This window comes from Suillus subalutaceus, assembly GCF_016647625.1.
Source record: "Suillus subalutaceus strain FC151 chromosome Unknown DFJ58scaffold_76, whole genome shotgun sequence".
NCBI classification, from domain to species: domain Eukaryota; kingdom Fungi; phylum Basidiomycota; class Agaricomycetes; order Boletales; family Suillaceae; genus Suillus; species Suillus subalutaceus.
The window spans coordinates 58,099-183,001 of NW_024540325.1; the positions used below are offsets into that span (position 1 = coordinate 58,099).

The 124,903-nt window shown below is 48.7% G+C and overlaps 45 protein-coding genes across 45 annotated transcripts in view; 23 read left to right on the forward strand and 22 right to left on the reverse strand.

Annotated features, from left to right (window-relative positions):
- Positions 1-10,591: 10,591 nt before the first annotated feature.
- Positions 10,592-10,841, reverse strand: DFJ58DRAFT_729624 (uncharacterized protein; the record flags this gene model as incomplete). The annotated part of the gene is made up of 2 exons (XM_041385775.1): positions 10,592-10,636; positions 10,695-10,841. 2 exons carry the CDS (start codon positions 10,839-10,841, stop codon positions 10,592-10,594), a joined length of 192 nt encoding a protein of 63 aa, XP_041242319.1.
- A 2,064-nt stretch (positions 10,842-12,905) lies between these two features.
- DFJ58DRAFT_729625 (uncharacterized protein) lies at positions 12,906-13,595 on the forward strand (the record flags this gene model as incomplete). The annotated part of the gene is made up of 1 exon (XM_041385776.1): positions 12,906-13,595. One exon carries the CDS (start codon positions 12,906-12,908, stop codon positions 13,593-13,595), a length of 690 nt encoding a protein of 229 aa, XP_041242320.1.
- Positions 13,596-14,628: 1,033 nt separating this feature from the next.
- DFJ58DRAFT_889274 (uncharacterized protein) lies at positions 14,629-15,492 on the forward strand (the record flags this gene model as incomplete). Its single annotated transcript, XM_041394711.1, has 3 exons — positions 14,629-14,734; positions 14,793-14,863; positions 14,926-15,492. 3 exons carry the CDS (start codon positions 14,629-14,631, stop codon positions 15,490-15,492), a joined length of 744 nt encoding a protein of 247 aa, XP_041242321.1.
- Positions 15,493-17,285: 1,793 nt separating this feature from the next.
- On the forward strand, positions 17,286-17,887 carry DFJ58DRAFT_716959 (uncharacterized protein; the record flags this gene model as incomplete). The annotated part of the gene is made up of 2 exons (XM_041384287.1): positions 17,286-17,387; positions 17,453-17,887. The coding sequence occupies 2 exons, from the start codon at positions 17,286-17,288 to the stop codon at positions 17,885-17,887; spliced, it is 537 nt and encodes a 178-aa protein (XP_041242322.1).
- Positions 17,888-18,311: 424 nt separating this feature from the next.
- Positions 18,312-20,004, forward strand: DFJ58DRAFT_662610 (uncharacterized protein; the record flags this gene model as incomplete). Its single annotated transcript, XM_041382308.1, has 4 exons — positions 18,312-18,552; positions 18,610-18,750; positions 19,097-19,254; positions 19,312-20,004. 4 exons carry the CDS (start codon positions 18,312-18,314, stop codon positions 20,002-20,004), a joined length of 1,233 nt encoding a protein of 410 aa, XP_041242323.1.
- A 950-nt stretch (positions 20,005-20,954) lies between these two features.
- DFJ58DRAFT_662603 (uncharacterized protein) lies at positions 20,955-21,741 on the forward strand (the record flags this gene model as incomplete). Its single annotated transcript, XM_041382307.1, has 3 exons — positions 20,955-21,099; positions 21,157-21,233; positions 21,361-21,741. 3 exons carry the CDS (start codon positions 20,955-20,957, stop codon positions 21,739-21,741), a joined length of 603 nt encoding a protein of 200 aa, XP_041242324.1.
- A 1,441-nt stretch (positions 21,742-23,182) lies between these two features.
- Positions 23,183-24,078, forward strand: DFJ58DRAFT_795293 (uncharacterized protein). Its single transcript, XM_041390509.1, has 2 exons — positions 23,183-23,457; positions 23,510-24,078. Exons 1-2 carry the CDS (start codon positions 23,371-23,373, stop codon positions 23,810-23,812), a joined length of 390 nt encoding a protein of 129 aa, XP_041242325.1. The 5' UTR covers positions 23,183-23,370; the 3' UTR covers positions 23,813-24,078.
- Positions 24,079-24,264: 186 nt separating this feature from the next.
- On the forward strand, positions 24,265-25,434 carry DFJ58DRAFT_914898 (uncharacterized protein). The gene is made up of 3 exons (XM_041395411.1): positions 24,265-24,744; positions 24,830-24,972; positions 25,004-25,434. Exons 1-3 carry the CDS (start codon positions 24,508-24,510, stop codon positions 25,299-25,301), a joined length of 678 nt encoding a protein of 225 aa, XP_041242326.1. The 5' UTR covers positions 24,265-24,507; the 3' UTR covers positions 25,302-25,434.
- Positions 25,435-26,636: 1,202 nt separating this feature from the next.
- Positions 26,637-27,746, reverse strand: DFJ58DRAFT_795302 (uncharacterized protein). Its single transcript, XM_041390510.1, has 2 exons — positions 27,465-27,746; positions 26,637-27,413 (listed from the first exon to the last, which is right to left on the reverse strand). The coding sequence occupies exons 1-2, from the start codon at positions 27,516-27,518 to the stop codon at positions 27,066-27,068; spliced, it is 402 nt and encodes a 133-aa protein (XP_041242327.1). The 5' UTR covers positions 27,519-27,746; the 3' UTR covers positions 26,637-27,065.
- A 407-nt stretch (positions 27,747-28,153) lies between these two features.
- DFJ58DRAFT_795305 (uncharacterized protein) lies at positions 28,154-29,209 on the reverse strand (the record flags this gene model as incomplete). Its single annotated transcript, XM_041390511.1, has 3 exons — positions 28,154-28,767; positions 28,822-29,024; positions 29,076-29,209. Coding segments are annotated over 3 exons (605 nt in total), but the record flags the coding sequence as incomplete, so codon positions are not given.
- A 1,238-nt stretch (positions 29,210-30,447) lies between these two features.
- On the forward strand, positions 30,448-31,236 carry DFJ58DRAFT_795309 (uncharacterized protein). The gene is made up of 3 exons (XM_041390512.1): positions 30,448-30,518; positions 30,592-31,119; positions 31,183-31,236. Exon 2 carries the CDS (start codon positions 30,785-30,787, stop codon positions 31,040-31,042), a length of 258 nt encoding a protein of 85 aa, XP_041242329.1. The 5' UTR covers positions 30,448-30,518; positions 30,592-30,784; the 3' UTR covers positions 31,043-31,119; positions 31,183-31,236.
- Positions 31,237-31,289: 53 nt separating this feature from the next.
- Positions 31,290-32,877, forward strand: DFJ58DRAFT_704798 (uncharacterized protein). Its single transcript, XM_041383688.1, has 3 exons — positions 31,290-31,539; positions 31,589-31,923; positions 31,976-32,877. Exons 1-3 carry the CDS (start codon positions 31,448-31,450, stop codon positions 32,641-32,643), a joined length of 1,095 nt encoding a protein of 364 aa, XP_041242330.1. The 5' UTR covers positions 31,290-31,447; the 3' UTR covers positions 32,644-32,877.
- A 36-nt stretch (positions 32,878-32,913) lies between these two features.
- On the forward strand, positions 32,914-34,345 carry DFJ58DRAFT_795312 (uracil-DNA glycosylase-like protein). Its single transcript, XM_041390513.1, has 9 exons — positions 32,914-33,045; positions 33,098-33,251; positions 33,320-33,371; positions 33,422-33,489; positions 33,545-33,575; positions 33,623-33,728; positions 33,783-33,999; positions 34,055-34,074; positions 34,123-34,345. The coding sequence occupies exons 1-9, from the start codon at positions 32,963-32,965 to the stop codon at positions 34,256-34,258; spliced, it is 867 nt and encodes a 288-aa protein (XP_041242331.1). The 5' UTR covers positions 32,914-32,962; the 3' UTR covers positions 34,259-34,345.
- On the reverse strand, positions 34,346-38,617 carry DFJ58DRAFT_795315 (PAB-dependent poly-A-specific ribonuclease subunit PAN2). The gene is made up of 17 exons (XM_041390514.1): positions 38,504-38,617; positions 38,293-38,468; positions 37,915-38,241; positions 37,662-37,866; positions 37,414-37,616; positions 37,104-37,362; positions 36,949-37,058; positions 36,345-36,897; positions 35,987-36,292; positions 35,874-35,934; positions 35,707-35,819; positions 35,545-35,657; positions 35,387-35,492; positions 35,151-35,331; positions 34,971-35,105; positions 34,667-34,914; positions 34,346-34,609 (listed from the first exon to the last, which is right to left on the reverse strand). Exons 1-17 carry the CDS (start codon positions 38,585-38,587, stop codon positions 34,373-34,375), a joined length of 3,417 nt encoding a protein of 1,138 aa, XP_041242332.1. The 5' UTR covers positions 38,588-38,617; the 3' UTR covers positions 34,346-34,372.
- Positions 38,618-38,688: 71 nt separating this feature from the next.
- Positions 38,689-39,633, forward strand: DFJ58DRAFT_795316 (PDCD5-related protein). Its single transcript, XM_041390515.1, has 4 exons — positions 38,689-38,901; positions 38,970-39,097; positions 39,154-39,198; positions 39,269-39,633. The coding sequence occupies exons 1-4, from the start codon at positions 38,766-38,768 to the stop codon at positions 39,296-39,298; spliced, it is 339 nt and encodes a 112-aa protein (XP_041242333.1). The 5' UTR covers positions 38,689-38,765; the 3' UTR covers positions 39,299-39,633.
- Positions 39,634-39,657: 24 nt separating this feature from the next.
- Positions 39,658-42,330, reverse strand: DFJ58DRAFT_746686 (P-loop containing nucleoside triphosphate hydrolase protein). The gene is made up of 9 exons (XM_041387481.1): positions 41,924-42,330; positions 41,854-41,873; positions 41,782-41,795; positions 41,683-41,731; positions 41,447-41,633; positions 41,129-41,390; positions 40,997-41,075; positions 40,626-40,935; positions 39,658-40,462 (listed from the first exon to the last, which is right to left on the reverse strand). Exons 1-9 carry the CDS (start codon positions 42,190-42,192, stop codon positions 39,715-39,717), a joined length of 1,938 nt encoding a protein of 645 aa, XP_041242334.1. The 5' UTR covers positions 42,193-42,330; the 3' UTR covers positions 39,658-39,714.
- A 2,260-nt stretch (positions 42,331-44,590) lies between these two features.
- Positions 44,591-49,514, forward strand: DFJ58DRAFT_795331 (uncharacterized protein). Its single transcript, XM_041390516.1, has 11 exons — positions 44,591-44,839; positions 44,898-44,978; positions 45,031-45,143; positions 45,207-45,357; positions 45,418-45,752; positions 45,804-45,853; positions 45,906-46,117; positions 46,149-47,117; positions 47,138-47,276; positions 47,421-47,603; positions 47,868-49,514. The coding sequence occupies exons 1-11, from the start codon at positions 44,708-44,710 to the stop codon at positions 49,442-49,444; spliced, it is 3,942 nt and encodes a 1,313-aa protein (XP_041242335.1). The 5' UTR covers positions 44,591-44,707; the 3' UTR covers positions 49,445-49,514.
- Positions 49,515-49,549: 35 nt separating this feature from the next.
- DFJ58DRAFT_914904 (uncharacterized protein) lies at positions 49,550-50,223 on the forward strand (the record flags this gene model as incomplete). Its single annotated transcript, XM_041395412.1, has 2 exons — positions 49,550-49,626; positions 49,692-50,223. The coding sequence occupies exons 1-2, from the start codon at positions 49,601-49,603 to the stop codon at positions 50,221-50,223; spliced, it is 558 nt and encodes a 185-aa protein (XP_041242336.1). The 5' UTR covers positions 49,550-49,600.
- Positions 50,165-51,267, reverse strand: DFJ58DRAFT_458415 (DUF298-domain-containing protein). Its single transcript, XM_041380491.1, has 7 exons — positions 51,128-51,267; positions 50,848-51,078; positions 50,772-50,796; positions 50,644-50,718; positions 50,550-50,594; positions 50,447-50,503; positions 50,165-50,390 (listed from the first exon to the last, which is right to left on the reverse strand). The coding sequence occupies exons 1-7, from the start codon at positions 51,175-51,177 to the stop codon at positions 50,301-50,303; spliced, it is 573 nt and encodes a 190-aa protein (XP_041242337.1). The 5' UTR covers positions 51,178-51,267; the 3' UTR covers positions 50,165-50,300.
- A 1,209-nt stretch (positions 51,268-52,476) lies between these two features.
- On the forward strand, positions 52,477-53,160 carry DFJ58DRAFT_716966 (FAM96B protein; the record flags this gene model as incomplete). The annotated part of the gene is made up of 4 exons (XM_041384288.1): positions 52,477-52,642; positions 52,700-52,849; positions 52,899-52,994; positions 53,048-53,160. 4 exons carry the CDS (start codon positions 52,477-52,479, stop codon positions 53,158-53,160), a joined length of 525 nt encoding a protein of 174 aa, XP_041242338.1.
- A 670-nt stretch (positions 53,161-53,830) lies between these two features.
- On the reverse strand, positions 53,831-54,306 carry DFJ58DRAFT_889315 (uncharacterized protein; the record flags this gene model as incomplete). The annotated part of the gene is made up of 1 exon (XM_041394712.1): positions 53,831-54,306. The coding sequence occupies one exon, from the start codon at positions 54,304-54,306 to the stop codon at positions 53,947-53,949; it is 360 nt and encodes a 119-aa protein (XP_041242339.1). The 3' UTR covers positions 53,831-53,946.
- A 379-nt stretch (positions 54,307-54,685) lies between these two features.
- On the reverse strand, positions 54,686-55,868 carry DFJ58DRAFT_795358 (uncharacterized protein). The gene is made up of 4 exons (XM_041390517.1): positions 55,733-55,868; positions 55,648-55,680; positions 55,403-55,591; positions 54,686-55,345 (listed from the first exon to the last, which is right to left on the reverse strand). Exons 1-4 carry the CDS (start codon positions 55,772-55,774, stop codon positions 54,980-54,982), a joined length of 630 nt encoding a protein of 209 aa, XP_041242340.1. The 5' UTR covers positions 55,775-55,868; the 3' UTR covers positions 54,686-54,979.
- Positions 55,869-56,319: 451 nt separating this feature from the next.
- On the reverse strand, positions 56,320-57,282 carry DFJ58DRAFT_458564 (uncharacterized protein). Its single transcript, XM_041380492.1, has 4 exons — positions 57,044-57,282; positions 56,945-56,989; positions 56,684-56,893; positions 56,320-56,602 (listed from the first exon to the last, which is right to left on the reverse strand). Exons 1-4 carry the CDS (start codon positions 57,068-57,070, stop codon positions 56,405-56,407), a joined length of 480 nt encoding a protein of 159 aa, XP_041242341.1. The 5' UTR covers positions 57,071-57,282; the 3' UTR covers positions 56,320-56,404.
- An 88-nt stretch (positions 57,283-57,370) lies between these two features.
- DFJ58DRAFT_889325 (uncharacterized protein) lies at positions 57,371-59,057 on the reverse strand (the record flags this gene model as incomplete). Its single annotated transcript, XM_041394713.1, has 7 exons — positions 57,371-57,727; positions 57,778-57,916; positions 57,968-58,121; positions 58,175-58,331; positions 58,383-58,670; positions 58,737-58,835; positions 58,890-59,057. 7 exons carry the CDS (start codon positions 59,055-59,057, stop codon positions 57,581-57,583), a joined length of 1,152 nt encoding a protein of 383 aa, XP_041242342.1. The 3' UTR covers positions 57,371-57,580.
- Positions 59,058-59,269: 212 nt separating this feature from the next.
- Positions 59,270-60,862, reverse strand: DFJ58DRAFT_795364 (uncharacterized protein). The gene is made up of 6 exons (XM_041390518.1): positions 60,454-60,862; positions 60,322-60,402; positions 60,121-60,262; positions 59,958-60,068; positions 59,574-59,906; positions 59,270-59,521 (listed from the first exon to the last, which is right to left on the reverse strand). The coding sequence occupies exons 1-6, from the start codon at positions 60,837-60,839 to the stop codon at positions 59,375-59,377; spliced, it is 1,200 nt and encodes a 399-aa protein (XP_041242343.1). The 5' UTR covers positions 60,840-60,862; the 3' UTR covers positions 59,270-59,374.
- Positions 60,863-61,717, forward strand: DFJ58DRAFT_795365 (uncharacterized protein). Its single transcript, XM_041390519.1, has 5 exons — positions 60,863-61,066; positions 61,128-61,199; positions 61,253-61,357; positions 61,410-61,480; positions 61,530-61,717. Exons 1-5 carry the CDS (start codon positions 60,980-60,982, stop codon positions 61,561-61,563), a joined length of 369 nt encoding a protein of 122 aa, XP_041242344.1. The 5' UTR covers positions 60,863-60,979; the 3' UTR covers positions 61,564-61,717.
- Positions 61,694-64,754, reverse strand: DFJ58DRAFT_795368 (Dynamin central region-domain-containing protein). The gene is made up of 13 exons (XM_041390520.1): positions 64,491-64,754; positions 64,317-64,434; positions 63,836-64,268; positions 63,564-63,783; positions 63,165-63,497; positions 62,965-63,114; positions 62,802-62,911; positions 62,688-62,742; positions 62,426-62,635; positions 62,363-62,371; positions 62,304-62,331; positions 62,015-62,246; positions 61,694-61,770 (listed from the first exon to the last, which is right to left on the reverse strand). Exons 1-13 carry the CDS (start codon positions 64,638-64,640, stop codon positions 61,767-61,769), a joined length of 2,052 nt encoding a protein of 683 aa, XP_041242345.1. The 5' UTR covers positions 64,641-64,754; the 3' UTR covers positions 61,694-61,766.
- Positions 64,755-65,225: 471 nt separating this feature from the next.
- Positions 65,226-66,342, forward strand: DFJ58DRAFT_795369 (uncharacterized protein). Its single transcript, XM_041390521.1, is given in 5 exon segments — positions 65,226-65,394; positions 65,450-65,635; positions 65,690-65,962; positions 66,066-66,116; positions 66,136-66,342. The coding sequence occupies 5 exon segments, from the start codon at positions 65,260-65,262 to the stop codon at positions 66,232-66,234; spliced, it is 744 nt and encodes a 247-aa protein (XP_041242346.1). The 5' UTR covers positions 65,226-65,259; the 3' UTR covers positions 66,235-66,342.
- Positions 66,343-71,630: 5,288 nt separating this feature from the next.
- DFJ58DRAFT_795377 (uncharacterized protein) lies at positions 71,631-72,287 on the forward strand. The gene is made up of 2 exons (XM_041390522.1): positions 71,631-71,743; positions 71,794-72,287. Exons 1-2 carry the CDS (start codon positions 71,690-71,692, stop codon positions 72,160-72,162), a joined length of 423 nt encoding a protein of 140 aa, XP_041242347.1. The 5' UTR covers positions 71,631-71,689; the 3' UTR covers positions 72,163-72,287.
- A 3,962-nt stretch (positions 72,288-76,249) lies between these two features.
- On the reverse strand, positions 76,250-76,920 carry DFJ58DRAFT_746697 (uncharacterized protein; the record flags this gene model as incomplete). Its single annotated transcript, XM_041387482.1, has 4 exons — positions 76,250-76,376; positions 76,431-76,751; positions 76,806-76,851; positions 76,908-76,920. Coding segments are annotated over 4 exons (391 nt in total), but the record flags the coding sequence as incomplete, so codon positions are not given.
- Positions 76,921-81,673: 4,753 nt separating this feature from the next.
- Positions 81,674-83,907, reverse strand: DFJ58DRAFT_906696 (interferon-inducible GTPase-domain-containing protein). Its single transcript, XM_041395024.1, has 4 exons — positions 83,517-83,907; positions 83,111-83,465; positions 82,119-83,047; positions 81,674-82,056 (listed from the first exon to the last, which is right to left on the reverse strand). Exons 1-3 carry the CDS (start codon positions 83,699-83,701, stop codon positions 82,121-82,123), a joined length of 1,467 nt encoding a protein of 488 aa, XP_041242349.1. The 5' UTR covers positions 83,702-83,907; the 3' UTR covers positions 81,674-82,056; positions 82,119-82,120.
- A 3,534-nt stretch (positions 83,908-87,441) lies between these two features.
- Positions 87,442-88,125, reverse strand: DFJ58DRAFT_795406 (uncharacterized protein). Its single transcript, XM_041390523.1, has one exon. It carries the CDS (start codon positions 88,048-88,050, stop codon positions 87,559-87,561), a length of 492 nt encoding a protein of 163 aa, XP_041242350.1. The 5' UTR covers positions 88,051-88,125; the 3' UTR covers positions 87,442-87,558.
- A 507-nt stretch (positions 88,126-88,632) lies between these two features.
- On the forward strand, positions 88,633-90,082 carry DFJ58DRAFT_716973 (WD40 repeat-like protein; the record flags this gene model as incomplete). Its single annotated transcript, XM_041384289.1, has 5 exons — positions 88,633-88,872; positions 88,922-89,028; positions 89,082-89,539; positions 89,581-89,657; positions 89,711-90,082. The coding sequence occupies 5 exons, from the start codon at positions 88,633-88,635 to the stop codon at positions 90,080-90,082; spliced, it is 1,254 nt and encodes a 417-aa protein (XP_041242351.1).
- A 5,263-nt stretch (positions 90,083-95,345) lies between these two features.
- On the reverse strand, positions 95,346-95,784 carry DFJ58DRAFT_459058 (uncharacterized protein). The gene has a single exon (XM_041380493.1). The coding sequence runs from the start codon at positions 95,643-95,645 to the stop codon at positions 95,421-95,423; it is 225 nt and encodes a 74-aa protein (XP_041242352.1). The 5' UTR covers positions 95,646-95,784; the 3' UTR covers positions 95,346-95,420.
- On the reverse strand, positions 95,736-96,409 carry DFJ58DRAFT_889370 (uncharacterized protein; the record flags this gene model as incomplete). Its single annotated transcript, XM_041394714.1, has 1 exon — positions 95,736-96,409. The coding sequence occupies one exon, from the start codon at positions 96,407-96,409 to the stop codon at positions 95,891-95,893; it is 519 nt and encodes a 172-aa protein (XP_041242353.1). The 3' UTR covers positions 95,736-95,890.
- Positions 96,410-96,809: 400 nt separating this feature from the next.
- DFJ58DRAFT_842747 (uncharacterized protein) lies at positions 96,810-98,528 on the reverse strand (the record flags this gene model as incomplete). Its single annotated transcript, XM_041392872.1, has 5 exons — positions 96,810-96,878; positions 96,927-97,052; positions 97,102-98,011; positions 98,076-98,131; positions 98,415-98,528. 5 exons carry the CDS (start codon positions 98,526-98,528, stop codon positions 96,810-96,812), a joined length of 1,275 nt encoding a protein of 424 aa, XP_041242354.1.
- A 10,141-nt stretch (positions 98,529-108,669) lies between these two features.
- On the reverse strand, positions 108,670-108,930 carry DFJ58DRAFT_610184 (uncharacterized protein; the record flags this gene model as incomplete). Its single annotated transcript, XM_041380869.1, has 1 exon — positions 108,670-108,930. A coding segment is annotated over one exon (261 nt), but the record flags the coding sequence as incomplete, so codon positions are not given.
- Positions 108,931-109,092: 162 nt separating this feature from the next.
- Positions 109,093-110,160, reverse strand: DFJ58DRAFT_704834 (Mis12-domain-containing protein). Its single transcript, XM_041383689.1, has 2 exons — positions 109,726-110,160; positions 109,093-109,676 (listed from the first exon to the last, which is right to left on the reverse strand). Exons 1-2 carry the CDS (start codon positions 110,146-110,148, stop codon positions 109,251-109,253), a joined length of 849 nt encoding a protein of 282 aa, XP_041242356.1. The 5' UTR covers positions 110,149-110,160; the 3' UTR covers positions 109,093-109,250.
- Positions 110,161-110,243: 83 nt separating this feature from the next.
- On the forward strand, positions 110,244-112,112 carry DFJ58DRAFT_795448 (uncharacterized protein). The gene is made up of 2 exons (XM_041390524.1): positions 110,244-110,612; positions 110,651-112,112. Exons 1-2 carry the CDS (start codon positions 110,351-110,353, stop codon positions 111,922-111,924), a joined length of 1,536 nt encoding a protein of 511 aa, XP_041242357.1. The 5' UTR covers positions 110,244-110,350; the 3' UTR covers positions 111,925-112,112.
- A 1,770-nt stretch (positions 112,113-113,882) lies between these two features.
- Positions 113,883-115,142, reverse strand: DFJ58DRAFT_459523 (uncharacterized protein). Its single transcript, XM_041380494.1, has 2 exons — positions 114,209-115,142; positions 113,883-114,158 (listed from the first exon to the last, which is right to left on the reverse strand). Exon 1 carries the CDS (start codon positions 114,961-114,963, stop codon positions 114,220-114,222), a length of 744 nt encoding a protein of 247 aa, XP_041242358.1. The 5' UTR covers positions 114,964-115,142; the 3' UTR covers positions 113,883-114,158; positions 114,209-114,219.
- Positions 115,143-115,146: 4 nt separating this feature from the next.
- DFJ58DRAFT_795454 (peptide chain release factor eRF1/aRF1) lies at positions 115,147-117,226 on the forward strand. Its single transcript, XM_041390525.1, has 7 exons — positions 115,147-115,381; positions 115,441-115,480; positions 115,539-115,777; positions 115,825-116,257; positions 116,310-116,526; positions 116,580-117,037; positions 117,088-117,226. Exons 1-6 carry the CDS (start codon positions 115,302-115,304, stop codon positions 116,882-116,884), a joined length of 1,314 nt encoding a protein of 437 aa, XP_041242359.1. The 5' UTR covers positions 115,147-115,301; the 3' UTR covers positions 116,885-117,037; positions 117,088-117,226.
- A 154-nt stretch (positions 117,227-117,380) lies between these two features.
- Positions 117,381-118,302, forward strand: DFJ58DRAFT_795456 (uncharacterized protein). The gene is made up of 4 exons (XM_041390526.1): positions 117,381-117,504; positions 117,560-117,684; positions 117,739-117,977; positions 118,033-118,302. Exons 1-4 carry the CDS (start codon positions 117,498-117,500, stop codon positions 118,235-118,237), a joined length of 576 nt encoding a protein of 191 aa, XP_041242360.1. The 5' UTR covers positions 117,381-117,497; the 3' UTR covers positions 118,238-118,302.
- A 137-nt stretch (positions 118,303-118,439) lies between these two features.
- On the forward strand, positions 118,440-123,364 carry DFJ58DRAFT_459532 (uncharacterized protein). The gene is made up of 12 exons (XM_041380495.1): positions 118,440-119,291; positions 119,348-119,683; positions 119,744-119,912; positions 120,048-121,303; positions 121,371-121,760; positions 121,816-121,936; positions 121,991-122,282; positions 122,335-122,374; positions 122,420-122,588; positions 122,641-122,708; positions 122,765-122,916; positions 122,977-123,364. The coding sequence occupies exons 1-12, from the start codon at positions 118,535-118,537 to the stop codon at positions 123,226-123,228; spliced, it is 4,002 nt and encodes a 1,333-aa protein (XP_041242361.1). The 5' UTR covers positions 118,440-118,534; the 3' UTR covers positions 123,229-123,364.
- A 30-nt stretch (positions 123,365-123,394) lies between these two features.
- Positions 123,395-124,418, forward strand: DFJ58DRAFT_716980 (uncharacterized protein; the record flags this gene model as incomplete). The annotated part of the gene is made up of 5 exons (XM_041384290.1): positions 123,395-123,589; positions 123,693-123,971; positions 124,036-124,070; positions 124,200-124,336; positions 124,390-124,418. The coding sequence occupies 5 exons, from the start codon at positions 123,395-123,397 to the stop codon at positions 124,416-124,418; spliced, it is 675 nt and encodes a 224-aa protein (XP_041242362.1).
- A 325-nt stretch (positions 124,419-124,743) lies between these two features.
- The window catches only part of DFJ58DRAFT_611883 (uncharacterized protein), a gene marked incomplete at both ends in the record, with an annotated part of 1,135 nt that continues 975 nt past the window's right edge, over positions 124,744-124,903 (reverse strand). The window contains one exon of the mRNA XM_041380901.1: positions 124,744-124,903. This exon is cut by the window's right edge and continues 377 nt beyond it. Coding sequence (XP_041242363.1) covers positions 124,744-124,903 — 160 coding nt within the window.

Below are 124,903 nucleotides of genomic sequence, written 5' to 3' on the forward strand. Positions count from 1 at the left end.
TATCTCTTTCGGAGGACGAGCCTCAGGCAGCTGATGATTCAGATGTGGACGCCTCTCCTGTCCGTCCCACTGTCAAGCCTCCCCCCTCCCACGAGTTCATAGTAGTCCAGCGCCCGACGGGCCAGAAGAAGGTGGAGAAGAAGGCTGACAAGAAGGTTGAGAAAAAGGTCGAGAAAAAGGCCGAGAAGAAGGTTGGCAAGGAGGTCATTTCCTTGATGTCTAGTGATGCTCGATCTGGCTCAGAGGACCCGGACGAAGACCTGGATGAAGACCTGGATGACGCACCCAATGACGACTCGGATTACGAAGACAACGAGTCCTCCAAGAAACGGAAGGCGAAATCAGAAGGCCCCTCTCGAGCATCCAAGAAGAGGGTCTCACCAACTGTTGCGCCTGTAGAAAAGGCTGTCCCAGCGAAGAAGACGAAAGGTAAGGCACCTATCCGGCCCAAGGCCAAGGGGCCAGCTGAGAAGAGAGCCCCGCCGGAGGCTGCAGAGTCCTCTGGAGATGAACGGGTTCCGGACATGGCAGGACGAGGTATGATTGTTGTTCTTTTCTCCCGCCAAGTGACTGACATACTCTGCAGTACAACTTGCAAAACGCTTGCGGGATGGTCCTGTCGACTCTCCCAATGACAGTGGCGCCAACAAAGCTGCAGCAGAGACTCACTCGAGTAATGCTGATACCACTAACATCATCGCCACACGCCCCTTGTCGCCCTCTTCACCCTCGCCAACTCGTCGTGGTTCAGCAGACTTGGTCCCGGACAACATCATGCGTGGGGAATCTCTTGCGCCAGTCGCTAAGCCGCTGAAGGATCTTCAACTCAGCTGAGGGTGCAGCTGATATAATTGTTGAAGGGAGGAAAATATGAGTGCGATATGTTCGTCCCTTAGGGGAAGCGGAGAAAGCAAATATCCACTGGTCAACTCTAGGGGGAATGCGCAAAGCGCGTGATAAGGCGAAAGCGCGGGAACAAAGGCGCTATAGGCGCGCGAAGCGCGGGATAGTCACGCGTCGAAAAGCGGAACTGGGTGAAAGCGGTATGCGAGCGATAGTGAGATGTTAAGACGTGTACTGAGACGCTGATAAGACAACTGATGCGGATATGGGAGCCCCTTCAGTGACAAATCCCGTATTATACGGGTCACCCGACCTACATAATATCCCGTGTAATACGGGCCAGCGGATTATGGGCCGATGTTATGTATATTCCCGATGTTGACGGGTGGGCCGGGAGGCATATTATTTCCGATGGAGACGGGTGGGCCCATCTATGCTAATGTTATATATATCATCGATGATAGCGGATGGGCCGGGAGAAATATTATTATGGAGATGGGTGGGCCCATGTGGGTAATATGTAGAGTAGGATTGACATATATTATAGACCTGAGGAGAGATGTATAGCAAATAGTATTATATAGACGTGTGGGCCGACGTATTAGTATTATTTTGTAGACGGATGGGCCGAGGGAGCGGTGAAATATTTATTAGATAGACGGGTGGGCCGACGTGGCGTAATATCAGATAGACGGGTGGGCCGAGGGTGAGGGGAATTATTTATTACATAGACGGGTTGGCTGATGTGGGGTAATATTAGATAGACGGGTGGGCCAACGTGGGGTAATATCAGATAGACGGGTGGGCCGAGGGTGAGCGGAATTATTTATTACATAGACGGGTGGGCCGACGTGGGGTCATATTAGATAGACGGGTGGGCCGACGTGGGGAATTCTACATAGATGGGTGGGCCGACGTTGGGTAATATTAGATAGACGGGTGGGCCGAGGGTGAGCGGAATTATTTATTACATAGACGGGTGGGCCGACGTGGGGTCATATTAGATAGAAGGGTGGGCCGACGTGGGGAATTCTACATAGATGGGTGGGCCGACGTCGGGTAATATTAGATAGACAGGTGGGCCAAGGGTGAGGTGAATTATGTATTAGATAGACGGGTAGGCCCAGATACATATCATATAGACAGATAGGCCTAGGTATTGTACATTTTTACGAGTTTCGAGGCTCGAGTTAAGAAAATTCAAATTTAAGATGATATACATTTTTGTTGTCTTGAAATACCGAGACCCAAGACCCGAGATTCGGCACTCGGTAGTCGGTGATGAAATGAGTACAGAAATACATAAGATAATACACATTGTTCTCAGAAATCACAAGTTTCAAATGTCGATTTGTAAATCACGAGTCACAAGTCTCGAGACTCGAATCACCGAGTACCGAGTACTGAGAACCGAGTATTGACACCCGACACCCGGAATTCGGCACTCGGCATGCGAGACAAAAGATTGGAAACAAAACTCGAAAGTACTGACTACCGAATACCAAGTACCGAGTACTGAATCTCGGGTCTCGGTACTCGGTATTCGGTACTCGACACGATGCTCGAAACTCGTAAAACTGTTTCAAATCACCGAGTACTGACCACCAAGTACCGAGTACCAAATCTCGGGTCTCGGTACTCGACACAATGCTCAAAACTCGTACAACTGTTTCGAATCACCGAGTACTGACTACCGAGTGCCGAGACCCGAGATTCGGTACTCAGTACTCGGTAGTCAGTACTCGGTGATTCGAAACAGTTTTATGAGTTTTGAGCATCGTGTCGAGTACCGAATACCGAGTACCGAGACCCGAGATTTGGTACTCGGTACTCGGTACTCGGTACTCAGTAGTCAGTAGTCAGTACTCGGTGATTCGAAACAGTTTTATGAGTTTCGAGCATCGTGTCGAGTACCGAGTACCGAGTACCGAATCTCGGGTCTCGGCACTCGGTAGTCAGTACTTGGTGATTCGAAACAGTTTTACGAGTTTTGAGCATCGTGTCGAGTACCAAATACCGAGTACCGAGACCCGAGATTCGGTACTCGGTACTCGGTACTCGGTACTCGGTAGTCAGTACTCGGTGATTCGAAACAGTTTTATGAGTTTCGAGCATCGTGTCGAGTACCGAATACCGAGTACCAAGACCCGAGATTCAGTACTCGGTACTTGGTATTCGGTAGTCAGTACTTTCGAGTTTCGAATTTTGAGTTTTGTTTCCAATCTTTTGTCTCGCATTGAGATATGAGCAAAATACTATATACCGGGTGAATTTCAGTATTGGAAGTTTGATGCTTTCGATGTTTTTGATGTCGGGTCTTGATGCTTTCGGGCATTAACATGTAGATAGCCCTCGATCTCAGGGGTGTGGCAAAATTTAGATTGTCTGAAACAGATATAATTTGAGTGAGATATATGCAAAATACCACACACTGACTACCGAGGGCTGAGTACCAAGTGCCGAGTGCTGAGTGCCGAGTTCCGAGTTCCGAGTTCCGAGTTCCGAGTGCCAAGTACCCCGATGCTCTCGGGTATTAACACCCAGATAGCCCACGCTCTCAGGTGCCTGTCAGAATTTAGATCATCTCAAACAGATGTGATTTGAGTGAGATATGAGCAAAATACTATATACCAGTTGAATTTTGGCATCAGAAGTTCGATGCTTTCGATGTTTTTGATGTCGGCTCTCGATGCTTTCAGGCATTGACATGCAGATAGCCCTAGATCTCAGGGATTCATCAGAATTTAGATAGTCTTAAATAGATATGATTTGAGTGAGATATATGCACAATCCAAGATACAGGGTGAATGAGTCCCAAGTGTTGAGCGCCAAGTGCTCAGTTCTGAGTTCCGAGTGCCGAGTGCTGAGTGCCGAGTGCTGAGTGCCCCGATGCGTTCAGGCATTCAATCACTGTCAGGAGGTGTTCCCTCATCCACCTCAGTGCCATCAGTGTTGCAATCAAGCTTTCTGCCGTGTGCTGAGTGCCGAGTTCCGAGTTCCGAGTGCCCCGATGCTTTCGGGTATTGACACCCAGATAGCCGTCACTCTCAAGGGCCCGTCAGAATTTAGATCATCTCAAACGGATGTGATTTGAGTGAGATATGAACAGAATACTATATACCGGGTGAATGTTGGCATCAGAAGTTCAATGCTTTCGATGTTATTGATGTCGGGGTCTCGATGCTTTCAGGCATTGACATGTAGATAGCCCTCGATCTCAGGGGTGTGGCAAAATTTAGATTGTCTGAAACAGATATAATTTGAGTGAGATATATGCAAAATACCACACACTGACTACCGAGTGCTGAGTACCAAGTGCCAAGTGCCGAGTTCCGAGTTCCGAGTGCCCCGATGCTTTCGGGTATTAACCCCAGATAGCCCTCGTCCTCAGGGGCCTGTCAGAATTTAGATCATCTCAAACAGATGTGATTTGAGTGAGATATGAATAAAATACTATATACCAGGTGAATTTCAGCATTGGAAGTTTGATGCTTTCGATGTTTTTGATGTCGGGTCTTGATGCTTTCGGGCATTAACATGTAGATAGCCCTTGATCTCAGGGGTGTGGCAGAATTCACATTGTCTCAAACGGATATAATTTGAGTGAGATATATGCAAAATACCACACACTGACTACCGAGTGCTGAGTGCCAAGTGCCAAGTGCCGAGAACTGAGTTCTGAGTGCCGAGTGCCGAGTGCCGAGGGCCCCGATGCTTTCGGGTATTAACACCCAGATAGCCCTCACACTCAGGGGCCCATCAGAATTTAGATCATCTCAAACAGATGTGATTTGAGTGAGATATGAACAAAATTCTATATACCGGGTGAATTTCAAGTGAGATATATGCAAATACTATATATTGACTACTGAGTGCTGAGTACCAAGTGCTGAGTGCCAAGTGCAGAGTGCCCTGATGCTTTCGGGCATTAACACCCAGATAGCCCATGCTCTCAGGGGCCCATCAGAATTTAGATCATCTCAAACAGATGTGATTTACTGAGTCCCAAGTGCTGAGTGCCAAGTGCAGAGTGCCCTGATGCTTTCGGGCATTAACACCCAGATAGCCCATGCTCTCAGGGGCCCATCAGAATTTAGATCATCTCAAACAGATGTGATTTACTGAGTCCCAAGTGCTGAGTGCCGAGTCCCAAGTGCCGAGTGCCGAGTTCCGAGTTCCGAGTGCCCCGATGCTTTCGGGTATTAACACCCAGATAGCCCTCGTCCTCAGGGGCCTGTCAGAATTTAGATCATCTCAAACAGATGTGATTTGAGTGAGATATGAGCAAAATACTATATACCGGGTGAATTTCAGCATTGGAAGTTTGATGCTTTCGATGTTTTTGATGTCGGGTCTTGATGCTTTCGGGCATTAACATGTAGATAGCCCTCGATCTCAGGGGTGTGGCAAAATTTAGATTGTCTGAAACAGATATAATTTGAGTGAGATATATGCAAAATACCACACACTGACTACCGAGTGCTGAGTACCAAGTGCCAAGTGCGACGAGTTCCGAGTTCCGAGTGCCCCGATGCTTTCGGGTATTAACCCCAGATAGCCCTCGCTCTCAGGGGCCCATCAGAATTTAGATCATCTCAAATGGATGTGATTTGAGTGAGATATGAACAGAATACTATATACCGGGTGAATTTTGGCATCAGAAGTTCAATGCTTTCGATGTTTTTGATGTCTGGTCTTGATGCTTTCGAGCATTAATATGTAGATAGCCCTTGATCTCAGGGGTGTGGCAGAACTCACATTGTCTCAAACAGATATAATTTGAGTGAGATATTTGCAAAATACTATGGATATACTGACTACCGAGTGCTGAGTGCCGAGTTCTGAGTTCTGAGTTCCGTGCTGAGTGCCGAGTCCCAAGTGCCGAGTGCCGAGTTCCGAGTTCCGAGTGCCCCGATGCTTTCGGGTATTAACTCCCGGATCACCCTCACTCTCAAGGGCCTGTCAGAATTTAGATCATCTCAAACGGATGTGATTTGAGCGAGATATGAACAAAATACTATATACCGGGTGAATTTTGGCATCAGAAGTTCAATGCTTTCGATGTTTTTGATGTCGGGTCTCAATGCTTTTGGGTATTGACATGTAGATAGCCCTCGATCTCAGGGGTGTGGTAAAATTCAGATTGTCTGAAACAGATATAATTTGAGTGAGATATATGCAAAATCCCATATACTGACTACCAAGTGCTGAGTACCAAGTGCCAGTGTGCCGAGTGCCAAGTGCTTTCCGAGTGCTGAGTGTCCCGATGCTTTCGGGCATTACCACCCAGATAGCCCTTGCTCTCAGGGGTCCATCAGAATTTTGATTATCTCAAACAGATGTGATTTGAGTGAGATAGGAGCAAAATACTATATATCAGGTGAATTTCAGCATTGGAAGTTCAATGCTTTCAATGATTTTGATGTCGGGCCTCAATGCTTTCAGGCATTGATATGCAGATAGCCTTCACTCTCAGGGGTCCTTCAGAATTTGGATCATATTTTCGCATCAGGAGTTTGATGCTTTCAATGATTTCAATGTGAGGCCTAGATGACTGTGTTCATTGACATGTGGATAGCCCTTAATGTCAGGAGTTCACAGAATTCATATGGCCCCACATGGACATATGAGGTAATGTAGGACATTCTCAACACATCAGGAGACACATAAAAACACATCATAAGGCACTACATCATGTCTTCAATAGTCATACCTATGTGTAGTATGATAGTGTGATCTTTAATATACTGTTCAGGCTGACACTCATCAAGTATCACAGGTCTATTGTACAGACTTAGAATAAAATACAGTAGTCTTAACTTGATAGTCATTACACGATAGTCTTCACTTGATAGTCTAATATGATTGTTGATTACTACATAATACATAAGCTGTGAGGGTTAGGATTATTATGGAAGATATGACAGTCATGGTTATTAAGAAAGCTTATATTATGCCTAGCAAGTTAAGACTATTGAGTTAAGACAATCATATCCTTAGTCTAGTAAGCACTGTCAAAGCTTGTGACCTTCTGGTAACCGTGTGGCAAAATCATATTTTGCTGATGTATATATCTTGTGATTGTAACTTTCTTGCACCAGTGCACAGTGATTGCCTTGAATTTCGAGTTTTTTTGTATTTAGAGATACATACCACTGACAGATACTGTTTCAGGGACTGGAACAGTACACTGGAAGCCAATCTATCATATTATACATAGGTGTGATCATAGCAAACCTGATGCAGTCCCTGATGATGTGTTTTTATGTTTCTCCTGATGTTTTAGAATTTTTCCCACACAAGGCTGACAACAAAAACATTGAACCTGCGAAGCTCAGACACACCCAATAAATTGTATTTTGCTCATATCTCCCTCAAATCATGTCTGTTTGAGGCAAAATATGATCCCCAACATCCCTTCGATAGTATATGCAATATATAAGGATACTAGGACAACAGGATTTATTCCTGTTGTGCTATGTGCTTACCCTTGGTGCAAGGCCTGACATCAAAATCACCTGATATATAATATTTTGCTCATATCTCACTCAAGTCTTATCCGTGTGAGACGATCTGAATTGTGACAGGCCCCTGAGATCAAGTTCTATCTGCTTGTGAATGCCTGAATGCATTGAGGCTAGACATTGCAAACATGGAAAGCATTGACCTTACAATGCTGAAATACACACAGTATATGGGATTTTGCTCATATCTCACTCAACTCTTATCCATTTGGGATGGGCTAAATTCTGCCAGACCCGTGAGATCTAGGGCTATCTGCATGTCAATGCCTGAAGGCATCGAGGCTTGATATCAATAACATCAAAAGCATCAAACTTCTGATGGTGAAATTCACTTGGTATATAGTATTTTGCTCATATCTCACTCAAATCACATCCGTTTAAGATGATCTAAATTCTGATGGGCCCCTGAGAGCGTGGGCTATCTGGATGTTAATACCCGAAGGCCTCGGGGCACTCGGCACTCGGAACTTGGCACTCGGAACTCGGCACTTGGCACTCGGAACTCGGAACTCAAAACTCAGCACTCAGCACTCGGTAGTCAGTATATACATAGTATGGTGCAAATATCTCACTCAAATTATATCTGTTTGAGACAATGTGAATTCTGCCACACCCCTGAGATTGAGGGCTATCTACATGTTCATGCCTGAAAGCATCAAGACCCGACATCAATAACATCGAAAGCATCGAACTTCTGATGCCAACATTCACCCGGCATATAGTATTCTGTTCATATCTCACTCAAATCACATCCGTTTGAGATGATCTCAATTCTGACGGGTCCCTGAGAGCGAGGGCTATCTGGGTGTCAATACCCGAAAGCATCAGGGCACTCAGAACTCGGAACTCGGAACTCGGAACTCGGAACTCGGAACTCGGAACTCGGAACTCGGCACTCGGCACTCAGCACACAGCAGAAAGCTTGATTGCAACACTGAAGGCACTGAGGTGGATGAGGGGAACACCTCCTGACAGTGATCGAATGCCTGAACGCATCAGGGCACTCAGCACTCGGCACTCGGCACTCGGCACTCGGCACTCGGAACTCAGAACTCAGAACTCAGCACTTGGCACTCAACACTCGGGACTCATTCACCCTGTATCTTGGATTGTGCATATATCTCACTCAAATCATATCTATTTCAGACTATCTAAATTCTGATGAATCCCTGAGATCTAGGGCTATCTGCATGTCAATGCCCGAAAGCATCAAGAGCCGACATTAAAAACATCGAAAGCATCGAACTTCTGATGCCAAAATTCACCCGGTATATAGTATTTTATTCATATCTCACTCAAATCACATCCATTTGAGATGATCTAAATTCTGACGGGTCCCTGAGAGCGTGGGCTACCTGGGTGTTAATACCCGAAAGCATCGGGGGTACTTGGCACTCGGAACTCGGAACTCGGAACTCGGAACTCGGCACTCAGCACTCGGCACTTGGTACTCAGCCCTCGGTAGTCAGTGTGTGGTATTCATTTGGCACTCAGAACTCGGCACTCAGCACTCGGTAGTCAGTATATACATAGTATTTTGCAAATATCTCACTCAAATTATATCCATTTGAGACAATGTGACTTCTGCCACACCCCTGAGATCTAGGGCTATCTACATGTTAATGCCCAAAAGCATCAAGACCCGACATCAAAAACATCGAAAGCATCAAACTTCTGATGCTGAAATTCACCCGGTATATAGTATTTTATTCATATCTCACTCAAATCACATCCGTTTGAGATGATCTAAATTCTGACGGGTCCCTGAGAGCGAGGGCTATCTGGGTGTCAATACCCGAAAGCATCGGGTCACTCGGCACTCGGCACTCGGAACTCGGAACTCGGTTCTTGGCACTTGGCACTTGGTACTTAGCACTCGGTAGTCAGTGTGTGGTAGTATTTTATTCATATCTCACTCAAATTACATCCGTTTGAGATGATCTAAATTCTGACGGGTCCCTGAGAGCGAGGGCTATCTGGATGGTAATACCCGAAAGCATCGGGGCACTCGGCACTCGGAACTCGGCACTCGGAACTCGGCACTCAGCACTCGGTAGTCAGTATATACATAGTATTTTGCAAATATCTCACTCAAATTATATCCGTTTGAGATGATCTAAATTCTGACGGGTCCGTGAGAGCGAGGGCTATCTGGGTGTTAATACCCGAAAGCATCGGGGCACTCGGCACTCGGAACTCGGCACTCAGCACTCGGCACTCGGCACTCAGAACTTGGTTTTCGGCACTTGGCACTTGGCACTCAGCACTCGGTAGTCAGTGTGTGGTATTTTGCATATATCTCACTCAAATTATATCTGTTTTAGACAATCTAAATTTTGCCACACCCCTGAGATCGAGGGCTATCTACATGTTAATGCCCGAAAGCATCAAGACCCGACATCAAAAACATCGAAAGCATCAAACTTCCAATGCTGAAATTCACCCGGTATATAGTATTTTGCTCATATCTCACTCAAATCACATCCGTTTGAGATGATCTAAATTCTGACGGGCCCCTGAGAGCGAGGGCTATCTGGGTGTTAATACCCGAAAGCATTGGGGCACTTGGCACTCGGAACTCGGAACTCGGAACTTGGAACTTGGAACTCGGAACTCAGAACTCAGCACTCGGCACTCAGCACTTGGGACTCGGCACTCAGCACTTGGGACACATTAAATCACATCTGTTTGAGATGATCTAAATTCTGATGGGCCCCTGAGAGCATGGGCTATCTGGGTGTTAATGCCTGAAAGCATCGGGGCACTCGGCACTTGGTACTCAGCACTCAGTAGTCAATATATTGTATTTTGCATATATCTCACTCAAATTATATCCATTTCAGACAATCTGAATTCTCCCACACCCCTGAGATTGAGGGCTATCTTCATGTCAATGCCCGAAAGCATCGAACTTCTGATGCCAAAATTCACCCGGTATATAGTATTTTGCTCATATCTCACTCAAATCACATCCGTTTGAGATGATCTAAATTCTGACGGGCCCCTGAGAGCGAGGGCTATCTGGGTGTTAATACCCGAAAGCATCGGGGCACTTGGCACTCGGAACTCGGAACTCGGAACTCGGAACTTGGAACTCGACACTTAGTGCTCAGCACTTGGTAGTCAGTATATTTTATTTTGCACCTTTCCCAAGTACATACCCTTAATTTCAGAATGAAGTCCAGATGAAATCCAATGAAGTCCGAAGGACTTCCGGAGACTGGCTACTCTGATGGAGTGCTGGAGGACTTCTGGATGAGCACAGGAACCTTCCGGAGGAGTATAGAAACTTCTAGAGAAGTACAGGAAACTCTGGAGGAGTTTCACCTGCTGCATAGGGTCCGAAGATAAGACTTCTGAAGGTAAGCTTCCTAGATGGAAGCACATGGAGGAGAGACTGCAAGGGACAGAGTCCAAAGCAGGATCTGATAGGAGGAGTGGTCCAGAGGACAGGATGTCTGAAGGTTGCGCCATCTGAATGTTCAGATGTCCAAAGGTTATGATGTCTGAAGGTCATGATGTCCAAAGGTTACAATGTCCAAAGGTTTTGATATCCGAAGGGTAAGATGTCCGGAGATCCAAAGGTCTGGAGGTCAGCAGGAGTGGACAGGATTATAGGACAGGAGAATAAAGACTACCATGGACAAGGTCTGGAGTAGAAGCAAACAGAGGTAGGCTACACTTAGGTGGAGTCGGAGATAACAGGAAGTAGACATAAGTCTTGGAAAGACAGGAAGTGCCAGAAAGGCAAAGGTCCAGCTTAAGGAATCAATCCTTAAGCTTGGATAGAGATGGAAGGACAAATCCAAAGGTTTGGAAGTCCAGCCTAAGGAATCCTTCAGGTTGGACTCGGATCTCAGTACACTTCACTTGATTTTTGATATCCGGGACTCCATAGTCGGAACTTGAGTCTTGAATCTCGGGTGTCGGGTGTCGGTTGTCGGTTGTCGGGTGTCGGGTGTTGGGTGTTGGGTGTTGGGTGTTGGGTGTTGGGTGTTGGGTGTCGGGTGTCGGGTGTTGGGTCTCGATGGTCAGGACTCAATATTTGGGACTCGTTGGTCGGGACTTGATACTCGATTGTTGGGATTCAATGGTCGGGCATTGGGTTTCAGGACTCAAATCTCGGGCTTTGGGACTCGGGTTTCAAGACTCGGTAGTCGGGACTCAATGGTCGATTGTCGGGATTTGATAGTCAGGGCTCGGATATTGGTACACTTCACTTGATTTTCGGTAGTTGGAACTTGGCATTTGGCATTTGGTAGGCTTGGATGATGTTGGCTTTCAAAGATCTATTATCATATATTGCTCAATGAAATACCAGACGATTGGAAGTGTGCTGGACATCACATATTCATTTGTCGAGACCCGGGTCTCAGGAACTTGGTACACTTCGCTCGAGTTTCCACTTCACCCCTTTGCAAGGCTCCATGCCATACTACATCATTAGATGACTTTGAATTATTACCTCCATGATATACAACTAGCTGAGCTCCATCATGTCTACAATTATCATTCTCCTGGGCCCACCATTTATATTATATACCCCTACGTCGGCCTACCCGTCTATGCAATATATGTCTACCATTGGCCCACCCGTATATAATAAATCTTTCACCGCTCCCTCGGCCCACTCGTCTACAAAATAATACCAATACGTCGGCCCACCCGTCTACAAAATAATATTAATTCGTCGGCCCACCCGTCTAATATGATATATATCTGGGCCCACCTGTCTATGTGATAACAAGCACCCTTGATATACCCGGCTATTTGATACATATCTACCTTGGTACACCCATCTACATAATATCCAACTACCTCAGCCGATCCGTCTATTGAAAATTCATGTCCATCGGCCCACCCATCTACTTTACATATTCCCCACCTGGGCCAACCCGTCTCCATCGGGAATAATAACACTCCCGGCCCATCCGTCACAGTCGAGGATATATCTACCTTCGGCCCATGGTCCGCTGGCCCGTATCATACGGGATATTATGCACATCCGTTCACTCGTATAATACGGAGATATGTTACTGCAATATGTGGATATGGCCACTAGAGCTAACTGCTACTAGGGCTTGCGATGATTTATTCAAAACATAATAAAAACTCGGAGATGGTGACTGTCTATGATGATGGTGGTCCCTGGTAATGTGTGTTGTGTTAAGTAAAAAAATGTGTAATGAAAAATGTGTACCAAGTGAAAATAAACATGGTACGATGTTGAAATAAATGATAAATGGAGAAATGCATACCTGGGAACTTGGTTGGACATGGGAAAACACAGTGGGAAGTCAGGCGCCCTATGGCGCTTAGGCGCGGGAAAATTCGCCTAAAGCGCGCGCAAGTCGCGGAAGTGTTGCCTATGTCGCGGAAGTGTCGCCTATGTCGCGTGTGTCGCGCGAACATCGCGTTTATTGCGCAAGTGTCGCGTTGCATGCATATTACTGTAGACTCGACCTATGTTGCAATATATGCCATTGTGAGGCTACTCAGGATCAAGTCTCTACACCGCCTATCATACAACCCCCATCTATGCAGCGCGGGGAATATCTCATACCAGTCGCAAAGGTGCCTAGCACGCAACCTCCATCCCGTCAGCATGGAGAACCTCTTGCGCCGGCAGCTAAGTCGCCTATCATGCAACCTTCATCCCTGCAGCCTGTGGCGATTCCAGGCCAGCCCGCTCTGGCAGTCCATCAAGAACACCGGGATCCTGATGTGGAACTCCCCCCAACCATAGCAACGCATCATGGGCGCAGTGAACATGCCATGGAAATACCACGATCCCACTATGAGCGGCGTGTGGAACCTGAGGCGTCAGCCATGCCTACTGACAGAGATGTCAATGCTGAGGGTCATTCCATGATGCGGCCGCATGATGGAGACGCGAGACCGGGTATGTATGGCCGCCCAAGAGGTCCAATGATGCCGCGGTTTGCACCAGGCTTCGCCCGCTACCCGCCGTCAGAATATTACCATGATCCTCGCATGCCTCATGCCCCCCAGGCCCCTCATGGTCCTCAGCATCAGTATCGCAGTGGTGGGTACCACGATGCTCCCTACCGCGACAATCAAGATGGATACGAGGGATACGTCGAGAGCTACTGGCACCCTCCCAGCCATGCTTATTTCGGTTCGGGAGGGAGATACGAGCACGGCTATGGGCGGGAGTATCCTAATGAGTATCCCAAGGACCAGGAGGATGGAGGACAGGCTCCTTAGACTCGCACTCACAGTCCTTGTTTGCCCTTGGCCATGCACATATTGAGTCCTGCGTTGTCATGTAACTACATATCGAGTTTGCGCATCTAACGTTTCTTGCCGTTCTTGCCATTGACGTATTCATCGTGTTCTACCGTAGTCAATACATCTTGTTGTGTCTGAATCAGGCCTTGTTTCGTGAGTGAGGAACAACATATATTCAAATTGTGCTATGGTCATATTGAGAGAGAGAAAACATAACCCCAGAGCTTACAAAGATATCCGCCATCAGTCGCCACGTCGCAGGCAACATACGGAGATGGTGACATTGTGGCCCTCGTCACACTTGCAGACGTTGTGGGCAACATACAGAGATGGTGGCATCGTGATCCTCATCAGACAGCAACACCATCTGGAGAGGGTGCTGTGGTGAGGTTCAAGAGAACATCCTGAAGACATTACCTCTGCTACGACGGCATACCTGTATCCTCTCGCAAGAGATCCTCCCAGCCCTGCGAAAGTAGGGGGAGACCTCTGGGAGGAGGGGGTCTCTCAGACCATATATCCCCTACATAAGAATGGGGTCTGACGTACCGTGGGAACATCGCCAAAGTGGTGCCAAGGGTGGGTGCTGCCCTAACCAGGCAGCGTGACTGTTTGTCACATTATACAATCACGTTGCTCTTTGTCCTGCACTATCAGCTGTGTTCAACCCCAACAGCCCTCGACACTACCTGATGAAGAATTTTGGCGGTCTTGTTCATTACTGGCTTAGGTATGAGAGTCTGAATGGTGCTCGCAGCTCTACCCTCCTCACCTAGTAACTGCCTTTCGTGTGCCGGGTGGTGAACTGGTGTAAATAGGTGGAGCTCGCACTGTTAAGATCTCGCTTCGTATTATCTATTGAAGTCTCGACGACGCGACATCTCGCTGATTTTGTCCACTTCGCCGCCGCCGCCAGCTCCAGCATGCTCCCATGATAGATATGATTGATGAAAATGCGACGGCCCGCTGCTTTGACTGGTCCAACAGCGAGTCTGGAGTTCATATTGTCATGCAGGCTCTGATCCTCACCCGTTTCACTCAGCATTTAAGCAGGAATACGGCGCCATATATCTTGCCAACGGAGATGATGCCTTCGCTGCAAGTGACTATGACATGTGAGTCTTTGAAAGTTGTAGTTTTGTTGATACACACTCACCTATCAACTACAGCAAGTTCTGGACATCGTTCCAGCTGATATTCGTGGAATGGAATATGCGACACGGGGGAACCTCTGTGACCATCAGGTTAGTAGTTACTCTCGTTGCCATCACTCAGCCACTATTGATGCACTCGCTTGTTCCCGAAGGTGTCTTTCTCTCTCCATAACTCGAACGATCTCATCATCTGTGCGAAGCATATCAAACACGACTCACCCATCCTCCGGCTCATTCCGAGCCACAAATTCGTGGATGACCTACCGACCACCTTCGTCGTGGGTCATACTCACTGGCTTAACCATACTCACTGGCTTAACCTGCGCATGAGCGAGATTGAGATTCGGGCAGCAGAAAATGTGTGGAAATCTTCGCCTGATAGCTGGGTCTTGCAATTTGCTGTTTCGGGTTCCTTCAAGTTTTTCTGCAAGCATACCCTGAGGCCACCTGCGGTGTCAAGCCACTTTTCGATGCCACCCAGCGCCAGCGTGAGGGACGCGGAGAAATCACCGGTCGAGCAAGCAAGAACGGCCGCCCAGAAGTCCGAGCATCCTCCTCCCGCTGAAGGCTATTACCCCCACATCCACGATTCACGAACCACACACGTTCATACACTCTCATTTTCCCCCCTTGTTTCGATGTTTTTCGCATTGTATTTTCACGCACCGTCACTCCCGCGTGCTCGGTTTGTCCCCGCAACTCAACAATTGTATCCCTAGATCATTTTCGTCACACTGTGGCTGTTGTAGTCTGACTGTCTTTGCCCTTTGTATCCGTCGATTTGCTTTGTTATAACGTTGTGTTAGATAGTCGGATTCATGTATTACCGTTCGAGCCGAGCGCTCTGAGCACTCGGAAAGTCGAGAGCGTCTGAAAACGAGAACAACCACTGGCAACAACGAGAAACGACGTGCGTCGCAATGAAGGAAGTTCAAGGAGGAGAGAATCCAGCGGAAGGTCACGTGACCGTAAAACCGCGTAAAACGCTCGACTTGAAAAATTGGTCATGGCAAGGGGGGGGCTCGCCGCAGGCGAGCCGAGAAGATTCCAAGGGTTCGCAGGGGGTCCGACTTCCGAAGCCGGAAAACGATCCCAGGGAGTCTGGCGTCCTATGGCGCAGGCGCGAACTTGCACCCTGGTCGAGGACGTTCAATCAATGATGCGAGTCCATTGCTGGGATGGACGACCACTGTCTAGGTTGGTGTGATCACTGTCTAGGTTGGTGCCTACCACCCTTTCATTTTCAATCATTGTCTGAACTATCTACAATAGACTTAGTGGTCCTGCGAATATCCTACCTTTGTTCCTTTGAATGGTTCATGCTCTCGAACTGCTACCGGTCGATTAGGCACATACGCGCCCTGGTACGCACCCTCTTACTACTTAGTGCGAACGGGTTTTTAAACTGACCATGGCTGATTAAATTTAGATGCACGGGTGAGAATGATCATCCTCGGTTAACTAAGGGAGTCGGTTTCAATAATTGGGACATTTATGTCCCCACAACGTTTCGACGGAGAGCAGCCATCGGCCCGGTCCTATTCTGAAGGCCATATCTCCAAGGTGAACTGAACTTGGTTATCTTTTGTATTTGCGGTACATACTGACACAATTCTCAACAACAGTGTATTGAATAGTTACCATAGCTTTACAAATGCCGCTTCGAGTAGAAACCAGTATCACACAGTGCATGTTTTACTCGCCAATTCAATCGTTTTCTTCCTCTTTGGGTTCCGTCTCGGCCTTGGCCTTCTCTGGCCTCTCATACAAGTCCTCCAAGTCTGAATCTTCTTCCTCTTTTGGTTCCGTCTTGGCCTTGGCCTTCTCTGGCCTCTCATACAAGTCCTCTGAGTCTGAATCTTCTCGCAGCCTCTGATTCCTCAGTTGTTGGATCTCGACTTTAGCCGACTCCATGGCAGCAATGCGCATGGCCCTCACCACCTTCTGTGTGTCTTTGTAGCTGCTCACATTTTTGTAGATGTCTTGAATAATGGCTGGCTGAAAGCCCGAGCGGGTCGCAAAAGAGTTCATCTGTTCGTCGAATCCGACTTGCACGAAGCGTGCAATGTCTGCGGGATGAATCTGGATGTCTGGCCGAACTCTGACAGTGTCATTGCTGCCGGTGAACACATCAAGCGCTTTCTCTGCATTTGTATGTGTGCTAGTATGTGTGTTAGCTCTCCCTGCAGTAGACTTGCAGGAGGGAATATGGATGTGCGGGGTCATTGAGTGTATTGAACTACTGTGTACTAGTAATTAGTATTTCCCTGAATTTACGCGATCGGTGTGCACTCCAATAACGATGTGGTGAATTCGGAATTTCAACCCACCAATCAGAAGTTCAGACAATATTCTTTCAACGGCAGTAGCTCGCGTGCAGAAAATATATGTATAGCGGGGATCACGTCAAGACGCTATAACGTGGTAGTTGTCAAAGGTTAAAGAGGACTCAGAACCCCCTAAAACACGTCTGTGGCTCCACCTCCACCAGTACTACACCTTCACAGGACATATGTCAGTATTCGAGCCTAAAGTAGTCCTCAACCTCCTCAAAAACTTGGCAGCCATCTCGCCTATTGATAAAAATGCCTTTGAGAAAAGCTGGACTGTAAACGTAAGTTTTTCTTTTGGCCGTCAGAGACGTCGTCATCAACTCGTCGAATGACGGATTAAACACAGGTTGAAAAACGAGTCAGCATATGGAAAGAGTCCCGTAACCATAAGAACCACCCACGTCCAGAGTTTCAGTTGAGGTGGGAGGCCGAGGTCGTCGAATATGTGCAGTGCCTATGGGAGAAGAGTCGACCTCGATCAAAGAAAATCGAGCCTACATATAAGTTAGGCCTCAATATCCCATTGCTCGGGCCTCAATTCGTGCCCCCATCTTACATACATATTCAAAAGCGCTCGGGACTCGGACATCAAGACATTGAGCCAGTAACACAGTACATCAAACCCTTCAATGTCATTCACCCATTTTACTACCCACAGCTTGCCACCTGTCCTCGATGCGGCTCTGACAAGGAGACCACCTGGGAAGGGTGGACAAGCACGGGGCCACGCGAACTCCATGGTCTTATCTGTGAAGAGACAGCACTCGGCGCCCAACTTTGATGCAATACATGCAAGGAATCAACAAAGATGAAGAAGGCAACCGACAAGAACATACCTGGAGGTGTCGAAGATGTCCGAGCGCACACAAATCAACCAGCCAACTTGGAGGGCTACTGTTTTGCAACGACGAGCGCTGCATACTGGAGTTCATGGGAGCACTGGCGGATTCCTCGTGAGTTTCATGCATTAGATGTCTGGAGCATCCACTCACCAAACGAACAGGCAACATCCCAATCTTTTTCTATCGCTGTGCCCTAACGCATGATCTCTTCGACTTGCTGGTGGAGATGCGCCCATCAACAACCTCTGCAGGGCTGGAAGAAAGAGTCAGACGTGAGTGCATGCAGTCTTTCTTTTTAGAAAGACACTCTTACCATATTCGGTGTGCCGCAAAGAGCTCCACCTGTTGGAACACAAGCGGCGAATGCTTGAATACCTCAAAGTGTTTCAGATACAGCCCACCTGCAATGCAAATAGCAGACTTACCAACTATTTCTCTGGTAGTAAGAGCGCTGTGAAGACACTCCAGGCATTCTCGAGCGCCAGCGACCCGCTTACATATGCTGACAAATCGATTTCGGGTGAGATTATCACAGAAGTCTTCCTAGACTTCTGCACACGCACAAGGCAAAAGGAGAGTGGAGGATACCTGAAGACTTTATCAGGTTAGTTTACAGAAAGACTCGTGTGATCAACGCAGCTTTAATTCTCCAACCTGGCAGCCATATGCGGCTCACTCGACAACACGTTCAAAGCAGCAAGTAAGGCCACACTTACCGACAAGGATCGCCAGAAGTCTAGGGAGCTGAAAGGCGGGATATTGAGTGTTTTGAATGAGGACAATCAGATCATTTCATGGGTAAGTTTTGACAATGACTCACCTAAGCTTTTCACTGACATATTTGTTCCATATGTAGCGCTTTTGCCAGACGCGCACAAACGCAGAGATAACTGAACTCCTTCAAGGTCTTAAGCACCGCCACGACATTCTAAATGTCCCCCAGCCAAAGATGATGGTCGCCGATAATTGCTGTCAAGTCCGAAATGCAGTGACCTCTGCAATGCCGGAGACGGACTCAAAACTCGATGTTTGGCACTTTAGTGCGAGGTGAGTGCCATGCATCTACTTCTACTTAGTTTCTACTTACTCAATATGCACTTGAAGATACATCGCTGTCATGCTCCAATCGAGCAAAAGTCCTTATCGAGGCGCTGTCACTGCTGACATCACAGGCGCCATTCTCAAGACGCATGCCGAGAAAGGTCAGCCTGCGCAATACTGGGACCGAGCAGAGCAGGAACGGAGGCTTATGGTGGTGTTCAGCAAATGGGCAGACAAAGGTGTTTGGTCAGCTGCAGCGCAGAAAGTAAGTTTCATTTTTCGCTAAGTACCACTGTAATCGCTACTGACAATAATGACTCAGGTTCACCAAGAACGGTTAAAACATGTCCCCAAAGGGTGCCTTGAGCGCAGCGTCCAAGGCATCAGAACTGATGGGAGTCGCATTGAGGGATCCCGCAAAGGGTGGAATTCCCTTCAGCGAGCACAGCCAAGCGGTGTGACGATGCTCGCTGCCCTCGGCCATGATTTTGTCCTCCGTCGCAATGTGCGAGTGGCTTTCAGCAGGCCCGAACTCATGCCATTCCTCAAGTTCGCCAACGGTTCACATCACCTCCGACTCTGTGACTACATAGCGAGGCTTCACAACACACTCCAGCAGAATACCACCGACTCTCAGCTGCAGCTTCTTCCTGAGCTTGGTGACATCGACTCAGGCGAGACTTTTGGGTTAGTTATGTCAGATCATGTAGCGACATTCGGTGGTCTTTTGATCAAGGAGGAGAACATTGAGAAGGGCCTACTTGACTCCTTTGATTCGTCTGTTGACCCCACCACAGGTGAGGAAGTCGACCTTGCATTTCTTGCCAGTCGAAATGTCATCATCAACGAGTGGCAAATCGACCCCGCCCTTCTTATGCTCCCAGCTGAAACTTCAAGACCAATGGTAAGTAACAACACTTTCATTCCAACCCCCCCCCCCATATCTCAATTTTTTCGCGCAGAAACCTCCAGCGCCAAAGAGAAAGGCTGTCTGCATCTCGTTGGACTCGGATGATGAAGGGGATGCCAGCGGCGGCACCATCAAAAAACTACGAACCTTAGCATTGCCCAGCACAGAAGTTCCTAGCATGGCCCCAGGTACTGGACGACTTGATGCGTACTTTCCTTCTGTGCAAGACAATCAACGGTGCAGCACACGAAAGCTTCCTCCCGAATTCTCACAGGATCGCCCAGTGCTGACCAGCGCTGCTACAGAGGTACGTCGAATCAGCTCCCGATCAACAATACACACGAAAGCTTCCTCCCAAATTCTCGCAGGATTGCCCAGTGGTTGCCAGCACTGCTATCACTCCCGATCAACGTTACACGCGAAAGTTCCCTCCCGAATTCTCGCAGGATCGCTCAGTGCTTGCCAGCACTACCACAGAGGTACGTCGAATCAGCTCCCGATCAATGTTACACCACGAAAGCTTCCTCCCCAAATTCTTGTAGGATTGCCCAGTGGTTTCCAGCGCTGCATACACTCCCGATCAACGATACACTCCCGATCAACGATACACTCCCGATCAACAATACACTGATCGCCCAGTGCTGTCCAGCACTACCACAGAGGTATGTTGAATCACTCCCGAAAGCTTCCTCCCGAATTCTTGCAGGATCGCCCAGTGGTTGCCAGCGCTGCTATCACTCCCGATCAATGATACACTGATCGCCCAGTGCTTGCCAGCGCTGCCACAGAGGTATGTCAAATCACTCCCAATCAACGTTACACGCGGAAGCTTCCTCCCGAATTCTTCACAGGATTGCCCAGTGCTTGGCAGCACTGGCATCAATAACTCGATGGCTATCGCGGCAGGCCAGACCCGGTCTCAGCGCCTGTTCTCCATTTCCACAGGTATTGATCCTCGCTCGCTCACCTTCCAAAATTCAGACGAGTTCTACTTATTTATGGAAATGCGGGCTGAGTTCAAATGGCTGTCATATCAAATGACTTCGAAGCGCTGGATGCTGGCGACAGAAGAGTACAACCGCCGTCTCATCAAGAAAAAGGGCCAGTCAGTCGTCCAGAAGAACCCACAAGCCCTCCTACGTGCGCTGGGTGACATCGAGCCGAAGCTGATGAGCAAAATCACCAAGAATGACTATACCTGTGAGTCCATTTGCAAACACCCATCTCTCAACTGCTTTTCTTACATTGGGCAAACAGCATGCAAAAACAGCGAGTCATTTTGGCGCCATCATTGTTCCGTCGTCCCACTTGTGAAGGAAGAACCAGGCAGAAAGGTCAGTCACTTGTGTCTGGTCATTTGCACATTGTTCGCGCTGACCCATCAACCATTTTTTTATTTCCAAGGCTCGAAAGGCACAGACATGCTCCCACTGTCAAACAATTATGTATCCAGGACCCGAGAACTCGCCCCTCAACCACAAGAAGGGGTATTGCACAGATGGTGTCAAACAGTCCTCCAAGGCTGCCAGCGAGGAACTGCCTCCCTGGCCTCAGCCACGAGGAATCTTCTCTGAGGGTCGAACATTCCACCCTCATGTGTTCCTGTCGACGGTCCAGCGCGTCTACGAGCACGTTTTCATGCAGGGACCAGGAGAGACAGACCTGCTCGAGACTGAAGCATTCTCGAAGCTGCTGATTTCGCGCACCGAGGTTCACGAGTCGGATAACATGGTGCTTTTTCGACTGTTCAAGGGTTTTGTCACTGACCCAACCACTCCCCGCGACCGGATTGTCTCTCGCGATGGTGAGGAGTGGCTGAGGATTAACTACCTGCAGCAGTAATGTTTTTTTTTTGGTGAGTTGTGCACAGATCTCTTGTCTCTCACCGGTTACCTATTTTGACTGGCTCCCCTCCCAGCTCCCCCAATTCTTGCACTAACGAATTCCAAACGATTCCCCCCTCCGTTTAATTACCCGGTTCTTCATTTGTCCCATTCGTTCGATCCGTTCGAATCCCATTCAATTTGTTCTTGATCCGTTTGTTCTGTTTGTCCGTTTGTTCCGTCCATCGTTGCGTTTGTCCAACACACAATGCCATTGTGGTCTTGTTTGTTCGTCGTCTCGTTTGTTTCGTCGACTCACATGTTCCCTATCCGTGCAGCAGGCCCTTCCAAAACTTAAGATATTGGCAAGATAGGTTTAAGGAGAACAAGATCAACGATATATTCCGCCGAAGGACAAGATCGTAGGAGAACAGGATCAATGATATTATTCTGCTGAAGACAAGATCATAGAGAACAAGATCAATGATTCCTGTTCGGAATGGGAACAGACACGGGGGCGACGCACGCTGCTTTGAGCTTTGAGCGCGTCTTACAATGTCGCCCCCCCGCGCCATGTTCTGACTGAGACTGTAAGTGCGGCAAATGCCGGCGTCACGTGACCTTCGACCTCACGTGCATTTCAAACGGTCCAAACGGTCGTTCGGTCTTTGAAAAAACGGTCGACCGTTTGCGTGAGAACCCTTGCCATGTCGAAGCTGCCCTCGACTTAAGTTAGGCCAATCCGTGGGAAGTATTGCATTCATTTCTCGCAGATCGTCTTGTAGATCTGCCTTCGAACTCACGTGCGAGCGCTTAAGGCGCGCAGCGCCAACACTTGGTGTAGCAAGTTATCTACAAGTAGTCTTGCACGTCCCAAACCTCACTGAACCTTGTCAGTCACGTTCATAACCATCAGCAGGCCTAACCCTTAGCATTACTGATTTCCCTGACTTTTTCCATAGAGTATATCATATGTAGTATGTTCGTGAATTATTCCAATCATCGCTTAAACACTTGGTGAAGCAAGTTATCTACAAGCAGTCTTAAAGCACATCCCAAACCTCAGCGAGACTCCTAAACCTTGTCATTTCTAACCCTCAGCAGACCCGGTCCTTATCTCAACCTCGTTAAGTAGAAATGTATAATCGATTGATTCCATTTTTGAGCGAGAGATGATTGGATTAATTCACGAACATAGTACTACATATGATATACTATATCGAAAAAGTCAGGGAAATCAGTCATGCTAAGGGTTAGGCCTGCTGATGGTTAGGAACGTGAATGACAAGGTTTGGTGGGGTTTGGGACGTGCAAGACTAAGTACTTGTAGATAACTTGCTATGGCGCTGCGCGCCGTAAGGGTTAGGTACAAGTCCCATTTAGGACAGGTTTGGCGACGTTTAGTGGTGCTCGGTTTGAACTCGAACTTTTAGAATTGAGCAGCCTTTAGCTAATAGGCCTTATGCCCTAGGTGACCTAAGTTAATTTTACCACTAATATTCTGAACTCTAGCACACATTCCTTCGTCACGGCTTGCATTCCTTCCATTCCGAAGCCCTTGGCCGTCGGTACTTTTCGTCTCGGCGCTATAAAGCAACTAAATTTTGTCGCTGTTTGCCAGGCCGCATTCCTTTTTACATATTCCATTATGCCATTACCATCATGGACTGTGTGCCTTTTATTACCGTTGTGGGGCCGTTTGCCTGTCGTGGGCTGCGTGCCTGTTATCACCATTGTGAGCTGCACGCTCGGCTCCACCGTGTTTAACAGCGTATTCATTTCCCCAGCTATCGCGAGCTGTGCTCCTTTTTGATAGCCATAATCCACAAAGTGCCCTGCCTCACATCTGGAATACTCAACCAGCGCGTTCGTTGTACCGATGGCTATTTTACCTCCTTTGTTCCCCGCCTCCGTCTCCCTTGCTATCCTGCACTACTGCTCACACAGGCAGTCTCACACCCGAATGTCTAGTCAATGATTATGTAGATCACATAGCCTCTTCGGCGCAACATAGTGGCGGGGTTCTTCCCTCTGTACCATGGGTCTTCGGAGACGTAACCCACAAAAGAGAGGAAAGGAAGAGATACTAGTAGACTGCGACCCCCCCACCCAATTTACCATATCCAACGCCTTAGGACGGCACCTTCATCCCCGGACCATTGCATAGCCTTGATGAACAGAGTACATAGCTGATTTCATGACATAAGTAGTATGATACTGCATATGCAAATGTAGTGTCCAACATCATGCATCAAGCATGGCCCCAACGGACAATAAAGAAAGGGAAAAATAGGCAATGTCCCCACAGGCTGCTAATACGGTGATAGAATTAAGATTGTTGTCACGATTGGCGCCGGCGTGGCATGTGCGTGTAGTGGGCTCGCGGGTCATATTTTGGTGGGCAAATAAACCAATCATAATATTCGCACAATCGCCGAATTCGCGGTAAAAGATAACAACTTCATGGGTAATAATACACAAGGCGGCACGCGGCAGAGCCCGCTACGGTCGCTTTTTTCGAGTCGTAACGAGAGTCGATTGCAAGCGTTACTGGTACAGATACAAATATCATACAGGTCAACCCAGACGAGTCGCGAGAATGGTGAAAAGGTACAAGTATCTTACAGATCAACCTAGATGAGACGCGAGATGGAGGTGAGTGCTACAAATACAAGTGAACTTTGTCAGGCGGGTCGCAAAACGGAGGAAGCGGTCAGTCCATCTTTTCCTTTCCCTCCTTTGTGCCTCTGTCCATTCATGTGCTTGTTTTTTTTTGGCGGGGCTGATGGCGACGTCGAATGTAGAGAATCCCGCGATAGCTGAGTCGTCTTTCGACATGTCAACAGAGGTTGTGGAGAGGATGGGGATAAAACATTCTTCCACAGGTTCATCACATGGATGCAAAACCTTTATGGCTTGCACGCCGAGTTGGAAAGTCTGGAAAGGGTCTAAACAGTGTCACATGACCGAACGGGATGAAGATAAACAACCCGCTTGGGTAGCTAAACATGATTCCGTTTGGGTAACAGGCGAAGAAGAGGACAGATTGTCTAGAAAAGATCATTCGACCATATGAAAATGATTCGGATGAACACACTTACCTCCAGGCTGACAATTCCAAGTATGACCAGCAGAAAGCTGCGCCAGAACCATCTCCGAAGGCCGAAGAAATCGAGACCCATCGAATCTCCCATTCACGAACGCGAGCCAATCACGGCCAAGTCCGATGTCGCACCCATTCCAATATAAGGTATGTCAAGAATTACACCAACCGTCGACAGTAGGAACGCGCGCCAGACTAAAAGTCGACTCTACAGCCACCTCATGAGGCACATTGCACTTAAGCAGAAAGGACAACGGCACGGTCGAATCAAGATTCGCATCATCGACACGAATAAAAGTAGGAACATCAGCGAAAGACCCAAGGACTTCGTGACAAATAGAAGACATAGTCGATGGCTACTTAGTACTAAGGAAGATCGATATACGGAGCGAAATGTCTGCCGAGAATTATACCAACCGTCGACAGTAGGAACGCGCACCGGACCAGAACTCAACTCCACAGCCACGCCATTGTAATTGAAAATAGAACGCGGCACATTGCAACTGTGCAGAAAAGACAATGACACAGTGGAGTCAAGACTTGCACCGTTGACACAGATAAGAGCAGGAACATCAGCAAAGGATCCGAGGATTTCGTGACAGATAGAAGACATAGTAGTCGACAACTAAGAAATACCGATATACACAGACTTAGAAATAATGTCACATGACCATGCGAACAAAACACCTTTTAGCACTGGAATGCATTTTTCTGCCAAAAGTTGAACGATGAGGTTTTTTCGAGCATGACACACCAAAACCCACTACTGCTGTAGCGGGAATTATAATCTACTAGTCATGAAGCATCGAGCGGGTAAGCCGGGTAAGCCTAATGAACTTCTTGAGATCGGTCAAGAATTATGATGACTTCGAGAATATTGTAACCTTAGTACGTATACCTGATAGCCAGGGTCCGACTCCGCGATTATGACAATTTCTTCTTTCCATTTTATGCTCCTTCTAGCTTTCCAGGGTACCACATAGCATTCTCCTAGAATCAAACGTTCCCTCCCTCCCTTGAATATTTTCCTGCGAGGAGGTGCTCCTTGTGTCTCATGCTTCGAGCTTCACCTCTGCCAGCCTAGGTTCTAGGTATCCTCATGGGTCCTTCTGTTACTAGCGCTCATTTCCTGTTCATCTCCCTTATCGAACCATGTGGGCTGCTTTAATGGAACTCTTAGACGTCTTTGAGGGCAACACTGCCTACATATTCAGTGAATTACTCGTCCCATCGCCTCGTTATTCCCGTCTCGAACGTTAACTCTCCCAGTCGATCGATCGAGCAGAGGCCCACCTGTGTTTCATATTGTCCCAAGCGGCGACATCACGACATCTCCCTCATGCCCCGCGACTCATCCTGCCAGTGCACTAAACGTGTTATTTATCACCCGCCGCGTGTGCGACCATCCTGGCCTGTTATTCGGCACGTCCACTCTTCTTTTTCTTACATTGTCTGTACTGATGATGTCAGGCACGATTCTGTTCTATTACTCATGACCATAAAGTCCACGTTGTGGTTGTGGGACTTGTGGAGTTGTTGGCACATGACACGAGGCTTTTGTGTTGTTGCCAGTGTGAAGAATTTCTCGTCGTGGGTAGGAGCTGCCTTCTGCGTCATTCACTGTGGCTCACCGTGATTTTGTTGGCTCTCCAAATTAATCTTACATCAGTGGCCTTTGTATCCCAAACTCACGTGTTATCCTCCATCTCTATTGTATTAGCCCATCCCTATATACTTTCTGCTACTCGTTGAAGCTGTGTGTTGCTGTACTCTCCTTCCTGCAATGTTTATTCCCCCCCCCCTCCTTCAGTGTGTTGGTGGTTAGGAGGTCTGAGGACACACAGAGTGGATGCTGGCTCTGTACACGTCCTGTTCTTTATCGCCCTCATGTGCAAGCGTGAAGTCTATCTGTGCCAGCACGTGTTGGAGGTGTTGCTGGTATACGTTCAGTGGAACGGTGTATCTCCCGAAATTATAAGCAACGATGGACACCATGACTGCGTAGCGACGTCGAAGTGCTGCAACGACATCAGCGCCATACAGGTGGACGGACTCCACAGTAAGATACATGGCTCTGAACTTAAGACAATCTAGAGGTAGATGAACACCAAGACATTGTGGAATTACATCGTCGGACAAACGTGAACATTCAAGGTGTGCTGCATCAAAATGACGCAGAATGACATCCATGCTAGGATCCTTCAGGCACGTCTGTGATCGATCACATGCTGTATCACGAGTCAAGCACGAAGAGCAATAGCGGGCAATGCAGACACAGCCTTGTGATAGTCGTCATCGGGGTACAAGAACCAGGGGGGATCATGAGCGAGGGAAGAATGCATGCATGCCTGCATGGAGACGTTACTCTGACATGTCTCATAGTGTTTTAAGATGCTACAATGAAGGTAAGTCGCGGATTCAAAGCGGGCTGGAGCCAAGGGCATAATGGTACCATAATAAAACAATGGATAGGACGATATATCATGAACAAGGTTATGAGGTGGACAATCATTGACATCAAGGACACGAGAATTCGTGGAAGGACGTTTGCACAAAGACACCAGCATACTCGAGAGAATGCACAACACCTGCCAGACACATTCAGCAAGAGACAGAGCGAGTGAAGGAACAAACTCAACACATAGCGAGAACGCGGGTGTAGATAGCGCTTTGGTGGTATTGGCGGTGCGCATGAAGCCATAGTATTACAGGAAGAAGATAAAGGTACAAGGCGCCTGCAGGAGCAAGGCCGTGCACACGAGGAGATCAGGACCTATCAGGACAATAATGGAAGTCAGCTGCGGGTGAGGGCAAAGATTCGCATATGTACTAGTATGATCACGAGAAAGAGGACGGACACGTTGACATTCAATGCATTCGGCCTTGTCCGTTCGTTGATCGCTTCTTCGCGTATAAAAATGTTTTATCCAACCCCACATGACTCAATATTCTAGCACTCAACTAACACCCATATGTATATATGTTACAGTATGTATCACCTTTGTTGTGACGTTTGAGGACACAAGCTCAGGTAAGTCCCACTAGCAATAATTTGTACGGCTTTTACTGTCGGTCTGCTCCACAAAAGATGATACGCACTGAAAAAAAAAAGATGCCATGCACTACGCTCCAAGTTACTATACTAGAGCGGCGGCCTAGAAAACGGTTAACTGAATAAATCAAACAACATGCAATGACGCGGACATGCGGCGCCATGCGCTACCCGTGAGAGAGGCGGGCGCCCCGCGTGTGGGGGCTCTGTTTTATTTAAATTTATGTCTACAATTTAATTTTCAATTACATAAATATCTCGCCTTAGTAGGGTCAACTTGGTTGATTTATTTGGAAATTCATCTGTCCTTCGCAAGGTCGAACGTTTCTAAGTAAACCCCCATCTCTCCATCACATTTATGCTGATTGTTGGCAATATAAAGTTCACCAGTTCACCATGATGCGTAGGCTGTACGGACAGCTTCAAAGCATACGCAGGACCAAAGCAGGACCCAAATAAATTACAACAAGATGCACATACGCAGTATGGATAGAGGGATGGCAAGCAGGATATGTCAGGAGAAGGCACATGAAAACGACAACAGGACGGTGGCTAGCACACGGAAAGTATAGTAGTACATCGTGGTTATGAATGCGTAAGATTATATGGGTTGGAACGCCCTTCAGGAGTGTCTACGGCGACACTTGTATTCGTAATGTATTTCCCCGATGTGTCGGCGGATTGTATCTTTCCTGAAGGTTTTTGCGGGCGAACAAATGTGGCATTGCACCCGACTAGCGGATGGCTGCTTCTTAGGGAGATGTTGTAATGATATATGCGCCAGGATGCTCTTGGTAGTATCTGCCGAAATGCCGCACTGGCCTTGATGGTCAGTCCACAAGCATGGAATCTGTGTGGGAAAACCGTCGTTTGAAGGTTGTCCAGCAGCACTATCAATGAACGAGTTGATGTTCCGAATAATAGGGATCATGAGGGATTCGTACCTATGAATGTTGGGCTGATCAATCTGTTGATCAAGGTGCGGGGACGGTGACGAGACATCATTTGGAAGTGGACCTGAATCATTACTTTGGGGTGGGACCGCGTCATATAGACCAACAGGAGCGAGTACTTGGTCATTGCTCATCGAGTGCATGCCATACACTGGAGCAGAAGGTAGGTAGTAGTTCTGCTGAGTCGACTGATCCTACAGCAAACTGTCAGGGCACTACTATCTACGCACAGAGAGAAAACGTACATCATCGGCGGTCGCTTGTAGCTGCCCTGCCTGGACATGATTGTACAGTTCAAAATTCTGCCTGTATAATGGATCAGCACCAAGAGGAAGCGTAGTATCAGTGCAGACGCACCACCAGTAAGGGTAGGGCATTCTGAAATACACTGTGGATAGAAATGTTCTGGACACCTATATAAGCCGAACGAAAGGTTGCGTAGCACCATGTAGGCCAACAGCCAAAGGGTGTTCGCAGGCCAGGAACCGGTGGCCTATATGGGCCAGCTAGAACAAATCGAGCCATCCACCAGGTATTTGAAAAGATCTGTCGGGATGAACAAAGCGGATTGCAAAAGGCAGAGGCCAAAGGCCAGAGGTTACCAGTCGATGAGGTAGATCAGGCCAACGAGCCTGCCAAGGTCAGATCCATTTCAATGGTGACTTGTTAGACATATCCGAGATTGGGCCACATCTGTGACTCGGAGACTCCTTCCATCCGCAGATGAGGTTTTCGGTGGTGAAACCCATAGACGACCTCATAACGCGGACACAATTATACGAAATTTTGTTGCTGTACGCTGAACCTTCGTGAATAAAGTTGGAGTGAGTTTGGCTTTTCGGGCAATGGAAATGGCCTCGCTATGTCAGCACTTCCACACGGTTGTCAGGCTGGAATACGAAATCCTGGCCTGCTACCAAGAAATATCCAATCCAGCTTGGACGTGGGGTCAGTAGCCGGCGGGATCGGTGGCAGCCAACTTAGACACGTTTGATGGGAATGAAGTGGGAGGATAAGAGGCTATGATATAATAGATGAATAAAGAAACTTTCTCGAAAAGGCGATTTGACATAGTCTGCACCTGCCACCTTCCTAGAACGCAGCGAGATGAACCGTGCCAGGTGACATATCATTTTGCAGGTGGCAACGTCGAAAACCCGAAACGAAGGCCACAAAATCAGGCACCCGGGCCAACTACACCTCAGCAGGAGTCGATAGTCAGGCCTTCACTCCGCCTACGAACAGGTAAGAGGCACCGAAGGCCAATCTGATTGTTGAATCTCCTTGACACCTACATGGGTTGGCCTGAGTTCTCATCCTATCAGTCGCAAGGCCATCGGCACTTGCTATTCAACGATGCTTCGATAGCGGCGTTATCAAAGCGTGATATCCAGGCGGACATATATAACACACCTTTAAGTTTCTACATTTCTTTCCTTCTGGCGTGCAAAGTAAATAGACGACGAGGTGGGGGCTCGGGGAACCGTAGTTTTGACCGAACTTTACTTATATTATTCCCAGCACTGCCCTATCTTGCTGTTTCCCCTAGATGCCCAGTTAATTTGGTAGTCCGTGTCAATAAATATATATATACTATACATAATTACAAGAGCATACCGCCGCTGTCCTAAATCCAACAGCCAAAAAAACAGGCCACTTGGGGGCCGGTGTCAATGGTCACAAGTTTTCTGAAACAGAAGGGGGAATGAAGTTAGGTTCTGTCGCGGCCCTGGGTGATAGGTAAGTACGGTAAGTACTCACACATGGTCATGTTGCCAGTCGCGCTTGATGATCCGGGCCGGCATAGTAAACACACGCGATTATTCTTAGTAGTCGGTTAAGCGCCCGCAGAAAGGGAGAACACATCCAAAACACAGTGGCAAAAGGATGGTAGCCTGCCGGAATAACCTGGCGCTGATACTGAGCATTCTGCACTGGACTCTGAAAAAAATAGATGTCGTGCACTCATGATCATACGCTACATCATCCGGAGTTTGTATTATTATCAGTCTGCCACACTACCGTGGGCGATGAGAGAAGTCCCGGCGAGTTGATTCGTCTTGCTGCAGCTATGCAATTCTTCGGATTTCTTGGTGTCATTGGTTCCATCATGCGGTCTGTTGATGACGGGGTTGCCCAACAGATCGTGTCTGCTTTTTGCGGCAACCTGGTTGATGGTCAGGAAGATTGGACTACACGTATGCTGCGGTAACGTTGCACAAGGCTGTGAAATCGTTGTGCAAGAAGATTCCGTTGGAACAGCAGATTGATTTTTATTACATATGTTCCCTAGGGAGGTTCGGACAACTTGGTCTAAATGCCACAAAAGCATGCCATTTTTTCTGCACGCACCTGTGCTTTGATTACTTGAGCGACTTGTCAGATCTTAGAGCTTATCAACATTTTTGTCGTTGAAATAGATCGCTGAACGTTATGTAACGATGACATATGCGGCTGCATGCACACTTTCTTTTGGAAATGCCGCCGGAACCGGAACCAACATTTTTGCATTTTCGAATTCACTAGTGAGAGTCGCTGTCCGCGTCAGATCTTCAGACTTCTACCTCCTAGTCCAGCGACCACATTGTATGCAGCAAGCTGCACCATCCTGCTCGAAATGGCGGACTCGCAAGTCGTTTGCGGCATACTTGATGAGATGACTAGTAGTATGGCATCAGTGCGAGAGTCGATGCAATCCCTCAAACAAAAGTAAAAGTTTGGGTCCATAACAGTGCAGCTCTTATTGACATTTCTCCAGGTTAAAAACTGCAGATGATATGGATATGAAGGACGGAATCTCTTTGCTTTCACTCAAACACCACCTGCTTCTGTCGTACTTGCAGTCACTTGTCCTGCTCTCTGCACGCCGAGCAACTGGAGACTCGTTAACAGAGAGAACATCAGCCAGTTCCCCTTTCAGTACAGTCGATCGAGAGGCGCGGGGCTCTGGCGCTGGTGATCTGGTTGACTCTATGATAGAGGGTCGCGTTGTACTTGAAAAAATAAAAGTCCTGGAAAGCAGGATGCGATACCAGATCGAGAAGCTGGTCAGAGTTGCTGAAGAAGTACCTTCTGGCAAAGATGTGGTCGAAGGTGTGTTTTTTTTACGCTGTAATAGCAACTCCTTGCCGATATGCCCTCTCAGATCCCCTCGCCTTCCGTCCAAATCCCCAAAATCTTGTCGACAACGAGCAGCACTCCAACGAAGACCAAGACGGCCGTTCAGATGTCGAAGACATATACCGCCCTCCTAAGCTCGCACCCATGCCCTACACGGAAGCCGCAGCCGATAAGCGTTCTAAACGACAGCCCGTTCCCAAGGCACTTTCTACCCTCCTCCACCAAGACCCCTCACGCCCGCACGTCGAGGGTACGTCCGGCCTTGGCTCGATGCCCTCCCTCGCATCCGACCGCGCCCGCGAGATCCAACGTATAAAAGACTTCGAGGAGGAGAACTTCACGCGACTAGTCATGAAGAAGAAAGATGCGCGTAGGCGACGAAAAGATGAAGAGGATTTGGCACTCGGAGGTACGGGCGCTGGAAAGGGTAGGAAGAGAGGCCGGGGCCTGGAGGATGAGTTTGCGGATGTGCTACACTCAGTTGGGCGCACGAAGACGGGGGTGCTCGGCGATGGATATGAAGAGCTGAGGCAAAGAGGTAAGAAAGCTGATGCACTTTCGAGATCGCGAACGACACAGTGGAAGGGGGATCTTGAGGGCGCAGACGATGTCGGGCCGCGACTGCAGAAAAAGACAAGGTTTGAAAAAGCAAAGACGACTCTACACAAGAAAATGAAGGCGAGAAAGAGATAGTTTTGTCCTTTCGAAGTTCCTGTTATGTTTTTCCGTACCAACGCAACGACCTGGTCATTTCGAATCCTCTCAATCGTTCCCCCCACCATCAACAAAGTATGTGTCACTGTGACCCAAGGCATAAATTCCTCGATGGTGGGTCCTAGATAAACTAGTCGACCATAGTCCGGGGGCATATCCAGTTTGTTACATCTCGTCGGCGCAGCGTATAAATTAAAACTATGCGTAGTTGCTAGCTGAGCGTTTCCAGTTTCCACTAGGTCACGTGCCACGTGGTAGGCGCGACCAAGCGCGTCGCGTCTTGCTTTCAATTCGTCCTATGGCTTCAGTGTCACGAAAGCGCGTTGCCGCCAGTTCTGTGGACTCGAGCTCTACCAAAAGACGGAAGATCCAGGCTGAAAGGTACACCATTTTGCAAGTACTTTTCAATAAAGTCTAGTTAACTTGCTTGTAGTTCAACGGTCACTGTCACAACAGGCGTAGAAGAATCATGTCAGGGCAGTGTACTTGACATTAAAGCTGTCATAGAGAACTTAGAGCGTGAGACTATGGGAGGTTCCTGGAGGGCTGCATTAGACAAGGAATTCACGAAGCCGTATTTCCAAAAGGTGTGTCGTGTGTCCTTAGTGCTCACTCCCTCTGGTATTCTCTCCTCTGAGCACTACATTTGCTTCAGCTCAAAGAATTCCTCATTGCGGAGCATCATGCGCATACCGTATACCCAAAGCGTAAGATACTCATGTCGTTTATCGATAAGACGTTACAAAACCCTCTGTAGTGAACGATGTTTACTCTTGGTCACGATTGACACCACTTGGCTCTGTGAAAGCCGTTATACTAGGCCAGGTGCGCGTTGCATAATTCTATACGTGTTCCATCACTTACCATGGTACTCGACAAGGATCCATATCATAATGTAGGACAAGCGCATGGTACGTATGTCCAGTTCACTAAGAATATGTTTAATACAATATCTTAGGACTCTCTTTCTCCGTCCTCCCTCCAACTAAGCTCCCTGGCTCCCTGAGGAATATCTATAAACAACTTTCAAGTGACATCCCCACTTTCAAAGTCCCCACGTCTGGGTTTGTCGCATCTCTAGCTCCTCCAAGCTTGCAATTCGCTTACTCTTTACACAGGGATCTGACGCCCATGGCAAAGGCTGGAGTTCTCTGGTTGAACACCTGCCTGACCGTACGGGCGCATAATGCCAACTCGCATTCAAAAAAAGGTTGGGAGACCTTCACCGACGCTGTTATCCGAGCGGTGCTCGACCGTCCGGACGGAAGAGGGGTTGTCTTCTTTGCCTGGGGTTTGCCTGCCCAAAAACTATACGACAGACTTGGGATTGACGAGGTGTGTGCCAACCATCAGCTGTTTTGTTTTGGGGCAACTGACTCAGGTCGAGAAGGAAAAGCATCTGGTGTTAAGGTACGCTTTGACTCACTTTGTTGATGGACACGCCGATAATTGTGTCAGATCTCCACATCCCTCTCCTCTTTCAGCCCATCGGGGCTTCCTTGGAAACGCTCACTTCAAGAAAGCCAATGAATGGCTGCAGAAGACACGCGGAGAAGAGATTGATTGGACGGCTCTCAGTTCTGTTCCACCTTAGGCGCAGGTCGCCACATCTTAACGACATGAATATCAGTATCTTACCTACAGGAAAGCGAATGCAATTGCTACACAAAATAGAATCATTGTTTAAATTACATGCATGTAACAGATCTTATCGATGCCTCTGATTGTTCCAAATCTGGTTTTGTCCGCCGACTCCGTACTGCCCCATGTCAGGAGGGGCAAAGAATGCTGGATTAGATATGGGGAAGTTCACAGCATTGAACGGCGATTGCGCAAAATTTTGATTTATCATCGGGAACTGTGCAATAGGCGAGGCCTGCACAGCAGGAACGGGCGAGCGGGTCGTATTTGGTTGTGCGCCTGGTTGGGGTGGCGGTTTCCAGTTCTGACATGGCCAATCAGCATTTGTGCGGAAAAGATAAGAATAGCAACAAACACTTACATATTGCTTCCCTTCACGATACAACTCGTCCAGCTTTTCATCAAAGACACCGCGCTCTTCGAAATCATGATACGCCTTATACAACCTGAGCGCGCTTCGAGCGTCCTCGATCGAATCGTGCGTGTCGGTTTGAATATGCTCATGCAGGACGAACCAGGACAGGAAACGGAGTGACAGTCGTCGCTGGCGGGTATGCAGGAAGTACAAGTCAACTGTGTCTATGACTTGCTCTGGGGGTACGAATATATCTGACCATGACGACAGTCAGTGAGTGAGTGGTCCTCGTTTAAATACAGGAACATACTGATTATGCGGAAGTCTTTCGAGAGTCCGTGCCCAATGAATATACATCCCCGGTCAACGAGCACCCTGAGCTTTTTGTACACAAGTTTCAAGGGTGTCAATGTGTACCGCGACAAATGCGGATCAAGGTCACCGACTGTCACACTTTCAGCCAAGAAAAGAAATACTGGACCACACTTACATTTGATACCAGAAAACTCAGTCAGATAATCAACAATGACCTCGCTTGTATGGATATGATCGTCAATGAACGGGACACCTTCTTTCGGACCATCACCCCTAAGAACGGACACGCGAGCAAGACTGAGCCGTGCAGGGCGGATGACACGGTTGGTACCATCCGAACGGTACTCTGTTTCTTCCTGACAAGTGAGGATATATGAAGACAGTCCAACGGAAATTGTACACAAAGTATACCTGCTGCATGGAAACAAACTCAGCATCAATTGCGACAAGTGTTCCAGGTTTAGGGAGTTCTTCGAAGCGGAGGCACTCGTGCTGGACGATATTCTCGTCGCGGTTCCTATGCGCTAAAGATAAAAAGAGTGAAGCGGCTATGGGAAGAATGTACTGACACAGAGATAGAGGTATCTAGGCTCAATATCGCCGGGTCCAATTGGTCTGGAAGTCCGCTGTAGTCGAGCTGTTCTCGGATATCGACGCGCTCAAAATATAAGATAGCTGGGACCTGCTTCATCTTAAGTACATTGGTGCACAGAAGAGACATCACAACTGACCTTCCACGTGCTTGGGAAGCTCAACGCCTCTTCTTCGGATATATTACGCACAACGAAATCGTTGAAAAGAAACCAGGCGCTCTTGAGATTTGGGCGGCCTTCCGCTTCAGGAACTGCGTCATTGTCAGTGGGGATTGCGTTGGTAACAGCTAGAATAAAAAGCTCACCCTTGACAATCGCAACGAGATGCGAGTGTCTTTCTTTCGTCATAATTTGCACTACCATGGCCTATACGAACCTAAAATGAGCGCAACAGCAGCAAGTAAGAAGATGAGCTCACTCTCAGTTCATACACAACCCCCATTGCCTCATCCACGCCATCAACCTCGCCTCTCACCTCCACCGATGGGCTCAAAAATCTCGACTGTCGGTTGTCTAACCATAGCTTCAGATTATCTTCATTGTAGACACTTGCATTGACCGCAAGCACAGGTGGAAGCTCTGAAGAAGGTATTGAGCGTCGGGAGCTGAAGGCGCCAAATTGCTTGCACGTCTGACATGTTGCCTTGTATGTCATCTGACGAATCAGGGAAGCGCGAAGAATACTGGTGAAATCTGTTGCAGGAGGGGGATCTGAAGGTGTGAGCTGACCACCCCCGTCAGTATCATAAGCTAGTATGCGTATGAAGTGTCCTCACTCTGCGTGGGTAAACCATATCAACGACATGTGTCATGTTCTCCTTCTCCCTCACAGCCTTGCAGCTCATACATATGATGACGTTCTTCGCATCTATACCGAGGAGCTGTGTGATAGGCGCAGCCGCAGGTGAATGCGTGTCCTCCTGGAATGACTGGTGTATGAGATATGGATTGTGTGGGAAGGAGTTCCCTTCAAGCGAAAGATGATCGACGAGGAAACGATGGAATGATTGAATCATATGAGCATAGTCGACTTCAGTGGGCTCGCGCCCGTAATCGATCAACTCGATCTGGTTTTGACCTTGAGCTAGCACACCAACGGTCTTGCAGAAGTTCCCTCCTTGGCAGTTTGTGCCGCCCGCATCCTCGAGCATACGTGCCACAAAACCGAGCTCGCACAGTAGACAGTGTTCTCTTGGACAATTGGTCGTGATATGCGACTTGGCGAGGCGCCGTATGGGAAACGTGTAGTGCATGACCTGGAGCATTGAATTCGTGTAGGAGTTGAGGATATGTGTCTCAAGACCGCTGTACGGTGTTTTATTGTAGAAGCTGCAGAAACATCAATGAAAGCCGTCAGAAGTGAAGACAGAGAACGCGCACCCGAAATCGAAATCCTCCACGCCGAACTTCGAGTACTCAATTTCCACCTTTCGATAAATTCGGGGTACCTCCTCGACGCTGTCGTCGATGGTTAGTGCTTCCAGCTCGAGCTATATCCTGTCAGTTAGGCATAATCAAACAATCATCACACTCACATCATCTTTTCTGCCCTTTCCACTCCTGAACCGCCCTTGATCTTTGGTAGCAGTCACAGGCACACGATTCCTCCGCCCACGCAGCTCCTTTGGAAGAGCCGCATATGCAATATTGTCGTTCATCTTCATGGTACTTAAGACTTGCGGCGGAATTTTAGGTGGAGGTGGACTCAAAATCCCAGAGCGCGGAAGAAATTGTGGTGTCCAAGAGGAAAGCAGTAGAGTGTTGTAGTGTGGCATGCCAATTGAGTTAAGGGGTCTTTGGTGTGTTGAAGTCAGCAAGAGGTATAAATGGTGGAAGATAACTCACGTCGAATCTGCCCAGTTAATATCAGGGGGTGCTTCTGGAGCATCAGCCCATTCAATGGGTTGGCCTTCAAAACCATTGAAAAGCGGCTCTGCGTCCTCTGCGATGGCTGTCATGAGGTGGATGGCACCTAGCGCGTCTCCAAAAGCGAGGAACGAGCCGTTGGACGACGCAGCTGTTGAACTGATGTAGGATGTGGTATCGAGCTGCAATACATGAGCGATTGAGTCTGGGGAGTATTACTAACATACCTGATAAAACCCGGAGACATTACTGTAATCAGATACATCGACAACGTTCACCAGACCCTGCGCAGAGGTGACTACGAGGCTAGAAGAATGTTTAGGTAGAATATCGATGAAGGCAGGACCGTCCTGGAAGGGGATTGGAGGGAGAGGACGCATCGTACGCAGGTCATATACTTTCACTAGGGGATCAGGAAAATCATGACCACGTCTGCAACGCATCAGTGGTATTTCCATACACAGATCACACGTTGCTAACCTGATACTCCACCCGATTGTGTAGAAATAGTTTCCACTCGTCTGGAGGTCTTGCACGCCACTACTATGTGCCAGCACCGAGTTCTCTCCGTTCTCGCGCAGAAGCGCAGTGCGGGGGTCATATGCACGCACGTACCCATCCGTGGACGCCGCAAGGATCGTAGAATGTGAAAACTGGAGATGCGTCGCAACGGATGATAAGGGAGCAACACGGACGGAGTTGCCTGTGATTGCATTCAAGAGGACAAGTTCAGGTGCAGTTGTTGAAACTGCAAGGACATTGGAAGTATACGTAGTGCTCGAGAATGCTGTTAGAGTAGAGGCTGATCTACAACTTTCATGAAAGGATACACATGCATAGTACTGGGAAATCACGTACTGAAAGAACCACTTGTTCATTCCACCTTTGGACCACGAGCCGACGCCTTCACCTGCAACACCAAGTGCCCTGACATGGTTGTCTCCTGCCACGATCTGCTTGACTGGAAGAGCACCGCCGACGGGAAAAGACACGCCACGGAGGCCCTGTATTGTGTGCAGCGCGACGACCGTAGCCTACAGCTGGTCCCGGACCAGAGCGTGTCAGAGACAGGGTCGAAGCTAAGGGCAGTGACTGGCTGAGCATAATCATGTAGCGTCGCAATCGGGTCTATTATGTGGTATGATGTCGACATCGTGCTGTAGTCATGGACAAAATCGATACCTGTCGCTGTCTAGAATCTAGATCGACGAGCTCGCGCTCGCGGTAACGGAAGCAATAATGCACCAAATAGTTCCCATATCTAATCTCATCCAAGCTTGACCCCTACTAGAACAACTTTCACGACTTCAAACACTTCTTAAGACCCTTTCATGGAGAATCTACAGGGCTTGACACCACAAAACCAAAATGCATCAGCAGAAGATGAGTCGAAGCGGAAGGCAGCTGAAGATGAGATGCGCAGGGATATGATGGCGACCATCCTTGACATTGCTGCCCGAGAGCGATGTGTACGTCCTTCCTTTTTCTGACTCACTGCCCGTACTCAATATCGTCATTTTGTGTTCACTACCCAGTGTCCCGCATTGCCCTTGTGAGCCCGGAGAGATCGCGACAGGTCGAGACCGTCATTATGCGGATGGCTCAGTCAGGACAGCTGCGCGGACGTGTGAGCGAGCAGCAGTTGATCGACCTTCTTGATCAGGTATGTAATCTTTTTCGTGTGAGCGTGTACAGCAGTGCTGAATCTGATATATTCAGATGGAGGACGCACGGTCCAAGACAACTACGAAGACCACTATAGTGGTGAGTATTCGACCACATCACTGACATAATTTTTGAGACGGAATGATTGCTGATCATGATTACCAACTAGTACCAGCGCAGGCGAGATTTTGATGACTGATGATGATTTTTAGATGCTTCATTGATGTACTCGAAGTCGTTACTTTGATATCGTGATATCATATCATTCATTATCATTCACCATACTCCTCAATTGAATGCTAACATGTACCACCCTACCCCTGTTAGTGCCCTGCCCTCACCACCTCGAATATCGCAATACTCGTCGTTAGTCTCTCCTGTCAAGACTTTGTCTCGGCCGTCCGTCGTGCCCACAGGAACGCAAGCTGGACCTTTCTGTTGTCAATAATTATATGGTGATGGGTAGTGAAACGATGATCGTGACACGAAAGCAGTTGCTCAGGAAGGCCGCCGGTACTATGACATATGTTTGAGTCACGCAGCACCGTAGTTTGAATTAAGACAATCAATTAGCAATGCATTGAGGTATAGGCGTAATGTCGGACTCTAACAGCTCTAAGTTCTAACTACCAACTTCTTCCCAAGGGATATAAGCCACTTCGAAAACTTATTGTCCCGCCTTCGCCTTCGCTTTGCCCCTTCTGACGGCTTGTGTGTGCGCAGTCCTATTATCACTCGCCCCTTCTGTAAGCGGTTTGGCAGTTTTTGGAAGCTGCTGCCCGCGTCCCCGCGTCCCCCTCCACGACCCCCTCCTCCCGCATTCCGAACTGGGCCGTCGCCCGCATCATCCAGGCGATCCACCACATTCAGCCCTGGCGTTCCGCGCAGACCCATCAATCCTACCGTGCGCTTCGGGATAGGTGGCGGGATCCATGTTGGCACCGTAATTCTACCCCTTCCGCCTCTTTGCGCTGGAGCACCACCAGAAGTACTAGGTCCACCGCCAACCTCCGTCACACTCGGCCACCCCAAGCACCGCGCCCATACAGCGCCCTGCTGCACCAACTCCGTGGGTGACCATCGCAGTTGCTTCAGCCAGGACTTGTAGAACCCAAGCCAAGCAGAATATGCTTGGCCGATGGAGCGGTCGTCTAGCTTAAACTTCAAATTACCACTATGTTCAAGCTGTGTGTATGGCGTTAACGGAAGCGAGGCGATCTCTGGCAGCCGCAAGAAGAACCCTTCGTCTGGCATGAGCATCAATATGCCTTCGCCGGCAGCCCCTGCGCGCGCGGTTCGGCCGAGGCGGTGAATGTATTGTGCAGGTGAGCTGGGGAGGGAAAGCTGAATGATATATGTTACGCTGTAAGATGATGTCAGTACACCTTGTGATAAAGAGAAAGTAGACTGCAGGGGCAAGAAACGTAATAAAACAGATCAACACAGAGAAAATTGATTGGACGACAGCATGATTGTTGGCCAACGAATGGACTGAGGATACTTTAAGATACTGATATAAGACCGACCTTGGAAAGTCCATCCCCCTCGCAGTCACATCACTTGTAACCAAAACCGCGCCTTCCGGGGCGTCGCGGAACTCCTGTGCGGCGCGTGTGCGTGCAGCCTGTGACATACGGCTGTGGATCTGGTAGATTGGGGGAAGCATAGATTGTGGGCTCGCGGCAGACACTTGTTGCAAAATACTCGCAACGACAGCCGTACCACGTGCCGTTGTACAAAACAACATCGTCTTTGCCTGCGGACCCGCCTGCTTGAGGAGGGAAACAAGTGTCGGAAGGGTGTCTTCAAGGGGCGTGATGAGGTAACTCTGGGGAACTATGTTACATACATGCCACTCTGTTAGTTCATTGATAGCTTATGGAAAAGATGTACACACCGTGTTCATGCGTGTTGATCTCGTCCGCGTGTAGCGTAGATATGAATTTATAATTTGGATCTAAGTAAATCTTTGCGATCTACTCGCCCAAACGATCAGCGTCCATTGTTTCTACACACAAAATCCACCCACTTGCTGGATCGCCTTATCAAAAGTTGCAGAAAATAGCATACATTGTCGCTTTGTTACCCGCCTATCAGGCAAGAATCCTACGATGCGCTCCAAATCCTTGCGAAATCCTTGATCGAGCAGCCTGTCTGCCTCATCTAGAACGAGCACACTTGGGCGGAGGGTGAGCCCTGAAGTCAGATGATCGAGGAGCCGACCGGGGGTGGCAATTAGGATGTCGGTGCGAGCAGTGGGAGAGTTAAGACGGTTTTTTTCTGTGTTTATGCTGCGAGTGTTAATATATGTCACAATATGCGCCAAAGTATGGGAAAGAGTGCGTACTTTGTACCCCCGATAACAGACTGCACGCCGTACGGGTGGTGCGCAAGAAGGGATACTGCTTCTTCCTCGATCTGAAGTGCCAGCTCCCGTGTAGGTGCTAGAACAAGAATCTTGCCCATGTCAGAGGACGTCGATCGGGAGGAGGCAAGTCGTTCGATGGCGGGGAGAAGAAACGCCATAGTTTTGCCTATGTGTAGAGTCAGCCTATGACGGAATGATTTAATCACACTACACACCAGTTCCTGTTTTGGCCTGCACGAGAAGATCAACGCCCGACAACGCATGCTGCAATGTACGATCATTAGCTTAGTAGACTAATTTTCAACAACACCCACCTCAAGTGTTGCGTCTATGGCAGATGCTACCGCGTCAGCTCAGCCGCATTATACAGTGTGCACGAGACTGACCTTGTACGTCTGTTAGAAACCTACGCGATGGCCCGTCAACATGTGGAGAATTGCAAACTATGGGACGTACTCATGTCTGATTCCAGCCTTGGATGGCTGTGAGATGGGCGCATCTACAAACCGTTTCGACGTGAAGTGCTTTTTTTCTGTAGCCATGACTGTAGATTTTGAACTTGTGCTGTGGCTTGGGGTAAGTACGCTATTGAGAGCAGGTATTGGTGAAGGTTGAAAGTGAGCTTGAGTGGCAGCCATTGACGCGTGTCGTGGCAAGTGTGTCCTTTGTGCTTTCAAGCTATTCATCAATCGAATAAAACTATGAACTTGAAGTCTAGCAGACATATAACACAATTTTCTTGTCCTCGAGTTTGATTTCTCGAGTTTCTATGGATCTGCGCACAGTGAAAGCCCTTGGAGCGAACGTCTCAGTTACTTTTCACCTCGTAAATTTGCTTCCGGAATCCACGTCTAGGTTTGTCGAAAATAACGCGTGTCCAAATTCAAACCGCGCGTGTAACTTACTCTAATGTGGCTTACCATTTTAGGCTACCATATGAACTGACGTGCTAGTACTAGTAAAATCGTTTATTTCGCAGAGGTAGGTTCCTTCCATAGCAAATCCATAGGTTCATATCACTAGGGATCATAGCGCGAATCAGATGCTTCCTCCATTCACCTTCCACAGCGACAGTCTGCAGTATCCTCAATGTGTCATTATCAAAGATGATATGACATCATGACAATTCCTAAAGCTTGAAGCCAAGCACCGGTGGCCTGACTCTCCCTCACACCATGGCGTCCTGCGGATGAGCTCCCGACTGGAGAAGATCGGGAGTTGCCTTGTCCATTTGACTATAATCAGTCAGCTAGCCTACAAACGAAATCTTTCCTACTCGTTGCACCGCATTTTCGAGTCAGCTATTGTACTACCGACTTCCAATCGCGTTGAAAATTGGACTGTTCTGCCCTTAGGATCCTTCATGTGAATCATGCTGTAGCTTTCAACGCCGACAACCAGTGATCGAAGAAAGAATAACCTGACACTTATTGAATACATGACCATCACACTCGCAACCTTTCCAATGTATGAATCGGCAGCTGTGGAGCAAATTGCTCGGGCGTTGAAGGTAGTATCACAACGAATATCTTGCCTCACCCTCGACAACTTGTATTTGCCTAATCATGATATCTCCATGAACGAGCCTGTTTCAAATTTGGGGCAGAGAAAGTGATACAGCGCAAACACCCGCGAAATCGAACAACTTTGCCAGACAATTGTTCTTCACCAATAATCCAATCATCTCTTTCGTCATCTTCCACGCATATCGTTAGCTCCAGCAAATTCACTGGAGTTGGATGCGTGCGACAGCGTAGGTCCGTAGCGGATACCTGTAACCCGCGCCCGCGGCATGCAGTGGGACGGTCGTACAGTGATCATTACGAACGGCCACGATTCCTGCATGATGATTATCGTGTACCTCCTCGACGCACCTTTCGGCAATCTGAGTTGTTCCCTGTAGCCCACACTCAAGCTCGTAGCCAAAGGCGATTTCGTCATGCGGACCCCGCTGACTCTACTAAATGACAAGAAAGGTAAAGCAGTAGTTTGTATGCGTGAAACAATTTTTGGTATGAACCCAACGTTGATATCCCGAGTAGACTTATCCCCAGAGACCTGAATGCACCAGGCAGCCTTTCTATCTGCGATTCAAGCAAGAGAGAACATGTAACATGATAGATAGGTAATCAACATGCAAACCAAGACATGAGTTTCGATATAAAACCCCACGGAATCGCAGACGACCAAAGGCGTGGACGCTCACGATAACTTATGACCGAAGGCTCCTAATTGTAGATATCAAGTTTGAAACGGTTTACGGCCCCCGTGGCGTCTGGGCGTAGATCTACAATGATCCAGAAAATCCAGCAGGAACAATAGGGGCCGGTCTGCCCAAGAACGGTCTTGTCCAATTCAAAGAGTACGAGGAGTTCGGCAATTTGGACCAAATCGAGCTCTTGGAGCTTCTCGGCGTGAGAGGCAATGCGGAGATTAGGTCCTGTTAGATAAGATTAGATATGAGTGGTGAAAACAACTTGACTGCAAACCGTCTTCCCGGGTGTCTAGTTGCGTCACGGTATTCCTCGTATGGAGATAAGATGTGCAAGCCTGATATAATCTTCACTTCTCAAGACAGTCGCAGTCTGTATGGGTGTCAGGATGCGCAAAAGAATGGTGAATCAGCAGGTTCAGTTCTGATAGGCCAAATCAATTTTCCACATGTATGACGACTTCTTGACCGGATGTGGTGAAAGACCTGAGCAACCTGCTTAAGGCTCTGAGAGCAGACGTATTCGCCCTCAACAAGTAAGAAACATAGTCATAGATGGGAGCCTGAATACGACGAAATTAGCACTTCTTAGATCGTTGAGGAAACAAAAGTCAGAGCCGCGATAATACTTATAGCAACCTCTTCAAGAGTCTACGAATCGGAGGGACGCGCTATGCGAGCTACGTATCAATGCCAGTGTGCTCGAGGCTGGATTGTACTTACTTGTAAAATGAGTCAATGGCGCCAGTCTGCATACTCTGCAAGTGCCTGGATGCGGAATTAGTGTCCCCTATCATGATCAATAGTGGTTGAACCCTCCTGAGCGTCGTTGGCGTAGTAGAATCTAGATGGGTGCCACAACGCAAACAATCAACAATAGATGGAGTGTGGGAAAAGTCTGCAGCCTCATTGTAACAGTCGCGTTTGCTCAACGCCTCAAACGCAACTCATTCATCCATTTCAACCCTTTGCCGTCATCTCCATCGTCGTCTAACACAACGAGGCACGTTGATTTACGCATATTAAATATGTCTACCACCAGGTTACACCACCACCCATCTCTTCCCGCCCCCGTCGTTCACGCTGGCTTCTCCGCCCACCAGTCCAAGTCTCATGTGCTCGCCGGGGTGCAGGACGCGTATTGGAGTGACGATGACGCCGTAAGTCTAATTTTTGTTTTGATGATCACATATAACGTCATTTATCTACCGATCCCAGGATGATGCAGATTGTCCGCTTTGTCTCGAAGAAATGGATATTTCAGACCTTAATTTTAAGCCGTGTGTCTGCGGGTACCAGGTATATTGTCTCGTTCATTATGTATTAGGTAGATGCGCTCAGCCCCACTCAGATATGTAGATTCTGTTGGCATCATATTAAGCAGAACCTCAACGGCCGTTGTCCCGCTTGTCGCCGTGAGTACACTGACGAAACTGTTCAGTTCAAACCTATTGCGAAAGAAGAGTGCGTTCCGCCCTCACAATTTACTTCCTAAAATTCAATATAGGCCTTCCTGGCGTGTTATAGCCATAAACGCCTGACCCAGCAGAAGAAGCAACGTGAACGGGAGCGCAAAGAACTTGACGCCCTTGGTAGGCGCCATCTCGCCAATGTCCGCGTCGTCCAGCGCAACGTTGTATATGTCGTTGGTATCGGTCCTCGATTTGCAAAGGAGGAGGTATGTTACACCTTTCATCAAACCACTTCTTACCTCATCCAATAATACTCTTCGACGTAGCTCATCCCCACCCTTCGCTCGAATGACTATTTTGGGCAATATGGCAAAATCTCTAAGATTCTGCTTGTCAAGCGTACATCCTCAGGGGGTGGTGCGCCTATTGTAGGACTCTACATTACGTACCATCGGCGCGAGGATGCTGCACGTTGCATCTCAACCGTTGACGGTGCCCCAAGCCCAGGAGGAGGTCGAGAGGTCATGCGTGCCAGCTATGGGACGACAAAGTATTGCATGGCGTTTCTCCGCGGTGTGTCGTGTACCGATCACACCTGTATGAATCTGCACGAATGGGGAGATGAGAAAGACTGCTTTACAAAGGAAGATCTAACGACGTTGTGCGTGTGGATTTTTGAAACGTTTTTACGGGGTGGCTTACCCATTTCCAGGAAACATACCATCAAGGACACAGAAAGCAGGGGGACCAAGAATGGGGATGGTGCGTCGTGATCATACAATTATTCCTCTCACTCATACATAACCTCTTCCAGGCCTCCCGCGCGCTGCAGCATGGGCCAAACCTGCCACTCCGACGCCCAGCAGTACGATGTCCACTGCTACCATTGCTCAGCGTCCCCGGCGTGGTGGTCAGCGGCAGGCGCGTACACCACGCCCACAGCACGATCGCAAGGCTGGCTCAGGTGGCGGAGGCAGTACGAAAACACCCTCCATCGCGTCTTCGTCTCGGCCCCCGACGCCCGCTGTCTCTCCCGCGTCCCCCGACGCCACCTGAGGTCAAGACTCTCCGGGTCAAGGAACCGGCACCGCTCCCGCTTCCCCCGACGTCGCCCTCACCGTCAATGGCAGTCGACTCAGATGATGTAGGCTCCGGGAGTCAGGATATGCCACCGAGTCCGGCGCGCCCGCGCTCCACGGAGAGTGTGGACAGTACACCGGCTGTACCTACCTCTCTGCCACCAGGTTTGCCAGATGCCCCACCTGGTCTCCCGCCTCCGACTCGTACATCTAAGACGGAGCCTGCTCTTGCGCCAGGTCTCCAAGCACTACAAATGTCTGGGGGAAGCTACCAGATGTCTACCGCTGCGCAAGCGCTACTTGATGACGTTAAAGCGCGTCGCGAGGCGGTGCTTTCGAGCACGCAAGTGAGCGTCTTTCCCGATTTCGATCGCACGCTGCGTATGCTCTCGGGGAGCGAGGGTGGGTTCAGCTTCAATCTGGACCCAAAGCTTGCAGACGTAGATGTGAATGCGGAAGGAGAGGCAGTATTGAACGCGCTTGAAGCGGAAGCTCGCGTGCCTTTCGCCGGTGGCTTTATGGACGCATTCCCTGCGCTCAAGCCACAAGCACACCCTCACACGCATCAAGTGCCAGCCATGTACCCTCATAATCCCGCCCGCTCCATTTATGACCCTCTCGCAATGCGTGAGAGCTATCTTGGGTCGTTCAATCCCTTCGGGGAAACGGAAGGATCCTCAACTGACGGTGGTGCGCGTAGCTCGCCGTCGTACCCTGATGAGGAACGGAAGGTTTCAAGATTTGGATTCGCACGGGGGAGGCAAGGCTCAACAGCTGCGAGCTCCCCCGTTCACGTGTCATCCCCGTTGAGTGCGAGTGATAGCCATCACTCGTTTTTCACGGCTTCGGAGACTCCTGCGATGACGTCGTCCCATTGGAGTCATGGAGGACATGGAGAGTACGCAGGATATTCCACCAATTCTCCGCTTGTGCAGCACGCGCAGGCGGTGCAGTCGCCCCGCAGCAGCACGCGCAGCCACAGACACAGCCGACACGCTTTCAGCAGTTCGACACGAGTATGAGCGTGAGTGAAGCCCAGCTCCGTGAGCTGATTCAGTCGAGCAGGGAGCGTGCCGGCTCGATGCAGATGCATAACGCTACAGCTGGTAGGAGACTTCTGTTTGTGTAAGCCGCTGGACTGCGCATTGACGATTTTGTCTTTCTTCACTTCACTTTGATTCATTGTGGTTCACGTGTATGCTTCTTGTATGATGATGCCGTCTATGTTTTTTTTGCATTTTTGTTTTCAGTTTCAGATCAACCTCAGTACCAGTTTGCACCTTTCAGTGACCCCGCAATCATGTCAGCACGTTTCGCTTCGCCTGTATTATCCTCCGCAAGTCTGTCGTATGCTGGTACACCAGCAATTGCGACTGCGGCACCAGCTGCTACGGCTACCTACGGCCCCCCGCCGGGCCTAGCATACCCAAATAGTGAGTCCCTTTCTTTTGTTCAGGGGAGGGAGTCCCAGGTCAGAGTACCGAGCCCCGTGCTTGCAGTGCGCAAATTCTACCACCGGCCATGAGAGCCTCCGGGACCTTCGCATTCGGCCAACATTATTTCGATTCTCCCCTTTTGTCCCCTCCTTTTCCCCTCCCTCGATGGTTTTAGCCTTGGTTAGATGCATGCTGACTAACGGTTGTTTCCCTCCCTCTTTTTCTTTTAACCATCTGTTCGTTCGCCAACTTCGCTTTTAGTCACTCCTTCGGTTTCGTCCTCGCCTTCGCCAGTCCCGGCACTGTCGTCTGCTGATTTTCCTGCCCTGAACGCCGATGTACTGCCTCCACCTGATGCACGGCCTGCCGAGGCATCATCACCCGCCGAAGGCAGTAAGGAACAGGCCAAAGCAGAGCGCAAGGCTGCAAAAAAGGCGGCGGCGGCGGAGCGTGCGCTCGAGCGCCAGAAGGCAGCCCAAGAGAAATCAGCTGCAAAGGCCACTGAGAAGGCCCGGATTGCGCAGGAGAAGGCTATGGAGAAGGAGAAGCTGGCGAAGGAGAGAGAAGAGCGAGAGAAGTTGGTACGGGATAAGGTGGAAGTGGAGAGGGTGGAAAAGGAGAGGCAGGCGCGAGAGAAGGCGGCTGAGGAAGAGACGGAAAGAGCTGTCATAAAGGAGAAGGAGAGGCAAGCCCTGGCTGAAAAGACTCAAGCCGAAAAGGCAAGGGCAGCCCAGGCCAAGGCTCAAAAAGCCGCCAAGTCTGCATTGGCGGTCAAAGCTACGAAGTCTACGGGCTCCTCTGGTCAGGTGCCCGTTACTCCAACTGCTAAGCAGGCCTCCGCTCCATCTAAGACATCTGAACCCGTGGAACAAGCACCCATACTGTCCAAGATGCCGAAGAAGAATAAACCTGTCACTCGTCCAATCAAGATCCCGAAGGAGGATGAGATTACTCTTGGAGATGCCTCGGCTGCACCATCGATTTCAGTTTCAGAGACTGTGAATTTTCCATCACCTCCCAAGACTACGAATACAATCGTCTCTAGCCCGAACAACTCGAGGGCGCAGTCTGTGGACACATCCTCTCCTGTGGGACCTACCTCACTTGCCAATTTACTCGACGACATTGACGTGAGGAATCCGAGCATGGATCTTCCCAATCATCCGTTCTTTGATTTAGCAAAGATCAATCCCGCTGCCAAGATGCCTCTTGAGTATGGTCCTCTGGTGCATGCGTTGTCTGCCCTTTCTGTGGGTGGCGGGTCATTCGCTACCAACATGCCTTCGGGCTCCATCGACAATGCCGTGTCTTCATTCCAACAGCTGTTGGAGACACTAACACAGACTATCTCCGACCTCCTGCGCCTGCTTCCTCGGACGACGTGGGACGACAGCTCTTCATTTGATGGCGTACTTCGTGACATGCTCAAGGGTGATGATTTCTTAGATGACGGCGGTGATGATACAGCTGGCAAAGAAGATGAAGTCGCCGCGTTGACGCTCGCCCTCGAGCGTCGAGCCCGCTGGATGGAAGTGCAGTTGTCCAAGCTCGAGGAACTTCATCGTGACATCAACACAGCTGCGGTACGCGCCGTCCTTGCATTCAATGACAGTGGCTGGGATCGTCACATTTTTATGCCTAGGGTTGGCAACACCCTCCGCCGCTTCGACAATATTGGCATGGTAGAGCAAAGTGATAAGATGAGGCCGATGACAGTGGACGAGTTGGAGAAGAAGCTGCAGGTGGCCAAGGAAGCTGCCATATTTGCGGAGACTGAGTTCCGGGAGGCGATGGGGAAAATGCAAGCTGTGAAGCCTGCGGAAGTTGACGACTACTGAGTAGGCTAGCAGGAAAGCATACAGTAGTCTGACTGGTCGTACTTAATACACGATGAGCATTTGGCTGGCATGTCAGAGTGATATTCGTCACGTGCATCGAACGCGCCCAGACACGTCTAGAATGTGATATTGGTATTGTACATCGTGCGGCTGACCATGCATCTGGAGGTCATTATGTCCAGGTAATTAATATTTAATCCCCACCTCAGCTTTTTGGCAACCCGTCGACTGACATGGCTGGCCATAGCACACAACGCCAAAAGCAACTCTCTCGGCTCGCTATCATCATCATTGTTATCCTGTTCGCTGCTGTGCTGGCACGCCAACTATTCTCAAAAGCAACCTTTCATGATGAACACCCTCGTGTGCGCAGCCCTCACACCTTCATCGAGGGACGCTGGAAAGACGTGCGGTCGTCACTGGGCTTACCTCCTCTTCCTGACACCATCAACCCATCGGCTGCCATTCTGCCCCCGTCGACACCATCTCGCACAGGAAAGCTCACCTCGCGCTTCGATCTCCGTCGAAAGCGCGCCGAAGCAGAACTTCGGAGTCGGAACAGACTTCACCTCGCTGCCGACGTGAGAGATGCACCCCGCGTCTCAGTGCAAGCACTAGCTGCGTCATTCCGCCGCATTGCGGCAACTGAGAAAGAAATAGCGGAGATGCGAGGCAAACATGAGAAGTCGGGACAAAAGATACGGGTTCAGAGACGCATCGAGGACTGGCAGGACCCAACAAATGCAAAAGATGTATCGACTACTGTCACGAATGACTAAATGATGCTCGCAGTCGACAATCGTACCAATCGAGTAGACATTATACGATCGACAATGTATGACAGCAACGATCACTATCACTCCTCCTTGGCTGGAACAGGCTCCACGCCATCACCTGTCTTACTCTTCATCCATGCAACGAAGTCATCGAGTAATGATGGCCAAGCCTACAGGATTTAGTATGCGCATAGTTACCATGCAATATGAATCTGATGTAACGTACCCCATCAGCTTCATAATTGGACAAGGAAGGGTCCACAGCGTGGCAGAACTCGTGTACCTATCTTGCATCAGTACATCATATGCCTGATGATAGAAGGACTTACCATATTCCAAATATCCTTGTTTGCACCTTTGTATGTACCTTTCTCCTACAGGAAAAGATGAGCGGCATCTAAGGCAGGGGTGACAGCGACGTACAGGTAAGAAGGTGATCAAATCGTTGATGATTGGATATCGTGGAGCAAGGAGCACCGACCACAGCGCCATAGCCGTCTATATTGGGAATAATAAGATACATGGTTCGCCGCGGACACAGGACTCCTTACCTCTAAGTCGATGTTTCGTGCTTGTCTGATATGGATGATCGGAAGGATTGCCTTTCGGAGATAGCTAAGAACTCACGGTGGCTTAGCAAGCGTGAAGCAAAACTGATAGAGATCTGCGAAAGCAGTCTTGCGGTCAGAAGCATACTCCCTGTAACGAGTTCGGTTATAGGGCTCTTTTGTGCTTGCACCGCCACGCTTCTTTGCTTGACTCGAGATGGAAGCCGAGCGAGCGAGCGCCTGCTTATCACGAATAAGAAGATCTTCGAGTTCTCTCAAAGCTTGAGCTAGAACTGGCAACGAGGAGATTCTGATACATTCAATTATGAAATAGAAAAGCATAAATCATAGAGACTCACTCAAGTAAGCCCATTCCATGCAACCATTCTGCCCTCGTAAACTTGCCCATTTCGCTACTCCTTAGCTGCCACGCAAGGATAAGGGGCTGTGCACCATCAAGCGGTATGTCAGCCTCCGTACATAATTTTTCCAGTCCCCCTGGTCCAATCACATCGCGGTCGTCTTCATCGGCAAATGAGTTGAACAGGACTTGCGCCCGCTGAGGGACATACGGTTCGGTGGGGGCTTCTTGGGATTCCTTGGGCTGAGGAAACAGAGGAGCAACGATGGCGTCAGAAGCGTGCAGAGTATAAACGATAGTTACCATTTGCACGTACCGCCACCTTGTTTATCTCATCTACTTCGTCGCTGCGAGCGGGCGTGTTAGAGACACAGCACAACAAAGACGACAGGCGCATGAAGGAATGTCGTGAACGACGTGAAGGTTGAGTCGTGAGATACGATTGATCCGTCGTGGCCGTCAGGATTGAAGTGTACTAAAGGCAGACTTACTCGTTCAATGAAAACCTAGTCGAGGCGAGTTTCTGCAAGTGATGGAATGGTGTTATATAAAGTTAGGAAAAGGATGTCTGCCGCAAGCTTACATCATCATTACTTCTTTCGTGAACGTGGCGAACAATTTGGGCGTAAGGAGGCCTTCCGTGAGTTCACTACTGCATGCAGGGGCCGGAAGACTCACCCAATCGTCGTGTTGGTGCGACCTTTTGTAGTTGTTTTCGCTGCTCTTGATGTTGCTTTCGTTCCGGTGTTTCTTGTTTTCTTTTGAGGTGGAGCCATCTGCGGAACAGTGAGTGGTAAAGGAGATTGCCCAACAGCCCGGGCAAGCTTGCGCACATCTACACCATCCGCAGAACTGTCTTTTGGAACCCTGCTCATAGCCTTTATTACCATCAGGACGGAACACAGTGGGAAGACAAGACGCACGAGGCTCCAACACTGGTGACACTTATGGTGGCGTTTTGACCTCCACCTTGCATTTCAATTCATCGGACTGGAATCACTAGGATTATAGGAGCCTACCGGTCCGCGTTGAACTTCGCGTCGAACGAGTTGCAGGAGCCCCTTGAAGGTCTGCGTCCGTACGCTTTCGCTGAATGGCTGCGTCAGGGACAAATAAGTTTGAGAGTGAACAGGACTTGCTTTAGGTGGCATATCCAAGTAAGAGAGCCAGACTGGAGAAACAACAGAAGAGAGAAGTATAAATGGTCGTTCAAAGGGTAAAGGTAAAGGGAATTATTGGCGCGTTCAGGGCGCGTTGTGACGCATTGTGTCACGACACGTGACAATGTGACTCTCCAGCATGATGCTGGAATCCCGCCGTTCGATCAAGATCTACTCATAACTTGCCATGAACGGAGAAATCTTCAATGCCAACCCAACCGTCTATGCTTCCAAGCGTTCCACCCGTAAATCGAAATTTGAAGCAGGGCAGTCACTATGGATTGACGAACAGTACCAGCCCGAGCTCAGCAGTGAGTCTGAAGTGGAGCCTATCGACGAGGATGAGATATTCGGTGTGTTTCAGGCCTTCTTAACTCCTAAACTCACCTAAATCGCACACACCGCTACAGACTTGATCCGCTCTATCGCAGATCCTGAGCATCCTAATTCTCTTGAAGAACTCAGGGTAGTCTCTGCAGAGCAGATTAAAATGGGTGACAATCACATCATGGTCGAGTTTACTCCCACCGTACCTCACTGTGGGATGTCAACATTGATTGGCGAGTGTTTTTACAACGTTTTGAGAATCTCTCTTGACCAACTGCTCAGGGCTGTCCATTCGCGTGCGACTGATGCGAAGTTTGCCTCAGCGTTTCAAAGTGGATATCCGAGTGAAACCAGGATCACATCAGAGTGAACTTGCAGGTTAGCAACCGAACTTCTGCTCCCTTCTATCCCTTTTTGACCGCGTGTCTTAGTCAATAAACAGTTGAATGATAAGGAGCGTGTTGCTGCTGCTTTGGAAAACCCTGCCTTAGTGGAGACATTAGAAAAGTGTCTAGAGCCTGTTGGAGGACACGACAGCCGGTAGCAAGTATTAATTCCCTTTATATGACAAGTTGTATCTGTAGCTTTATCTTGCAGGATTGTAGCACCTTTGTTCTACTTAAGTGCAGTCACGCTGTTCCAAAAATAGCAACCATCTTCCTCGTAAGTGATTTATGACCGTGTCAGTACATTTTTGTTTCTCTAGGAGACTAATTGCAATTCATCATGGCTCTTCTTGCTATCGGCATAGCCCGCATCGCACTTTCCCCATCAGGTTTCCTGCGTGCGCTCTCATCGCGTCTGGGTCCAATAGGGTCCAATGTCATGAAGCTTTCTGTCAACAGGCGGTCCGATGTAGTCATCATCGCTTGTGTTATTTCGTGGTCCGCTGCAGATTTCTACTGCAACAATACAGACGACGACAACTAGATTGCACACTACGAAAAATACGGAGAGCTTTTGGAGACCGACATCACCAGTTATAGTTGTAACCTGCCCCAGATCTGTACCGATGTCGATAACAGCTGGCATGCTGCGGACTGAACAAGGAGCCCCAAAAATGGTCGCACATGGAACAGTTATGCTATAGTGGTGGGCGTGGATTTTTTCCGCTGTCTTCGCGTGAATCGAACAGGCCAGAAAAAGAGTGATGCAATAAAATCAATGCCAAGACATGGTCAGTTATCACATTCATCTGCCACTGACGATGAGGTGATGCACTGGACCGTCGGCTTGCTCAAGATTCGACTGTACCCGCCTTTATGACGCGGAGAGTTATGTCACGCCGAAGCCGGACTGGATCCGTCTTTGTGGCTACTACTAAGTAGTATCAACCTTCACACGGCGGAAGTGATAACCACGGGTGACTACGCGGCGAGGACATTCGTCCGAAGGTGTAATGTGGATTGCAAAAATATTCATACCCCGGGAAACTCTTTACGAAGCCCGTCAGGGCTAGCCTAGCCGAGTTCACCGCGGCACAGGTTGGGGAGACACCCGCATGTTGGAGCGGGCACTGTCGTAAGACCCTGCTGCCACCAAACATCTTCCCACCAGAATCTCCGTCATTGCACCCAATGACGGTGAACAGAATTAGGTAATGCTTGAGGACTCCTGCCGTTTGAACGTATTGGATCACAAGAATACCGATGCCCGCCAGGGGTTTCCAGCTCGACTTCGACACGGACATGATAGATAGAGATAGCCGAGCACTAACAAGTCACATTGACGCTTCAAGTTTCAGCCGGTGCAGGCTGCCTTCAGGCTGATATGCCTTCGCAAGCGAACACGCGTTGGACTAACCTTTCCCTGAAGGATGACAGGTGAATTGGTGGGCTGGTGGGTAGCCTTCCGACATCAAAAGTAGGGTTGCATTCGACCACATCCAACTGGCTGGCTAGTTTTAATTAAACTGCTACAGGGGTGGTGTGCCGCATCAATATCAATGTTGTGCGTAAGGGAAAGGAGAAGCCATGTGGCTTTCTCAGAGCCGCCAAGGTCGTGTAGTGAGTCTTCCAGTACCGGCGGCAAACCATGAATAGTCAAATCTCCCAAGCTATCTTACTATATGATGGCCGAATACTTTATGCATTAAATTGAATCGATTATTTATAAAGTCATGTCCCTACTATAAGTCTGTCAGTCCGTGGAGGATCATATTGATACAGTGATGTTTGCGGTAGGTATAAAAAGGCTACATTTATGTAGTGTGAATGAAAGCGTGCTACATTGGGGGATATAAAGAAGAGAGAAGAGAGATAACCTAAAGACCAATCCACTGACAGTCAGCATGTAAGAAGTGTACGGTTCGAATAAAGTCAGAAACCGAAAAGAGCGACAGAACAAATAAGAAAACGTTGCTCTCAATCCTCAAGGAGAAAATCCCAATTAATATTCCTCTCCGGTAATTTCTTAGAAGTCGAACTAAAAATGCGTTTCAACGTTTCTTTGGGCTGGCTCTCTGGAGCGTTGGTGTGAAGATCCCACATCCTGAACGTCACCAGACCGCGGGTATCGACCCATACTTCGTCACTGTCCCAATTGTCTTCCATAGACATTGCCTCATTCACGCGGACATTTGCCATCATGCGGTTGACAAAACCAGCTGAGAAAGATGGTGTGCCCGAGCAACGAATGTGACCTCGAAAATCTGAGGGCAACCAAACGGTCACGTTGGAAGTGGTGGTTCGGATGTCAAGGAAAAACTTGCAACGAGGCACAGAGCGGCACTGTTATTACGAAGAGATGTTCAGACATGATGCAGCAACTCAGAAGATGGCACTTACAACTTTGAGCTTAATTGGTGATGTCTCGTTACTAATGAACATGGCCAGACGGTGGTCTATCGGCTGATTGCGTGCACGATAGTGTGGGAGCGCCAGAGATATATCAATGGGCTTCGGTGTCTTGAGCATAAAATCGTAGTCACTCAGAGCGTTGTAGTGAATCTTATGGGTGCCAGTTGGCTGAATCCTCTGTGTAATGAGTCAGCTACTTGCACGCAAATAGAGCAAGGAGGATTGTATTGTACCAATAAACAAGTCTTTTCGAGTGATAATGAGCTCTAAGGCAGACTTTAGCTGGACGTTATACTGTGTTTGAAGGATGAAACTGACCTCGGAGTCTGATGTCATTGAACAGTTCGAATATCTCGACATAACGCGCCAATTAATTCAGTAATGAACGAACAATCGTGATGAACAAAATACGAGCGGGGACAAGAATACGAAGGGCGTCGGTCGGGAAATCTCCCAAGGCTCTGCATATTTAAGGGTTTGGGAAGGCGGTCACTTATACGTCACCGAGACGGAGTCATGATCCCGCAAATCGTTTCCCTTATGCCTTATTTGGGTAGTCTTGTATTCGGAAACAAAAAAGCGCGCTTGTAATCTTGATTCTTAGCTTGGCCACCCGAAGGCGAGAACAATTATGCCTTCTACTTCGGCTCGACGGGTACTCCGCGTGCCTCGCTCGTGGTGCCAGCACGTGGCCATCACTCAGATATTAGATCTACCACAACAACGCCTATTACAAGTTTACATGGCTGTATCCAGACAGCGCCGAACGTACAATACACAGAGAAACCACTTCAAGAATCACCTGTAACGCCCAAAGCTGAGTCCAACAACCTAGATGAGCCTAGACGCCGGTGAAAAATCTTCCGCATGCCACGATCCATGCGAGACCAAACCCTATCGTTGATATCACCCGGTTCCGTTCTCAGCATTAGCTCGATCTTTCCCTCCGCGTGGATGAAAACTTCGTCCTCATTTTCGAGCGCACAGGATTCAAGCCTGATAAAACCCCGGCGCATTCGCTCGTTGAAGGCACGACCACAACGAATCTGCCTCCGACGACGTAGACCCTCGTAGTCGTTGATGGACACGATGCCCCGGAAAGAGGGGGGGTAACGTGATTTTCACACCGGCTGAGCATGCGAAAATATGGAGGCGAAAGAAGTGATTCTCTCCACCAGGTGTACGAAACTAAAGAAGCCAACATTACTAAATGCAGTCGTTTCATCATTGGTCGGTCACCCAAGTGACCACCCGGTGGGATGCACTTACAACTTCGGCCTTGATGGATCCAAAGCGACTAGAAAGATATGCTACCGATTTGGCCAACGGCGCAGTATCAGATGGGAACGGTGAGAGCATGATAAGCCTCGCGCGAATATGTTGATTGGTTGCTGACGTTTGGAACACAAACGGATCGCCAAAGACGGCATCTTGCTTGCGGGGGAGAAACTGCTCGGTGACAAATGCAGTGTTCTCTTCCTGAATGGCAGTCAAGTCACACAACACCTAGCATATTCCATTTATACTTACCTCTGTTGTGGTTGATGCCGACAGAGCGCTTAAATTACTAAGAAGCTGTATTAATGCTGCGTTAGTTTGAGATTTCCTGTGAGACGTGGAATCGCTAACCGACAGTGGTGGGGTGAGCCTGCTCATGTTCAGAATAATGTTCAGTGTATCATGGCACCATACGGATCCATCAAGTTTATATACAGTGCTTTGCCACTCAGATTTGTCTGACTGTCAGAAAAAGCAGTTAAGTTGTGGACTACTGTGGACTGATTGCCACTGGAACAAAGGCTACTGTGGCACTGGCACTTAGCGGGGGCTCTGCAGCGACACAAAGGAGAAGCTTCGGGGTTTCCTGACACGTGTTGGGACACTGCTCCACGACGGTGGTCCACGGAGGTATCTGGTTTTGAACTACATAGACGACCGCCAACGAACCACTTGAACGAGGGCCAATGGAAAAGGGCATTGTGTACCCAAATCTGAGGGTCGAAGGAAATTGAATACACGTTACCCACACAGCTCTGGAGTAGCTGGCGGAAAAGTAAAGGTGTCTTCAAATCATGCGCTCGCTACCTGCCGAAAAGCACGATAAAGCACAACGTACAATACATGTCTGTAGCATCCTAGCCAGATTTTTAGATAGGAATAATCGGCTTACAAAAGCGATTGATCCTCTTCAGAATCTACAACAACGTCATCATCCTGAGGATGTTGCCGCACGATTGTTGGCCCGGAGTCTTTTCTAGCCTTGCTATTCCGCGCTTCGGCAATCAGCCGTGCAAACTCTCCTTGATTATTCGACTACAGCTTGCGATGAGTATTCTCAGCAATAGAAGGAACGGAAGACCTACCATGTGAGTTGCTGTATTATCCACAAGATGTCTTCGCTTTCTATTATCTTCCCAATTCTTCAATTCATTGCGTAATTCTTTCGTAGTCTTCCTGTTAGAACCAGACTTATCCAAATTGGCATTAAAAATCATAACCCAGCTAAAATCCGTTGAGAACTGCGCATTTGATTGGAGCCAACAAGTCACACACCGTTGATGTCGAGCAATCCACGTTTTCCGGTCACCAAGGACGGGTAAATTGTGAGTATGCAACAAGTCTTTGACTTGTTTGTCCTTCAATACATCATATGAGGCCTTGGGTATGCGCTCCGTTGCATCATCCACGTCAATCCTGCCTCCACGTTCTTGTCAGCTCGTTATGGTCAGAATTAAACTAAAGCTTACCCGTTATCCCTACTCTTCCCCTTTTTTAAAAATAACTTTGTCCATTGATCTTTGGCGCCTGATGTCGCAGCACCGGATGCATTAAATAAAATTTTCTGGCATCCCGAGTCTAAATGCGTGTTGATATCTCCCATGACAGTAGGCACATCGCAGATAGGACAGTTTACCATCTGACCCCCTAACTACGAATTGAGCACTACTGTGCCACAATATAAAAGGACGCCCAAACCTTGCACCATTTCTTCCTCTTGTGGATCCGACGAAGGTTCCATATCTTGCCTTCTCGAACGCCTGGACTTGTTTGGTACCGGGGAAGAGGCGAGCTGACTTGAATTAGAAGGACCCGAAACCATAACGACATCCGAATCGGAAGACATTGAGCTAACGCGCCGCTTGCGCTTCTTACCGTTGGTCAATGGGGTTTTGGACCGGCGGGATGTTTGCTCTTCTTGACTCCTTCTGGTGCGGTCTTGTTCCTTACGGGAGAGCCGGAGGATAGTTGAACTGTACTTGTTCAAACTGCATCTACGCAAGGGAGGATGCAGGACTCACCGTGCAGTTTTCCATGCACTCACTGCTTCCTCAAGAACTGGATTTGTCCTAAATTGTCCTTCACTTGTCGACTTCCTGCAGCTTGGGCACTCCGATTCTTTGACAATGTGTTCCCGAATACACTACCAGCAACATTCATATGTCAGGCTGCATGAGAAAGGGGGTAAGGCACTCACAAGTGAGCAGAAGCAGTGTCCACAGGCAAGTGTTATGGGTGCATCGTACAATTCGCCGCAAATTGTGCATCGCAGACTCGCATCCAGTTGTCGCAAGTCTGGCATAGGGAAATCGCTCGGGTCTGGGATATTTGTGGAAAGAAGAGCTTGGACGTTATTCGTGGGCATGAAGCTCGGTCGGACGATAGTTTGAACTTTGTAGTAGATAAAAGATTTCCAAGATAGAAGAATGCTAGAAGAACTCGTCCAAAGGTTCCAAGAAGAAAGAAGCAAAGAGATTCTGGCACTAGCAACGCGTTGTGGTCGCGTAATCGCACGTCCCACATGTGACTTGTGTGACTTTTCGCGTTCTGACGTCACGTATTTGCTGCACGACATAATAAATACGAATATTGTCCATCAAGAGATGAATGATACACTATTCTACATGCAAATGGGGTGGGTATATAAAAGTACAATTTACATCCGCGAATGATTCCAGTGAGTCAGAAAATGCCTTCAAAATCATACATCTCTTTTCCATCGTCGGGTGAAGCAACATTTCGAAGAAGTGGATCAAGAGATGTCAACTCATCCTTGATTCCATTTCGAGCGACCTGGTCTAACTCCTTCAATAAGGCTGAAGTTATTTTCTGCCGTGTTTTGGTCAATATCCATGTTTCCATGTCATCCAGAATTTATTACCTTGAATTTTGTGTCCACTTTTAGGAGCATATCTCCCATCCCGGGCGTCCAGCTAGGTGGCGGGCTTCCGAGGGCACCGCCGTAACCACCGTGTACGTTTGCAATACCCCACAGGCTGGAGTCGCCGTCATCCATTTGCTTCACATTTGAGTCGGCGCCAGAGAATAGATACGAAACACCAGGATGTGGCGCGAGAAGCCCGAGAGGTCCCATCATGTGTTGCCCAGAGTTTGGAAATGGTGAGGGGCCCAGTATTCGCGATATTTTATTATATACTTCCGAGATAACATCCAGGAGGGAGAGAAGGGTCTGATGATAGTCTAGAGGAAATGGCTGCGAACGTTTCAGTTAATTGGAACACTATCAAACCCGCAGGGGACGTACTATATGAGGTGAAACGAGGTATGATGTTTCCGATCCGTCCGTATATGGTACAGTATATTCAGCGAAACCCCCAGCAGCTTGCCGTTTTGCTACTTTGGACCGGAATAACCGCTGGACCTACAGTAAGCCGTGAACGACCCACGGTTGTCGGATAAAAGCTTACGATCTTTGGCTGACGGTCGGGCTCCTCCTTTGCCTGGTCATATTCGTTCATGGTATTCATTAGTCCGCGGAGAAAGTCTTGGACTTGAGGTATATCTAATAGATTTGAGAGCGACATTGCAAGGATAGCAAATCGATATGTCCTGTTTCATAATGCCTCAGCAAAATCGCTATAAGTAATGAATGCCGAGGCTTGCCGCACCGTTTGCGCATAGCTAAGTTATTGAATGCCTTGTCGAGTTCAGTCCTGGACATCATAATTGTATGGAACCAATGACTTCTCCTGCGGGTAATCATGAGCTCTAGGAATCAATTAAGGGCAGACCGAACACACCCTTCATGAACATTTCGCATATAAGTTAACGTGATGATCCGCTTCTGCACCAAATCTCGGAGATATTCGACAGAGGTTCCCTGCGCGATGACCGGTGTGCCATTGCCCACCAACGTGGCATTAGATGAAAGCGTGTCAGAGTGAACAGACTGGCCATCCCATTCCCTGCCGGATGCAGGAATCGTAGTTGGTGTGGAGACTGAGGTATAAGCGACGCTGGTAGCCGATGATATGCTGCCCACCGTTGCTGTATTGCCAGCGCCATTCGCAGGCTTAAATGACGACAGCAAGTTCTGCGCCGAACTCTTCCTGCGCATAGTTGGACGAGACGACTCTGTCATTGGTGGACTGCTTGGCGGAAGAGCAGCCTGGAAAACAGCTGCCATCTTGTGAGTGAGAATCACAGCCGAACCGTTGATAACCCAAATTGGGAAGGTTATCGATTGCAACTTATGCTTGGCAAGTTGCTCACTTTGCCCTACTACCACCATCTCTGCAATCGTTTGTGTCTTAGCTTTTGAACACCATGGATATTACTGCAATAGCAAAGGAATTCACTAAGTTCTACTACGAACAATTCGCAGGAGGCCGGCAGAACCTGGCCCCTTTATATGTGAGTACTTCGTGTATTTGCAACTTTCCGGTATTCTAACTCTTTTTTTGACAACTTCTAGCGGCCGCACTCCATGTTGACATGGGAGGGAAAACCGTTCCAGGGTGGAGCTAACATCGTGCAGCATCTGACCGTAAGTCTGATTGTATTTCAACACATCACTTACCGTTCTTCCGTATGGTTCAGGAACTGCCTTTTGAAAAGGTTGCCCACAAGATCAGCACATTTGACGCGCAGCCGTCCTCCCTTGACATGAGCACTCTCTTGATAAACGTGACAGGGCTGCTAAGGGTTCGTCTTCTTGTTGACCAATCGTGCGATCTAGCTCCTGAAGATGATGTAGGTGGACGGAGACCAAGAGTTGCAGTTCTCCCAGGTGTTTGTGCTGGCAAAGGAGGGCGAATCATTCTATGTGTATGTTCATCAACCTGGTGTTGAGACCTCCCTTAGAAATCGTTTGCAGGCTCAATGATATGTTCCGGCTCAACCTCGGCTGAAGTGCTGTAGCACAGCATATTGTAAATCTGGTAGATGAGACAAAGATCCCCGGAAGTGTAATGGAGGACGGAAGCTTCTGTCGTTTGTACCTCATAGCTTATTCCATCGAAAGTAGATCAGACTGTTAGTTTTAAAGATCGTCGTGTCGAACAACTCCAAGGGGGATCAGCAGAACACGCGCCAAACCGGTCAACTTTAATGTTCAACTAGCGCGCACACCAGCGGATATGAAAAACCGTAACAATAGGAAGTATGGAGACTAACACCAGGTAGAACATATTGTGTAGAGGGTATTAATACTAGTAGTCAGTCCATAAGCACAACAGACGAAGTCATGTAAAGAACCTGCATGAAACTTAATATTTCACGTGTCTAAACCCCAGCAACGATCCTATACGACAATGCATGGTCAGTACAGTATCAAGTCTGATGGGGGAAGATTCAACGTACTCTTCAGCCTTGTTCAGTGCCGTGACCATACTAACAACCTCTTTCCGGCGATTGACGACAAAGTCACTCTCCTTCATCAAGTCATCGAGCACTTCAGGTTTATACAACTCTTGGAGAAGCTCGCGTTGCAAGTTCTCTTTCGAGTGATTGACAAGCGTCAGCACAATAGCCTTTGGAACCATGTCGATCATTTCGCGTTTGACGATGTTGAAATATGAATGGATCAGTAGCTCTGAACGAGTAGGTCAAGTTAATTGTGCGAGTGAAGAAACGCGTAAAGATGACGCACTGATAACATCGGTTTCCATTGTTTCCCTCTCACTGAGAGCGGACAGGGGTCTTAATCACCGCTGGAGGCTAAGAAACGTGAATATAAGTTGCGGTATATTCAAGTATATGAGAAGGACGTACCGCCTCCATGACAGGACCGGCCTTCTTAGGTTGCCCCTTCTTGGCAGACGAGAAGAATGAGCCAAAGAAACTCGGCTCTTCCTTCTTGATATCAACATCCAAGTCACGGTTGTTGTTGATTTGACCCGGGGCAAGCTTCCCTGACTTGGCGTCTGGGACTGGCGTCGGAGGTTTGTTGGCGTTCAGTCTATCTTGAACTATTGACATAGCCTGTGCAGGATGCATGAGCTAATAAAAGATCATCAAAGTCATATATACTTGCCCTGTGTCCGTTAAGAAAGTCGGGATGGGTCGTGTTGACATAACATGCTTGCATCCTAATCATCAAGTGCATAAGGATGTAGAAAAAAGATAACATATGCCGTCATGGACGCACGAAACCATGTCAATTACAAGCTTCGTGGTGGGATTCATCGCTGTCTTGAAGAAATTAATTACAACGGAGTTGAAGCGCTCCCGGAGCGCAGGGAAACGTCTGAAGGCTTGCTGTATGATGCCATTAGCACTTTATTGCATTCGTCAGTCGTGTGAATACGTACAATTTTCTGTAGCAGTTGTCCGAGAATACGGATGAGTTCGTCATATACAAGCTGACAACATTTAACACTCGGCTCCTCCAGTCGCTTGATTTGTTGCTTGACAATGATCTCAAAGGCTTGCGTGCCAACAAAAAGTGATGGTGTTTGGCCCTGCAGAAATTTAATCCAACGGTCTCCAGTTATGCGAGTAACAAACCCACCGAAGAATTGTACAAGATAGTTCGGATATCCCCATCTTTGACCTGATCGAAAGGGTCGATACTCTTCACACCATTGTTGAACAACTCGTGGAAGACGAAGCTGATTCGTGCACCACCGCTCAATTCATTCAGGGAGAGGTCATTGGTGTTACCGTCAATGACTGTTCGGAATTCATTTGTGAACTCCGTGATGACCGAAAGGACTATGTTGCCAGAGGATGCATCACCCAAAGGACCGCCCAAGGTAGCCAGCTCGGCAGTGAATTTTTGAAGCTGCTGGCTTATACGAGCTTTGATATCGGGTAGAGTGGCACGAATGTGTTGCATGAGAATCTAAGACGGGAGGAAGACGTTAGTGACAAATCCACACAGTGCGTGGGGAGCAATCGAGGCACGCACCAAGTTGAGCTTACGGGCAAGGAAAGGAGTCCCGCAATACTGGGCTTTCCCTTTGTATGAAGGGTGCAACTCGAAGAAGCTGCGCTCTGCGTCTAATGCAGCGCTGATTGACTTGGATGTGTCAATGTCGCGTTGCCCTCGGTTTACGACTGGCACATATCCCAAACGTAACGGAATGACGCGCCCTGCAAGGATGTCCACAACGTCCGTTCCTTGGTCCCTTTTGGCGCGTTAGCTTCGAGAACTACACCGCTATTGAAGCATGGACCTACATAAGGTCGACCTTGGTCAAAACACCAATTGTTCTCGTTCCTTCTGGGTCAACCTCCCGAGCTAACTTCAAACCATCGGAGTTCGCCAAATCTGTATTGGCAGCGGTGACAGCCAAGATGATACATGCTGGCCGCGAGATGTACTTGACCAGCATGTCCTTGATTTGCTTTTCGATATCTTTGGGTTGATCTCCGACAGGGACTTTGGTTAGACCGGGCAAATCGACGAGAGTGAGAGTAAGGACATTGGGAGAGAATATACGCAAGTTGATGGGTTGTGGTGAGATGCCTGCATTGCGACCAGTCTTAGCTTCTGTATCTCGAACAATTTCGGCACGGATTTTGTTGAAGTCATAAAACTTTTCGCCAGGAAGGTGCAGGAATTCACCCCACTCCGATTCGTTCGCTTGCTTATCACTGCCGTTTAGTTGTGCTATCACACAAGTCAGCTAGGTAAATAAAGTCAAGGGAAGAGGCATACAATTTGGTGTCCCATTCGCTTGCGGCGCAGTTGCGGGACGATTAATGAGTTGAAGGACTAGTGGTCGCCGTGTCACGATACCAGTGCCACGAGGAAGGAAATCTCTTCCAACAATGTTCTAATGCATTAATGTAAGTAGTGCACTTCATATGCATCGAATGCCGCGGTACGCACCTCGAGCACACTACTCTTACCACTACTTTGACTTCCAAGCACGCAAATCTGTGGTAGGTCTATTTGGGATGCTGAGGAACCAACGGCCGAGAATACATCTTGCAGTTTGTTGATGACAGAGACGATTTCTGAACCGAGACCTGTCGACATGATGGGCAGACTAGATGATGGTGGACAAGGGCAAAGAATTACAGAAATGAACGAAGCTAGACCGTGACTTGAACTGCGAAACACGCAGTAGGCACGCCTTGGTGTGAACACAGCCACAACTCCAAACCAGAACAAATTTCCTTCTTCTCGTCTATATTTTCTCAGGTAAACACTGTTTTTGAAAGAAAGTCATAGCCTCCTGCCCGACTACTCACTTCTCGCACACACTTGCATGTTCTCGTCGTTTCTCTCTGTCTCACGCTTTTTCTTATCACAGTGATACCTGCGACGCAGCGCTCTGTTCCATACGGCTGCAAGCCAGTAGTAGCTGGAGATGGCAGCCAAAATTTGTCTAGCGTATCACAACCTTGTTTGATACGCGTGCCCCTATGTCAGATGTCTCATAATAACAGAATCATCATGGTAACGTAGGGACATACGTATCGCGAGGATTGTCGATGTAGCATCACATGAGTCAGAACATTTGGTAAATATTTGTGCCGGGCCTTTCAAGCTTCTTCGTTACAGCCTCACATGGGCCTCATGGATATCTTACGTTCATGCTTGGAAATTCGGATAAATATACCTTGTGACGACCTTCGTCTTGACTTCCACCATCATGGCGCAGTGTAATCAATGCGACCGTTTATTCCGTTCCACTGAGGCATTGTTTGCCCACTGTCGCGACAAAGATGACCACCCCTTCTGCGAGGATTGCGACAGATTATTCTCGACTTTTACTGGACTGGATCAGGTGCGCGATACGCATGTTGCCATTTTTCTCCCAACTCATGTACCTTTTATATCAGCACATGCAAAACGCTGCGGTACATCGCAGCGACAGTGAATCGGACGAGTATGCGTCCGAGAGCGACGATGACGATGACGATGACGATGACGACGACGACGAACCGTTCTGTGTGGGATGCAATAGGTGGTTTGTTGACCTGGCAAGCCTTTATCAGCACCTTGCTGCCAAGCGCAAAGCACAACTGGTGCTTTGCATGCTCGCGTGATTTCGCCACCCCGACTTCATTGGATCAAGTAAGTCCTGCTCTTGCCTCCACGCTTCATATATTAATAAAGACCCTGCTGCACAGCACTCATCCTCCCCCGTGCACAGGGGGCTGGATTTCGAGTGCCCTCTATGCTCAAAGAGGTTCAAGACCCCTTCCTCGATTGCCCTTCACATCGAGTCGGGGACTTGTCACAATATCTCACGAGCACAAGTAACCGCAGCAGTCCATGCACTCAAGATAGTGCCTACGATTTCGGTCTCTCGCCGCATAGAAGGCGGAACGATCCGCGTTGTATCTTACTATGTGACAGAGCGCGCATTCAACGGCACTGCTTACGAATGTTATCTCTGCCACCGTACTTTCCGTACCTTGGGGGCTCTGAACTCCCACATCAACTCTCCGACAGCATGACGCGGATGAGTTCAAGTGCCCAAAGTGCAAGAGGAAGTACAAGTTGGTTTCAGGCCTGATGCAAGCACATTGAAAGCGAAGCGTGTGGGATCGCGAGGTTCCAAGTGGTGGAGGACTTTACGAAAGACTTGGTTGACCAGTTTTTGAAGCGCTTGAAACTCTAACTTCGATTGGGAAGGATTATGCTCGGATTCCAAGGGGACTATGTACTGTAAGTGTAATATATGTTGTGTATGTGTATGAGAAAGTGAATCCGAATCTGGTTATCTCTTTGTGTCGCCACTGAAGAAGTTCTAGCCCAGAGCTCACCTCGATCGACAACAGTTTCGCGAAAACACGTTGAATTCATTAGACTAACAGGTCAACTCGCTCTTTTGAATGGTGTGCTATTCTTTCCCATTACACCGTGGCGTCTCTTGTATTTGCGAGGGACACACACTTCTTTATGAAATGCTGCAGGCATCGCAGCAATTTCACAAACATGCCTTGACAAGGCAGTGGAAGTCTCCTCAAAATTACTCCCCACAACTTCAGGTGATTTGATAGCCCACTGTGAGCCGCAGTCATTTAGGAGGTGTACCAATTATCCGTGGAGTTCACGATATGATGATGCTGGGGAAGCAAGGTTTCTGCCGATTTGGCATGGCGCTCCTCGGCGCTCGCTGATGCTGTAAATTTAGCTTGGTCAGTGGCAAGTCTGCAGCTATTTTCTTTGACAGCTCTCGGCGGACTGATTGACAGGGGAACTTGAAGGGCCGTACAGGAAGTTGTGGACCCGTACACAACCTGTCCAGCTATATGTGGACACATGATGCATACTTATGAGTGGCGTACATCATGATGTTCATTGATAGTAAAAGTAGTACACGCACAGCCCGGGGCTGGTATATTTAGGTAGGCTGCTTGTGCGGACTGATATAGGTGTGACTGCCTTGCCTCTTCTCTCTCATTTTCATCTCGAGCGCTAGAGTCGGCGCTCCCTCCAAAAACACATCAGGCTGCACAAAACATAACACTACTACTATGTCGATGCAATTTTACAAGTACTCGAGCAATGGGGTATCTGATTCTAGTGCATCAGGACCGGGGCACGTAAGTTCTCAATCTTCTGACCGTACGTCGCTACGTCTAAGAGTCGGCGCTTCAGCATTCGCTTGATGAGATGTTCCAGTGCATGTGGGATTGTGAAAATGGGACTAATTGCGATGCCTTGATTCGTGGCCACAGTCTGTCCGCTCATGTACGCGAGGTTCACGGAATTCATGGCCCAGACAAGACACGCGTCAAGTGCAAATGGAATCATTGTGAGCGCGAACTCCATAAATATTCACTCGCCAGACATGTGTTAGAGCACCATATGGGGGTTGTATATGACTGCGAGTGCGGCAAGGCGTTCTCGCGGCCAGACATTCTTAGTAGACACAAGAGAACCTGTCCAGGTCGGTAGCAGTAGTATGCAGATGGGGATTGGCAGTCTGACGTACGTCTTTAGAGGGGGGGATGTTGACGTAGCTACGCCGCTCGACTTGTCCATGCAATACAAGCCAGGCTGGTCTCGAGCCTAGATGGGAGTCTCTTAACATGGATAGACCCTAGCGTGTGCCTTGGCAGGCGATTCTTCCCTGATTCGTCGCAGTAAGCCTTGTGGTATTCACTACTATGTCATGACTTCAGTTAGTGCTTTTAGCGACTCGTGATCTGGGATGTACATACAACTGCCAATGTCACATAGAAGATACTGGCACCACCAAGATGATTCTAACTTGATTCTAACTTGGCTCGTTGCAGTGGGCATCTACTGAACATAAGTCCCGAGTTCATGGGTCGTGCATACCAGATTTTCGAGAGGAACATACGGACGGCCTGTCTCTGATGATGGGGAGAGTCTCCAATGTGTTTGTTAGTGCCACCCGTAGGTACCGTATCTGCGGTTCACAGACATATTCCACCAAGTAAGTATAGGGACATACACACGATAGGTGACCGAGAGCCGGCTCACAAACACAGAAGAATATGAAACCACAGCCAAAGCTAGATCAGGACATCACCGTCCGTCATCGTCCGACTGGTCCCCACGAATCTACAAAATAGTTACCAGGACGATATGCATTGATGAACGGCCGCTAACTAGGATCATCTGAAACCAGGGTCATGCTGTTAGAGGACGGATGCGAGTAAACGGCGAACTTGATGAACGTACAACAATACGTTCATGTTGGGCATACCGACACCGTGGCAGCCCACGCAAAAGATGCACTGTAGTCAGTTCTGTGGAGTCGATGCCACGGTGAGACATCAATTATCGCAGTCAGATACGACCTAACCCTTGATTGATATTCTTTGATACTCGATGAATATATAGCGCCCATCCATAGATAAGAGGGTAGATGAAACAGCGCCCAGCAGGAGAGATGAAATCCGAACCTGCTACGACCGCAGGAAGCTCAACTTTTGACTCTGAATTGTAAGCGCTCATTTCATATAGCTGCTGGCCACATTGTTCTTAATGAACTCATTAGCATCGTATTGGCCACCTTGACTCGGTCTGGGAACTCCAACGTGGGTGTGTGATAACAGTGATCGATCGATTAGCCGCTCGCTCTCTGCCTCGGCCCCATGCAGCATAACACATAATGTCATAAGGGTGGAAAGATATAACAAGGGCCTACTGATGAATTTGAAACTGATGCAAATCGCGCCACGCTAAATTCATCATGCATCACGTATAAGTGTTTTGGATAAGCACGGTGGCGGGAACTAGTGCGTGCTGCGCGTACTTGCCTTTGTATATCCATAAATTACAATTCGGAATCAATATCTTCATCTATGTCGTTCCTAGCCTTTTGTAGGGTAGGCATCTATATGCGGTGGATGGGTCCAACTACCAGACACGTTGCTGAGAGTTCAACGGAGATGAAGAAACTGTCCATATGGTCAAAAACGGACTTGGGCGCTGCACAGCTAGTCACGTGCTCAAGCTGTGAAGCGAACACGAGGATACAGCATGAATGATGCGGGACTTCCATCCATGACCCTGTGCATTTTACAAACCGTCCAATCCACCGCAGCTTCCATTTCGCAGGGGTGAGAGCGAAGTACCTGTGAGTAAACATTTGTATGATCCTTGAAGAACTGAAATTATACCGCATCCATCCGCGAACAAGAATGATGTCTTTCCCTGCCCCTGTGAAGCAAGAAATATCAACAAGAGCCCCTCAGCAGAAGATAGAGGGACACACCAGTATCGTCTTGTATGGCGCTTTACGCCTGTCTGGACTTAGAGAATGGCATGCAGAGTTGGGAAGGCCTCGCAAGATGAAGGCAGTGGAGGAGTGCCCACCATAGCACTGTCACCAGACAGCAAAAAAGTAACAAGCGGGAGTGAAGATGGCGCAGTTAGATTCTGACACGGGCAAGGTCATCAAAAAGTGGACGTGGCGCACAAGGGGATTGTGGTCTGTCTGCTGGAGTCCAAGTGGGGAGCGAGTCATGAGCGGATCATTCGACGGAACAGTCATGTTGAGAGCGGCGAAACCATCACTGCTAAGACCATTGAACTGCTCAGGCAGGGAACAACGGGCGCTTGCTGAAAGTCTGGGATGCCAAAACAGGCGAAATGCTCAAGACGGTTGAGGTGGGTGGTGTCAGCTGTTCTGAACATGGACCTTGTATGTATGGAAGCACGCCCGTCGCCGCCAAGGGAATTCGACACAGTCACCTGGGCAGAGCACAAAGCACGCAATTTCACCAGAATTTCGAATTCACTGTCTTCCAATTATCGCATTTTCGTAAGCGTATGATGCGACAAGACAACGCAACTAGTACGCGACCTCAACCTATCGGATCACCATCATGAAACCTAGATGAAATTTGCAGCCTTTTCTGTGAATGGAAAGTTGCTCGTCAACAACCACACTGTATACACGGCGAGCCCCGCCATTTCAAGATGCTCATCGAATACGCCAAGCGTGCAGATGTATGTGTCCTACAAGCTTGTATGTTTAAACAGTCCCTCTTGAGAAGTATGGCGTTAGTTATCTACCTCCCATGGGCGACGTGGGTCGGAGTGACCATCACAGCGCTGCACCAGTGGCACGTCAACGCACCCTCCTGAGTCCCTGGCGCTCCGATCCGAACGGAGCAACTGAGTACGATGCCCGGTCTCCGTCGCATACTCTCCCTCAGCTGGGTTCGGGTGGTACTTCGTATCTGGCATGCTACGCAGAGGAGAATCGAGATGCATCAGACAGCCAGTTGCGAGAGCCACACATAGTCGATGTCCCTTACACTGCGGCCAAACCTGTACGTATTTTTAATTTCTCGGTTCTTCTGATCACTCATTCGTTTCCATACAGAGGAAATATCACCCAAGAAAGAAGACAGCTACTGGTTCCCCTCGACCTCATACCGACGGAGTGTCATTGCAACAAGCCACGACATCTGCGGCTTCCCACTGCCACAATGGCGACTGGAACACCGTCGCATCTTGACCATACGAAAAGCCAGGTTCTGGACTCGTTTCTTGCTCTGGTTTGGTTGCATGTCTGTTCAACACAGACAGTCAACGTTAGTGATCGTCGGCATTTTATATCATATCATCTAATTTTCCATGGCCCCTCCACACTCACTCACGGTCAGTTCCTTTACTGTTCATCTTAACTAGCCTTAGCGAAGAGGTTGGTGCGACAGATTCGAAATCTGTTGCTCCTGAATTCATGGTGCACGTTCGAAACTTGCCGACGGCCCTTTTTCCATGATCACACCTTGGACATAAGGGGTAAATCCTTGGAGGGGAATCTCAAGGAAGACCCCTCTCAAGTTGTCAACCAGTCATGGCCAAGCGGGGACTACAACAGATTTGAAATTTGTTCCTAGACCCTGTGCTGGTTCCAAACCCGCCGACAAAATGTTTTTTGATACGTTCAAAATCCGTTTCTCTTGCAGGGCGCTGGTTCGATTAAAACTTGCTGATATCTTGTAGTTATCGGTCCCCTCTGCCCATCCAATTTTTAATTACCTTCGGGCTGCGTAAGGGCCTATTAGACACAGTGTTGGTATTTGGTTAGCATGTAATGCTACCTAGAGTCTGGGTTTGGCGCTTTTCACTGCTAGCGCGCGTTAACTTGGAGAAAGTGAATCAGAAATATCGCTTTGTTGTGTTGCCTCTAGACTGAGGCTAGATCTCTAGTATTGACCCTTCGATGATACTGACATAGTACTATTATTTTCCCGCCCACACCGTGCCGCAATAACTCTCGCTATGTAGTCGAGATACGAATTAAAGTTCTTAGGCGCTTATTTAGGGCGGCAATCAAGTTTTTTTGCCGAAATGGACGGCACGTTGTGGGGCATTGCTGTGTGAAACTTGGCAGTCTGGGACAAGTTGGCAAGGTGGCATGATGCTTAATTTGATCGCTCAGTAAACGTAACTGAGTGCTCCTCTCGACTGATTGGCAAGTGTGATCAACTCAGTTGCAGATGCTGTATACATAAATTAGACTATTGGTAGCTGAGGGGCAAGAGTATAAGTACGTTACTGATGCCCTTCACATCTCGCTAGGCCACTCCTCACTCAGATATTCCAGCTACACAAAGCCCACAGTTCTCCTCGATCATACCATGTCGAACCATTTTTATAACGGATCGTCTGATTCCTCCACTGCACCAGTATCTGTAGGTCTAAATAATCAATATTATGACCGCGCATCGCTGCATCTAATCAGCACTTTCAGGTTGCCCATTCTCCCGAAGAGATGTTCCAGTGTATGTGGGGTTATCCGCACGGGTTGCACTGCAACTACTTGATTCGTGGCATCAATCTGTCTGCTCACTTACATGACATTCACGGAATTCACGGGAAAGGGAGCGCACGCGCCGAGTGCAAATGGGAACACTGTGGTCAGGAGTTCAACATTGAGAGCCTCTACCAGCATGTGGAAGAGATCCATATGGGGATTGTATACTTCTGCGACTGCGGGAGCAAGTTCCTGCGCAGGGACACTCTTAGTAGTCATAAGGAGAATTGCTCGGGTCAGCAGCGCGTGGATGGGGGGCATTTCAACATGGACAAACGCCAGGACATTCCCAGATGATGGTTACTTTAACTCGTTTTGTCGTACTTATTCACTGTCATGTCTGCGGTTAGTGCTTCTACGGACTTATGATTCGATGTAACATACCAGCACCAATGTCTTGTCTACACGTTTATTTACTCCTGTGGAATAAATCTCCAAATATGAAACCAGAATTCGCAACTCAATCTCACATCTAAAACACGAGGAGTGAAGTAGAGGCAGGGCTTAGTTAGGGACTTGGCCTCGTGTCTGTGCAGCGGGAGTGCGACTCCATCGATAAATATCCAGAGCTCCATAGCCTGATAGGGTGTCACCGTCGATAAATTGTTGTCTTTCGGCTGCCAAGCGATCTGTTGGTTTAGGCGGGCGCATGAGGTCAACAAAAGAGATCTCAACTCCTCTGATCCGGAACGGCTCAATCTGTACGTACTAATGCAATAAGTCCGAGTGTATGTTCATGGTTGTGTTACAAACCGAATGTTTATGACCTTTAATCAAGCCAAAAATCGACCCTGTCCACTGTGCGCAACTGCCAGCGGCCCAAAATTTTCCTTGCAGAATTTTTGGAAGCACAGAGGCCTAATGGTCTCTAATGGAGGAAATCCCCGTAGGATGTTGCTATTCCTCGCTCCTCCGTGAGGCACTGTAAAAAGACGCGTTTAAGGGTCACATTCCAATCAAGCGGGGCAACGTGTTTGACATTGTACGTTGACCAGCGTACAATAGTGCAGGGGCGCATGACACTAATGGAACCGTCAAGGAACACATGTGTGATGACCTAGGTGCAGGCTTAAAAAGGTAGGGCACTAAACCTCATACAGTCCCGGGTGTCTGGTAAGAGAGGATAATGGTGCGAAGTATATCGGATCGCTCAGTACACGCACCCCTACGAAAATGGAACAGGAAACCCACAATCCGTTCAATGACTCCGGTGCTCAATTTAAACACTGTCAAGCTCCACCAAAACGGCGAAAAAGTAACGCATCTTATCATTCCAAGCGCCACGTTCGTTCGTTGCGAGCTTTACAGACGACGTATGATGGGCTTGAAAGACCATATTCTTCGTTTATGTATTTGAAACATATCAGTGAATGATGGTGTTGTGGGACCACCGCAATCGAATTCTATATGAGGCAAGCCGTTGACAGACGCGTATTACTATTATGACGGGAGGACAAGCATCGCGGGGTCATAGTAGCAACACCTTGCATCGCTTGGATCACTGGTGAGCCGTGGATCGACACACACGCCGAGAGTGAGTGTTTGATTGATGTTGATTCCGCGCCAACGAAGGTACTACACGGTAGGGTTCAAAGTTCACGGTGAGCGTCCACCGTAACGGATGTTAAAAATATGGTAGTGACTATCATGACGGACCTTCATCCGATCGATACTTGCGGTAGGTATCGTGTCCGGCTCAGAGCTGGGAGTGTAAGTTATAACTGTAACAAGTATGCGTGGGACACGGAGGCGGGCAGGATGACTAACATATCGGAGGTTTGGACATTTTACCTTTTGCAAAATTTCAGTCAAAAGCAGATTTAGACCTGGCTAGAGCATTCTAGACCTAGCTGTAAGTAGTTAAGACTGTCGTCCCTTAACAGTTACGCCCAGACCGTTAGGCCAAAAGGCAGTGATAATCAAAGCTCAAGCTTGATTATCTCGGACAGTATTTATGTTGATTATGGGAACTCAGGTAAGCAACGAGCTTACACTAGCCTGGAACGCTCTGGAGCGCTCTAGATTACATTTCGAATGTGATTTCACTAGTACTAGTGGCAAAATGTCGAAACCCCCGCGCGCGTCCTCGCGCGTGCTGTCCGGGGGTCTGTCATGTGATTGGGAAAATGTTACCTCTGTGTGGTTTCAATGACAGCAATTGCAAGCTCGAGAGCACGAACCTCGAAGGTGCTCCATGAAATTCTGGGATCGTGCTTCTTTCGTTCAAGTTCGCACATCCCACCGTGAATATTCAATAACGTCAATAGAAGCAACAGAACCATACATCCATCCATCGACCACCAGTGGAACTTGTACAACAAATCTCCTTGCTCATCGTCAAACGACATGCCAGACTGTCCAGTATCTTCCCAGTCTTATGTGGATATGACATCATTTCGATGTTGCCAGCCTTCGAGTCTTCGACACACCTCAGTTGATCAACAGAACCCGCATATACATCAACGGTGACTATAATTGGATCATCCCAATCAGACAGCCCACCCCGAAATTCCTATCCTGAGCAAATCTTGAGCCCCCTGAAATGGACTCCGACATCATGATTATTACAAGTACTACTATTCGAACTTTGCATTATTCTAGTACTAGTCCAAAGTCCGACGGGGCGAGGGTTCGCGCCCAACTTTGAACTCTCCCGTCCTTCGAGTTCAGTCGTCAACCTCCTCCCGCCAATCCATAATCTTACTCACACGTCACATACCTGTCCAATAAAACCAGTTCATTTATTAATTACCCAAACTCTCGTGCAAGCGAGTACTACCGGCCATCCAGCGCCCATACCCACATACAACCCTAGTCCCAAGTCCTTCACATCCCTCCAGCCCCTCTTGATACGCAAACAAATCGTGTCTCAAATCCTCTAACGAGCAAGGTCATCTACAGCACCAACAGTTTACAAAAGCCTCCGCATCCACGGGAGGGCTCTCCCTACATCCGCCCTCCCAGCATCCACCCGCAGGATCTCACCACAAATGGCCCGCGCCAACGCCCGCGTTCGCGTGAAACAAATACAACTCTTTAGCAACAGTTAGAAAACATGGGCCCTATCCAGTCTGTGCCGCTCAGCCAATACTCATCGCCATCAGCTCGACAGCAGGCATCTTCGTGCTTGTCTTCTTCATCAGATACGTCAGTGTTTGGAATATGGGCACGCCAGGTGGAGCCTCGCGGAGGGTTATACTCACCTACCGCTTCCACTGTCATGGCATGATACGCTGAAGGGACAGCAGAAGATAATGTGGTGTACATTGGGAGTATTATTTCGGATGATGCCAGCAGCTGGCATGTCTCCCCACCACGCACATTTTTTCATTCCGTGCTCCCGTGTTCATCCCACAAGGTAGACTTCACCATCACTCCACATCCAGCTTATGAAGGCAGTCCCAGGATATTTCAGCGTGGCGCGACTGCAAAGCGATACGCTGACTGCCAACAGCTCTTCAATCCCTTGTGTCCGCATGACTCGACGCCGTTGAAAGAATGAGAATTTGTTCCTGTCTTGAATTGCACACCGGGATCTTGACACTTAGCGATGGACACCCTTGCCGCTGGCTGCAGCGGGTTCTCACATGGGATTCAGTCGTTGGACTGATAAGACAGGCAGGTGTTTTCTTACGATCCTCTTTAGACACTCTTGTTTGTTTACAAGACACGCATGAAATAGTCACAGTGATAATAAGGTCCCACTAAAGACCATAACAAAAGTGACATCGAGCGTTTCAAATTCCTTGGATCTGATGTAGACATCTTGTAAGTCGGCGTCTCCTTTGTTCCACGATGGCGTCATCTCATGCATCTAGACTCCAGAGGATGCACGCAGTCGATGAACTCATTGTTTAGTGAAAGTGCGAACGATGGAGTTCTAATCGTGTGCCCTGGGGTGCACAGAACGCACATGCTTAACGTATGAGAAATTAGGTTATCCATCCTTGATTCCATAATCTAGAGCCATAATAACTTGCACACTGTCCTTCAAAGAACGAAAACTTTCAAGGTGCGTCTGCTACTTGAAGTCCATCGATTTCGAAGACTATTATCCACCAACAACCCAGTCTTAGCCATTAGCTGGTGTCACTGGCATTGTCAGGGACGTTCAATATGTCCTCAATAGAATGTAACTCTGGAATGACAGTAGACTGGATTTCTTTTCAAAAAATTGACGCAAGTCGAGATAGGCTGTGGAGCAGCATGATACGTGGAACATACCCGACCTCAATCCACTTGAATCTGACCACGGGTACTTGGGATCTGAGGTACATCAAGCTCGCCACCGTCTCGACTGTCTTAGGGTGACCGGCTTGCTTCAAACATGTATACGCCATACCAGAAAAACCCACATTGCTTGATCATACAACCATTTCGTACAGTTACACCTCCTGAACTACTTCGACAGACCATTCAAGAAAACCGCATTCACAGCCAAGACACCTCAGCTCCACTCCAAACCGAAACATCTACGTTCAAGTGTTGCATTGCCTAACATTATGGTCTTGCTGAAGACAAGTAGATCAGTGAGATTACTGCCACAACATGACAGTCAGACATACGCAGGCGATGATTTAGAGCGATTTCAAGAACAGTATTGATTAACTCCGCTTTCGCCAAAGATTTTTTGTCCTTCCGCTGCAAGCGTTCAAACAGTAACTTCGCCCTCCGAGTGGGCGATTTTCCTTTAGAAGTGTAGACAGAAGTCTCTATGGCTTCTTGATACGCCTGAAAGGCAGCGCTCACAGCGTCCTTGACAGCAGCTGCATGTGGAGACGCAATATACTGCTCAAGAGCGACATCAACAGGGTAAACAGACACCTGCTGCTGATAGCGCTGCTTGTCGAAAATGTAGAAAGAGTGTTCGAATATAATGACAGCAGCTAAATGATCAATAATAAGCAGATTCATTACAATACACTAGCCTCAAAATTCACCAGAACTGAGCTGAACAATGTTCTCCAAGGGTGATGAGCCAGAGGCCTGGCACATTCGCAAGATCAGAAATGTATGTACAATCTGCAACCAATTGAACATACCACAGAAAGTAACCTAGACCGTATCTTTGCACAACTCTCTAGAGGAAGCTGGTCCAAACATGATAGAAAGCTGAAAATCGTCCACCTTTGCTGAGGACCGATACACTCACACCCTACCAATATGTAACATCTTCGGTCAGCATGACCCGAAGTCAAAAGAAGGATAAAGAAACTAACGTCCTATTGACGGATCAGCGATGTCGTTCGCGAGCAAGGCTCTAAACTCACTATCTATTGAGGGATGCGCGATTTCGGTGGTAAGCAAAACTTGAGCTGACGGAGGATCAACACACTGACATCCTATCAGTAGATGAGCAGTCCCATTGGTGAGCAAAGCCAGAGCTCGAATGAGGATGAAGAGACTCACGGACTGTCAATGGATCAGTGATGTCGTTAGTTAGCAAGGCTTGAGCTCGATGGCAGATGAACAAACTCACACTCTGTTAACAGGCATCAACAATTTCATTAGTCAGTCAGATGTTCCAATTCGGCTGTGGATCGATGTGCTTACGCCCTGTGAACGGATGGGCGATGTCTTCAGTTAGTACGGCTCGAGCTCGATAATTGATCGACCAACTCACAACCTGTTAACGGAGCAGCAATGTTATGTTTTCGGTCAGTATGGCGTGAGGGCGACGGTGAATCAATACACTCACACCCTGACAATGGATCAATGATTGCATCGATGAGGAAGGAGGTTGACAGATGATGATCACACTCACAAGCTGTCGACGGATCGACAATTTCTTCAGTCAGTGGCTCAAGGTCGGTAGAGGATCAATGTACCGACCTCCTGCCGACAGATCATCAATTGCTTTGGTCAGGGATGCTTGAACTCAACGAGGGATCAATGCGCTTACGTCCTATCAACGGATGGGCAACGACTTTATTCAGTAAGGCTCGGGTGTAATGGAGGAACAACACACTCACTTGCTGTGAACAAATTGGCAGTTGCAATGGTGAGGAAGGCTCGAAGCCACTGGGTAAAGAATACACTCACAACCTGTAAGCAGACCGGAAAAGTTTTCGGTGAGCAAGGCTTGAGCCACGGGCGATCGACACACTCACAATCTATCAGCAGGTCGGTAGTCTTATTGGTGAGCGAGGCTCGCCGTCAATGCAGAATGAACACTCACCCGCTAACGGATGAGCAATGTCTTCGGTCAGGAAGGCTCGAGCTCAATAGACGATCAACACACTCACAGTCTGCAATTGACTTTGATCAGCATGGCTCGAACTCAAAGGAGGATCAACACACTCACATCCTGCGAACGGTGGGCAATGATTTCGATCAGCATGGATCGAGCTCGCAGGATCAACACTCACACGCTGCGCATAGCGGGCAATAGCTTCGATCAGCATGGCTCGAGCTCGGAGGATCAACACACTCACACGCTGCGAATAGCGGGCAACGACTTCGATCAGCATGCCTCGAGCTCAAGGGAGGATCAACACACTCACAGCCTGCGAACAGTGGGCAACGACTTCGATCAGCATGGCTGGAGCTCGAAGGAGGATCGGCACACTCACAACCTGCAAACAGTGGGCAGGGACTTCGATCAGCATGGCTGGAGCTCGAAGGAGGATCGACACACTCACAGGCTGCAAACAGTGGGCAACGACTTCGATCAGCATGGCTGGAGCTCGAAGGAGGATCGACACACTCACAAGCTGCAAACAGTGGGCAACGACTTCGATCAGCATGGCTGGAGCTCGAAGGAGGATCGACACACTCACAGCCTGCAAACAGTGGGCAGCGACTTCGATCAGCATGGCTGGAGCTCGAAGGAGGATCGACACACTCACAAGCTGCAAACAGTGGGCAGGGACTTCGATCAGCATGGCTGGAGCTCGAAGGAGGATCGACACACTCACAGGCTGCAAACAGTGGGCAGCGAATTCGATCAGCATGGCTGGAGCTCGAAGGAGGATCGACACACTCACAGGCTGCAAACAGTGGGCAGCGAATTCGATCAGCATGGCTGGAGCTCGAAGGAGGATCGACACACTCACAGGCTGCAAACAGTGGGCAGGGACTTCGATCAGCATGGCTGGAGCTCGAAGGAGGATCGACACACTCACAAGCTGCAAACAGTGGGCAGCGAATTCGATCAGCATGGCTGGAGCTCGAAGGAGGATCGACACACTCACAGCCTGCAAACAGTGGGCAGCGAATTCGATCAGCATGGCTGGAGCTCGAAGGAGGATCGACACACTCACAAGCTGCAAACAGTGGGCAACGACTTCGGTCAGCATGGCTGGAGCTCGAAGGAGGATCGACACACTCACAGCCTGCAAACAGTGGGCAGCGACTTCGATCAGCATGTCTGGAGCTCGAAGGAGGACCGACACACTCACAGCCTGCAAACAGTGGGCAGCGACTTCGATCAGCATGGCTGGAGCTCGAAGGAGGATCGACACACTCACAAGCTGCAAACAGTGGGCAGGGACTTCGATCAGCATGGCTGGAGCTCGAAGGAGGATCGACACACTCACAAGCTGCAAACAGTGGGCAGCGACTTCGATCAGCATGGCTGGAGCTCGAAGGAGGATCGACACACTCACAGCCTGCGAACAGTGTATAATGCCTTTGATCAGCATGCCACAGTGGATCAAAACAGACGTACTGCCTGCAGGTAAACGCTAACGTAAATGAGTGCAACCTTTTAACTTTCTGATACTCTTACAGAAATATGTGGAAACCAGGCGCACAATTTCCTTATCATTATGTCCTCATAACCCTCAGATGATGTTGTCTCAGCAGAGTGAAAATGTACCAGGAGTGTTCTGGATGATATCAGTCACCAACGCTCGTGGCAGGTACACGAGACAGTGGGTGTTTACCTCTTAAGTGCATCTTTCATGCAGAGCTCCAAGTTGGTCTGCTGGGTTGAGACGAACAATTGCTTCACCACTTCATCATCCAGAGTTCCAGCTGTGCATTCGATGAGTGGCCCGCAATCTGCATCATCCTTGTCCATATCTGATAGACCAACGGTCATCATATATCAGATTCATAAGTCGACAATCAACAGCTTACTTGGAAGGCATACATGGCATTTTGGAGGGTGTCGAATATCCTTGGAATGGTATAGAAACTTCAATTGTGACCCAATCGCAAATGACTCTTCGGCGTGCTTTGGCGCCAGTTCTTCAGCCTCTTCCATCGATGCTCCTTGCGATTTCAGCTCTGAGTATGCGGTGTCGTAGAGGGCATCAAATTTAGTAAACACTACTATCAACGGGACTGAGGATTGTGAATCAGTTGATCATCACCGATAATCAGATATAGAAGCTTACTGCTTCCAGTGTCGCATTGAGAGAAAAATTTGACTTCGGCTTGGGTGAACGACCTGCTTGCCTCGTCCATCGGGATGCAGTACCTGGGTTAGAAACGTGAGGTAGCGCATGTCGCAATTGATCGACTATAATTACCAGATAGCATGGAGTTTATCCCTTAATCTGATTTCCTTTGAACGGCCCGCGATAAATGCCTTCACCTTGTTGAATTCGGATTCGCCGCCTGCTTCAAACCCGCGTGAATCGTGAAAGACGAAACCTGGATTGTTTCGAAACACCATCTCATTCTCGATATCGTGCTCTCCGCGCTGAGAACGCATCAGTTCATGTTACCAGCTATTGAAAGTACATGCCACCTCTGTGGAAGCCGTCAAAACCGTGGCATCGATCTGATGTCCATCGCTCAGTCATCACTACCATCCTCCTACTAGCATCGTGATGGGCCCACCTTTTTCCCGGTGCTGTTGTATATTTCTGGATTCTCGCGTGTATTGCAAACTCTCTTGAGGATGGTAGTTTTTCCTGCATTCGCTCTTCCTATAACGAGGATTCGAAAGCGACCGATTTTCTCTTTTATCTTTGAAGCATCCATGAGGGAAGGCAAATGTGATGGAGAAACGTTGGTGTAGCCTTATAATGGTTGCAGTGTGTGAACTCGGTCACCGAATGCCCAAGTTGAAGTCAGCGGCCTATCTAGATTCAGTGGGCAATGGGTTATGGTCCTACCACATGAGGCATACACGAAGAGTTGCTATAAATTAGACGCGGATGTGGCTTTGATAATTCGAAATATCTGTGTTAGGTCACAAGGATCCAAAAGAGTGGGCAACGTGGACTCGGACTGTCTAAGCACCTGAGTGCTAGCTATCGATCGAAGCAATCGGTATCTCGATCTCAGGTCACAGGGTTCGTGCCCAAGGCCCTAATTGGTCAAAAAGGGATTGGTCAGGAGCGCGCGCGCGATTACGCTGCATCGTCGGGGACTTCGTCAAAGTCCAACTCATCAATTCGAAAGCCACTGCCAGATCCCCCGCATCGACTCTGTGTTCCATCCGAACCGTTCGTCGTGGACAGTGAATCGAAGACGGTTTCCCTTTGTGACCCGCGTATGCAACTATATTTAATGGCTGTCGACGCTAGCACAGACCGTGTTCAACCTTCGAAAGGATCCCTTTCAACTCACAGTCAATTGTACACAGCGTTATTGAGGACGAGAACGTGAAGAGATACGATATGTCTATTTGCAGAGACGAACGGAGGACAAGACTGTGTTGATATTGTTTTCCCGAGTTGCTACTGTAGACACAGTATAATATTGTCGAAGAGCCGACCGACGGGGTACCCTTGGTTCTGATGTGACCAGTTGAACGGTGACAGTCAGGTGCTCTGTGACAGTGTCGTAATAGACTGCCCATTCTGACTCCGCAAACTGGGGTTGCCTTTGTTTTCACGACGCTCTTGGTCATCCTCAATCATTGCATGTTGTGGTATCTGTTGTTTACGCTAGATGGAATACACTGGATCCGACATTTTACCCGTTTGTGCTGTCATTAATTTTGACATGTGCATAAGAGATCTTCGGTGCTTGAGCAGTGAGCTCGGGGATGAACGAAAGAGAGATGCTCGCTCTTGACTTTCATTCATCATCAAAATGGTAGGTGTTCACAATGTGACGAAACGAATTGACACTTTCCGAGGGTCGAGAACGCAACAAGTATCGGACTGGGGGGACCGGGAAGGGGTAGAAATTCTGACGGCTCACGAGAAAATAAATCAAAACCAGCGAACGAAGGACCAAAAAAAGGTATCAATGGGGCTGTCAGTCCTGCAGGGCTCAGTGTGGGCCCACCTAGAGGATAGAAACAGCAATTAACAATCCCGTTGACAATTGAGCAAGACAATCTGACTTACTTTTAACGCCCTGACTGTAAACGCCTACGCACACATTCTTCGACATCATTCCGAAGCTCTGCCTCGTCAATTGTCTTTGAAGAGCGCACATTCTTCAACTTCGCAAGCATGGCGTCCTTACAAACGATGTAGACCCTCTGAGGAGTGAGGCTCTTGTCCTCAAGGTTCTTCCGCATATTCTCGTTCGTTTTGTTGATGAAGCTCCTCCGTTCTTCAGATTTGATTTGCAAAAAACGAGAACGTGTCTCGTCATCAGTGTCAAGATCACAAGGGTCGAAACCTGGCATCCTGTCGTTCGCCATGTTGTTAATGTGCTGATCTGACTTGGAGCGAACGATGAATGCCTCAACGGTACTGGACTGCTGGCAGGCACTGAGAATGGCGAGGTCCGATTCCAAGAAACGGTTGTCGATGAGGACGATGATGCAGTCGAAGACGTAGAGTCCCATGTCGTTGAAATACTGCCAATCAGGCACATTTGGTGTGCCTGCTCCGGGAACGTCATACCAAATGATCCGGGAGTTTGGACGTGGATCAGGATAACTTGTGACGGTGTCGGTAGTTTCGACAATCCCCGTACGAGCGGCAAAAGGATTATCATTGGACAAGCCACGGACGGCATTAATGAAGGATGACTTCCCAGCTCCAGCAGAGCCAACAACAGCGAGGTGAATGAAGTTTGAGCTGTAACCATAGCGGGCTTTCATCTGAGTAATTTCTTGATCTGATGGGCGGCGCTCGGGGCGAACTCCTTCAAACCATTTGCGCTCAGTCGCAAGCCTTGCTTCATCTGCTCTGCGAACAGCTTCTTCAGCCTCGTACAACGCTCGTTCCAGTTCTTCCTGGCGTCTCCTCGCAATTTCCAATGCTTCATCCGCCTCATGCCTGGCTCTTTCCGCAGCTTCGGCCCGTTCTCGTGATGATTTGGCCTCTTCTTGGGCCGTCCTAGATCTGCTTTCCGCAGCTTCGGCTTGTTCCCGTGATGATGTGGCCTCTTCTTGGGCCGTCCTAGATCTGCTTTCCGCAGCTCCGGCTTGTTCCTGTGATGATGTGGCCTCTTCTTGGGCCCTCCTAGCTCTGCTTTCCGCCTCATTTGCCTTGTGCCACGCCTTTTCCGCTTCCTGCCTCGCAGCATGCGCTTGTGCTTCTAGTTCCTTTGCCCTCTGTTCTGCTCTACATTGCTTCCATCTTGCAGTACCCGGAATGAAACTTAGGTGATCAATTGCAGTATGGACTGCAAAAGGGAGTGCTGAAGCAACTGGGCCCATGCAGTGCAAATAAATGGGGGAAAGCTTGACGTTCAGAAGGGTTGCGTGGAATGTGTTCTCCGTGTACGTCCGATACGACCTAGACGAGGATCAATCAATTGTGCGGTACAGAGCTTCAAGATTCGCTCACCTCTGTATGGATTGCAGTAGTGCAAATGCAGCATCCAAGTGGTAAGAATTCTGCAGGGAAGACAAGAGACAGACAAGGGCAAGCAGGGATCTTATACTTATCCAGATGGAAGCCAGGCGAGCATGAGATGGACCTAATAGCCAGTTAAATGTCACATAGCTTCTAATGCGTTGCGCCAAGTGCATGTGAAGGGCAGGATAGAAGTATCCTTTAAATCTTTGCGTCGACGCCACTAGTGCCCTTTCAAATTTTCAAAATTAAACACTGCCCTATCAACCTCTGCGTCAACAACCCTCCAGAGTTGAAAAGGGTACGCGCTCGTACAAGGACACCGTGCTTCTTTTAGGGACCAGCTGTTGGGTGCTACTAGGTACGGATCCTGTAACCTGAGATCGAGATACTGACTGCCCTGGTCCAGGCATCTGCATGCACGTTGTCCACTCTTACGGATCCTTGTGACTCAACATAGATATTCCGTCGCTTCTGAATGATCAAAGCCACTGCATTGACGTCTGACTCCTGCAGTCTCTCAACCCCCTAGTCAGTACGTAGGAGACCGTGCTAATTTCGTGCTATCTTGGGCAATCGATGATCACCTAGCATCTCGTGTGAGTCGCGTGTGATCAATCACTATCGAGTTATGGATAGGACATCTATCTGCAGCTACAGCCTACTTGTCGTGTGACTTCGTCAAAAACGTAGTACCAGGCGGGGAGGCCAAGCAGGTATTAGAAGGTGAAGTAGTTCAAACGTTCATCGATCAGGCCAGTAATATGATGTACCAGCTAATCGTGCTTCCTTCTCTCATTAAACCGAATCAGGCACGGTATGCTTCCATACACCTCGACCAATCCAAAGCCTTATGACCAACAGTCGACACAAACACACCGTTCGACTCACATGTCTTCCATTTCATAACGAGCTGAGCGTGCGCGTGAATAGCTAGTCTGGGTGCTACACGAGGATACCTCCCTTCTTTGAAGTTCTGCGTAGCTGACGCATTAATAGCCTACACTCGGCATCCACCGTGACGGAGAGTCTTCCCTAACTCAAATCAGGAGCATGGCTAGTTTCTTTGACGCTTTGACGCCAGTTTATCCTCTTTACATCTCTGGTACAAGTTACTTCATCCGAGTCAACGAAATCATCAATCTCACTGAATTCGAATATATCAAATAGGTGTTATCGTTGTGCGTTTCCCTAGAAACCATGGACAGCTCTTCGATCATTTCCAGACTCGAACATCCCGCGCGTGACGGCCCTGCTAACTTGTCTAAGTGCTTTGCAGTGTGCACCTTCACAGCCAACATTTGCTTTGATTCATTCGAGCGACACTGTTATATCATGACGCCGGGTGGCGTTATTTATATCTAGCTCGAACGCTATCATCATACAACCACCAATTTCACTACTCACCTACTACCCCCCATTCTCTACCAATATGACCATAATCTCAAATGATCCCACTTGGTGGCCGGTTATTAATTATCTTCGTTTTGAAAGCTATTTTGCAGGTTCGTGTGCAGCAGTCGGATGTTGTCGCCGATGTCTCAATCTAACCTTGACTGCGGTTTCGCAGTTGGCGCCTTTGCTGGAGTAATGTATGATTGGGGTGAGCATGATAATATTAAAGGACTGCTGATAGCCTACAAGTATTTTCAGCACTTACATTCGGACAAGAGGTGTGTTGATGCTATCAGTACCGAAGCAGCCATTTCGCTAAGAATGGTTTTATAGGTCGAGCTGGTCTGGGTGAGCAGAGTCTCATATCAGAGGAACACAAATGAAAATACACTTAATCCCAGAGGCAACGCTGGTCCCTAATGACGATTATGTATCTCGGTGTATGTAGCTTGCCTGTCATGATTGTCATATTGTGCTGACTTGAAAATATCCCAGGTGCGCTACCTTGGAATTTTATATGCTGCGTATGTTCGGAAGGTCAAACAATCGGTGTTGTGCTAATCGCCTATCTCTCATAATCAGCCTGAGCACGTCTCCTTAGTACATTCGCTGTCTTTGCTTCTTCTGACCAATGACATCTAGGCAGTGTTCAGACTATCTCGCTGACAGATACAGTGAGTCTCCTGTACAGATGTATGCTATTCCCCTCCAATTAACAGTGGCGCCGTGTAGGGGTGGGTGTGGCTCCTTACTAACTTCTCGGTTTACTAATGACTGCCACACTATACTGCCACAGATGTGAGTCTGTTTGGAGTGTGTGCTACCCGAGGCTGGTCACTGACTGGATTTGTCAGGCTTAATCATATACATCGGACGAAGTTGGACAAGTGCTGTGGTATCTACAATGTTGTCGGGTGAGCTTGGCACTTGCGAGACCTCAGTGACGTTGACCAGACTGAAACATGGTGCAAGTCATCATCATCACTCGGTTACATGCCATGTATCAACGATTCAGAATAGTCCTGATTTTCTTCATTGTCACCTTCCTGGCTAGCAACATTTTCGTCGGAGTGGTAGCCGTAATGATGACGATACATACTTCAGGGGGTACGCTTAATTGTCAATGTCAAAAAATATGCATCTCATCGATGAATACCAGAGGAACTCATTCTCTCTGGCACTTATCAGTGCTCGATTGGCGATCCGGAATATGTCACACATCTGTTTGTCATTGGTTGGATAGTCTCCACTGTGTGGGAGGTCCTCGCACTGTTTCTTACAGTCTGGATTGCGGTAAAACACTTCCGTGAACTGCGACAACATTCGGAAGGAGGGATTTTCAGGGACATTTTCACGGCGTTGATCGAAACTCACATGCTTTACTTTACGAGGTGAGTTCATGCTGTGAATATGGGTTTTCGTTTCCGCTAAAGGATCGGACATGCTAGCTTTGTTGCTGTTTCTTGCTTCACCCTCGTTCTTGAATTGTCTCCAACACTCTTAACGGTATGTCAATTTTTCACTTACCTCTACATACGACCATGGTTCACCATTGCTACAGAGTTTTTCTCTGGGCACTCAGATTTATGTTGGGCTTCTTCAGATTGCGAGGGTGGTGCAGATGCCTGTGCTGGGATCCCGCCTGATCCTTGGTGTTAGAGAATATCACGCCAAGCTCGTGACCGACTCCGATGCAGCACCTGGCATGACCTCAATCGTTTTCCAGGAGCGCGTGCATATATTGACTGGCAATGGTGTGTAACACGGGAGATGTTAACGGTTGTCTGGTGCTCTGTAAGGAGCAGGGAATTTTCTTTTTAGTCTCTATTCCAAGCCTCGTTACAGTACTTATATGGTTATTTAGTGTCCCGAAGTGGATTTCAAGGAGACATAGGTCTGGGCAAAATTTTCGTCGCAGTATGTATTCGGCGTTACCAATAAATTTTTGAGCGCAATAAATGGAAACTATGAGGAAATGCTGGTCCATTTGATTCAAACCACTGAAGAACTCGTTTGTGAGCATGACGTCCAAACAATTATATTCGTTCATCCCTAAACATTCCAATGCGCCATCCCCCTTTTATCCCTCGCCATGATCGCCTGTTTTACTGCACCATCCACTCAAGGAAACCCTCCCTCGATGTTTGTACGATGGAGGTCGAACCCACACCTACATGGAAGCCAGGACCACCGCGCTCACCATGACAAGACCTATAACAGGCAGTCACACGTCAAGTACTGCGCCTTGTTTTTGTATCCAACGTCAGTGAACTGATTCGGATGCGGCAGTGCAAGCGTTCCTTTGTTCTATGTTCGACTTCCAGATCAAGTTGCACGGGTTCATGACCATCCCTTCGTTACATGTAACCTTATTCATTATAGGGATACGTACATCAGCCAATGACTTTGTTCTTTTCCTCCTCTGAACCTTCTTCGGACCACGTCGACGTTTAACGGGCACACATTCTTCAACTGGCAATGAAGGCTGACGTTTCACGGGCGCAATTTCTTCTTTAGCTGGCAGCAAAGGAGCTACGACCTCAGATAACTCGTTTGAAGATGAGGATACATATTCTACTGCCTGAGATGTTGACCAGCATCCAAACCCCACCGCTGGTTGCCTGTAGGTCCTGCTTCTTCAGAATCCTCGAACATTCTGGAAGCTGTCAGCAGGATAGCTTATCATGAGGTTAGCCCAAGCCATTTTCAACAGCTCGCTGTTGTTCCATTCCTCATTCTGAGTTTGGTGGCTTTTTTTGAAATCACCGGCCTTTCGACGTGCAACGAGAGTGAAAGCGTGCGCCAAAGGCAAGCCATTTTTCGACTTGACCAGAAGCACCAGGAATATTCTCAGAGAACCAACTGTATGCAGCTCGTGAGATGAGATACCGCTACAAAATGGTAATCCGTATGCATTCACACCATCTAGGTTCTTTGATCGCAAGATGTAGTTTATCACGGGATATGCCTCCGCACCCCACTGGTTCAAGTCAGAACTGTCAAGGAGCTTCTGAAGCAAAAGAATACTGTAAATGTATCTCATGAGTCGAAGGACGGATGGGGCATTTAAGGCGGAGTGCACAGTAACACCAGTCCTGACGCGGCATACAAGTAGGCCTTGATGCGGCATAGGTAAGTGTGGAGGTTGATATTAGCACGGAGACTGAGAAGATGCTGGGGAGAACTTATTGTGGTATGAATGGTGCTTGACCCAGTCTGAACGAGGCCCAACATGGCATGGCTGGGGCTTGACTTAGTAGTGCAGAATACAGACTCGGTAGTTGCATCAGACTTGACAAGGTGGGGCCGAGGCTTGACAAAGTGAGACAATGCTTCACACTGCTTCTGAGAACTAAAATTAGAACAATGATTAGAGGCAATACAAGACAAACACAAGATGCACACTGCATTATTCCCGAGTATAGTACGAACATGGAGGACAAGCACTGTAAAGGTGAGAAGTGAAATGTAGCACCTCAGGACCTGTACGCAGATGGCGGTCGTTCATATGCATATCTCGATCATTAGGCCTTAGGGAGGATTCAAAGCGTTTGGAATTCATATGAGATGGTGTTCGAACATGATCTGTACCCTAGTAGAATTTGTGACAGTTGCACCTGGCCCTGTGACCTGCAGTGGCAGTGATGTGCACTGCCACAAAAAATATTGTGGATTTGGCGTAGGTATCGCGCTCACCATCAACGCGTCAATCATGGCGTCTTCGTCTTCGTCCACGGTGCCTTCACATCCTGTCGTATTTACGACCCAGACGCCCTATGCACTCCCTTCCCAAAAATTTATGATCCCATTGGACTGGAAACGCTACCAGCTCTCCCAGCTCATCAACAAAGCACTCGACCTCCCCAAGCCTATTCCATTCGACTTCCTTGTCCATGGCGAGATCCTCAGAACGTCCCTATTGGAATGGCGCGCAGAGAAGGGTGTCGGGGAGGTGAGAAAGTGACTAAGTTGGTTTGAGAGAGAGACTGACGTCGTGGTAGGAGGATACGTTAGAAATCGAGTATTTTGAAAGTGTTATGCCTCCTCAACGCATATCTGAGCTTCCCCACGAGGACTGGGTGTCTTCGGTATCATGTCGAATACCTCAGTATGTTGCATCACTTCGCAATCCACCCGCTTAACCTTAAATTATCACCCCAGGCATTTCGTAACATCATCATATGACGGTCACCTACGTCTCTTCGACTATTCTCAAAAACCCCTCCTCGATATCTCCGTGCACCAAGCACCCGTCACTTCTGTCTGCGTGGTACCATCACCGTCAACGGAAACCGAGTCTCACATTCTAGCAAGTTCGTCGCATGACCTCACCGCGTGTCTCACCCGCATATTTCTGGGCTCTGAGGGTCCAAGTGCATCCACCGTGACTTCTCTACATCTACACACCAGTCCACTATCTTCAATATCTACTGATGCATCTGGTTCGCACCTCCTCACCTCTTCGTGGGACGGCCTCATCGGTGTCTGGGATACCTCAATACCCAATGACCATCAAGTACCTCTGGACCGCGGCGATGACAGAAAAAAACGGCGTAAGATCGCTCCTGCAGACATAAAACGGAAAGCACCAATAGCAGTGCTAAAATCGCACACCGCACGTGTGTCAAAGCATTATTTGCCGCCGGCGAACATGCAAAAGGCAAAGCCTACAGCTGTGGTTTTGATTCAACGGTTCGAACCTGGGACGTCGAGAGTGGCGTGTGCATCAACACTATCGTAAGTCTTGTCTTTGCGCCGCCCGGGTCAAGCTGAATACTTCCCCTAATCAGAATGTCCCTGAGCGACCGATGCTCGATCTTGCTGAAACACCGGACGGTAATATCCTCCTTGGTGCATCCACAGACCGCACCGTGTCTATCTTCGATCTCCGTGTTTCATCCCTCTCGTCTTCCACAGGTATCATGATGCACCCCGCGACTCCATCTTGCATCGCTACATCTGAGAGTGGAAAGCAGCAGGTGGTAACTGGTGCCTATGATGGTGTTGCACGGCTTTGGGACCTTCGGAGCACGAAAAGTGCTGTGACCAGCTTCAGGGTCTGGGATGGGATGAAGGTCCTTGCGGTGGACTGGGTGAGAGATGTGGTAGGCATTGGAGGCGAGGGGGGGATGGAGGTGTGGAGAATCGATGGGGGATCTTAATATTGGTGAAAAAAAATACGACTGTGTGGAGTTGGGTCGACTCGGATTCGCCAGGTTGGACATCAGTAAAAAAAAAGAGACAAATGAACATCAACCTTCGGTCTCTTCTACATGTTCTTTGTCCTCGCATCCAGGCACGCTCGAATGCCTTGCTTCTATTAGGGGAATTCTTGGTTCAATCACTGAAATTAGGTCCTGCCCGGACATCGGTGCTCGTTCAAAGTTCTCTCTCGTATGTTTGGGTCCCGTTGACTCAAATTGGATGGATCTTCCGATGGACACGAGTTCACATGCACACGTCGCCGAGGAGTACCATATGTTGGTTTTTCTTATCGAGATCTTGTTTCCAATGGAACAAATGAACATCACCCTCCGGTCTACCTTGATTTGTACTCTCGCTGCATTCAAGTGATCGGCACCAGGATGTTTCTCAGGCGCTGCGCGGACCGTGTTGCTTCCTTCTTTGTGGTATTTTCTTTCCAAAGTCCTTTCTCGTGCGTTTACGTTCAGAATATCTCCACGCACTGGGAGTCAATTGACTCGATTTGGACCGACCTTCCAACAGATAGGAGCTCAAGCGCTCACACATTGCTCACTGGTGGCTTTGTCCTATCAAGACATCGTGTCGATGAAACGAATGAATATCAACCTCCTGCAGTCCCCTATCCATTTGTCCTCGCGCTGCATCAAGATCATCAGTACTAGAAACCCCTGTGGCACCGCGCATGCCCTTGCTCCTTTCTTTGCCATCATTCAAATAGACACGAGAATGTGATGCTGAGCTAGCTGCCGCTGGTCCCAAACCCAATACTCTTACCTCTCGTATTGTGGAAGTTCAATCGAACCCAGGTTCGTGAGTTGCTCCTCTGACATCCAGGGCATCGTGGAGTTGTAACTTTCCCGTGATTCTGGGAGTTCGAGGATGCACGAGCATGGATCTACAGACCTTCATCACTTTTTGCCCAAGGGCGAAATGTGCCCGAGAAAAAATCCAATGGGTGCCGACGCGTGTTATCTCGTTGCAGAAAGACTTGGCATACGGCGGCCACTATCAAACATCTTTGGTGTCTACCACATGTGAGAGGAGATCGTGCCAAGACCGGGCGACACTCCTTCCTTGGGCTGGGTCGGAACATTATCCAAATTCAGTGGCTTTCTCCCAGTCGACATTACCCCGCACGTCATTTCATGCTGCTATTTCCGTGACAAGATGAGATCTGACACTTTATGCCTTGGTTGACAACGAGTGCTCCTCGTTCCGCGAACTGCTGTCGGACTGCATTTGCCCTCGCGTCGCATTCACAGAAGTCAGACGGAGGCATGCTTAACGCCAGGAAACACATTTCATGTATGTTGTCTGGGCAGAGGGGCTTCATGATCTCCCGATGCAAGACAATCTAATCTAATTCCATTCTCACTGGCAAAACTACTGCAGATATTCATACTTGTTTGGCCATGAAACCGATATGTCCTCGGGCTACCTGGTCTTGCGGAGCTCGGACGATTGTTTCTCCGTGCCATATTTTTCGTCATACGAGTCATCCTGACGCGCGCGGCTCTTCGCTGTCATTATCGCTGGCGCAACAGCACGGCGGAGAATGACATCAGAACACGATATTATTGGACGAGTCAAATATAGCTTGACTTACAGCATGACGAACGTCGATTCGGGACGCTAGAGACATTGTAGCCAGATTAGAGTTCTGTGAGCAATTTTAAGCTCTACTTTCATATTGTCTGCTGTCTGAGAATCACAAATACTGTCACAGGTTCACTCACTCCGATCGACTAGACCGCCAGCTCTCTACGTGGCACTCGGCTACGACATTGACTATACTTCATATACGTTTATCATGAAGATCTAGACTCTTAGTAAAGCTCCGAGTCAGTGAAACGCCACGAGGGTAACTTATCCTCTTTTGTGGTTCACGTACGCATCATCAGACACGAAGTATCACATGGTATTGTCCGGCGCGCATACTTGTGGGAGCAACCGGTGATCTCGGATATTTTTGTGCTTATTGCTGCTTTAGCATAGGGTACCTCAACCTCAGCCCTCCACGGCGAGCGGCCAGCGCTTTACCCACGAGGCTATCAGGATAGGGTAGCGTTCACACATCCTTGAATCCGACTGGTCAGGGAATGCCTAACTTCATGTGCCAAATGCAGCGCATGTGGGCGCACTCATTGAAACTGCCAGGACCTGTGGTCTAGATGCGGTCACACCACCATGAAGTAGTATCTCAACAGTTTACCAAATAATCGGTTTGGAGAGATGCCTATCTGGTCGATCGATAGGATACGGGCAGTGCCTTCCGTCGTGGCTCGCAACCACCGCAAAGGATCTAGGCTACTCGAATTGGATTTCCGGATTGCAAGTGTCCAAGGTCCTGATTCGCTTGTGTCGAGTCATGTTGCATAATATTGCCTATCGTATGCATGTTTCATTTCATTTGGGTGTATATTAATGCATCCCTACTAGCCTTGTGGTATCTATCAGGACGCGTGTGTTCATGCAAGCACAGATTAATCAGCCCCTGTGCAATAGTACTAATCAATCAGCTCTGCTGAGCTCATACGATTCATGTCAGCCTGGCATTGTGGCTTACAGATGACGGCATGTCCAATATTTTCACATGATACTTACCAACGAGTATCCTCACACGTTCTATCTAGAACAAGGTAAGCGAAAGATTAATCTAGCTGATTGTGTTCATGGATGATCCTCCTCAGCTCAGATCAGGTGATCTCATGCCCTTAACCCACGAAGAATCTGACAGCGCCAGGCTGTGTGCCTAATTCCCTGAGAATCTTATCAATCGAAGGCAACGCTTGTTAAGCCGGTGGGATACTTCTCTTCTTTAAGTACGGCACTCTACAGCAATACTGTCAATCCGCTGCGGAACGGCCCGCGTTTGATCCCACTGAGCCCGTCATCTGTGAGTATATCCTGTTCATTCCACTCCAAAATCGATTTTTAATAATATTATGGGCATAGCGTATTGACTGCTTGTCGTGATTGGATGTTACAAGATCAGTTCAAGCGGTGTACGTATCCCGCCCCGTCGGTGTTACGAACATTGTCCGTGCGCAGTCATCCGCCCCCCCCTATCCCTCCAGAGCTTCAGCCGCTGGGGTAGGTCTTCTACCCCGCAACTCACAAGCGGCGAAAACCCCGCACCACGTCCAATCTTAATCCGAACTAGCATATCTCACAGCAATTTTTAATGGCCAAAATCCCTCACTGAGCGCTCCTCCGCCTCATCCAAACCCCGCGTAATAATTTAAACTACAGCAAATGGCTAAATCCCGCCGGCAGCGATAGACTCGTATAGTCAATCTGGTGAGGGACCAAGATAGGCGTATAAGATCGGGAGGGGCGGTGTGTCGAGCTACGTTATTCAAGGCTCTCGTCGGGCAAAAATCCCTCTAAGATCGGGATGACGGTTCACCCTCTGCAACTTGGGGTCCTAAATTACCTGGCACACGGTCAACGTGCTCTCGCGTAAGCTTCTGGGCTGGACCTATATATGCTCAAGCTCAAGTCAACGTTGACAGGGGCTTTGATCCCTTCCATTATACACACGTCCAGAATTCTTCGAAACTCTTAGCTGTACCTGGCATGGGACTAACGCAACTAGATTTGCTATCTCCTTGCGCTTCTGGATTGGACGTTGCCTTTCCTCATGTCCATACTGACTTTGGCTATTCGTTTGCAACCTTCCGAATTTGCCCCTGGCTGATTCGACTGGCTGAATGAACTTCTGGCCATATCGAATTGCCTCTTTGGTCCCTCTCCTCTTGACAACCAGACTTTGAGGTCCTAACACCTTGCAATTCCAGCACCACTAGATATACTTGTCGGACTTTGTGGTCGACGAACTCGACTCGGAAACAGCCGAAACGTTATAGTTGAGGCTAAACCTAAAATCCTCGTTGCCTACGCGTTTGTTTTCTGGGTTCCCTGTAAACCTAGTGGTCTTATCTCAACGACGTATCTGAGACTTGCGGAAACTCATCAATGCTATCTTTGCATGCGCTCGAAGTCCTCAAGAGTCGAAGTCGTCGGCGTCTTACAGTGTCAACTCGTAGCTCCTTAACTCCACTCGACTCAACTTCAATATTTAGGCGAATAGGCTAATAGCTGACCACCGTGACGTCACGTCACCGCGGAGACCCTTGCAGTTACCTAGCACGCGACCAATACCTCATCCCGTGCACTTCCTGGTGACATAGACGCGTCCCAGTTCCTCGGCAGCTGATATCGACAACGACTTTCATCCCTCTCGTCATGTCACATACACGCACTTCCTCGGCTCAATAGTACCTGGTCTTTGCAGCACTGAACGTTCAATAACTGATCACGTCACATATCCATCAGCGCTCAGCATCATTACCGACCTCGGAGCCTTTGAAGTCGTAGCACCTTGCGATCATCGGGCTGCCTGCACAACCACTAGATTTGCCGTCTCTAATTGGACGCGTACAAACACGACTTTCATCCTCCCGTCATGCATGTGCCCATCCAGGAACTCCTTAACTCCGTTGGACTCCCGGGCAAGTTACAGCACCGACACTAAACGAACAGCGTCACGTCACCAATGTTCGAATATCCAACACGCCGGACATAAAACCAAATGAATCTCGGATCTCTTATTTATTTTTCAAGAACAACAATGTCGAGAATCGAGACCTCGTCATCATTATACCGCGGCTCAAACTTAATACGCGAGGTGTAATGTACGTTCTACACTCGCTTCAAATGTTTTATTTTTCCATGTCGAGAGTGAAGACCTCGTCATCATCATCGTTATACCGCGGGTCCTCGCTCCTAGGCCTCAAACTTACGCGAGGCATGATGTACGCCCGCTTCAAAGTTTTCAGGCGTTGGTCCTACCCTGTAGCATAATCTTAGACTTACGAACTCAAAGACACTTCTTTTCTCATATCAAGTATTACTATAACCGAGTGCGCATCGCTTCAAAGTTTTAAAAGGAGTTTCAAGTGGATCATTTGTCCTAAACCCGATTGAGCATGCAGCTAGTAGATAGTATAATAATAATGTTAGACTCTGGAGTCTGGATCATCGACATGAGCGTCTTCTTTTCGCGTCTCGTCTTATTAAATCAATACGCCTCGAAATGTATAGCATGACTTCTGAAAGGCGTCTTGTACCCTGCAGGCAATGCATATGGGCCTCTACGATCACCTTGGATACAAATCTTTCACGCATGATACTTGGAGGTACATCTTCCGGACCGCGCAGTGACACGAAGTATGATGTATTGTGTTATGTATGGTATGTTATCAATATGCATTCTCATCGTCGTGATGAGATCTACGCTACAACATGCATCAACCCCAAACCCTTCCCGACTGATGGGCCCAAGTAGATCAAAGATCCGGCCCAGGTATCTACATCAAAAGACCAACACCCCATCATCATAGAACAAACGGCGAAAAGAAAGATAGACAGAAAAGACAACACGAGACGAGATGAGATGAGATGAGAGGGAGCTAAACTGCTGAAGGGTATACTAATGCATTGGGACGTATAATCCATGATGAAATAAAAAGTCAAGTTGAAATGAGATGAAGCGATTGGAAATCAAAGCACAGCATGGCACGAGACAAGACGAGACGGGAGCGATCGTGGCTCCTCTCAGCACTACAGTACAGTGACGAGACGAATGCACTGTAAGAGATGAGCGCGATAAGCTTCACTATCAGGATCCATGCAATGTTAAATAGGACGTACATCGGCGATACCCATGTTAAGCAGGTAATGCGATTGTTGTTGGATACAAGCTAGATATGTAGAGGGATACATGATGTATGAGTGGCGATTGAGATGTCGAAGTTGATCGGGGCATATAGCATAGATATGGAGATGGAGCGGGGGGAGTTTGCGATGGAAGGGGAAGAGACAAAAGCTATCGCTGACGGTATCATTGCCAATCCGGGCTCGAAACATAAAGCCGAACCCTTTCCCCAGTTGGAGTCGAGGACAGAGATGGAGATGGAGATTCGATAGAAAATCTCAACTTGATGGAGATAATGATGATTGCCCGGGGATGTCGACGAAACATCGGCCGGTAAGAAGTCGTCAAAGTACTTGATAAATGAACTGATAACACCGGGTTCTGGTTCTAGTTCTGAACGCCCAACGCCCAACAGAGGTCTTGCACGTCGGATGCGAATACTACCGAACGGAGATGAAGAAGGATGACGACACGAGACGAGGATCAAATTGACGCTAGATGCAAGGACCAAAATAGTATCGCATACGAGGATAAAAACGGCACTATTGCGAGGACGATGGACCATTTTCAGTACAAGCTGCGCATCAGATATGGAGGAGAAGTACCTTAATCGACCATTAATCAGACCACGAGGACTTCAATGCCCGCCTTCCATGATAATCGGCGAGAGATATCGGAGAGACGGCGCCGGTGTAGTGAGGACGGCGGTATGCCCCATGGCATCCGGGACGAGTGGTAGAAAATAAGAGCGATATACGCAGGGACAAGGTAGTAGTATTACAGCGGGCTGTGATGGGTAGGATAGACGCATCATGGGGCGGCGCAAGAGGATATGTACAGGGATTGAGCGATGATGTGATGACGGGGATAGAGCGAATGGACGATATGGACAAGAAGAGGGAGAGCCAAGGGATATGGACAGCGAAACATACTGGAGGAGGTTGGGTCCTCTAAGGACAGGCACGTCAATGCACGGCCTCTTTGTGCCTGCTTATCTTTTCGACACCAGCACCTAAGGATGTCTTTCGGTGATCCTAATAGAGGGTGAGACGGGTGAGACAGGGGAGAGATAAGAGACGTACCTCTGTTTCCTCAACCTCGCTCTCGTCTGAATCTTCCTCTTTAGGAGCGCCGCCTTCATCTACTGCTCTCACTGGTTGTGCTTGGGCTGTCCTTGGCAGGCTCGACTTGGGAGTGTGTAGTGTCGACTACGGGAGGGATGCGTTTGTGGTGATGATGGGTAGGACTCAATCTGACAGCCTCCAAGATGTAGTCTTGAGCTGGGGGTGGGAGAATATCTGTTGTGCTAGGAGGGGTTGTAGGGGCTGAAGAGGTAGCGAGAGTGGATAGATCAGTGGTTGTACTGCCCATCGCAGAAGATCCGTCGGTACTTGTCCGCCTTGAATCTGTATCGGCGGCCTCTTTCTCCCTAGCGAGACGTTCCCTTTCCCTTTGCAACCTCCTTTTCTTTACCCAACCCATACCACTGCCGTCATCTTCGTCATCTGGGGATGGGACACCCACGCCATCATTCCTTTCCACGGGTTCTACAGCACCACCACGGGGTCCAGGGATTTTTGCTTGACTATGAGAAAGTAAAGCGGGAGCGCCCTTTGCCAAAACGGAATATTTTGAGTCGCTGCTGCAGTTTACACTTCCCATACCGCCGTAACCCCATTCTACGAATTCAGGCTCATCACGAACGTTCGCAAAGGGGTTTGCATTATGTTTTGAACCGTATACGCGACCGTTGAGCATGCGTCTACCTGATTTCGTGGGGAGAGATGGGGCAGTGAAACGGTGTTGTGATGCTGTATGACGACCACCTCCTGAACCGGCTGAGTTGATTGAGGAGCGTGATTTTGATTCAGATGGAGATTTCTGCTGGAGAGGTGGTGCTGATGATGATGAACTGGTTCGGGTTAGAGGTGAACCGATGTCATGAGTGGTGGAGCGACCAAGGATACGTGATGTGATATCGTCAGTTGAAAGGTATCTTGTTGGTGATGAGCGTTTGAATATGTGACGGAAGAAGGAAGAAGATTTTGATTTTTGATTTGATTCGAGGTCTGGTGATGTTGTTATGGGTGCTACAGGTGATGGTGGTGTTGGTGTTATGGTTGTTGTCGTGTCGATGGACAGATTCTGTTCTGGTAGAGGAGCGAATCTGATACGACGTGGAGTGTATGCATGCAATTCTGAGGATGAGCAACTACTAGGAGGACATGAACCCGGTAGTTGTTGGGGGGATAGTCTTGGTGACTGCGTAGGTGAATTCAGCAAAATGCTGTTAGTACGAATCATGTTGGGGGCAAAAAAAATGCAACGTCCTCACTCTCTTGGACTCTTAAATGAATGATTTTGTGGATCAGAGGGAGTCTCCGGGGTCACGATCGATCAAGATCTAGTTACCAAATTTAGACATGCTTCCGTTACGCGCCTTTCCCGCCGTCAACCCACAAAGTTTCTCTTAAAATATATATCCTTGCGCTGGCAACGTTGGTAATCAATGAACAATGTTCACTCCGGTTTACCGGTCTCCGTCAGATCTCAACTCAGATCCCAGCTACATAGCATCCCACGTCCACATAATACTCATCCTTGGCACCCTCGGGCCCTTCCGTGCTTTTCGCAATTCTCCGCATGACTCCTGCCTGCGTTTCTTCTACAGTTACCTGGTCCATTTTAGCCGCATCGAGTCTACTCAACTCAGTACTGTCAATCCAAATATTGATGGGCCAGTCCACACCAATTTCTCCTTTTTAATCCCGGAAACGTCTGATGGAATTTTCATCGTCGCGAGCTTACGAAACATCGAATAGGGGGAGATACCTATACGTACCGGCTTTGTCCTTTTAGCACGTTAACGTCGGTAATCCTCGTCCCTCATTCACTTGTCAGCTTCACGGAATTGATCCGTGTGAATTTTTCACCTTATCAACTGAATCAGCACATCTCCGCTCGGAGGATTGCTCAACCTTTATGTTGTCGAACGTTCCACATTGATCCCGCTGCGCAGTCATGACGGCCATGTACGCGTCGCGAATACTGTCACCATCATTCTCCATAGTCTTTCCATTTCTTCACCGATCCTGGGCTACCACGCCATGACGTCGCTACCACTAGTGGCAAGCTATGCCAAGTTTATCTAACACAGTCAACTGATATCTCATCAAGCGCCCCTCAGTCTGCCCTACGAGGTAATCGGCGCATGAACGCCGATCACTGTCCACTTTTCTGTCTTCGCATTCAGCACCGCAGGATCATCCAGGCACGCCTCAACGTCCTGCTTGGCTTCTTTCCTCGCGTTCTCACATATCACTGGCAGCGTTTAAGTATTCGCGTGCTAGCCCTGCCGTTTTCTTCGCCTGCAACGAGTCCCACCGGCAGGGTTTCGCCCGGGAGTTTTATTCCTCGCGTAGCAGGATATTTCCGATAACCCTCTTGTTCCTTACCTTGGCGCACCTGGATCGAACTCACATCGCAGGTGATCGTGTCCACCAGCTTTGTCCTCTGATGTCGAATACCAACGATCGAGGGTCATCGATTCATCCGAGTCGTCACATCATCGTCTACGCTGCCCCGACTGCCTTGCTTCTTTCTTCGCAATTTCCGCCCGGGAGGTCCCGCATGTACATCATGCAGTGCATCATGGTAATTTTTTTTGTCCCCACGACTACCACTTGATGGTGCTGTTTCACTGTGTTGTTCAAGTGAAGTTGTTGGTGCAGTTTTGATGGTGGCAGGATCTAGTACGGCAGAGAGAGAGGTCGTGGTCAAGATCGCGGTCGAGTTCTGTGCCACCAACACTACACAGCTCAGAGGTTCTAGAAGGGTATTCTGTGCTTCACGGCGCTGTCTTCCCAGAACATGTCCTCGATCGGATAAAATAAATAGGAGATCCAAGGCTCGTCTGGTTAATCGTCATTTTCATTGTCCCGTCCGGTCCCGTTCTTTATCTATTTGTCTTTGCATTAATATTCACGTTACGCCGCAGTGATAATCCCTATGCGGGAGTTTCCCGCCCTTCGCGCCACATTAACATCCGGAGTGTGGAGCCGAGCCCCGACGAAGGTTCCAAGGTTCAAGCTTGGCGTGACGAGAATAGTAGATATACACGAGCTCCACGTCGTGCTCTCTATATACCTGGCTTCGTCTTCTCAGGGCCTTGTGTCGCCGCGATGAATCAAAACTACCGAGGGTACCGGTCATCGTCCGGATCCGCCGTCCACAGTGTCGTCGTATCTTTCCAGTCCCCTGTAGGCAGACCAATACGTGGAAGGAAGGGAGGCTTTTCCCATCTGCTGCCTTGCTCCTTCGATTCAGTTCTGGCACCAAGGGCGTTTTTCGCTCAGTCAGTCCCCTCCTGTTGGTGCTCGGTCAAAAATCAAAATCATTCTCGTGCTTTCACGCCCCTAGAACTCAAGCCTGTATCGGATGGGTTTAACTGAAAGAGTAGAGAAGACACGAGTTCGAGTCGCTGTTATGTCGCCTTTTTCCTTATCTCGACGGGACCTCTGGTCACCTCCGTCCCTTGCTCCGCATCGAAGTAATCCTCGACTCAGGGGTTTCCCACCCGACGCTTGCCTCTTTCTTCGCGCACCGGCTTTCGGTTCCTTCTAGATACAGATATGGAAGGCGCATGTCCTATTTCGCGTTTCAATTTGTCCGCTGTTCGTTCGACATCCAACATGCATCCGTGTACGGATCTGTGTGTTGGATGCTCCCGAAATGGCAGACACGAGCTATGTACGCCAAGTCCGCCGACTAGACGTCTTTCGACAGAACGACGAACGTTGAGCCCCACCACCTCGACCTTCAACATGCGATCTATGTGCTGGATGCTCCTGAGATGGTAGACAAGGCTGACAAGTCACCATCGGCTCGGCTCATCTCGATGAAACGACAAACGCTGGGCTTCATCGGAGCATCCAGCACGTAGATCGGATGCTGGAAGTCGAAGTAGTACTGCACCGGGCAGAAAGCTCTCAGGCACCTGACCGACCGACTTCTTTCTTCGCGCAAGCGTATTTTTGGTTCAGCTCTGAATTAGCTCTTCGGAACTACTACATCTGCAGAAACCTGTGTCGAGAAAATCAACAGATCCCAATTCAGTGCTAGTGCACTTATGCACTGCCCTATTAATTATCCAGCAAGCCCTGTTGTATCCAATCCATCCTGTTGGTGCTCATCCGACGTTCTAGCTCTTTCTCGTGCGTTCGGAGTTATGCGCTGGATGTTCCGTGGACATTGACTACAAATTGGACGGACCTTCCAGGAATCCATCTAATTTTAAATCCGGATGTCCCTTTCCCCCCTCATCTTTACTATACTACACGGGCATTCACATCCTCGGCTTAATACCGACACGACGATATCGCGGATCGATCAGTGTGTGGCTCTGTACGTAGCTACACCGCGTCCGGACGCCCTTATCTCGCCAAATTGATTAGACGACGCTTGTTTCAGGAATATGGGTGTCCCCCTACGCAAGAGGTTTCCGTGCACACAAGAGTCTTGATCATGTTCCCGACTCGCATGAATTTAATGAAAAGGCGTTATATATCACTCGGGAAAATTCTGATGCGTGTCATCCTGTCGTCATGCTCAGCCTCACCGTATCATTTTTCTTCCGTACACGTCGGCAAAGCGCGCCTCAGGGGATATGTCACCGCGTACCTACGTCAGTGAATTTCAAGATCGTCAAAAGGTACTCCGAGGAGCACTAGCTCGACTTGATATCAGGATAGCTCAAGGCACCGGCTTTTGAATCTTCTGAGACTTCCAGAATGTGTTTCTCACTAGTAGAATCTGTCTAATCATAATCGGTTCTTTCTCCATGAACGTGCATTAGTTAGTCAAGGCATGCGCTGGTCATTACGAAATGATCCCTGCGAATTTCAGACGACGGAACGTATCGATACTGCGTACGTGTTCAGAGGGCATCTCACACGCGTTTCGGAAAGATGAGTGCGTGGCAACCGTACTTGCGCGCGCGTCGTCTTCTTGAGAAATATTGTGACCCTGGTTGGTGGGCGGGAAACCGCCTGTGTGATATACCAAGGGATAAGTAACCACTTGCTTACACTAATAATTAAAGTTGTGCCTATAGGTAACGCCTTACGGCATGTCATGACGCGGCCTACTACCAGGTCTCCGGGGGACGGTTGATGAAAGATGTTGAATTCATCCCTGACAAGAGGGCTTGGGTTTCCAATTCCATGTTAAAAGCTTCGCAACTGATAATCAGTGCCGATCTTAGAGGGCTTTGATAGAGATAGTCGCACAAACGGCATGAGTTTACGTCTTGAACCCTTTAGTCTGTAATGATAAGTACAAGTCATTGACGTTTCAACGACGGAAAGCGCGCTCGGTAGTTGCCTTGGCCTAGATTTCGAAACTTCTTCCATTCTATCGCGGAGCGCGATAAAGGATAAGTTCATAGATGACTAACAGCGCCTCATGAAAGGCTACGGAAAGCGGTGCTTCATTAAAATTTGTCATGGTTTGTTCGATTCAGGGGTTTGCCCTTTATGTCGACTAGTAGCCAGATTTCTGAGTCCGAACAAGAACGTTTTGTTTTTTTTGTCGGGCCTGAGTTCCGACTTGGAGTTGATGGTCACCGTGCCTCAAGGCATGGGGGTAATCGAACCCTGTCTTGCAAGCCGATTATGTCAAGTTGGAAGGAGAACAATAGTCAGTGCCAAGTGCCAAGAAACACTTAGAACTACATATGACAAATGCCATTGAATAGATTGTTCAGCGAGGGGGTTTGAGACGTCTGATCGAAGACTCGGGGATTAAGTGAACGTGATATTGCGGCGTTCAAGCCTGAGTGTAGGCACATGCAGGCACATACCGGCTTCGCTGTATCACCAATGTGGCATGTCTTGGAGTGATTTGAAGATGCGATAGTGTTCAAAAATGTCAGTCACGACGACATGTATGTCACTGCACGTGTCAGTGAGTTCTCGAACATAACTATCAGATCGATACGATAACGGTGATCGGGGGAATAGTAATCGTGTCAGCTGGTTAAATGCACACCTTGGCGCGATGTCTAGAATTTGAAACCGATTCAGTTTAGTGTCTCATGACGGGCTAAGCTTCGAACGCACAGATTGGCAATTCAGCCCAGAGTGGGTCATCACAACGCGTTGACTTCCACACCTTAGCAATGCGCCGCGCAGCCAGAGAACCCTGACTTACACAGCCACATGATTAGAACTTGTCGGTGACGAACTTGAATGCGACGGGGCGGGGCGACGACCTGGTAACCAAGACTCGGTATCGCGGAGAAACAGCGCGGTGTTACAGCTATAGGTGCCCACACCCCCACCTTCCATGTGTCAAGATCGAGATTCTAGAATTGATCGCTATCAAACATGTTACTTACATAGATCGCACGAGATTGAGAACCCTTGGCAAATTCGAAAGAGAAGTTCCTTCCCATCGGATTACTCCAGAAACAGACGATGCCACGACCCGTGAGCACGGTCATGCACATGCGTGGAGTTGTGGCGGGAATTTTGCTACTGGATTTGTCAGGGATGCGTACATGTCAGGATAATGTGTGAGTGACTAGACCTTCAGATTCGAAGAAACATGACAGTAAGCACATGAACCTAGACACGCCAAGCGCGGCAATGCTTTGGCGTAGGGTCTTAGTACCAATGCCAAGGCTTCATAAGGCCGGAACAAGAGCTGACTGTGCTGAACGTTAACCCTGGGCATGACCCGGCGTGCCCATGATCCATGTTTCAAAGATACGGAGCATGGATCAGTGCCTGAACAGTGACGCGGCTGGTCTGGCAGAGTTCCGGCTCTTTGCTGTCGGATCCAGTCACCGGGTCAGCTGATTAGTTCGAGGCGGGGTATTATCATAGGTGTCAATCGTATCTGCATAATCGCGGGGGAAAACGAATGTCTTACATTGATCGACAGGTGTGGGGTACCTCTTCTCGATGTGTCGACGTGGACATATCATCCTACGATGCGTTGCTGCTACGTTCGTTTAGCGGTTACTGGGGCACACATGTGACGTCAGAGACCGAATGGAAGGAAAATAGTCATCGCTTCTATATTGTCTGCGACGATCACAGCACGAGCTGTTGCGACCGGAAGGAATGGCGGTCTATATGTTTGTCAGGCATCGTAAACAGTGTGCTGCATAAGAAATTGCAGTACGAATTTTTGAAAAACTCGGCCTTACTGCCTGAACTTTTGCATCCAAATGCGGTCAAGTGCGCCTACTTGCAGTCTCCATGGTTTTAGGCTCGATCATCAATTCGAGTACTTCTAGAACCACTGTTGGAATGAATTTTTTTAGGTGATTGTAGTACACAACGCAATTGTCGACGTCTTACTCGGTGGTGCGGTGCGAGTTCTGGACGCCACTCATGATAAGTTGTCCGACTTTCAAATCTCCTTCAGAACACTGAATGACTTGTATAAATACCATGACGAAACTTCGAGCAAAAAGCAAATTCTCTCACTCTTTCCAGAAGAGTGTTTATCAGATCGAGTTTCTGCCGCTACACAGTACTGCTAGACAACACATGCACGCGCTCCTGGAAAACGACTGAAGTCATGTCGGTTCCTGCATCGGGGTCGGCCACTGCGAGCTTGGCCCGATATTCTCGGACGCCAAGAATCAGGCGCGGTCCTAGTACAAACATCCGCACAAGTTGGAAGATGTCAAGCAAACCAAAGTAGATCTGAGTTCCCAGGGCATTTGTATCCTGTAGAAATGATGAATGGTGGCCGCATGCAGAAGTAGTGGCAGATCAGCATACCGCTGGCATTGTCGAAAAAAAATAACCAAGATCGAAGCACGAAACAACAACAACGCTAGCGCGTGCAGAACATCAGCGGACCAAGGGACCCACAGTCACTTATGAACTCACCTCGCAAAGTAAACCATGTGAGTTTCCATCAACACCGCGAAGCAGTCCCCAATAATTCCTCCCGCTGAATGTTGTCGCAGTTCACGAAAATGTTTTACAGCGATCCACACCGTGAAAAACAATGCGAGGACCTCCCATACAGTGGTGAGTATCCAAGTTATGGAATGCAGGAATAAATCATCGGAGCCAACTGTGCACTGAGAGGTGCCGGAGAGAATTAGCTCCTCTGGTATTCCTTTATAAGCACTTGAATCTCTGAGCCATGATTAAGCTTACCCCATGAACTATTCCTCACTGATATCGCAACCACTACTCCATCGAAAATGTCGACAGCAAGGAAGATGACAATGAGAAATATCAGCACCTTTCTAGATCGCTGATACATAGCATGTAACCGAGCAATCAAGATGACTTGCATGATGTTTCAGTCAACTCGATATCATGGAGGTATTGCGCAGCTTACCACCCAATATTACATATACGACGACACCTATCCAATTCTCTGCAAAGTTCAGAATAAAGCCTGATAAATCCAGTAATGTTAGCGATCAGCCTCAGCCTCGCATACTCAAAACCAGCTCACAGCTGTGGCAGTCATTAAAATTGGACTGACAAGGCGGTCGAGAATCCTGCTCACCCCTACATGAGAGTACAGTTCATTAAACGGCCATAAACATTGGTGTGGAATACTCACTGCATCTGTGATTAAGATCGTTGGAACCCAAACTGCATGCCGCCAATCAGAAGACATAAACATAGTGTATACAAGGAGACAAACGTACTCAACATATTAATGCTGATGGTGAGACACGAGACAGACTGGTTAGAACAGCGTCAATTACTTAGCCTTTCAGACATACACTGCGTATGATATTCCAAGATAGCGCACCTAGGGTATTTTCTACGTCAGCACGACCTTGCCAACCACACTTATAACACAGGCTACATACACTGAGATACAAGACGGTCATAAGGGACCAGCGTTGCCTCTGGCGCGAATCAATTTTTATTTTCAAACTGTTCTTCTAGTGCAGGAATCTGCTCACCCAGACCAGTTCAACCTATGGAACCATTGAGTTAGTGAGATTCTTGCTCCGGTCATGACATGAACGTACCTCTTGTCCGAACGTCAGGACTAAAAATACTATATGAGCATGAGCATTTTTGTTACTAGCTTGCTTACCCCAATCATACGTCACCCCCGCGGAGCCGGCAACTACGAAACCATAGTTCAGGTTAGGTCAGGAACATCCGACTTGGTCATCCACGAACCCACAAAATAACTGGAAATACGATACGAGTAAATGGACGACCACCAACTGGGATTATATGAGACTAGGGTCATAGTATTCCGAGAATGGATATGAGCGAGCTTGCGAACTTGGTGGACGTTTGATGATGGTGTTTGTGCCGGCAGATATACAACCATCCAGTGATTGTACGGCCCAAACTAGAAGGAGCGGCTATCTTCCTTCGTCTATAAAGGGCTGTCTAGGGGAGACTAAGCCAAAACGAGCATAAAGGGATGATATTCGTTGCTGTTTTGATTAATGTAACGTGAAACACCAGGTACACCTGTGGAAGATGCTGAACACCGGTCCGTTGCTCATGATCAAATTGGGCATCGAAATATCTCCTGAATCCATGAAGCGAGATAGACATTATGATCGTCGTAGCAGTTGGCATTGGTCTGTCCGAAACTGAATCTCATGAGCGGCTGATGGCAAAAGAGATAACATGGAAGACAACCAATCGTTCCTTCCTGATTAAAGATCAGACGCGTCAAAGAGTTTGACGAGTCGCCACCCTAGTCAAACCCAGGTTATGGATGTGCCCACTGTTGGCAGTCCAACTAGCATAATGATGGACGGCAAATTTTTACCCTCACGCAACCCCCACGTTAATCACGCGAATGCTTCATTCTTCCGCCTCTCGAGCGATCTATCGCACATCAATCAAACATCACATGACAATTGTTGATGATGAGACACTGACTTTCTTCCTTGAATAGCCTGTGCGATGAAATGTTTGCCAGATTGCGGACAATGTCATGCGTATCTGTCGAGCATCGCCAATCTCATCACGGAGCTGATATATCACTGTCACATGTATCCTGTTAGCTTGGAAGGGGGCACTGCTTATCGCCAACATTCTAGAATGTTCTGTCCTTACCTTGGCCTTCCAGGAGACTTGGCATTTCGATCACTGTGTGTCTCGTATCTCATTTCCGTACGCATCATGATCCTGACCCTGAGCCACAAGATGGGCGAAGAATGAACATATACTCTGAGAACAAAAATCACAGCCATGAGTGCTGGCACCGCCCCCACGGATCATGCAAGGAAAAACGCCAATGTACAGTGTGAACGAGCGGCACAGGGGGCCAGTGCTGCTACAGGAATTGGACTGAGTGAGGGAGGACAGGATGATTTCAGGTAAATACCTCACGGCGCAAGCGTATAGAGGAGCTTGAAGTGCACAGTGAACGAGTGGCAATTAGAAAATGATCAGAAACAGGAGTCGGGGACTTGGTGCATACGCACCGCCTACCGATTCCATATGCAACATGCACTGTAATATGGTAGCGAGTAGTTCAAGAATAAATGGGCGCTCCAGAAGGCGTGAGACCGCACAGCCACAAGCTTGTACTACAACTTGCAGATGCCCATGCACTCCCTGAATTGTTCAAACTCCCAAAGTTGTACATGCATGAGGTTCGCTATATAAACAAGAAAATACTGTCGCTCCATCATAAGGAGTTTACGCATCACCATCGTTCCCTCCTGTAAAATTGGATATCATGTGGATGATAGAATTCGGTTTTTTAAACATTTTGCAAAATGGGATAGTATCGGCTTTACGAGACCCTACACCATCTCTATCCTACCCTTTACGATTCCACATGGAAAGCGTCACTCCAGACACAGGTACGCCTCTCCCCACTGTGTGCTACCAACGCCTCTTGCGGCCTTTTTGCCTCGAAATCCCACGTAGCGAACATTCGTGCGTCCGAGTCGGGTAATATGAATGTTGGAGGTTCGTTGCTGCGTCCGTTGGCTGTACCCTCGTTTTTACCTTTCCTGCCTGTAGGCGCCCCTGATGCAGATGAGTTCCTGATACCGGTGACATGATAGAGTTTCTGGTTACCCCGCCGTAATACGGGTGGATGTGCGAGACGCGTGGTGCGTGCGAGCACTGATGGCTATAGCGGTGCCGTCATGAGACATGAAACAAATGTACAAATGACGACTTACAAGCAAGATCTGATGCGCGAGATCTGGTAAACGCCGAGGCACGAGAAAAATGGGTTTCTCTGCGGAAAAAACAAGGCAGGGTGGGACAGAAGGGAATATAGGTTTGTTGTTGGACTCTTTTTCGCCTTTTCCTGCACCTATGTCGTCCAGAGTCGACTGCGAGACAGGGTAGGAAGGGCCGATGACTGTGACGTGAGGTGGGCATAGTGCAATGTTGGCGTATGGCGTATCCAGAGGGTTCCACCGTGGATTGTTTTGTGCTTGGGACAGGAACGTCGTCGCAACTTTGTGCTTGAAGGGGTTTGGTGGGCCGGGAGGGGACGAGGTGCATGAGGATATAGTGGGATGTTTGGAGCGCTTGTGCTGTTTTGGGGATTGGAAGGTGAGGTGGGTGTTATTTTGGAGACGGCGCTAGCTAGTGGGCATGAGGAGAGGTGCCACTCTGACGTGGAAGCTAGGCTAGACTCTGAGTAATTGACTTGTGTCACGCAATCGGAAACGGTGTTGAAGGTTATAATAAGTCATCATAGTCGTCAAAATCGCCCAACAAAGGTTGCGGATCGAGAAAAGGTATCATGTCGCCTTCGCGGCCCTCCTGCAGATAGCAACCCTTAATAACAACTGTGTTTAACAAACGGCGAATAGGAGACTTTGTGAAAGATACCTCTGAATTCTAAGAGATCGTCGAGTCTCCTGGCACTGCTGCTCGCATACCTCCCCAGGTCCTTCCATTCAGAAACACAATACGCATCTAATTTGTCCGGGTTCACACCTAGGTCTCCTAACGAGCTCAACACATCCCATACTGATATTCGTGAGTGTCCTGAATGTTCGGCGTAGCTGTCACAGACAGAAGATAGTAGGACAAGATAGCAAGGAACGGGGCTGGTAAGAACGACAGATGCCTGTGACGATGACCGAGAAATTATGAGCGCATAGAATATTTAGGATGGCTGAGTCGAGGATGGCCGCCGCTGCTGCTTGAGATGTCATGTCTATGCGTGATATCGTCTCGCAATCATGACGACTAGTCTTCATGAGAGCGAAGTTGGAGAAAACGCCGGGCCCGTATCAAGTGACACTTGACTAAGTGGCCTACATAGTTGTCGCATCGAAACAGCTTCTTAAAGCTCTTCCCAAAGAAAGCCATGATTTGTTGTACATATTACCTCCCCATAATACAGTACTCATCCTTTCACTACAAATTATGACATGTAATGGTGTCATGGTCCGCCCGCCGTGGCGATCAAGCATTGTCTAAGGCGGAGTTTACTTCTATCAATCGCCTGAGATCTTGAGTCTTCGCTACCGCGGCAGTGGATTCCACCAGCGATCCTACTACTGAGCTACCAGCACCACCATCAGATTGCTGTGCTTTGGCAAGTACCTGCTTGCTGGCCCAGTCGAGATAACCCATCTTACTGACTTCCCAAGGCCGTTTGCCAGGGTCTGCCAATGGCGATTGCGAAAAGGCAGCGACAGCTTCAGGTGTAAGAGGCGGAAGGGACGATATTGCTGAGAACATCGAGCGGTATTGTTCTGGAAGGCTCATGAGTTCAGAAACTTGGGGTGCTTGAAGGAAAGAGAGTTGTTGCAGGCGACGTTCGGAGCGACGGCGTTTTGCTGAAGACAAGCGGACTGCACGAGTCAACAAACGCTTCAAGCGACGTTGCTGCACACCATTAGAACAGGCGGATTCGATGACAAGCTTGGAAGCGTACAGCATCTATTTTTCTTCGTAAGTCATCCATCTCCGTCATGAGCTCTGTTTCACGTTCTGGGGGGCAATCGAGATCGAGGTTCTCTTGGTGAGGGACGACGACGGGAAGATCGGCAGGAATGGCGAATATGTTACGAAGTGACCATGTCTCGAAAAAGTCAAATGCAATGTCCGTGTGGGATTCCAGAAGTGTTTGGAAAGCGACAAGGCCCTGTTCCACTTCTTGCGTGCTATCCCAATCCTCTTTAATCCTTTGTTCTCGCTCGGATGCCCAGCGAAACAGGAAGCCCTCTAGGGCATCAACGGTGTTTGTTATTGCTTCGTTAGCATAGTTGATAATGTCGTCGAGGAGGAGCTGAGGGGAAAACTCAAGAATTTCGGGAAGTAAGGCTGAAGGCACGGTAGGTTGTTGTGCGTTCATCATGGTCGCGTCAAGAAAATCACGACCACGTGATCGATTATTACCGTAAGCAATGCCCATGCCGACTCTGGAGTTGCTTACTCAGCAAATGCGTGTTCCTCCGGCACACGAATCGGTTATAACAGCAAGCACGGCTTTAAACTAGCTTAACCTGCAACATTGACCTTGACTATTAGCTAGCATTGCTAACTGATAGTTCTTCACGATGTCTGCTGTATCGCACGGCACTCGTCACCTTAGACAAGGTATCGGCGGGACCAAACACTATGCCCCTGGGGCAGGTCCTGCTCGATCACTTCATAGCTCTGCGTTCATACCACCACTACGAACGCCCCAAGCGTCCACTACTCAACGAATTTTCACAAACTCTCGTAACCTTGTCTCCAGATTCTTTGCTCATTTAACTACTCCAGGACTTGCACATTCCACCTCAGCTGTTGCAGTCGCTCCGAGTCACTCGCTCGTCCGTCCTGCACATTTCCATTCTACTGCTCAGAGCGTTAAGCATCGTACTCGCTCCCTGTGAGAAATGCGCTTTACCGCCCCTTATCTTTGCCACGCCTTCCTCGCCCGCCTCCCATCCCCGGGAATGTAGCTAATGTTGGTCTTGGCACTGTTCGTTCATTCCATTCTGCGCGCCCCATATTCCAGAATGTTGTGGATAATGTTCCTATTGCCACCCGCGCACTTTGGGAGGCTGAATGGGAACTCAAGGCGAAGAAGAAGGAGGAACGCAAATTGCGCAAAGTTAAGGAAAATGTCGCACCCCCAAAGTCCAAGGAAATGCTCAAGCCAAAGCCGAAGCTCATTGTTGCTCAAATCCCCACCGAAGTCGACATCTCTGAACTTGACCATTACATGCCGCAACCTGCTTTGCCGGAAGTGACGACTTACCTTCTCGTTCCTATCGCGCCTACTCCCACCGCTCGTCTGCCCCTATCTGCACATTCCACCGTGGGAACTAGCTCACTCCATCCGCTTCTTCCTGTACCTGAAATTGCTGCTGCGCATAGGATGCATCGTAATCATTCGCTTCGTGTGTCCACTCTTTTTTCCCGATTGGATACTGCGAACGTGTGGGATGATCCTGGCGTTGGCGTTGATGCCTACGCCTTTGGTCCCGGTTTAGGAGATAATCCGAGCGATAAACAGTGCACGATACTTCGGGTCACATTTGCAGGTTGGACAGCTGCCCAAGTGCGCAGCGTTACTGGAGAAAGCGGACAAGGATGGTGTACTCTCGATGAAGTTTACTCAGACGCTATGTCTACTTCCTCGCAGACGAGTGCCATCGAGGACGAAGAGGTTTTATTAGATCCCCAGTCCGTTGCTTCTAGTATCGAGCTCGATTCAGCATCCTTGTCAGAACTGGACCTTGGCAAAGATGCTGACGTCTGTTCAGACATCGAACTTGATTCGGATGACTGGGACTATGGGCTTGGGTTATCGCCCTCTCCTGACGTACAGGACAACTTCGTTCTGCCAACGCTAGACTTTTCGTCATCATTTGCGCAGGTTGCGTCTCCCACCCAATCATTGGCTTTACCGCCGCAGATTATCCTTCGCACAGCGTCGGAGCTTGCCGAGGAGTTTAGTGGTGTAAGGTCCCCCACTTCATCGTTTTCGCTCTCGCCGTCACTCTCATCGTGCGACCACCTGTCTGATCTGGAGGCAGACACAATTCCACATGTTGCAGAAAGCGAAATAGAGAGGTCGTGGCTGGGTGTTAGCATGGGGCTGAGCTCCTCGTTCACTGAGAGACTTGAGGCGCTGCGATAATTGGAGATTGATCGATGATACATGAATCCGCGTTACTTACGTTCCACTCTCTTTTCTTACTTTCATGCTTTCTGTGTGAATCTAGCTCTCTTAAATATTATGTACCATTTGGAAGCTTGTTCATCGATTCAATGATTGAATATGTATACAAAGATTTTCACAAGAATCAAAGTTCAACGATCTTTTCATTGTGATCTGCAGTCTCGTCAGACGAGTAGTCCTCTTTCAATGCTTCTCATTTGCGCTAGCATGGCCGCATCGGTACAGCGGGAATTTTCCACACAGATAGTTGCAGGGCCCGGATGACAGGACCCAAGTCGCCACATACTTGTCACTTGCGGTCATCACTATGGCCTGAGCGCTGAACTCATAGTTGACACCATCACAGTTTGACTGTGAAGAAGCTGCGAAAGCATTCTTTTCGTCCACCTACCGTGCGTACAAGCTTGCAATGCTCACCCTCATATGAAGCTTTCCGCAGCAACCACCGGGAATAAACGATAATTCTTACGTATAAACCTTCACATATACCCCTATCTCACTTTCGACAAGTATATGCTTCCTTGATTACAAGTATGTGTGCCGCTCATTGTGTTGTTCATTACCGCCCACTAATGAGTCATGCTATCAGTTTGCCTGCCGGTGACATATCTATCATGTTGTAAATTTAGTGCAGAACTTATTCAACCGCCACCTGCGGCGAGAAGACTGTTGGCAGGCAGGACTAGTTTAGGCCGAGAAACCCCCTGACACTGCGATACTGCATGTGATCTGAGGCAAGTTGTCGCTCTGATGTGCTCTTTGCGATCTAACTACCTCGCACAAAGCTCATTTGATGCTTCGGACAATGTACACCAAGTCTAGAACTGAACTGACCCTTATTATAAGACCCTCATTACATGACCTTATATGACCGTGTTGCGAGGCGCAATCTTGCAATGTAAACTATTTATATTTCATTCTCCAACTATGTATTTTAAGCACGAAGTCACAGCTAGTCGAGCGCGGGGTGAAGGAACTCAACAGGATAGAAGCCCATCAAACGTTCTCATGCATACCTGCCTTTAGTTGGCCTAGTAGCTTCGAGCTTGCCAGACGAAGTGTCATTAATGTAACTCAAATGCACTAACAGTGTCATCAAAGAGCGCGATAGTGTCGGTTGACTTATTTTGTTGCTCCGCGTTGTTGACCACCCGGATCTTTCAGTTCATCGAATGTATTCCAATCATGCTGTCATTCGCGTCCAGGCCTGGACAATCGCGGGAAGTACAATATTTATAGTAACCCTGCTAGCAATGATCAAGCAATGATGTCAAAAATGGCTCTTCGTATCTTGTGATGACTTCTGAACAACCCTTACACTGCGAAAAGAACAAAAAGTGACCATGATAAAACATAAAAAAAATTGAGGATGCTTCTTACCGAGACAGCGGTTATCCACTCTTACAGCATGACATGCCTAACGAATTACCGTCCGTAGAATTTCAGCATTTTTTACTAAAATCGGTTGTTCGACCTCGTAATTTTTCGAGGTCTTGTCGATTGCCCGTTGGAGTATGGCCTTTGTCAGAGACACGCGTGTGCTTGCGTAAATTAGCTCCTGCTGGCGGGCATGTAGGCCAACTGAACGCTCTAAGAATGGTTTGGGGGAGTAGTGAGGTTATGCGCTAATTTACTGATCCTGGAGATCAAATGATAAATAGGGTTAGAATGGAGGGGTACGCACGATCTAGCGAGGGTTCATTATTCGTAGGTCCAGGTCAAGGGTATCGCGCCGCATGTTGCAATGCATCTACAGTAACCTCTCAAGGTCAAATCGGTGATTAGAACCATGCGGCACAAAGTATTTGCAGACCGATGTATCAATTTCACGTTCATTGGGAAGAGTGAGAAGTCCAACTATATCGATCTGTAAATAGCTGCAATGCGCTACCAGAGCAAGACGGAAATGCAGTCATGTGCGTTAGGTTCATTGAAGTGGGAGGCAACGAGAAAACGAAGGTTCCAGTACATATTACGCGAGCGCACTCACTATAAGCGCTGTTAACAACTGATACATACGGCGGGGGGTGATATTGCGATCAAAACGGCGTGTCGCTCCGTGCAATGCGTGAACGTATTCCATCACCAAATCCCAACAGAATCTGGGACGGTTGCACGTTACACGGTGAGACATAGCCAGGCAACGCCAATATTTTCTTCAAACAGATGGGCAAAGTTGGACTACAAGTAACCTATGACACTCATGAGCGATAACCAACACGATGCGGCGACAGCTTCCTACTATGATTGATGTTATGACTGGTCCATGTCTTCCTGTTCAGGCTCCTGCAGGACAATCTGCTCCGGTTGTTGAATATTCCCATCGCTTTGGCCAGAATCTGTCGCTGATCCTTTCGCGGGATTACTTATCAACTTGGGTTCCCCTGAGCCTCCGACGTGAATGACGACATTCATTGTCGACTTGACCCTTGTTTTGAATTCCTCGTCATTGTCACCACTATCTTCATTCTCGCTTCCTTCAAGCATCTGGTCAAAAACCTCCACACTACCCGTCTGCACTTCGACGCTCAGCTCGTCCGGCACTATTTGAGGCAGAGAAATGGCCAAAAGCGAGAGATGCGGGATAGCAGCACCCATTGCGCTCAATCGAATCTCTTTAAACCCATCTTCGAGGATCAGAGCCTTGCATCGTCGCAGATAAGCGGCTAGCTTGGTACGTCGCGTGACGCAGATGTTATTCTTGCCTTCGGTATGCAAAGAGCGCGGTGCTGTGGCAGGTGCGGACGGTGCAACTGTTGGGAATGGCCGTGGGGGCGCGAGTTTCCGGATTTTGGGACGGTTATTAAGAGCTGCTGGTTGCGATGTGGTTGCAGGGCTCTTGGTCGCCGACGACCCCGATTGTCCACTGTTGGTGTCCTTGTCCTTTTTGCCCTTTTTGGAGTTAGCCATGGCAACGGCTCCGCCTTGTAGCTTGACTCTTTTCCTGTCATCGGTAGGAGGGACAATTGACTTGCGCTTTCCAGCTGTGCTGCTCATGGCGAGGTGAGACAAAGCCTTTGAGATGAATGGCGGTTCGCTTCCGCGTGGACCAGTGGCAGAATTATATGACTAGATAGCACCAGCAAATGTCACTCAATGACTCGATTGGTGAAAGAATTGAGTCAGGGTACTGGAAGTGCAAGTACTCGGCGAAGTCATCACATTGGAAGGCAGCCTTGAGGCAGCCTACCCTAAATCCGCCACCACCCGGTGAAAAAGTTTAAAGTCCTTCATAAGGCTTCAAATTGAACGTACGGGACATCCAAGGCGTCCCACTCACATTTTCGTCAACAGAAAATCGATATCAAAACGTTCAGAAGAAAGATCTGCCCATCATGAGTCAAGATGTCGCAGAGCAGAACATTCAGATGTGGAAAGTAAAGAAACTCATCAAGAGCTTGGACTCCGCACGCGGGTGTGTCTCCGTAATTTCATCGAATCAGCAGCGATGGATGCTGATCGCGTGCTGTATAGAGCGGGGACATCAATGATCAGCTTGATTATTCCTCCCAAGGTATGCCGATCTCAGCGCCCCTTTTGCCATCTCGCTCATTTCAGTCCACCTGCTACAGGATCAAATATCTCGTGCCTCAGCTATGTTGACGCAGGAATACGGTACTGCAAGTAACATCAAATCGCGGGTGAACAGATTGTCTGTTCTTGCAGCTATCACCAGTACCCAGCAGCGCCTTAAGTTGTACAACCGAGTCCCGCCAAACGGTCTTGTCCTTTTCGTGGGCACCATCCTCACCGACGAAGGTAAGGAGAAGAAGGTGTCATTCGACTTTGAACCTCACAAACCGATCAATACGTAAGTATCTCATCGGATGCATGACCTCGATCTTATGCATGAAACAGGTCGCTTTACCTCTGTGATAACAAATTCCACACTGAAGCTTTATCCGAGCTTCTCGAGTCCGACTCTCGCTTTGGTTTCATCGTCATGGATGGTAACGGCACCCTCTTCGGTACACTCTCAGGCAATACTCGTGATATCGTTCATAAATTCACTGTCGATCTCCCTAAGAAGCATGGCCGTGGTGGTCAGTCTGCGCTACGTTTCTCCCGTCTGCGTGATGAAAAGCGCCATAACTACGTTCGAAAAGTCGCCGAGCACGCTGTGCAGCACTTCATCACGAACGACAAAGTCAATGTGACTGGACTCGTTCTTGCGGGAAGCGCCGACTTCAAGACAGAACTCAGTCAGAGTGACATGTTTGACCCACGCTTGGTCGCAAAGGTGATCAAGGTTGTAGATGTGAGTTACGGTGGTGAGAATGGTTTCAATCAGGTCGGTTCAAGTGTTCTCGTGCTTTTACGTGATGACTAAAATTGAAACGCAGGCTATCGAGCTTGCAGCAGATGCGCTGGCAAATGTAAAGTTCGTGCAAGAGAAGAGGCTTATCCAGAAGTATTTCGACGAAATCAGCCAAGACACGAACAAGTACTGCTTTGGTATTGATGACACGTTGAAGGCGCTGGATCTAGGCGCGGTCGAGACTCTGATCGTGTGGGAAAACCTGGATATCACACGTTATGTATTCCGCAATGCTGCAGGAGGTAAGACGTTTGTTATCATTGCAGATCGCTGGATAACTCATGGATAACGTCAGAGGAGATCATCATTCACGCAAACAAGGAACAGGAGAAAGATCGCGAGAGATTTTTGGATAAATCCACTGGTCTAGAAATGGAACATGTCATTGAACCTCAGTCTCTCCTTGAATGGTTTGCCGAGAAGTACAAGGAGTTTGGAGCAAACCTCGAGTTTGTGACCAATCGGTCGCAGGAGGGTGCGCAATTCGTAAAGGGCTTCGGTGGAATAGGCGGCTTGCTTCGCTACAAAGTCGACCTGACAAACCTTGCGGCCCTTGATGATGAAGAAGACGAGTTTTACAGCGATGATGATGATATCTGACGTTATGGTTGGCTCTTCGGAGCCCCGTCCACTGATGGCACGTCGGGCGGGGCGGGGGCAGGGGAGGTAAGGGGAGAACAGCAGGACCGGGTTGCGCGAGTTTCTGCATGCGGTCATCAGTTCAGTTGTTATACGCCAGTACTTGGTCTAAAGGTCCGTTCCCCTTCACATTTCATGGAATTTCCTGATAATAGTTATCTCAGGTAAACGGTTCTTGGAGCGTATGAACTACTACATGCGAGTGGTGTCATACTGTTGTTCGCCGATGAGTAGTTTCAACCTATGTAGTTGTATCCTATTGTTCGTTTGATCAATGCATTTATTGTGTGGTGCAGTCCCTCAGATCTCTGTGCTTTGTCCAGCATGCTCTTCGACTGAGTCAACCAAGTGTCAACGTTGCAAGATGTTTATTGTCTGTGGCAACTGTGGCACCTGGTCAAAGCGCATTCAACGGGACGTGACGACGCGCGTGACGTCACACGTCCACCTTGCGCCCACCTGTGGTATTTATTGACAACGATATAAACAGACGCGACGATTCGGGATCCACAATTTCAAGCTCATATTTCTTGACTTCTAACACCCATTTTACAACATCTCCCGTTCTATAACTATGGCTGGTGAGTTCGATTTTATTGCATGCATCACAACAACTCCTATATAATGTGCCTGTAGGAAGAAAACGAGCTGCAGAAGAATCTGCCACCGAGAAGCGCGAGACGCGCAGTGCCAAGGTACCCAGAACAGAGGGTCGAAAGAGCGCCAAGGGCACCGGGAGGAAGGGCGCAGCTCGATTGAAGGTCTGTGTCCCCCGCATACCTCAGCCCCTAATTCTCACTGTGTAGTATGACTAGACGGGGATGGGTGCTACTGCGTTCAAGTCGCGTGCTCAACCCTTACATGTTAACATTTCACACACTAGGCCTCCCACTGACGTTGAGTCGACGGATCCTGGGTTCGTGGAGGCTATAGAACTCGCTTCATCGAGCTTTTCTACTGGGAGCTTCGGATGGAAAGCGAGCAAGCGCATCACTGTGAATTTGCCCAAGTTGGAGGGAGAGGAGGAAGATGAAAAAGTGCATGTCATGTTAACGTGAGTTCTATTAGCGAGTTTTTGGTGGTTCCCTTTGTAATCTATCACTGGCCAGAATCAATGCCACTGTCATTGGCAGCAAAGGTGCTAAGGAGGATGTTGAGGAGGGTGAGGAGGGTGAGAAATTGGGGGAAAAGGTGGGAGAGAAAGCTGAAGAGAAAGCTGTAGAGAAAGAATCCGAGGGGGTGGACGAACCTGCACAAGAGGAACCTGCTCCTCCTGCAGAAGAAGCCGAGGGAACAGAACAGGAGGCTTCATAAGCTGTATTTTTATTCGTGCGTTGACAAAGTCCTAGTTCCTGTTTTTTTTTTTTGTTTATCCGAGAGGTCCATGCTATCTACGCTACTGCTTTACATGTGACTGAATTGAATTCGAATGATGGGTGCTTTTTTTTCTCATGTCAGCATATGCTGCTGTCGCATGTGAGCATACCGCGTGCACAGACTGACGTTACTTCGGAAGCCCTTATGAATTAAGCGCCCATGTATAAACCACATTAATCCCGTTTCAAGCTCGTTTGTTCAACTCACTCAGACGTCGGTTCTGAGGAAGTGAAAATGGTGCTCCAGACTGGCTCGGAGAAAGCGCCAGCAGTCACGAAAGACTCGGAGGTCCCATCATACTACACGACTCGCCATATTACTAGCCATCAAACGAAATCCCGTCGGTTACAACTAGCAGCTGTGAAACTGGTTACATGTCTCTGCCTTGCATCATGGGTTTATCACTTCGCTCTCCCCGGCCGCCCTGTGGCTCCACCTCTTCATACCAAGTACTCTGGAGCCTTGCTGGACGACCCCGCATCCGAGTTTGCAGACGACGACTTCCCTCTACGTGCACATGAACCCTGGGACATCTCTGTGGACTTCCCCTACCCTCGCACACTATCCTACGAGGTGACAGAAGGTACATGGTTGCGACTCGACGTGAACCCCGTGAGTGGGGATATCGTATTTGACATGGCAGGGGATATATATTGCCTGCCGGGTGATGCGTATCTAGGAGCTACTGGAAGAGTAGGAGGGAGAACAGAAGCGGTGCCAGTCCTCACAGGTGTCCCACACGATGCGGATCCGCGATTTTCACCTGCAGGCGACAAGCTCGCATTCAAAAGCGATGCGGGGCTCGGCGCTGACAATCTGTGGGTGATGCCCTGGGCAGAGGACGGGTGCACGGCCATGGACGTCCGCGCGCATGTCAGCTCATCGCATGAACTTGAGCTGAAGATCAACGATGAGGAGCAACTCGCACGAGGTATGAAGGAGACAGGCGAGAGGAAATTGAGGAGATTGACAAGGGAGGGAAGGGTAAATGGTGAGCAATATACATTACTACTTCTCCGCCAAGGCAGGATGCTCATGAAAGTATAGCGCAGCGCATCACGAATGAGACGTACAACTGGGTGTCTGACCCACGCTGGCATCCTTCAGGGGATAAGGTCGTCGCAACGAAATGGTACTACTCTTCACGCTCGCTTGGAGCTGGCGAAGGATGGGAGTTCCCCGTTCCCGCTGTCCACGCCCAGTCGCAGGTCGAGGCAGGCGCAGGAAAGCGTCTGGTGTCAAAGAGCCTACCTATGGGGTGGACAAAGGCGGACTACGTAGAGCAGCAGATCGGACACGAACAGTTCATATGGGCGGGCGATGATGCGCTGATTTATGCCGGAAATGTGAGGGATGTTGATGGCAGTTACACATATTCCAAAGGTGCGTTAGCATTCGCTGTTTCATCCATGCGCTATGTACTTGTTCCTCATGTGCATGCAGATGTCCATCGGGGTATCTACGCAATCTTCCAGCGCAACTTGACGACGGGCGTGGAAAAGACGCTCATTGACGCCTTCCCTGGTGGTGCAAGCCGGCCTATACTCTCGCGTGATGGACGCACGCTTGCGTTCGTGCGCCGTGTGAGGGACAAGGAAGCACTCGTGCTCAAGTGAGTAGTGATTTACTTATGGTGTTCTTGAGTTTGTGTAAACTCCCCAGTGCTGTTGATCACCACAGCTTTTACATCTATATCCTTGTATTTATGTCCTATAACTTGACTTAACTGACATTCCTTCGATAACAGGGATCTTAACACAGGCACTCTGCATCATATCTGGCACGGGCTCACCTACGACCTCTCGACAATCTACGCGCCGATGGGTACATACCCGTCTTTTGCATTCACGCCTTCTTCGTCCTCGCCGGGCATCATTATCTGGGCTGCTGGGCAGATCTGGCATGTCCCATTGGCGCACAACGCAGAGGGGGAACTTGTCGCAGCGACCAGAGCCACCAACAACGCAGACCTTACGCCAAAGGTGATCCCGTTCACAGCGAAAATCTCTAAGAAGCTGGCAGAAACTCGGCGTGTGAAGACAGATGTGCGCAAGTTTGAATCAGGCCCGCAGCGCGTGCGTGCCTTCACCCAGCTCGCGTTGGATGAATCTGGCGAGCATGCAGTATTTGCAGGCGCAGGCCAGACATGGGTGCAGGTGCTTGGGGGTTCCTTCATCGACCCGACTACCTTGGACCCCGTCGATGACACCAACTTTCTTCGGACTTCAACGCCTGCCCAGCGTATTCCGCACCTGCACCCCTCCGCAGGATACTACTCACCTTCCTTCGTTCCCGCGTCTACCTTCGTTTTGCACGCACGCTGGGATAATACATATTTCTCGTCCCTTGAGCTGGCAAATCTGAAGAGTGGACAAGTGCGGGAGGTCGCTGGACTCCCCATGGGACGGTGGTTTGGTGCTATCGTAAGTGGATCCATGGAAAACGGTGTGCGGACAGTTGTGCTGGTGAAGACGGGTGGGGATGTGTTGACCGGTAACGTGGTGGCTACTGCACAAACTGGAGTCTGGGTCGGAGAGATCACGCTTCCGTCCCATTCCTGCTCCGAAGGCACGGTCGAATTAACCAACCTGCGCTACGTCCAAAGTAGCATCGACCCTTCTGATGTCTTCAAGCTGTCGTTCGTGGATGGCAAGTCTAGTGAAGTCCTCGTTCAGCAATCTGACAGTGTACTTCGGGTCTCATTGTCCGACGGTGCTGAGGAGGTGGTTGTTCGGGGGAAGGAAACTGATGAGCTCATTTTTTCACTATCTGGATCTGTGCCTTCGATATCTTCAAGACTTGCTGGACATAACCAAGCAACAGGGGGCGCGGCGTTTGTCAGCTTATTTCACGTATATTATGTGTCACCTTCCTCGGTGGATTCTGAGAAAGCGATGTGGGCCAAGCCTGGGAAGGCACCGAAAAACTTGGCGCGTCTGAGTGGAGACGGTGGTCATGATGTCGTGTTTAGTAGTGATGGAAGTGTGATTGGATGGTTCCTTGGTGCGTTCGTTTCTCTCCTAAATTCTTCGTATTCCACTGTGACCTAGCTAACTGCTATACGAATTAGGTCCATACCTCCATACTCTTCAGCTCTCCCTCCTTCCCTCATGCACGAGCGCAATCGAAGCTGACACATCTAACTTCGGAATCGACTGTGTCCGAGGCTTGTTGGATGTTACAGCAGTGGATGTTGTTTATACCCCTGATGTACAACGGTTGTCCAGCGAGGCGCGCAACTCAATAGCGGATAGCCCACAGAGATCAATTTCAACAGAGAGCAACGCTGATGTGGTCGTCATCCACAATGCGACAGTCTTGAGTATGGAGAACGGCGTACTCACGCAGGATTTAAGACTAGGCGCGAGCGTTGTCATTCGGAGTGGAGTCGTGGAGGCCGTTGGCGGCCCGGGTGTTGGCGAGGGACTACCGGGGGCATTTGAAATCAACGCTGAGGGCGGTCGGTGGTTTCATCTATAATCTGTGGAAAAAAGCTGATGTTGCGTGACGCGTAGGGTACGTCATTCCAGGTTTCATTGACTCACACGCACACTGGGCTGGCACCGAAGACAAGTACCCAGCAACATCATGGGAGATGCAGACTTTCCTTGCATATGGCGTGACTACACTACACAAGTGCGTGATTTTTAATTTTCTCTCCACACATTCATTGACCTCCCGAACCTACAGCCCAAGCTTACATAATTCCCTCGGCTACGTCGAGCGCGGACGCATTGAGTCCGGACTTATGGCTGGCCCACGGCTCTTCCATACCGGTACAGTCATATATGGTGCATCCGAATACAGCATCCATCAGGACATTGCAAGCATGCGCGAGGCGCGTGAAGCACTTATACGGATCAAGGCTGAGGGCGGAGATGCGAGCTGGAGCTATAAGAACTACAATTTGCCAACAAGGGCTGCAAGACAACGGTTATTAACAGCTGCACGTCAAGTGGGGATGCTGTGTGTGCCCGAAGGTGTAAGCGTCTGTTTTCTGGTCCGGTTGAGTGGGCCACTGATTGCAATCGTAGGGAATGAACTATGATTGGGATTTGACGTATATTATGGATGGTAAGTGTTCGACTCTAAGCCTAGAGTAGTTGTTGATTAGACTAGGGATGACAACGATCGAGCATAATATCCCTGTGTCCGTCCTATATGATGATATCCTTACGCTCTATACGATGAGCGGGACTGGATCTACTCCAACGCATATCGTCGATTATGGAGGCATGTTCGGAGAGCAATATCTTTGGGCAACAGAGGATATTCCGAACGACCCGAAGTATGTCTCTGCTTCAGCCTTTAACTACGTACGCTCAATAACTCGCTATCAGACTCCGCACGCACACACGGCACGACATCCTCGAAGGGGTCTCAGAGAGCACAAGCCGGCCGTTCAATTGTATGCTTCACGTGTATTCATACCTAGTGACAAGCCGGTTGACTTTTTCGTCCCAGCTATGGCACTATGGAACGTTTCTGCATCCGTTGCGAATATGGTGCATAGAGGGCTGCGCGCCCATATCGGGGCGCACGGTGAGCCACCTCTTGGACTCATGTACCATCAAGAGATGTTCTACGCCAAAGCAGGCGGGCTGAGCAATTATGAGGTTTGTTTCCCCTACATCACACTTGTTTGTTGAGTCTGATTTAACTTGACCTCGTTTCAGGTGATTCGCGCAGCAACTGCAGATGCCGCAATCACTTTTGGTCTTTTTGACAGCCTCGGGTCCGTCTCGGGCGGTAAACTTGCAGACCTCGTCATTTTCCCGCCTGGCTTTGACCTGTTGCAGGATGATATCCGTCACACGCGGAATATCAGGTATGTCATCCGTGGTGGGCGGATATGGGATGCGGAGACCATGGAGGAGGTGTGGCCCATCAAGAGGAAGCAGGTGCTTCCGCCGTTCAATGCAGAGTAAGAGCAGAAGTCTAGCTTGTAGTGGATCTTGGAGGTCCATAGTGAGCTGGAGCAACCGGGCCGTAAACACCGTGAGTAGTAGTGTCTGGCCACCAGCGGACTGTCGACCTTTATTTAGCGCTTCAGGCGCTAAGTTCAGGGATTCTCTCTTCCGTTCTCGCACCGTTATGTCTCTCCAGCCATTCATCTTTCTGTATCGATATGCTGTTGAACCAATAGCACCATTTAGCTGGTTCGGTGCCAAGGTCTGCTCCCCCGACTTGGTAGCCGTCTTCAGGCTTTGCATCGCTTTGAGACAGATGAGGGAAATTCTGCATGCCAAACACTGTCAGCGAACTGTTGGAGAGAATAGACTCGCACTAGTGTGCAGAGGAGAGGTCCTTCGTGAGAGACACATGTGCCATGCTGACGATTGTATTTGGAGGAGGCTATCATATATAGGTACTAGCTAACTTTTTTGTGTAGGGAGATGTCGGGGCTGCACATACTGACCGCTCCCTATGCGCGGGCTCTCTACTTGGTATCATGCCATCTTTCATGTTCTCGGGTGTTTCTCCCAGATTGTACATCGCTGCACAAGCGATTGTAGAGTATATCACTGTCTTGCCGTCTATGTCACTCAGCACCGAGCTTCCTTTATCCATTGTCGACGGATTTACGCACGCGATGCTCCTCTGCTGCCTTATACCGCCACCCGTCGTCACCCAGTGCCCACACATCCCCTGTCATTGCATCTTCCCCATGGTATGTGATCGCTTCCGGTCATGGTTTCCGTCTCCATACCTCTAACTACCCTTGCCTACCACAGGTCATTACCAATGGCGGCTTCTTCATAACGAACATGTTCTCATTCATGGAGCCCACACCGCTTACACTGACGACCCCCAATGAGCTCAAGCCCTATAGCTGGACAGCTACTGATATCTGATCCGCCCTCACACACGCCCAGCCGTTCTGGGCCGAGTTACACAGTGTAATTTCGACTGCCCTCGGAGGCGGTAAAGTTAGTCCTATGGACCCAGAATCCGCCCGTGCGCTGTGCGCGCCAATTCTCGCAGTATTGTTCTCCACCCGGACTGCGAAGAACTTTGGGCTTATCTGGAAGAAGAGCGAGTTCTATGAGTTATTTTTTTATACTGGAGTGCCACGGATGGCTCTTAAGGCGTTGCAGAGAAGATCAAGACAGGATGAATACCCAGCGTGATATCGATTTATACCCCTTGCGGTAGATCTACATAACTTTTATGAATGATATGTCCTTGTCACGAATACTATGTCCGAGCGGTCCAGGGGTTGCGTTGACGGCCTGTCGAAAAACTTTTAAAAGATGTGAAGCCATACATGTAAGAACAATTGACACAAAATATGCCCAGGCTTAGTAGACTCAACTCACAGCAGTCAAACATGTTGCTCGAGAACCTGACATACACAGGAAAACAGTCCGATTTTTAAAAAGACTATTCCAAAATCAGCGACACATTCACAAAAATTTTACCACTGCTTAATAAGGAGGTACAGGAGGAGGAGGCGGAACCATAGCTCCAGGCACATTTTGCACGGCGAAACCAGGTGGTGGCGGAGGCGGGAATGCTCCAGGAGGAAACATGGACATGTTGGGTGGTGGAGGCGGTATTCCCATCCCTACAGGTGGCATCCCTCCCATCACTGGCATCCCT

Coding starts and splice junctions, on each gene's coding strand:
- DFJ58DRAFT_459058 (XM_041380493.1), bottom strand. CDS start 95,645: ATGGATTATACGTCCCAATGCATTAGTATACCCTTCAGCAGTTTAGCT.
- DFJ58DRAFT_795302 (XM_041390510.1), bottom strand. CDS start 27,518: ATGCGCACCGCCAATACCACCAAAGCGCTATCTACACCCGCGTTCTCG. Junction 27,414..27,464: donor CACCCGCGTTCTCGCTATGT/GTTGAGTTTGTT, acceptor TGTGTCTGGCAG/GTGTTGTGCATTCTCTCGAG.
- DFJ58DRAFT_795369 (XM_041390521.1), top strand. CDS start 65,260: ATGGCGCAGTGTAATCAATGCGACCGTTTATTCCGTTCCACTGAGGCA. Junction 65,395..65,449: donor CTTTTACTGGACTGGATCAG/GTGCGCGATACG, acceptor CTTTTATATCAG/CACATGCAAAACGCTGCGGT. Junction 65,963..66,065: donor TCCGCGTTGTATCTTACTAT/GTGACAGAGCGC, acceptor ACTCTCCGACAG/CATGACGCGGATGAGTTCAA.
- DFJ58DRAFT_906696 (XM_041395024.1), bottom strand. CDS start 83,701: ATGCACTTGGCGCAACGCATTAGAAGCTATGTGACATTTAACTGGCTA. Junction 83,466..83,516: donor CTACTGCAATCCATACAGAG/GTGAGCGAATCT, acceptor ATCCTCGTCTAG/GTCGTATCGGACGTACACGG. Junction 83,048..83,110: donor CTAGGACGGCCCAAGAAGAG/GCCACATCATCA, acceptor GCCCAAGAAGAG/GCCAAATCATCACGAGAACG.
- DFJ58DRAFT_795406 (XM_041390523.1), bottom strand. CDS start 88,050: ATGCCGCATCAAGGCCTACTTGTATGCCGCGTCAGGACTGGTGTTACT.
- DFJ58DRAFT_795358 (XM_041390517.1), bottom strand. CDS start 55,774: ATGTCGAGATATTCGAACTGTTCAATGACATCAGACTCCGAG. Junction 55,592..55,647: donor TCGAAAAGACTTGTTTATTG/GTACAATACAAT, acceptor CTCATTACACAG/AGGATTCAGCCAACTGGCAC. Junction 55,346..55,402: donor CACCAATTAAGCTCAAAGTT/GTAAGTGCCATC, acceptor TCGTAATAACAG/TGCCGCTCTGTGCCTCGTTG.
- DFJ58DRAFT_795368 (XM_041390520.1), bottom strand. CDS start 64,640: ATGTCGACAGGTCTCGGTTCAGAAATCGTCTCTGTCATCAACAAACTG. Junction 63,115..63,164: donor CTATCTTGTACAATTCTTCG/GTGGGTTTGTTA, acceptor AAATTTCTGCAG/GGCCAAACACCATCACTTTT. Junction 62,743..62,801: donor CTTGTAATTGACATGGTTTC/GTGCGTCCATGA, acceptor CTTGATGATTAG/GATGCAAGCATGTTATGTCA.
- DFJ58DRAFT_795315 (XM_041390514.1), bottom strand. CDS start 38,587: ATGTCGACATCATACCACATAATAGACCCGATTGCGACGCTACATGAT. Junction 38,469..38,503: donor CTGCCCTTAGCTTCGACCCT/GTCTCTGACACG, acceptor GACCAGCTGTAG/GCTACGGTCGTCGCGCTGCA. Junction 37,363..37,413: donor ATTAACTGGGCAGATTCGAC/GTGAGTTATCTT, acceptor AACACACCAAAG/ACCCCTTAACTCAATTGGCA.
- DFJ58DRAFT_914898 (XM_041395411.1), top strand. CDS start 24,508: ATGGCGACGTCGAATGTAGAGAATCCCGCGATAGCTGAGTCGTCTTTC. Junction 24,745..24,829: donor CTAAACATGATTCCGTTTGG/GTAACAGGCGAA, acceptor ACTTACCTCCAG/GCTGACAATTCCAAGTATGA. Junction 24,973..25,003: donor CGCACCCATTCCAATATAAG/GTATGTCAAGAA, acceptor AACCGTCGACAG/TAGGAACGCGCGCCAGACTA.
- DFJ58DRAFT_704834 (XM_041383689.1), bottom strand. CDS start 110,148: ATGATGAACGCACAACAACCTACCGTGCCTTCAGCCTTACTTCCCGAA. Junction 109,677..109,725: donor TACGAAGAAAAATAGATGCT/GTACGCTTCCAA, acceptor AATGGTGTGCAG/CAACGTCGCTTGAAGCGTTT.
- DFJ58DRAFT_795309 (XM_041390512.1), top strand. CDS start 30,785: ATGTCGTGCACTCATGATCATACGCTACATCATCCGGAGTTTGTATTA.
- DFJ58DRAFT_795365 (XM_041390519.1), top strand. CDS start 60,980: ATGGATATTACTGCAATAGCAAAGGAATTCACTAAGTTCTACTACGAA. Junction 61,200..61,252: donor ACATCGTGCAGCATCTGACC/GTAAGTCTGATT, acceptor CGTATGGTTCAG/GAACTGCCTTTTGAAAAGGT. Junction 61,481..61,529: donor GAGGGCGAATCATTCTATGT/GTATGTTCATCA, acceptor AATCGTTTGCAG/GCTCAATGATATGTTCCGGC.
- DFJ58DRAFT_795331 (XM_041390516.1), top strand. CDS start 44,708: ATGTCTACCACCAGGTTACACCACCACCCATCTCTTCCCGCCCCCGTC. Junction 44,840..44,897: donor ATTGGAGTGACGATGACGCC/GTAAGTCTAATT, acceptor TACCGATCCCAG/GATGATGCAGATTGTCCGCT. Junction 45,358..45,417: donor CTCGATTTGCAAAGGAGGAG/GTATGTTACACC, acceptor TCTTCGACGTAG/CTCATCCCCACCCTTCGCTC.
- DFJ58DRAFT_459523 (XM_041380494.1), bottom strand. CDS start 114,963: ATGAGCAGCACAGCTGGAAAGCGCAAGTCAATTGTCCCTCCTACCGAT.
- DFJ58DRAFT_795456 (XM_041390526.1), top strand. Junction 117,685..117,738: donor AGGGCGCAGCTCGATTGAAG/GTCTGTGTCCCC, acceptor TAGTATGACTAG/ACGGGGATGGGTGCTACTGC. Junction 117,978..118,032: donor AAAGTGCATGTCATGTTAAC/GTGAGTTCTATT, acceptor ATCACTGGCCAG/AATCAATGCCACTGTCATTG.
- DFJ58DRAFT_459532 (XM_041380495.1), top strand. CDS start 118,535: ATGGTGCTCCAGACTGGCTCGGAGAAAGCGCCAGCAGTCACGAAAGAC. Junction 121,761..121,815: donor TGAAATCAACGCTGAGGGCG/GTCGGTGGTTTC, acceptor CGTGACGCGTAG/GGTACGTCATTCCAGGTTTC. Junction 122,589..122,640: donor GATATTCCGAACGACCCGAA/GTATGTCTCTGC, acceptor ACTCGCTATCAG/ACTCCGCACGCACACACGGC.
- DFJ58DRAFT_458415 (XM_041380491.1), bottom strand. CDS start 51,177: ATGGGCAAGTTTACGAGGGCAGAATGGTTGCATGGAATGGGCTTACTT. Junction 50,797..50,847: donor TTCACGCTTGCTAAGCCACC/GTGAGTTCTTAG, acceptor CATCCATATCAG/ACAAGCACGAAACATCGACT. Junction 50,719..50,771: donor CACGAAACATCGACTTAGAG/GTAAGGAGTCCT, acceptor TTCCCAATATAG/ACGGCTATGGCGCTGTGGTC.
- DFJ58DRAFT_795312 (XM_041390513.1), top strand. CDS start 32,963: ATGGCTTCAGTGTCACGAAAGCGCGTTGCCGCCAGTTCTGTGGACTCG. Junction 33,252..33,319: donor CGAAGCCGTATTTCCAAAAG/GTGTGTCGTGTG, acceptor CATTTGCTTCAG/CTCAAAGAATTCCTCATTGC. Junction 34,000..34,054: donor ACAGACTTGGGATTGACGAG/GTGTGTGCCAAC, acceptor CAGGTCGAGAAG/GAAAAGCATCTGGTGTTAAG.
- DFJ58DRAFT_795448 (XM_041390524.1), top strand. CDS start 110,351: ATGTCTGCTGTATCGCACGGCACTCGTCACCTTAGACAAGGTATCGGC. Junction 110,613..110,650: donor TCCGAGTCACTCGCTCGTCC/GTCCTGCACATT, acceptor CAGAGCGTTAAG/CATCGTACTCGCTCCCTGTG.
- DFJ58DRAFT_704798 (XM_041383688.1), top strand. CDS start 31,448: ATGGCGGACTCGCAAGTCGTTTGCGGCATACTTGATGAGATGACTAGT. Junction 31,540..31,588: donor ATGCAATCCCTCAAACAAAA/GTAAAAGTTTGG, acceptor ACATTTCTCCAG/GTTAAAAACTGCAGATGATA. Junction 31,924..31,975: donor TGGCAAAGATGTGGTCGAAG/GTGTGTTTTTTT, acceptor ATGCCCTCTCAG/ATCCCCTCGCCTTCCGTCCA.
- DFJ58DRAFT_795454 (XM_041390525.1), top strand. CDS start 115,302: ATGAGTCAAGATGTCGCAGAGCAGAACATTCAGATGTGGAAAGTAAAG. Junction 115,481..115,538: donor GCTTGATTATTCCTCCCAAG/GTATGCCGATCT, acceptor CACCTGCTACAG/GATCAAATATCTCGTGCCTC. Junction 115,778..115,824: donor CCTCACAAACCGATCAATAC/GTAAGTATCTCA, acceptor TGCATGAAACAG/GTCGCTTTACCTCTGTGATA.
- DFJ58DRAFT_746686 (XM_041387481.1), bottom strand. CDS start 42,192: ATGTCTGCTAGACTTCAAGTTCATAGTTTTATTCGATTGATGAATAGC. Junction 41,874..41,923: donor AAGGCTGGAATCAGACATGA/GTACGTCCCATA, acceptor GCCATCGCGTAG/GTTTCTAACAGACGTACAAG. Junction 40,463..40,625: donor AGGGGGATGGACTTTCCAAG/GTCGGTCTTATA, acceptor ATCATCTTACAG/CGTAACATATATCATTCAGC.
- DFJ58DRAFT_458564 (XM_041380492.1), bottom strand. CDS start 57,070: ATGAGCAGGCTCACCCCACCACTGTCG. Junction 56,894..56,944: donor CGGCATCAACCACAACAGAG/GTAAGTATAAAT, acceptor ACTGCCATTCAG/GAAGAGAACACTGCATTTGT. Junction 56,603..56,683: donor GATCCATCAAGGCCGAAGTT/GTAAGTGCATCC, acceptor TGGCTTCTTTAG/TTTCGTACACCTGGTGGAGA.
- DFJ58DRAFT_795377 (XM_041390522.1), top strand. CDS start 71,690: ATGTCGAACCATTTTTATAACGGATCGTCTGATTCCTCCACTGCACCA. Junction 71,744..71,793: donor CCTCCACTGCACCAGTATCT/GTAGGTCTAAAT, acceptor GCATCTAATCAG/CACTTTCAGGTTGCCCATTC.
- DFJ58DRAFT_795316 (XM_041390515.1), top strand. CDS start 38,766: ATGGAGAATCTACAGGGCTTGACACCACAAAACCAAAATGCATCAGCA. Junction 38,902..38,969: donor CATTGCTGCCCGAGAGCGAT/GTGTACGTCCTT, acceptor TTCACTACCCAG/TGTCCCGCATTGCCCTTGTG. Junction 39,098..39,153: donor TGATCGACCTTCTTGATCAG/GTATGTAATCTT, acceptor TGATATATTCAG/ATGGAGGACGCACGGTCCAA.
- DFJ58DRAFT_795364 (XM_041390518.1), bottom strand. CDS start 60,839: ATGGCAGCTGTTTTCCAGGCTGCTCTTCCGCCAAGCAGTCCACCAATG. Junction 59,907..59,957: donor ACCTCGTTTCACCTCATATA/GTACGTCCCCTG, acceptor AAACGTTCGCAG/CCATTTCCTCTAGACTATCA. Junction 59,522..59,573: donor AAGTGGACACAAAATTCAAG/GTAATAAATTCT, acceptor AAAACACGGCAG/AAAATAACTTCAGCCTTATT.
- DFJ58DRAFT_795293 (XM_041390509.1), top strand. CDS start 23,371: ATGCCATTACCATCATGGACTGTGTGCCTTTTATTACCGTTGTGGGGC. Junction 23,458..23,509: donor GCGTGCCTGTTATCACCATT/GTGAGCTGCACG, acceptor TCATTTCCCCAG/CTATCGCGAGCTGTGCTCCT.